The 144,179-nt window shown below is 43.3% G+C and overlaps 5 protein-coding genes across 6 annotated transcripts in view; 4 read left to right on the top strand and 1 right to left on the bottom strand.

Moving 5' to 3' along the window:
* Nucleotides 1–3,665, top strand: part of cdon (cell adhesion associated, oncogene regulated) — a 47,418-nt gene extending 43,753 nt beyond the window's left edge. The window contains exons 18-19 of the mRNA XM_083637344.1: nucleotides 1–144; nucleotides 2,986–3,665. The exon at nucleotides 1–144 is cut by the window's left edge and continues 122 nt beyond it. Coding sequence (XP_083493470.1) covers nucleotides 1–144; nucleotides 2,986–3,140 — 299 coding nt within the window. The 3' untranslated portion in view covers nucleotides 3,141–3,665. The remainder of the gene's footprint in view (nucleotides 145–2,985) is intronic.
* A 32,835-nt stretch (nucleotides 3,666–36,500) lies between these two features.
* Nucleotides 36,501–77,051, top strand: bcl9l (bcl9 like). Of its 2 annotated transcripts, none has more exons than XM_083637988.1 (9): nucleotides 36,501–36,776; nucleotides 64,578–64,649; nucleotides 65,013–65,410; nucleotides 69,089–69,211; nucleotides 69,618–69,792; nucleotides 70,266–70,350; nucleotides 71,138–73,538; nucleotides 73,643–73,897; nucleotides 75,291–77,051. In XM_083637988.1, exons 3-9 carry the CDS (start codon nucleotides 65,101–65,103, stop codon nucleotides 76,493–76,495), a joined length of 4,554 nt encoding a protein of 1,517 aa, XP_083494114.1. In that variant the 5' UTR covers nucleotides 36,501–36,776; nucleotides 64,578–64,649; nucleotides 65,013–65,100; the 3' UTR covers nucleotides 76,496–77,051. The 2 variants fall into 2 exon arrangements, with proteins under 2 accessions (XP_083494114.1, XP_083494115.1); XM_083637989.1 differs by lacking the exon at nucleotides 36,501–36,776 and adding an exon at nucleotides 60,267–60,697.
* A 646-nt stretch (nucleotides 77,052–77,697) lies between these two features.
* On the bottom strand, nucleotides 77,698–81,793 carry cxcr5 (chemokine (C-X-C motif) receptor 5; the record flags this gene model as incomplete). The annotated part of the gene is made up of 2 exons (XM_083636679.1): nucleotides 77,698–78,765; nucleotides 81,758–81,793. The coding sequence occupies 2 exons, from the start codon at nucleotides 81,791–81,793 to the stop codon at nucleotides 77,698–77,700; spliced, it is 1,104 nt and encodes a 367-aa protein (XP_083492805.1).
* A 2,778-nt stretch (nucleotides 81,794–84,571) lies between these two features.
* Nucleotides 84,572–110,610, top strand: ddx6 (DEAD (Asp-Glu-Ala-Asp) box helicase 6). The gene is made up of 14 exons (XM_083636920.1): nucleotides 84,572–84,643; nucleotides 85,416–86,051; nucleotides 86,283–86,346; nucleotides 87,989–88,093; nucleotides 89,375–89,504; nucleotides 94,236–94,382; nucleotides 94,707–94,801; nucleotides 94,902–95,024; nucleotides 95,189–95,317; nucleotides 99,622–99,738; nucleotides 99,827–99,890; nucleotides 105,703–105,804; nucleotides 105,900–106,079; nucleotides 107,314–110,610. Exons 2-13 carry the CDS (start codon nucleotides 85,849–85,851, stop codon nucleotides 106,073–106,075), a joined length of 1,455 nt encoding a protein of 484 aa, XP_083493046.1. The 5' UTR covers nucleotides 84,572–84,643; nucleotides 85,416–85,848; the 3' UTR covers nucleotides 106,076–106,079; nucleotides 107,314–110,610.
* Nucleotides 110,611–111,132: 522 nt separating this feature from the next.
* On the top strand, nucleotides 111,133–121,245 carry treh (trehalase (brush-border membrane glycoprotein); the record flags this gene model as incomplete). The annotated part of the gene is made up of 15 exons (XM_083636678.1): nucleotides 111,133–111,212; nucleotides 112,523–112,623; nucleotides 112,705–112,852; nucleotides 113,233–113,320; nucleotides 113,631–113,731; nucleotides 113,895–113,987; nucleotides 114,149–114,265; nucleotides 116,152–116,268; nucleotides 116,367–116,416; nucleotides 117,024–117,221; nucleotides 117,845–118,062; nucleotides 119,762–119,873; nucleotides 120,390–120,502; nucleotides 120,590–120,643; nucleotides 121,132–121,245. 15 exons carry the CDS (start codon nucleotides 111,133–111,135, stop codon nucleotides 121,207–121,209), a joined length of 1,668 nt encoding a protein of 555 aa, XP_083492804.1. The 3' UTR covers nucleotides 121,210–121,245.
* Between the last annotated feature and the right edge of the window lie 22,934 nt (nucleotides 121,246–144,179).

The raw sequence follows: 144,179 nt of genomic DNA, 5'->3' as shown, positions 1-144,179 counted from the left end.
GCCACGGGCTCGACAGCCAGGCGCACTCCGGTGAGCAGGAGGCCGATCGGCCGTACGAGCCACACCAACACAGGGACTCCTCGCCCTCGCAGCATTCCTGCTGTCTGGTCGGAGACAATGAGAACCACCCGGGCGACGACACGGGTGAGACTCATTTTTATAGCGGAAAGCTAACAAAAAGCTTTTCTAGTAGTCTTCTTCTTCTGGTACGTTCTCACTTTACAACTGAAGTAGTCTCACGTGGTTAAGTCGGCACGCTTCCAGCGACGGAGGGTCTGAATCACAAGTCAGCATCTCTGGGTTTTGCCGTAGGAATTCCTTATGGTAGAATCTGATTGGCTGGGGTGTTATGGGAGTACGGCTCTCTGCGTGCATTGGTGCATCGTTCAAAATGTACCGCCCCACGAGTTGTGTCACGCAAATAAGGAAGTACGTGGTTGGTCAATTCACATGTCTGTCACTCTTCTTTTTTTTTTTCTCTCTCAGGGGGGCGGTCGTTAACCACTTTTCAAGAGTTGTGCCGCAGACATAGATATTGATCTACGGCTGGCTGCTGTGAGACTACAATTTCAGTTATTGAGAAAAGTGATACAAACAATATAAACTGTTTTTCTTTAAGCTTTGAACCAAGCGAACCAGCTACCAGTTCCATCATGAGCTCATTCAACTTCAACTTTATTAGTATCCAGAAGGAAATTAGGTTTGCAGCAGACATTGGGACATAACAGTACAAAAAGACACCAACAATAACAAGCATCATCGTGACACACTAACTCCGGGAGTGATCAAGCTCAAGTAAAAGATGAGGACATTGCCTTCAATAAGCACCAACAACAGCAGGAATGGCAACCATATGCCAGATCCCAGCATATCTTTATTGTTTATTGAAGCAGGGACAGTACACAATAAATATATTGCACCAGAGATAGCTAAAAGCTCATTTGCATCTATAATACAACATCAAATATAACATCAAGTCGTTAAGGTCATTAAAGTGGTGTGCAGATTCTGCAGAGGCAATATATAAAAGAAATAATAGAAATAGTAATAATAAAACATTATAGAAATGCGGAAACATAGAGAATGCAGGGATTGCAGACTAAGCCTAGCCTAGCAAATTGAGCCAATAGCAACAGGAATAAAGGAGCCTCTGGCATGCCGCGTGCTCATATATATATGTTCAGAAAAAAGTATGTATGAAAATTAAAACGGGGCAAGAGTAGAAGACTGTACATATGAACAACTCATCTCATACAGCAATAATTATGTTATATGATCATATAATAGTGATTACTGCTTTGTAATGATTTTCGCCCCTGCACACACTCTCCTCATCCCCAAAAAATAAATTATGTCTGACAGCAAAACCATGGTGGAGCGGCGCCAATCACCGATACAGGTTGTTAGCGACTAACGTTACTTGGCTCTGCGGTCTGGCTACCAACCAGGCATAGCTGTGGAGCGGGTAACGTTTCTATGGTTGTGGTGGAAGTTACACAGTACACACTGACAGAAAGTTCATGAGGTGCTGATCACGGGTGTAAAAATCTCACATGAAGGAAGAAAGGAGGAACTCTAGCTCCATTATACATATTCTTTACTGCCGTTTCAGCGTAACCCTAACTACAGCAAGAAGGCTTTGTGCCGCAGTATTGTCACTAAAAGATGTTTGCATAAGGAGCTACACTGTGTGTGTGTGTGTGTGTGTGTGTGTGTGTGTGTGTGTGTGTGTTGTGTGTTGTGTGTGTGTGTGTGTGTGTGTCTTTCTTTCATGTGAATAGAGTACCACAGGAATGAGTCCGGAGGTAGTAGCCTGGGTAAACCCATCCTCCATGTGACCTCTATGTACTATCAGTCACAAAGAAGAAACATTACAGGCATAGTCTGTGACGTCACAGAAGAAACATTACAGGCATAGTCTGTGACGTCACAGAAGAAACATTACAGGCATAGTCTGTGACGTCACAGAAGAAACATTACAGGCATAGTCTGTGACATCACAGAAGGCTGGGTTCACCCAGGCTATGGAAGTAGCACTTCCGGCTCGTACGTGTAAAAGGCAATGGGATGTTTGTATGGGGATTTGAGTTAAAGGCATGAAATAAGGTCTGTGGTTAACAAAAGCTTATGAAACAGTGACGTTTGTGTTCAGCAAGATAATCTTCACAAATGAGGACCACTTTTATGATTTTCAAAGCATTTTCTGAAAATCTCGTTAAAAAAAAAATCAATTTACGCTTCAAAAGGGAGGGGAACTGGGGGGAATAGCGTGATGCCCCCACGTGTTACGACCTGCCAATGAAACGCCTCGCTAACAGGTGAAAAGAAGCAGCTGGCAACTTCACATGTATCAGAGGAAGCATGTGCTAGTTTACAACAACTACAACCCCAGATCGCTAGAGGGGGTGGAGCAACAGGACAGCCTGGCAGAGGGAATTGGCCAAGTACAATTGGGGGGAAAGATGGGGGGGATAATCTTCGCACCTTATCTGTGTATTTTCTAGGGCTGCACCTGACTCGACCCGAATTATGCCAGTCTAATCAGATTTTGCTGTTCAATACTGTATTCTTTTATTATTATTATTTTTATTATTATTGGGACTTGGTTTTACGGTATTAATAGGCGGATACTTATAACAAAATAGGCTATCACAATCTATTGGGAGAAACCAAGCAATTCTATGTACAGTCAGACATTCACCACCCCCATATAGCTGGAATGGAATGATCCGTGTTTCATAACCACATTTTGCGACTATTGGCAGTCGAATCAGGCTCCTTCGAATGAATCGTCGAATCGTCGACTATCTGGCGTCACCCCTACTAGTATGTTCAGTTTTCACACCACTACCCACAATCCTCATGCTGTAACGACGCAGCTTCACCACAAATTGCCCCATGGGACTGTACAGAATCTGTAGTCATTTATTGTTAATCCAGTGACTAATCTCAAAACTCCCCCGCTCTCTCTGTGTGTCTGTGCAGCCGAGCAGGAGCCACAGTGTGTGGACACGGAGGGGCCTGTGGTGTGCTGGGAGAGTCTGGGCCTGCCCGACTTGGACTGTGACGAGAAGCCTGGGTGGATCTCCAGCAGCAGTCTGGCAGGAGAGCTGATCCAACCCAGCCCACAGGAGGTCTGATCGCAGCCCACACACATGCACGCACACACGCACGCAGGCACACACAGACGCACACTCCTGCAAAGAAACCAGGCAGACGGACTGGGCAGGAACGAGTGACATTGGTGGAAATAACACATGGGGAATGGAGAGGACAAGCGACGGTATATTCAGAGACACTGCGTGTTAATGGTGACAAGGACACTGAACCGTGGACGGATTACGCCGAGACGGAGAGACTGAGAGGAAAGCCAGACAGAGAGACACAAAAGGAAAGACAAAGCAGCAGCATCGCTCAAAGATGGAAACTATGGCCCACTAGAGGGAAGACTCTCATAAAAGATCAAAAACTCTTTAGATGACTTATTTATTTTTTTGTAGTAGTAAAATATTATTTCATATGAATGTATCTGTTTTAAAGAAAAAAGTTTGTCTTTTATATTATTTATGCCTTTTGGATGAGAAATACTTTTTATTTTGTTGTCGTGTCCCTCTGTGTTCCACGCTGTGTGGAGATTAGCAATTGTCTGTGTAAAGTTTTGTAATAATATAAAGAGAAGATATGGAAGAGTAAACAACAACCTCTTTTTGGTCATTTTGTGTGCAGTGTTGGATGAGTGATTGCTATAGTGAATTTTCCCGGCCAGCCACGGTCCAAACCCATCGATATTTCTGGCAGGTCTTTGATGTGGATCTGTGACGGGCTGGTCCACTGCAGTGACCCCTGAACGGGATGAACACTCCCTGCACTGTTGGCTCTTTGCTTCAGTGACTGCTTGATAGCTCATTACTTTACGCCAAACGCACCGTTCCTTTGAGCGCACTGATGACCCACTGCCCCCCGATCTGCTGGAGAAGGGCAGGCAGTTGTGTTAAAGCATTGGTTTTAACACAGGCCTTTATGTGCTAAGACTGCACTACGCAATATTTGGCTACACTTTATAATAACCACCATTAATAAATGGTCAATTGATAGTTAATTAAACTTTAGGGGAAAAGTTATTTTACTGTTAACCTTCAATGAAATTATCATGTTTACACAGTATTTAGCAAACATTTACAAAGTATTATAAACATCAGTTGCAACTTTATAATAGCCGTCCAAATAATGTTTATAGATCTGTCCCCTGTGCACTCCTCGGTCCCCCTGTGCACTCCTCTGCCCCCCTGTTTCCCCTCTGTCCTCCTCTGTCCCCTTGTGCCCCCCTCTGTCCTCCTGTATCCCCTGTGCCCCCTCTGTCTCCCTGCTGTGTCCCATCTGTCCTCCTGTGTCCCCTCTGTCCTCCTGTGTCCCCCTGCTGTGTCCCATCTGTCCTCCTGTGTCCTCTCTGTCCTCCTGTGTCCCCCTGCTATGTCCTCCTCTGTCCCCCTGTTCCCTCCCCTGTGTCCCTCTCTCCCCCTGTGTCCTCCTGTGTCCCCTCTGTCCTCCTGTGTCCTCTCTGTCCTCCTGTGTCCCCCTGTGTCCTCTCTGTCCTCCTGTGTCCCCCTGCTGTGTCCTCCTCTGTCCCCCTGTTCCCTCCCCTGTGTCCCTCTCTCCCCCTGTGTCCCCTCTGTCCTCCTGTGTCCCCCTATGTCTCCTGTGTCCCCCTGCTGTGTCCTCCTCTGTCCCCGTGTATCCTCCTCTGTTCCCTCCCCTGTGTCCCTCTCTCCCCCTGCGTCCTCCTCTGCCCCCCTGTGTCCAGAGGGGACAGATCTATAAACACTATTTTGATCGCTATTATAAAGTTGGAAGTGATGTTTACAATACTTTGTAAATGGTTAATAAATACTACGTAAACATTATCATTTCATTGTTTGTTAACAGTAACATAACTATTAACTAAAGTTTAATGAACTATCATTTGACGAGTTATTAATGATGGTTATTATAAAGTGTTACAGAAGATTTTGATGTAAACATCCATACCTAAACCGTGAAGTGAGGTTGCAACAGAGAAGAGTGTCTCATTCCCTCTATTTCAGACTCTAGTAGATCAATTTAAATTCTGGTGTCGGGTATAGTTACTTCTCTGCCCGCATGAAGTGATGAATCATAACTTGAGGGGTACAATCCAAAGTGTCTAGAGAAAGCTGGACTCTCCTCTTCGACATGAGGTCTTTTGCCTTGGGTATAAACACATGGTAAACATGAGTGTTTTGAGCAGCTTACTGACGTCAGTTCACATTTTTCAAGACGTTAGCTCTTGTTTCCATTTGGAGCCGAAAATGTGCGAAGCTGCCCAGTGCCAGCTTTAATGTCGGTCATGTCCTTACTATGTCTGACTAACTGTGGTGAGCTGGAGTGAAGAACGCTGGAACGGGAACGTTGGTTATTCACCCAATTGCTCTGTTCAATCTCCATATACACACAGTAAAGAGACGTTAGATGCTCCTGAGATGTACTGTAAAAGCACTGTGGATAAAACAGTCGTAACATACCCCTCTCATCTTTCAGCACGGGACGGCCCGAAGCCTTTTTCTAACCGTTTAAGCTCTCTATTGGTTTGAGAGTAAGCATTGTGGTGTGCTTGCCGATTGGCGCTGATAGGATTGCAGCAGGCAGATGACAGTGCTGGCCGTGCTTCAGTGAGGATGACTGCGGTGAGGCCATCTGATGCCTGGTGCCTGTCTGCCTGCGTTAGTGCCATCTGATGCCTGGTGCCTGTCTTCCTGTGTTAGTGCCAGTACCCACTGCCAGTCCTCAGCTCGCCTGGCATCCCTCCTCTCCCTCCGATGCTACATGGGATATTCCTGGACCTGCTCGCCTGCCGCTGAGGCGCGGCGCAGCCTCTTCCGGCAGTTATTTTTAGTCGGGATGGAGGCCGCTTCGCTGTGTTGAGGCCACCGGCGTTTGGCCAGTCGACATTTTCCCAGGCAGCCCTCAGCAGTATATCGGTACCGTAGCTCTAGATACACAATGCTTCAAGAACATTTTTCCATCGGAGGGTGTGGATCAAAAACAATCTTTCTTCTTATTCCCTGTAGGCTCCTAAGTAGAGCATAGGGCCACAACCACACGACGCCAACGGGCTCCAGGCAGTCTTCCTCATACAGAGGAAGACTGCCATGGCGGTTTCTCTAGCAAGTGTGTTTTTACAGGGCAGGGTTGCGTACATGTGTTTGATGGTGGGAGGAAACATGTCTTTGATGGTGGGAGGTACGCAGACAAACCCACACAAACATGGGGAGAACATGCAAACGCCACACAGAAAGGACCTGGGATCCAACCCACAAACTTCTTGTGCTAACTACTGAGCCCTCTGTAAGATCTAAAACAATAAGTGACGCAAAGCCCAGAATAATAGAAACCAGTATTCATTTGCTCATGAACTAATCAAGAAAAGAAAGGTATCTGGCTTTCAGCTTCATCTGAAACGTATCTGTTCCCATGGAGTGTTGATCAGCGGCTCATATACGACTGTCTATTCTGGCTCTAATGCGCTGCTGTTAGGAAGAAGAGGGAGGGGAAACAATGGGTAGGAAATGAAGCTGGAAATGAAAGGGGAATGGTCTGGGGAGAGAGAGGCGATGCTGACAGATGCTGGCTGGGCTGATGAGGAGAAGATAAGGGCAGGGTTGTCTCTAAACGAGCTGCTTCTCCATCTCCCACGTCTGTCAGTCGGCACTCTCCCCCGGCCTGGCCTGCACCCTCTGCCCACGCAGCTACACCCCTTCATTAAGGAGCCCATGGGAACAAGAACGCTCATTGTCCTCGCTGGAATTCCTGCCCCTCGCTGCCGAGCCGACCTGTTAACGCCGATCCCTCTCTCCCCTCCGCCCACTATTCTTCCTCTCGCTCTCCCCTCTCCGACGTGGCCTGAATGAATGCTATTCTTATGAATCGGGCAGTGTGTCGTCGTGGCTTGATTTAGCCCCCCCCCCTCCCACCCCGGGCATTTTCTTATCCTTGAGATGTCACAAACCGCAAGCCAAGCATGTTGTGGTTGGATGAACTCCAGCGATGTTCCAGCCGGTTCCTGCAAATGATGAGGTCATGGTCAATATGAAATGAATAATCTATAGCGTCCCCCACGGATATCCTCTGTTCATTTGTAATCAGATCCCAGAACACCCACAGAATAGCTTATCAGTACAAAGGGGACATTTAGTGCGGTTTCATGTTGATATATCACCCGAGTTTCCATTTGTCGATTGCACCTGTTAGATACAATTAGGGAAAATGCCTCGTAGCAGCAGCACAGTCTCAGCCTTAGATCCATTTAACCGGCGCCATCTTCTCCTGCCAATAGATTGAACTGTTTCAGTGTGATCATTCTGCAATGGATCAATAACGAGCCTATTGATGACAAGCAGGCTGGGCCCGTTGACCTCAGCTAACCCTCAGAATGAAACTGGTGGTATTCACATGAGTCAGTAGAGTCTCTGGGAGCCACAATGGTTAAGAAAATAAATCCGTTTCACAGTCATTGTTATCCACCATTCCACCAACCACTCTCAGAATTTTGTGCTTGGACATGAGTAATGATATGTTTATTTTACATGGATGAATTATTTAAGAGAACATTTGTTTTACGGGTAAGGATTTCTGTCTAAAGTATCTGTCATTTCAAAGCAAACTAAAATGTCCCCTGGCATTATTCAGGAATGGGAGCTTCTAGCCTCAAGCAATTTGTACTTGTGTCAAACTCGCTCTGGCACAGTCCCTCATTTGGTTGAAAGTGACAATACACAGTTGTGAAAATAAATAGCACAGGCCAATGAACTTCAAGAAAGCAAGACAACACTTTGACTACGGGAAATATGGAGAATCAACAGTTTGTCTTAATGAAACCACTATTCCCATGGTTACAATAATCAAGACAATGACCAAACATGCAAAACTTTTCGATTATTTGATGTCAGTGCATGTCAAAATTAAAAACAATCTCATAGATCTATATTTGACAGGGAGTGGTAATTGTGTGTCACTCTTCATAAGTGTATAGTGCTACAAAGCTGTCTTTTTCTGTCGTTTTCACTGATCAAAGTGTTTCATTGAGCATAACAGTCCACTCTAGTTTCACAGCACTTGGTTCTCAGATAGCCTGTGGATGATGGTTTACAGCTGAATCTTGCTAGCGGACATTAAAGTCGAGCTGAAATGGCATTTCCAGAGTATTAACTTCCTTATTGTGACGTATTTCCGAGTGAAACATAATTGGCTGTCGAGTGAAACATAATTGGCTGTCGGGGGGGACAACAGGCCACTAGAGAGGCGGGACATAACGTTGGGGAGTTTGATTGGACCGTTGAAAAGTGTGTCAGAACAAACCAAAACAAAATGGAGTCTCACGCGATGCGATGGATGCGAGCCTTGCTAACGTTAGCCTCCATTCAGTTGTGGAGGACTAATGTTACTCCGTTACCGGAGCCCCTATTTCGTTCTGGGAGTGAGACCATACATGCCCCCCTCCGCAGAAGAATCAGCTAGGTAATGTTAGCTCTGTGTCAGCACTGCAATGCACAGTTTCCGGAGAATCACAGTTGGAGATTGATTGACAGCTGTCGGATGTCATGATATGATTGGTTGAAAGAAATTGGTTAGTACATGCTGACGTAAGCACACTGTAGGTTTTGTTTTTAATGATGAAAACATGGTTGAAGTTTGATGTAAAAATCCAAAGATTATTATTTTTTTGCATACAATATTAAATTAATTAGGTGCACTGTATGACCAGGGATGTGATCTAAAATAGTTAAAAAGTCATTTTTCATTTCAACTCGACTTGAAGTAAAATCTATACGCTTGAAACGTCCTCGTCGTCCTCCACATCCAGCCGAGTGAAGTAGAAGGTGATCCTGGCCCCGTCGTCTGTATCGTACAGCGCCTGGCAGGTGTACATGCCCTCCGCGCCCCGCTGGAGATCCTCGATCACCAAGCCGGAGGAGTTGAAGGGAACCCGCATTCGGCCCAGGCCGCTGGACACAGCCTGGAACTTGGCGCCCTGGCCATAGTTGTAAGCCACCGCTACGTTGTTATCGGTTCCTGGTTTGGTGAAGCCCCAGATAAAGATAGTGGGCAGAGCGGAGCCACAGTCCAAGGTGACCGAGCCTCCCACTGTCCCTGTAGCCTGGAAGCGAATGTATTCCACCTCCTCAGGGTCAAGTATCTCTAGACCTGGTGAAACAAGATATTAGTCCTCCACTGTTTGACTGTGTAAGCAAAGAACGGCTATTTGGTTGCTTGCGGCAGTGGTTCACAAACTTTTTAATGTCAAGGACCCTTAAACTGACAAATTTAGACACAGACCCACAAAATCTTGTCCCAAGGTCCCCTATCTGATTGGATTTTTGCTTTTAGATGTTTTATTACAGAAAGTGTATGAAACCGATGACCAAAATAGTCGTACATTCTGTCATGTTACTTATGAAAGGAATTATAGTGAAAATAAATTATTCCCCTTTTTGCTGGGAACCCCTTCCTCAAGGACCCCTGGGAGTCCCCGGACCCCACTTTGAAAACCACTGACATGTTTCCTCTGCAGAGACAAAAAAAATACACCCCTCCTCCTCCTCAAGCTTAGCATTGTTTCAGATGTTTAGTATTAAGTGTCTTCATAAAACTTTCTTTCTAGGCCTCACAATTTATTAGGGATGGTGACCAAGCCAACTCTTGAAGATGAAAAATATGGGAGACATAATTAAACACACTCATAGTCCCTCTCGCTGTGCTCAGAGAATTTGACAATACAAGGTAAATACTGTAGCTCGTGATGTAGAGAAAGTGTGCTTGCTCATGCCCTGTCTCCGTCTCAAAAGCTTTGCTGTCAAAGTGAGCCAAAGTAAAGCCAAAGTAAAGCCCTTACCTTGCAGAGGAATGGCCCATGAGCAGAGAAGCAGGCAGAAATAATGAATCATCCTCAGAATCCCCTGGGTGCAGCAAAGCTGTACCTGTTTTGTTGGGGGGCAGGGCAATCTGAAGAGAGAGAGAGCTATTTAAAGCATATCAAAAGCCTGACTCCTCTCCAGTGCACACCGCTCTACACACAGAGTGACTGAGTGAAGTCGGGAGGACTGACAGGGGCAACTCTTTCAAACGGCACTGGATTCATTTTAAATTATTCATGCCCCCTCCCGCGTCTCTCCGTTCTGCCCACGTCTCCCCGGCTCTGCGCTCATGACGGGGCTAACGACTGGACCTGAGGGCGAGAGGTGTAGGGTGTCGGGGATGATGCCACCGCTTCATTTATTATTGAATGGAGTGGGAGGGAAAAGGCCTTTTCAGAAATTCCATCGCTTCCACCGTGAAATGAAAACCAAGGTCGGAGACGAGGCGACGCAGCAGCGCTCCACACAGACGCATGATGCAAATCACCGCCGTTTCATGTCATCATGTGACGGTAAACCGGCTCTTCGCATGAGCGGTCGAGCGCACCGCGTCATCTCCAGGCTTGTTTGCATAGAGGAGGAGTGTGACTTGTGGAAGTAGTACACACAAAACGCACACACACTCAAATATGCATGGGTTTTTTACATAATTTATGGATATTAGCACTATAATCTTAAACGCTTGTCGAAGTAGGACGGCTGTTTTCTACAGCATCTCTGTTTACACTCATTTTAGGAGGAGACAAATAATGAATTACCGAACGTCATTAGCGGTGGCGTGCAGCAGCCCCCAGTAAAACGACTGTTTCCCAGCCAGCCCCCCCCCCCCCCCCCCCCTTCCCCCCCGGCTGTTGTGCGGTTCCGCTAGCTCCCCCCTCAGACTGCAGCAGAGCGGCGCGGCCCTGCGAGGCGAGTGGCCTATAAACCTGCTCATACTGGAGGCTGCCCCAGACAGAGGAGAAGGCTCTAATTAGCAGGGACTTAGTTAGTGTTGAGCATTTTGGGGCAGAGGAGGGCTATATTTAGAAGGCTGCTGGAAGACGCACAGATGTCATAAAAATCCAATATAAAACAACATGGTTTCTGAGGGCAGGGTGGACCGGGAGATGAAGTTCAAAGATGCGACGTCAGAGAAAGCCTGAATGGCTAGTAAATACATTGGATTATTATTCTTACAGCTTCCAACCAAATGTTTGCGCTCCTAAATCCCTTGGCTCATCGAGTTCTGCCACTTGTTTTAACTTAAAAACACTACCAAAAAAAATATATAAATTTTTTGTTTGTTTATCATTAAAACAAACAGAATATTTTGCTTAACTTGGTTTTGAATCCTTAACTTGGTTTTAGCATTCTCATTCCCTACTGAAGAAAAGCAGGTCTATATCGTATCTGATGACTGTAAATTAGGCCTTAATTGTGCAATAAAATTGTCTTGGATGTACGACTAATTGCGTTTCTTGCTCTGTAGATGACAGCACATGCCAGGCAGTGGTGTGCATGCTACTAACAAGAGGAGAGAATGTGTGATTTGCAATTAATGGGAGCGGTGAGTCTGTTGGAGTAAATGCTGACCAAATTCCTTACTGGTGAAGCACATCCCCTTTTAGAGCTGCAGTCCTGCACACAAGGGCCTGCCACATCTGCTGGCTGCCTGCCTGCCTTGCTGCCTGGCTGCTCCCAAAAAAAGGGGAGGGGCGGGGGGGAGACCAGGCAACTGGAAAATGTGAGTCTTTACAAAACAAAATGTTTTGGTGGGGGGGGGGGGGGGGGGTCGATGCCCTCAGGGGGTGGGGGGTAGCATCTTATCTGGACCCTCTCAGCTCTCAGCCCTGTAAAAGCTTTCAGGTGCAGTGCCCCATTGAGCGGATCCGGTCGGGCCGAGCCCGAGCAACATTCTGTTCCTGGCAGCAGATGAGAGAGCCGAGTCAGAACCAGATAGCTGAGAGTCTCTGATGGCTGTGGGTCCGGACATGGAAAGTAACAAGTACATTTACTTAAAGGAATAGTTCACCCCCAAATGAAAATTGTGTCATTATCTACTCGCCCTCATCTCATGCCAGCTGAGACACAGGTGAAGCTTGTCCATAACACACAGGGGAGTCTGCCAGCACCACTCTGTAGCAGCCTTCTCCAAAACATCTGTTCTTCAGGTCCAAAAATACCTATATTTGCACCATAATTTACTTCAAATCTTAAATACACCTGATTGGTTGGCAAGACATGAGTATAGGTATAGGTTTTTCTAATCAGAGTGTGATTGTTTGGCTGTTTTTGTTTTAGAACTCTAAAGAGGGTCCCTATTGGAGAAGGCTGCAACAAAGTTGTGTTGGCAACCTCCCTGTGTGTTATATGCACTACATTTAACCTGTGTTTCATCTGGTGAGCAAGGGTGGTTACTATGGCCGAACGAACAAACTGACTAATGTCACATTATGCAACACTGTTTGGATGTCACCTGCAATTGCCATAGGTGTCACCCCAGAGAACAAAACTGAAATTGTAGAGATGATCACTTTAAGTGAGCTTTTGAGTGCAAGCCTTTTACTTTGAGTATTTTTCCATCCCTACTTTTACTGGGTAACACATTACTCAGCGCCTGCCACCCCAACATGTGCCACCCGCTCACATGTGTGCGAGTGCTTGGCAGCAGTCTGCTTTATGTGAGTGCAAAGCATGGCAAAAACAGGTGGGTGCCGTGAGCGTGCCCTGTGATTAGATCAGTCATTACCATTGGCATTGTTGAAAGCAAAGCTAACCTCTCATTTCAGAGGACCACCTGTATTGGAATGTGTTACGAAGGCTTCACGGCGGATGATTCAATCTCTGGATGAGAAAAGTCGTCTTTGTTGGCTCACAGCGAATGTGTGTTTCCATTTACCGCCTAATGAGATTCTGATTTTCCTTTCCTTTCATTTTGTACATTGACAGAGTGTGTACGGCCACTGGGTTTATTTTGGGATCTTTGGTTGAATCACCGAGCTGTTCTGCGTCCAACAATGTTGACTTCCTTTTGAATGCACATTTACCTGAGCTCTCCGACCACCGTCCTCGGACTTCAGAGTCATACATAGACCATATAGAAAATATGGAAGGAGTCACTGTAACGTCACCCATTGCTTTGTGGACTTGTGTTTTGAAGCCTCTACTTTGGCGTTTTGGTCGCTGCCAGCTTGGTTCTTGGGCAGCTCGGACGAGATGCCGTGAAATCAGGGGTTTTCGGCAAGCAGCAAGCGCAATCACTGGACAGGCGACCTGTCCATGCCCAAAACATAGTCTTTTCTATCTATTTGACTCTAAACGGGTGAGTTATCTAAAAATTCACCCCCCGTACAGTTAAAGGTGAAATTACAGTAGACCAAAACCAGGCTATAAACATGTTTATCCTGTTGCAAAGTCAAGCATTTTCACATGGGGGTGTATCTGTGGGGAACGACTTCCTTTTGGAGCCAGTTTCCAGTGGCCATTCGAGGAACTAGAGGTTCTATCACTTCCGCATAGGATTCATCTGTCCAAGCCCAAGCTTGCCGCCTGGACTCATACTACATCTCATGCTGGCTGCAGCTGTGAGCTTCCCTGCTCTGAAACCCCTCCTCCTCTTCCTCCTCACTCCCCCCTCCTCCTCCTCCTGATGGTTGTGTCAAGGACCACACAGTGAGGAGGAGGAGGAGGAGCAGAGCTGTTGTACAACACTGGTAGACAGGCTAACATACTAGCCAGTCGACCGTATATTTCTGCTGTCTCATCATTTATCTGCCAGGCGTGCAGAGCGGAGTGGAATTGAGCAAGGCTGGTGCTCGTAAAGCAGCCCGCCAACCTTCCTGACCTCCAGTTCCCTGCTGGCTCACTCGTCATCTCGCGGCGTCAGACCTCGACATGCCGGCAGGCCTCCTGTGCAGCAGGCTGCTTACCTGAGTCACATCACAGACTGCAGCCACAGCTGACTGGCCTTGGGACGAGGGCAGCAGGAAGGGGGCCTCTCTCCTCAGCCGAGCCCGACGAGTGCACACGCAGAAAATATTGCTCGACAGAAAAGCAGATATGGAGCCTCTCTCCAATCCAGCAGCCAAGATTGATTTCTGCCGCGAGAAATAAGTAATTTATTCTAGCATTATTTTCAACAACAACAAAAGGTTGTTTGGCCAAACAATAGCAGAAGTAGGCTAATCAAATTAACACTATATATGGTGTGTGTGTGTGTGTGTGTGTGTGTGTGTCTTGTATACCATGAAAATTCATAAAACGTCATATACAGCCACCTGCACATCAGCTACATTGTGCAAAAAAGTTTTAATGAATGAATACTGTACTGTATTCTGAGACAGATTAGATACATGCAAAATTCTACTTTTAATTACCGGTAGACACGAGTGCCAATAACAGTCTACTATCACTATTCAGTTCCACTACTGGAAGCAAGTGAGATTGTTTTAACTCGTTGGCAAATTTCTTCACTTCAAATTCACAAATATGATTTTAAGACTCAATACTGACTTGTTAGGATGTATATTTTTTGTAGTGAACTATTTGAATGGGAGCAAATATGCTGGTCCTTTTAATGACTGAGACTTGCTGTCTGTCATCAGAGTGAATCGTGAATCTGGTTCTGGATGAGCTGGATGGCTTTCAAAGGCCCGTAGACACATCTGCTCCCCTGCCACAGTAGAGCGAGTTTTATAATCATGCTGACCCGCACTGCAAGAAAGCGGGGAGGGGGCTACTTCTGGCCCCCTGCATCAACAATTAGGGCTCGGGTTGTGCTCGCTGAAGCAAAAAGACATTGTGTCATCAGGCTGCGGGCAGAGCCAGAGACACAGTCCCTCACACACCCTCTCGCCTCCTGAAGCTCTGCTGCTCTGTCACAGGCTGGAAGACAGACAGACACACACACACACACACACACACACACACACACACACACACACACACACACACCCACACTCACACACAGAGTCAGGTGAAAACTACCAGCCACACGCTGTCGCAGCTGGTAAATATGAAACCAAGCTGTGAAGAGGGACATTACAGTGTGCTGAGTGAAAGTTGGGACATGCTAGAATGGATATGTAAACCACAAGGCTGGAGAGGGTTCTGGCTGGCACTCTCCTGTCCTGTGAGACGTCCTGTGAGGAGAGAGAGCAGGTTCATGTCAGGGAACGTGTGTGAAGTCCTGGACGGGCTGACCTGCAAAGAGCCAGATGGGGATTGGGGGTTTAAGCACCATAGAGGCCTTCTGCAAACAACATGTGGAAAGGCTTTGGCGTCTAATGTAGCGTGGCGTATTTATGTACTGAGCGTGGACTTGACCACTGTCCGTCAGGAACCGGGGAGCCGATCCGCCGCGTAGACCCGCGACCGCTGCAGCCATTTCCGCAGAGCACCTCATCTGGTCCTTCCTGTAAGACCCCCCCCCCCCCCCCCCCCCCCGCACCCGGCCTTGGCTCCCCAGGGGACCCTCTTACTGCTCCTGGTTCAGCTGTTTAGTGTACAGTAGCTCATACCCACAATCGTCTCTGAGCAGGTGGTCTGTCACAGGCTTCTTTGTTTGCAAGAGACTCCCGTAGCAGCTGGGGGCAGAGAGGAGGAACTAATGCAACTTTTGGGTTTGTTTGGTTTGCGCCATCTGATTTGATTTACTCCATCAGAATCTCATGATATCAAGTACAAGTACAATTACAGGTACACACGTGTGAAATTCTTGTGCCGAGAGGTCAAACATAGTGTTTTGTTTGTTTTTACATGGTAAAGAGCAATAGTGCAAAGGTAAACACAAGTACAGTAGAGAACATAAGTACACATAATAAGTACAAATAAATAGTATGAGTGAACATAAAGCAGCATCTGTGTATTGCACACTGAAAGGTCATAATTTTACATTCAGTCATTTATTCTCGTTGTGAAGTCTTATAGTTTGGTGGAAGAAGCTCTTTTTCAGTCTGTTGGGGCGTGCGAAGGGGTCCCTGTAATTCCTCTGTCTCCTCCCAGGGGGCATCAGGGAGAACAGCCTATTGTGCGGGTGGGTTGAGTTCTTGATGGCCTTCTTGGCTTTCCTGAGGCACCTCTGATTGAACAGTTCCTGCAGGTTGGGCAGTCCGCACCTCGTGATGTGCTCGGGCGGCGTGCGCTCCTTGACTGTGCAGCTGCCCAACCAGGCGGTGAAGCTGCCTGTCAGCAGGCCTTCTATGGTGCCTCTGTAGAAGTCTCTGAGGATTTGTGGCCTTAATCCAAACATCTTTAGGCGCCTGAGGCCACACAGGCGCTGTTGGGCCTTTTTGGTGGAGGTGTGGTTGGCCCATGTCAGGTCTTCCTTCCTGTAGTCCACAATGATCTCCTTGGTCTTGGAGATGTTCAGGTGATTTGGGCTGGGCACGTGGCACCATTGTTCCAGCACAGTCACCTCTTTCCTGTAGGCTGTCTCATCGTCGTTGGAGATCAGCCCCACCACCACCGTGTCATCTGCGATTCAGGATGGTGTTTGAGGCCTGGGTTGTTGTGCAGTTGTGGGTGTAGAGAGGTTGTAACAGACAGGGCTGGAAGTCAGCGGAGAACTCCGGCCAGTCAGATTGGGACAGCGAGGTCAGCCCAGTGGTTTTCTGAATAAATATTACATAGCTACGTCTGTTTATACTCCATGACAGGCTGACACAAACAAATACTGGAGTTGAATTATAGTGCTGCGTTATAGTTTGCAGGCTACTAAAGTAGTGCTGCAACGATTAATCAATTAGTTGTGTCAACTATTAAATAAACCGCCAACTATTTTGATAATTGATTAATTGGATTGAGTAATTTTTAAAACATAAAAAAAAGTCAAAATTCTCTGATTCCAGCTTCTTAAATGTGAATATTCTTTGGTTTCTTTACTCCTCTATGACAGTAACCTGAATAGATTTGGGTTGTGGCCAAAACAAGACATTTGATGATGTCATCTTGGGCTTTGGGAAACATTGGTCGACATTTTTCACCATTTTCTGACATTTTATAGACCAACCAACTAATCCATGAATGGAGAAAATAATCTACAAATTAATCAACAATGAAAATAATAGTTTGTTGCAACCCCTTCATAGAGAACTGCCAGAGGTTAGAGATTGTTGCCCTGCTTTGAGGCTTCTGACAGATATGATTTTTGGGTGTATTTTAGTGTCAGACAGAATATTTCACTCTTGTATTGACCCTTGTTTCCTTGTTAAAACTTGTTTTTACTGCAGCAGCTGTGGAACAGTTTGAATTATTATTATCCAATTAATCTCCAGATGTCCTTACAACGGTAAATTATCAAGACTCTCCTTCAACAAAAGCCATAGCACTCTGGACATGCAGCAATTTAAATGTCAAACTATTTTCCTACCCCAAAAAATTAGAAGAAGAAGAAAAAAAGCTTTTAACATCATGACAGTGAAATTACAGTTTTGTTTCCATGAGTGTAATGGAGTTGACAATGACAATTATGGTTTGACTCACTTCTCTGTTAGAAAATTATCCTGTGTCTCATTTAAGAGCGCACTTCTAATTTGTGTGAGTGCTGGTGGTTGAACGTACGTGATGCTGGTTGGTGCAGTGCTCACTGATTCTAGACTGCCAGGGATTTCTCACTCTGAGAGGAAGTTCTAGTTATAACCTATGTAGGCCTACTTCTAGATGTTATAATATGTCTATGTATGACCAAGGCCTACTTATAAATGTTATAAATATGTCTATGTATGACCTAGGCCTACTTCTAGATGTTATAAATATGTCTATGTATGACCTAGGCCTACTTCTAGATGGTATAAATATGTCTATGTATGACCTAGGCCTACTTCTAGATGGTATAAATATGTCTATGTATGACCTAGGCCTACTTCTAGATGGTATAAGACAGTGCCATAAGATATTTTCTGGGTGTGCACAAAAGTTAGCTGTAGTGGGGGTGGGGGTGGGGGTGTGGGGGGGTTGGAGTATGGGTTGAGAACATTTACTGCTGGGAACCATGAGGCTCACTGGAAGATATATATATAGCCCAGTTATGGAATCGGTTATAGATATGGAAGAAAATAGGCAGACAAACATATATTTACTGTATATGGGATAAACAAATGACTGGCTCTTGGTCAAGAGATGTGTGCACATTGTTCTATAACTATGGATTTGGTGAGGTATTTATTAATCAGGAAAAGCTCAACATTTCTATGTTCAGAGAATATAGGTGTTTACTCAGTATAAAGAGCAGGACTAAACCAAAATTGTGTAGGCCTACATTTAGGATCATAATGAGTGAGAATTATACTGTAGGCTATATAGGTATAGGTATGTCGAAAGCAAATAGCCTATGTGCCCAGCTGAGATCTCATGGTATTTTACCACTTATGGTTGAAACTGGATGTTATGTCAGTCTGGAAGAAGAAAAGCAGATTTGTTCAATGTGCTGTTTGATTGATATGGAAAATGATTTTTAGGAAATAAAAATACTAACTATAGTCCTACTAGCATGAATGGCACCCATTGCTTGAGACTTGACTTGATGCATGAAGAGAAGACTTGAGACTTGACTTGATGCATGAAGAGAAGACTTGAGACTTGACTTGATACATGAAGAGAAGACTTGAGACTTGACTTGATGCATGAAGAGAAGACTTGAGACTTGACTTGATGCATGAAGAGAAGACTTGAGACTTGACTTGATGCATGAAGAGAAGACTTGAGACTTGACTTGATGCATGAAGAAAAGACTTGAGACTTGACTTGATACATGAAGAGAAGACTTGACTTGACTTGATGCATGAAGAGAAGACTTGAGACTTGACTTGATGCATGAAGAGAAGACTTGAGACTTGACTTGATGCATGAAGAGAAGACTTGAGACTTGACTTGATGCATGAAGAGAAGACTTGAGACTTGACTTGATGCATGAAGAGAAGACTTGAGACGACTTGATGCATGAAGAGAAGACTTGAGACTTGACTTGATACATGAAGAGAAGAATTGAGACTTGACTTGATGCATGAAGAGAAGACTTGAGACTTGACTTGATGCATGAAGAGAAGACTTGAGACTTGACTTGATGCATGAAGAGAAGGCATGAAGAGGAGACTTGAGACTTGACTTGATGCATGAAGAGAAGACTTGAGACTTGACTTGATGCATGAAGAGAAGACTTGAGACTTGACTTGGGTTCTGGTGACTTGGGACTTGACTTTGGCTTGTACTTTGATGACTTGAAAAGGTTTCTAAAGTCTTGACAAAAGATGTTGTGTTTGTGTAAATGACTGAATTTAAATTCTGGTTTCTGAAAGTCTTAGGCTAGATATTTACCGGTAATTTTCTTTAAGATATTAAATACTGGACTCTTTGTTTGTTCTAACTTGACTTGGTGTTCTATATTTAGACATGAGACTTGACATTAATGACATGGACTTGATTTGCTTCTTCTTTTAGACTTGTGCACACATCTCCTGCACACATCTTGTGCTCAAACGGATGTACACAAATGTCACTTAGCCTATAGAAACGGCTGCACTGCTTAAAAATAGGTGATTTTATATAGTGAGGTCAAGTTTCGAAAAATGGTCTCACTACAATGAAATGACTACTATGGGGACTAATGTGACGCACACAACATGTATGGTCACATTTTTGTGTTGAATTATTGATGTATTTTTGTATGTGCGAATCAGACTCCATGGGAGACTGTGACTTTAAATCCTATTCCGAGTTACGCCACAGGAGGGCACCGTGGAGCGCTAGTCGGTAGTATTGAGCCACGCAAGACAGACAAGAGCCTGCGTGACCAACACCACTAATGTCTCCCGTCTCTGCTTTTCCCTGTTAAAACCAGGTTGGTAATGTACCTTATTCTCACCCAGTACACAGAATGTAACGGTTACATGTCTAGCGTTGTTATTCTGAAGTTTGGTTTCGAATGGGTTGACTGTAATGCATGGTTTAGTTAGTACGAATCTTCCAGATCTTCTCATTGTCTAAAATTGATGCACGCGGACCTGTTCAAGTAGGCCGTGAGAAAATGGTGATTGCGTTGTCAGTGTTTTCTTTGTCGTTTTTAGAGCTCCGTGACACTTTTGATTTGAAAGGAATTGAATTTAAGCTAGAACATCACATGCACCTGGAAAACAAAAATAGTGTATAGCCTAATTGGGGACTCGATCAGTTATTTGAATGTATGTTTGTTTTACTTACCTGTATATACAAGGGATCAGCCTAGCAGCATTTTGGTAAACAAACCACGTCGCAGGGTGGCAACGCAATGGAACCCTATGGAGCCCAAGTGGCGCGAGGCTTGTGTGTCTGACTATATAGCTGGCTAACTCTGTTTAAATTAAAAAAACTGCAACAGTTCACACAACTTTAACACAACATGCATACATCAAACTCTTGGGCTAATTCTGCTCTCACTCAGAATGTCAAAATCTAAAACGATGTGATATAGTTTTTGAGATATTAACGACTGTAGCCACGTTCTGAGGAGAGAGGAGTTGTTTGGCTGTTATGTAGAATGGTGAATTTAGTAAATGTAATGATTATACTTACCATAGCCGTTTTCTTTTGTTCTGTTACATTGGTTTGTGTTTGGATCTGTAGGCTGCTTCAATATTACAAAGAAAAAGTAAAAAATACGTTAATGTCAATGCCTACAGGAGTAGTAAATGAATGTGGTTTCAACCATAGAGAATTTGCACTATAATTTGGTGAAACTGACAGCACTTAAATAGTGATTAATTTGTATAACTTAGTTAGTTAATCCATGTTTGATACCGGAGGAATTTAGTTTTATATGTGAATAGGGAATGTGAAAATGTGGAATATGGAATTTAAAAGAAGAAATGGGAATGTTGTGTTTTGTTAAAGATTATTTTGATGAAAAAAAGGAAAGAAAAGAGAAACCAAATGGTTTAATGAGAAAAATAACTGTTTAATAAAGACAGACAAGAGCCTGCGTGACGAACACCACTAATGTCTCCCATCTCTGCTTTTCCCTGTTAAAAACAGGAATAATGACCTGTTACGGCACACCCCATGCCTGGGACCCGTAACACTAACATCATCATCACACATGACTAGCCTACAATTGACTTTCTTAGCAGCCATTTTGTGTCTAAAAGGCAGGAAGTAACACAGGTGCAAGCAGAACATTGAGGGTTTCCAACTTCTAATCCATTTAGGTGTTTCAGTGGTCGGGCCCTCATTCATGTTTTGCTTGCACCTGTGTTACTTCCTGCCTTTTAGTTACAAAATGGCTGCTGTGAAAAAGGCATATTGAAGCGCCCGAGTGGGGTTAAAAAAAACATATCTCACCAAAGGACGGTACTGCGTCTGTTCAGATGTGCTTTTACTGCGGTGGTTGAATCACCGATTGTGTCTGCCTGGGCTGGGCTAGCAGCTAAATGCTAACTATGCTGAATGGGGAGAACAGGAGGATTTACCCCACGCTGACAACGCCCCCAGCGTATGACGGGACATTAACTCAAAGCATACTGTTTATGGATCAGTGTTCATAAATATCTTTACCCTCGTTTTAAAACGAGCCTGCTACAGCCTCTGAAAGACAATAATGTTGGCAGTGGAAATAATAATCCGCAAATAATAATTTGATACACTCCCTTTACTCAGTCTTAAAAGGCAAGTGCATTTGTCGACTGCTCCGTCTGCTCAATCAGCACTGCAACTGGCGATCAGCTTTCATGCTGACATATTCATGAAATGCAACTGATGCCGTGAAACACGCTAATGAAATCACTTTTTCGTAACAGTGGGAACAAAACCTTTGATCTTTAGCAGTTGGGCTTCATGGCCAGTTTGGCTGAGTGAAGGCACGATTACACTCGGCTGTGTGGAAAGAACAGGAGACTCTTATCAATGAAACGCCAACGCCTTCCAACTGTTGCTGGCAATCTTCAGTCTGATGCAACCGGGGGCTTAGGAGGAGATTTTATGAGGGGAATATGTGGAGCGGGGGAAGTTTAGGCATATTCTACACTGAAACGGAGGCTAGGCCTACTGCCATTTAAACTTGACATTAGAGCCTTAAAGGAGAAGCTAGTTTTCCCCCCAACCTGGAGTGTATTTTCATATTATTATTTGTTGATGTATATTAAGTAATGTGAACAGAAATCTTTGAAATTGATGCAGTATTGAGTATTGACCAATATCGCTTCAGTTGGCAGCCATTTTTCCCACATGCCTCTACTGCACTAAACAAGCTGTTTTTTTTTTACCACTGACAGAATCAGATTATTGCAAAAAGATATCTTCCATACTGCTCACCTGGCATAATCCAAGTCTCAACAAGCCCTGAGATGCCAAGTCATTTACACACTGTTTTTAGCTGAAATATAGCCATATGTGCAGCTGGACGTGCCCGATTTATTCCTCGAGCACCTGGCTGCAGTGCAGATTTAAGATAAAAACAGTGTGTAAATGATGCATTTTCGAGTCAACTTGGCATCTCAGGGCTTGTGGAGACTTGGATTACGCCAGATCAGTTTATGTGAAAAGGTTTGAGAACCACTGTGGTAATGTGATCAACTGGACCTATATTTTGTGTCAATTTACTTCTTTTTTTGTTCTCTTCCAACTACGGTAGTATTTTCATTCCAGTAGGATTTCATGTCCTGCTTGACATCTCATCTATTGCAGGCTCACGCGTCCTGGTTGGGGATATCGCTCTTTGGATTTTTCTTTTAATGTTTTCTTGGGAGTTTTTCCCTTGTCTTCACTGTCATGTGCAGCGGTAGCCATGTGAACAATGAGTTGGATTATGTTTGAGTAAAAACAAAAGTAATTTACACTCAAGTAAAATGTAATCATAGCTTCATAATATTCATGACTAGCCAGTTGAAAGACATGGCAGCCACCCTTATCTGATATGTGTGAAGATGTTTTCCATGTAAGGAAAGGCCATTAAGACAATGGTGTAACCTACCATGAGCAGGAGATCGAGTCAGGCTGGTAATAATGGCCCTGAAATAGTCTTCCTGTGGCCTTCAGTTGCTTTAAGAGCCGTGTAAATGGATACTTGGTCATTCTGAAGTGATTTATGTCACAGGAACTTCTTGGGTGGAAAACGTGTCTATAAAGCGGACAGTAATATTGGCCAAGTGTGACTATTGCTTCACCCTGACACACACCTACACACACACACACACACACACACACACACACACACACACACACACACACTAGGGGTGCTCCAAAAAATCCATTCTGAAAGGATCGCGATTCTTAATGCCACGATTCCTGGATCGATTCCAAACTCCCAAGAATCGATTCTTTTTTGTATTTTTTGTATTTTTTTTTTTTTACAGTGCACATGAAGGCAACATGCAAGATACCGACTGAATAAGTGTCCAAATGTTCATGTCATTTCGTGTACTGTACTGCCACGGTGCCACCACCTCTTGCACTTAAAGGAGAATTTCGTTTTTTTTTAACCTGGATCCATCTCCTGGCATTAATTATGATTTGGCCACTCACCAGGCGATCTCCGCGGCGTTTCTGGCCGTCCTAGCGTTGTTTTGACATCAATAGCGTCCAAGTCAGTTGTAAAATGGAGCTGACTTGGGGCCAAGTGTGAGCCTGTCTTTCCTGCATCTAAATAGCTATTTTTATTCCCGTTTTCGCCAAATATCGTCAGAATCTGATCCCTCAAGAAGCACCACAGTGATATTTCGCCAAAGGCTGTTTCCTGGAGTCCCACAGGGATCAAATTACCTCAAACGTGATCTCGGTCACCAAGTCTCGTGAAGTCCCGCGATACTTTCCTGCCGACTGACCAAGTACAGGAGGACGCTTTGCGGTGGTGGTTTTAGCGCAACCTATGTGGGGTTTGGCATAACCTTCGTTATTTCGAATCCCACATAGGTTACGCCAAACCCCACATAGGTTGCGCTAAAACCACCACCGCAAAGCGTCCTCCTGTACTTGGTCAGTCGGCAGGAAAGTATCGCGGGACTTCACGAGACTTGGTGACCGAGATCACGTTTGAGGTAATTTGATCCCTGTGGGACTCCAGGAAACAGCCTTTGGCGAAATATCACTGTGGTGCTTCTTGAGGGATCAGATTCTGACGATATTTGGCGAAAACGGGAATAAAAATAGCTATTTAGATGCAGGAAAGACAGGCTCACACTTGGCCCCAAGTCAGCTCCATTTTACAACTGACTTGGACGCTATTGATGTCAAAACAACGCTAGGACGGCCAGAAACGCCGTGGAGATCGCCTGGTGAGTGGCCAAATCATAATTAATGCCAGGAGATGGATCCAGGTTAAAAAAAAACGAAATTCTCCTTTAAGAACTCTTCTTAATGTATTCCCCCCAAAATCTATAAATCCTTCTCAAAGTCTACAGATTTCCCCCAGCCTATAAATCCATCTTATCTGAAGAACATAAGGGGGGAATTCCCCCCTAGTTTGCAAAATGAATTTAGGCCCTGACTGTAATACTTCAGAAGTTGAATTTGAAGTTCAGCATTAATACATTTGTCATTTTTTGTCTTAGATTTACCTTTCTGTGTTATTGCAATATAAAACTACATAATTGAGAATCGATTCTAGATTCTGGAATCGAGAATCGTTGGAATCAAGAATCGATTCTGGAATCGGATCGTGACCCCAGGAATCGGAATCGGATCGGATCGTGGCTTAGCCGGATCGGAGCACCCCTAACACACACACACACACACACACACACACACACACACACACACACACACACACACACACACACACACACACACACACACACACACACACACACACACACACACACACACACACACACACACACACACACACACACATTTCTTTATTATATCTTTAGTTATGTATTTGTTTACATCTACATTGGAAATGTTTCATAATAAAGGGAATAACAAAACCTGGAACATGCATTCATTTAGAAAAAACGAGTTTTAAAATAGGCTATTTTCTCCAACATCAGCATATCCTATGGAAAATGCCAATATGTTCTGCTGTTTCCCAAGTTTGATGGTGTAAAGATGAGGAAAATAACCAGAAACCAGTAGAATTTTAAAACAAAATACATAGGCCATAACACATTATAGCACGAGTGCCCATCCAAATCACAGAAGAAGAAGAAGAACAATGTGATACTAGGCATGTGTTTAGTGTATAAATACAGTGTGATGGAGATGAGATGTAGCATGTTGACAGTTTCCTCGGTGAGTACAGACATTATACTCAATGAGGGATTGTGTATGTGTGAACCATTTTCAGACACAAGTATTGCGTCTAACACGCGGGATGTATGGAAATGAGAACAGCCCATGTGCAGTCTAATAGGTATAAATGTAAAGTGAGTCATTCAGTCACAGATGATTCCATCAGCAGTCTAAATTTGCAAACACCCATGAAAAGTTGGAGTCATGCTCCAGAAAGCCACTGCTCCACAGTGTACGCTCTTATCCTCACCACATGCCAAACCACAGCACTGTCTCTAATGTATCATGATCATTATGCTTCTCCTCACACATACAGTAGTCAAATAAACTAACAGACAAACATAAACAAAGATAAACAACTCATTATCTGACGGAATCTGTAAAGCAGGCTGCATGGGTCAGGCCGCATTCTGGTAGGCTCTTCTTTTTCTGCAGCATGGTTTTTGTAAGGTAAAGACATTAAAGCATTACATTTTTTTTTCAAAAAACAAACTTGAACCCCGGAGTGCCTTCCCCATCTGGAAGCAGTAGAGGGCTTGTCTGAAAGATAAAAACGATATGAATCGCTCCTGGCAACTCCAGTGTCCAGTCTGGGTTCAATTACTCAGACAGGACTCAGAGAGCGAGGAGGGGAGCTGCGGAGACACTCGCAACAGATTCTCTATATCGTGGTCTGGGCCAGCACACACGCACGCACACACACACACACGCACACACACACACACACACACACACACACACACATACACATACACAAGCACACACAAACACACGTACGGATGCACACACACACATGCACAGGCACAGCTATCTTAGTGAAGACATTCATTGACATAAAACATTCCCTTAACCCTAACCTAAAGCACCACAATTAAATGCCTGACCCTTACCCTAACCTAAAGCACCACAACTAAATGCCTGACCCTATCCCTAACCCTTTCCCTAACCTAAAGGACCACAACTAAATGCCTAACCCTATCCCTAACCCTTTCCCTAACCTAAAGGACCACAACTAAATGCCTAACCCTTTCCCTAACCTAAAGGACCACAACTAAATGCCTGACCCTTTCCCTAACCTAAAGGACCACAACTAAATGCCTGACCCTTTCCCTAACCTAAAGGACCACAACTAAATGCCTGACCCTAACAATAACCTAAACCCAATTCTAACCAAACTTTTCTTCAAACAGCCCTTTGAAGGTGTGTGAGAAAGTGAGGACCGGCCAAAATGTCCTCACTTTCCAGGTATCAAACTCAAATGGTTCTCACTAAGATATCTGTGCAAGAACACACACACACACACACACACACACACACACACACACACACACACACACACACACACACACACACACACACACACACACACACACACACACACACACTAAACAAACTCTACTCTGTGACCCGTTGCTTTGTGCACAGCTCTCAGTCTGGTTATGGATTGGCTAAGACCGCATGCCGCCATGTTCCCGCCCCCCTCGCACACTGCCTTTAACAAGCGACTGATGGCAGTTCCAGATGAGGCGGCTCTCTCTCTCTCTCTCGGCCAGCTGCTGTCATGTGGGTTGGGGCGAGCTTTTCTTCCAGGATCGATGCAAGTATAGCCGGGATGTCTCTGTTACAGCTCTGCACACTTTAATGCTCATAGACACATCTCACACAAACATGCCGATTAGTCCGTTTTAATGATAAGTCCCCCAGCTTTCTTTTCCACACGTGTTTACAGCCCAGTTTGTCTAACACATCTCTGGGGCGCATGATTCGTACGCTGCTGCCCCGTGAAAACATCTGCCTAGCAGCCTCGGCGCACTGCATTGTGGGATGCATAAAGAGGAGAAGGGAGGGAGGGGGGGTAAGGATTGTAATGGAATGAATATGAATAGCGCAAAGTAAAAACAGAGCAAACCAGGAGGGGAGAATGGGAGAAAGACAAAAGGATTTAATAGGATCCAGATTGTTTGGAGCTCTGGTTGTTTCAAAGGCGGACGCTTCCATCAGCATGCGGGCTGTGTTTGCTTGAGGCCCGAGCAGGCAGCCACAGTTTTACAGAAGGTCACAGCAACACCTCAAGTCCCCGTAACCTTTTTAGGGTCCAGCTTCAATTCACAAATAGTGCAGGACCTCACCTCATGTGACCTCATAAAAGTTGATAGGCACACCCCTGCTCTGTCTCTCCCATTACCCACACACATGTCAATATACACAGTAACAAGTGGTCGGATGTAACACATCTTTGCAGAATTGGAGAATTGTAGGCCTATTACATGTGTTATAGACACCCAGCAGTTTACAGTAAGAAGAAATGTTACAGTTACACTGCAACAATGTACTAATAGTGTGACTACTATGATCTCAATCCTTCCAAGTGTTTGGTACATTGGAGGATATTACTGTATGTTATTTAATAGGTTTCTACATTATAGGGAGGCTCTGGCTATTACAAGCACTCTAAACACAAGTCAAGATCTTTGAAGTTCAAAACACTCAAAAAAGTAGTTATTCCTGTTTACCTTAGTAGTACAGATTGCTACAATGCATACTTACCATATGTGTAAGTGCAGTAGGCGTTTGTAGAGAAGTGGGATGACAAAGGTTTGATCATTTCTGATGGTTTAATATCAACATTTGTGTAACCTTGCTAAAATTTTGAGTAACGTACTGTATATATAGCCTACTATACGAGGGATCAGCCAATCAGCATTTTTGTAAACAAATGGCGTCCCTGTGTGGAAACAGCAATGGGACCCTATGGAGCCTGAGCTTGAGTGTCTGACTCTAGCCGGCTGACCCTGTTTACATTTTAAAAACTGCGACAGTTCACACAACTTTTACACAACATGCATATATTATACATCAAACTCTTGAGCTACTTCTGCTCTCACTCAAAATGTCAAAATATAAGCAATGTCATGTATAGTTTTTGAGATATTAACGTTTGTTTGAAATGACATACTAGTTAACTGACGCGGTTCCGGGTGTTTTGGGGTGTCGTGACGTCACGCTGATCCCTTGTATAGTTGTTTTCAAACTTTGTCACGGGACTACAGTTTCACAGTTTCAAAAGCTTTATTCAGAGAAACTTAGTGACCAAAACTGTGTTTGGGCACAATAACCCAAGACTATAGCATTTTATACAGTTGACATTGTGTTGCAGAGGCTTGGGAATGCTATGGCAACATGGAACATAACCAGCAGCTTATACAAAAATATATTGTGCTTGATTTTTATTCTTGGAATCCAACTTACGGTTACCAATTCTTCTTCTCAAACAATGATAACTGTTTATGTTGTGCCAGTGTTCTCACTGAAGGTCTGGGAATGGTGAAAGACTGAGTATAATTAACATTCATCGGAGTAACTCTACTGCCATCTGCTGTCTGTTCTTGTACAGAACACAATGGAAATTGTGTGGCGCCTCCAGTTGATTTGAAACATGTACAAGGGGACATCGGGACAACAAGACAATGTAAGTTGCCTAAATGAGGAAGTCATGCCTAAGACTGAATTATCACTGTTGCAGTTTATCTACCGCAGAGAAGTGGACATATGGGATTTGTGGTGTGCCAACAACTTTGATCTTTACCTTGACCTGAGAACTGACTTTCCAAAGAACCCAGAGGCCGATCTCCTGCTAATGAGCGGCACTGCCTTGAACACACAGTGGAGATGTTCGATGACATCTGCAACACCCTCCAGTGGGATGAGAACATCTCCAATCTAATCTAGAGGATGCTCAGTTTAGGCCAGTGGTTCTCCAAATGGGGGTCCGGGGACCCCCAGGGGTCTGTGGCACTTTGCCAGGGGGTCCGTGAAAAGTTTTCAAAAATAAAAATAAAAACTTTTTGTGTGCAAAAGCTTCATAGTTCAATGAAAATATGTTATGCTTTAAATCTAAAATGGTTCATGAATTACATTCTAATCTAACAAACCTATCAATTAAAAGTTGAGCACGTTACCGTGGAAACAATTAAGCTTAGCCCAAAATCACAAAACCTTGGCTGAAAAACATTTGAGAACCTCTGGTTTAGGCAGCTCAACATGTCACAAACAAATCCTGGTCCAAAATTCTACAGGTGTCCATCCATCACACAGTTTGGCCTGGCTCCGCCTACTCCTGCTGCAAAGCCAGACTACAGTGTGTCATTGGAGCGGCTGCTGGCTGCCCTCCATCAAAGACCTGCACGATTTAAGAGTGAGGACCAGAGAAAAGAGGATTGCTGCTGACTCTGCCCACCGAGGAAACCACTTGTTTGACACATACACATCCACTCCAGCACATCAGCGCCTACGCCTACACTGCCTGCTACTGTAAAGAACAGCTTCTTCCCAGTGGCAATTAATTACCCTCCTCACCCCACACCATCCTCAGCCCCCAAACATGCTCTCTCTCTCTCTCTCTCTCTCTCTCAGTCCTCCCTTGGACTGACGGACCAACTGAACCCTTTCAATCTACACATGGACACTGATATACTGTATGTATCCATCAATGTACATCTGTCATGCATGCATCTTTTAAGGGTATACTGTAGCTAAACACCCGACCGCACATCTTTGGTGAAGCCTGACTCCTAAAGGTAGGGCACTGAACTGCCCATCTGCCATTGGCTGGTCTCTGTGCTGGGTGATGTCACCCTCTATAGACTACAACAGGTGGTGACATCACCTGGCACAAAGACCAGCCAATAGCAGATAACCTGTTCAGTACCCTACTGTTTACCATTAGTTCACGATCAGGCTTCACCAAAGATTTACCCGGAACCTGGTTGCACACTGTTACTGTGCTATACTGACAGATGCTTGTCACTTTGTTTTGCCCTACCAATGCCTCACTGCATTCTCAAGTTGGCTCTCTTCTGTTCAAGCTACCCAGGATTATGACCCTACTACAGTACACTGTGTTCCAAACTGTGTCAGTGCTGCTGCACTGTTTTGACTGTATACCTGGTGTGTTTATGTTCGTCTGCTGTGGTGCGTCACGTCTTGTCTGCACCATATGAGAGGTCCTGTTAGGGCTTTGTCCTGCACCAAGTGTGTCAATCCTTTGTTGTGTTACTGTCTCGTAATGTGTCCACATCAAAAAAGCAAGTCACATTACTTGTGTACCCGCAATTGGGATTCTGATTATGAATTGTAAAATTATTAGGTAACACTTTAGAATACAGCCCGCAACTTACAGGGTAAGTACAGGGTAACAAAATCTGTAGTTACAGGGTAAGTACAGGGTACAAAATCTGTAGTTACAGGGTAAGTACAGGGTACAAAATCTGTAGTTACAGGGTAAGTACAGGGTACAAAATCTGTACTTACCAATCTGTACGTACAGGGTAAGTACAGGCTACCACATTTGTACACCTTCAAGATGTGACTTTACCGCACCCCTGTAGTTACACTGTAGTTACTATGTAACTACAAGGGAATTAACACTGCTTTAGAATACAGCCCCACCCCCTGTAGTTACCATATAACTAGAGGGGAGGGGTTAACACTGCTTTCGAATACAGCCTGTGCTCCTGTAGTTACCATGTAGTTACAGATGTTAAGATGAATATGTTGATGTTTTTTTTGGTAAAGCTTTACAATACAAAGCCGTAGCTACGGATAGGAAGGTTGGAGAGTCGGGATTCGAGGGGTGGTTAGGGGGAGTGGCTCGGTGTATCTGGGTGGTGGGAGGAGAGTGAATAGAAAGTCATAGAAAGAGTATTGGCCTTGGTGGAGCTTCTAGTGTATAATAGATTGGTGCATAGCCTTGAACAGTGAAAGCATTGGTGAATAAGTTAGCTATACCGGGGCGAGGGGGGGGGGGGGATTTCACACAGCAAATACATGATGCAACCTGTAGAGTAGATGTATAATACTTTTGCATGTGCACATGCGCACACACACACTGACACACACACACCTCAGCACATGCTATTGTTTGTGCCATGTTTCCACTCTGAAAGCGGTGGTACTAGAGGTTGGACAAGTGTAGGTAAGGGACTTGACTTTCTATGCTCCGCGCAGGGCTGGTGTTGTCGCCACGGAAACCATTAGTTTCTTGGCAACATTCATATCATCTCTAGCCGACTCTAAAATTGAATCTAATGATGGGATTCCAGCAGTGGGCTGAAAGAGAATGTTAGGGAGCAAAGCACACAGCACAGAGAGTGGAGGCTCTGGCAGTAAAAAAACAAACAGAAGAAAGGAAAATAATACTAGTGAGCTAAACAACCCCCCTTTCTGGCCCCTAATGGCTCTGCATAGACTAATGGTTTTCTAAAGAGGAAAAAGAGCCATTTCAGCCTTGTCATCATTTGTGATATCTGAATGCCAATGTCATGCATCACCAACGCTTCATCCTGCAAAAACAAAACATTCACCTTCTGATTTTGTTTACACTTCCTGTGACTCATAAACCTAGTCTGACTCCTATGTGAGTCAGACTAGGTTTGACCAGGTGAGTCAGACTAGTTTGAGCAGGTAAAACAGCCGGTGTTTTGAACAGGAAGTCGTGACACAATGGGTCAAGTGGGCGGGGCTACATAAGGTGAATAGCTCCTATATTGTCACAGTGCCCCAGGTAGTGGATAGTTAGCTTATTATTAAACTCGGCATCATTGTTTAGGTCCCACCATCCAGTTAGCTGGACAATTAACAACAAGGCTTGTTTGAGCGAACGTTAGCATATTGCCATGACTAGCAGTGAGGGCAGGGCACATACCATAGATCCAGCGCGTGTTTGTCAGACCGGGCGGTCTGGTATTGTTTCTCCTCAGTGTCGATTGATCCTCTGGGCGAACACGAGAGGGAAAGTGTTCCTTTCAACACAGCTCTCCAAGGTTCCCGACACAGTCGGCTAGCTGTTGTTGTACGACACTCCACAACGCGAAGAGGGCGGTTACTGAAGCAAACTGACAGATGACTAACACACGTAACCTACACTGAAGAATATCTACAGGGTTCGGTTCACAGTTGCAGTCAATAGTTCATACGTTAGGCCATTATCTTCGGTTTGGTGTCCAGCTTAGGTCAGCGTCCACGTGGCATTCTGCCATGCCCTCAAACACCCCACTCTCCACTGCTCGCTTCCTGCTGGAAATGATGCCCGAGTGCTAGGTCGGCCCTCCCTCAAGTCAGGCGTCAGCCAATCATTTGCTCAGACATATGACTAGGGGTGGGTATTGGCAAGGACCTCACGATAAGATACGTATCACGATACATGGTTCACGATACGATTGTATCACGATACATTGCGATACAATACATATTGCAATATATTGCAATATATCGCCGCAGGCGAATGACGTGCAGCGCACAGGCCTTCTTGAGGCGTCCTCTCTGCCCATGGTAGGATTGCCTTTTCCCCGGGAGGGTCTGGTGAGACGTAGGAGGAGCCCGGCCTGGAGTCACCCACACAGGGCCTAGAAGGGTCTTACAATACCGCTGTGTAGCACTAACTCTATTGCAGCGGATTGGGCGTGATCAACCCTTCCGCAGGCAACGTTGCAGACAGAGTAGGAAGGCTGATCCGTGAGCGGCTGCTTCTGGGACGCGGGTCGGGGTCTTAATCGGCCTCGGCTGGGTCTACTGGGCGAGGGTGTAAGGTGACCAGACGTCCCCAATTTTCAGGGACAGTCCCCGTTTTTGGTGACCTGTCCCCCGGCTGGAGCTGTCCCGAAAATGTCCCTGATTTTCTACTGGCGTCTGCGGTCAATATGACTCTAGCTGTAGTGGGCTCAATCTTAAATCTAGAGTGAAGATACTTATAGGCTATGAAACTGTAAGATCTACAGCATATTGGGAGCAACAATGCCATGCTACCTTGTCGGGAAGGAAGGGGGCGAAATAATTAATTTTGAAAAACCAGCATGGTCAAATTTCAAAGGGGACCCCTGACCGCTCTCACCTCAAGATATCTCAATGAGAATGGATTCTATGAGTAGGCTACAAATGAGTCTCCCCTTTACAGACGTCACTGGCCAACCACTCAATCAGGAAGGTTGCAGGAGGCTTACGTTAAAAGCATATAAAAGCATCACATGTCTATGTAGCCCGTTGATCCAGACATCCAACAAGCGCACATGCTGCTTCCTGCTGGTCCAGGAAATCTTGAACAATGAAAAAACACTCGAAAATACCTTTTGAGACCTGAGGCTTTTCATAAAACATTCGGCACTGTAGGTTCGGACAGTCACAGCCAGGCCTCATGCTGCTGGAGAACACTTTGACATTTTGTAAAGGGGCACAGTGAATGAAGTGTGTGTGTGTGTGTGTGTGTGTGGGGGGGGGGGGCACCAGGGGCCTCTTCGTGAAGCTGACACTGTTTATTAATTTATTAATAAATGAAACGGGAATCATCCCCCTTTTCTATTTCATGGGTAATAACATTGGATATTTTAATGATATATTGATTGCCGGACTGTCCCCGATTTTCATTTGAGAAATCTGGTCACCTTAGTGTATGATGTTGAGAGACCCGAAACACCTTACAACCCCAGCTAACTGATCACTGATGACGCGTCCCAGCGCATGCTGTAGCATGTATTTTGAATCAATACTCTACATAATTTACTGAAAATAAAAAAATAGAGCTAAAAATACAACACGCTGTGTACATCACTTTATATTGATAACTCAGTGGACAAATTGAGTCAAAACTACCGAGTGTTGAGTGAGTGTCTTACTGAATGCACTGAAATAAAAAGTATTCTTATTATGTCACTGAACACACGGCTGTGGAAAAAAATCGATATGGCGATATATCACGATATTTTTCTGAAATATAACGATACAGTATTGCGGAAAAACGTATCGCAATATATTGCCGTATCGATTTTATTGCACAGCCCTACATATGACACGTCAATAACCTTAGTCTATTCCCTCAAAATGTCTGCTGTGATTGACAATTAAACTAACCAATGACTACTCATGACTAACTAATGTTATTGAATGACGTCAGATCTACACCGTAACAATATATAGTAGTATAATAGTTCAGCCACCCAGATCAACCTCTGCACCTCTCAATTCAATCCATTTCTTAGTTAGTCGCTTATAACTGTGTTGACTGTTGAGCCTAATCCTCCCAATTGCTGCTGTATTGCATGCCAGCACTTTGTGGTAAACTCAATCTACCCGCACAGAGTCACTGAGAGAGAGAGAGAGAGAGAGAGAGAGAGGGGCCTACAATGAGCTGCCACATTTCATTCATATATATGCCTTCCTTGGCGTCATTAGATTCAGACATTGATCTTTATTCACATTGCTTTATTTCCATGTGTGGTGTTACAGAAGCCCCTCCCTTAAATACATTCCCTTGCTTTGTTTCTGCCCTGTAGCTCTATCACATTCCCTAAGGGTAAACCAATTTACATTCTTGTTTTGCTCTTCAGATCCATGCCAGTTTCCATGACAACATAGTTTCACTTTCACATCCGCTCTCTTCTCACTCTCTCTCTTCCTCCTGTTCTCTCTCACTCCCCACTGTTCCTTTCTTATTTTCTCTTGACCTTCCTCCACTGTTTCATTTTCTTTCTCCTCAAATACCTTCTCTCATTTCCTCACCTAATTGAGCTCATTCCTCTGCTTGGCATACACCAGCAGAGAATAATGGACTCCAAGACAAAAAATATACAGTATATCTCAGGGCGAACTCTCCAATAGCATTCAGAGTATCTCTTGCATTTTGATCATCATATACTAATGGAACATATTCTCTCTGTGGGCCATCTCATTCGCACTTATAGGCGGGTGGGAGCAGTAGCCCAGAGCTTAAAATGATGGAATAAAAATGTTAATGCGCATCTGAATATTTTCTCCTTTGATTAAAAAATTGTGTTGTTTGTCCGCACAAAACAGCATATGGCAGTAAATAGCAGCTCACCTCTCCCCACCAACTCATACAAATCAGATTATTTTCTTTCCCTGAATGCTCTCACTGTAGTTGTTCAAGCGTAAACCACACTCACACTAAGCTGAGTTTATTCCATTCTGACTTGCCATAACATAATTATGCAGAGTCTCAAACAAGTCGAGTCATTAATAAAAGGTCTGATGCCAGTGGGTGTGGTGGCATTTCTTAGTTCATTGTAGTTTTTTTTTAATAGTATATATCTATTTTTTAATCAGAGACAGTTCATTCTGCTTCCAGTCCTCTCTCGCCTGGAGGCCTGTGACCACTGACCTGCTGCTCTCAGGTCAGGGCAGTTGGTCAAGGAGTTGCAGGGAGCTGCCTTTGTGGTTTGTGATCATTCATTGCTCTTTTTTCGGGGGACCTTATCCATGGCAGCTTGCCGTTTTCTCTGAGAAGCAGGTCTGCAGCTAGAAGGTTGAACCAGGTTCAAATCCCTCCCCCACTGGAGAAATCTCAGCCAGAAAAGTTAATGAGAAGCACTACTAGTATTGATGTGCTCTTGAGCAAGGCACTTTAGATCTCTTTAGTAGAGCTGATGATCAATGGTCAGCAGTGGATGAGTATGATTGCATGATGCAGCTTCCACATTATGTAACTGTCTATGAATGTGAAACAGCCTATGTGCACAGTCAGCCTTTCCTGCATGAAAGCAGGTTAAAAAAAACTTGTACAAATTATATATATTTTTTTTAAGAAAACACATCTCTGCCAGTCTGCCTATATTCTTAAAAGTGTTGCCTTTATAATTGCAAGATATGCCCTTTTACCCAGTTCACTTGAGGGTATCTTGCATTGTATCTTGCCTATTTCTGTTACCCAGACCACCAGAGGGAGTCCTCACCTGAAAAAAACAGTGACCAGGTTGACTGTGCAACAACTGGATCTACAAAGTCTGGGCAACTTTATGTTTCCCCTAAAACCTAGGAGTGGCTGAGCCTAGTTACAACATTTTCTATGTTCGTATTATGCCTTTGACATGGAGCTCACTGGACACTATAGATCTTGAGAAGGTTGGTGGTATGAGGGCTGATTTGACGGTCAAAAGAAACAGAAAATGTATCACTCACATGGATTATTGATCGATTGATGGATTTGTTGATCGATTGATTGACTTATTGATTTCACTGTCTTGAACGATTCCACCGTGGAGAAACACTCCTAATTTTAACGACAGGTACAGTGCATGTTTATTACAAAAACTAAGGCGCTGCCCCATCATCATCATCATCATCATCATCACCACCACCACCACCACAGTTTGCAAAATGGCAATACTAAAATCAATATTAATATTCTCACATCACATTTATTAAAGAGTGTAAAATTTCAATCTCGAAACTGAGACATTATCATTACTACGGGTGACATACGAATGCCTGTGTGGCCACACTAATTATTGTCAGTGGCTGCTGCTGGGAGTGATATGCTGCTATGGACTCGCAGCGAAATGCAACGTCCTGCCCTTCTACATCTTGAACAGTGGGGAGTCATGAACCGCTGCAAGGTGACGCGTCCTCCGCTTCCAGACGGAGAAACTTCAGCCTAGAGACAGACACCGTGTTATTTAGCAGCCTAGAGACAGACACCGTGTTATTTAGCAGCCTATCAACCGTTGTGAAATTGCACCAGCTCGTCGCTTATCAAACGTCGGGACCATCTTGCGCAGTGGTACGGGCGAACGGAGCAAGCGGTGGCGGCGGGCGGCCACTCCGGGGAATGTCGGCTGGTCGTCAGTCCTGACATCGGCCTCTCCTCATCTCAGACACCAGCGACATGGGGTAGAGTAGACAGCATTTCAAAACACTGTCACTGTCGAAGCATGCTAGCTAGTCCTATGTTTCTAAGCTGCCTTTCTTTTTTGTGTGTGTCTGTGAACTCGCAACTTTCTGTTCTTTGAAGTGTTCGGGTCGCTAGCAAGGCAATAACAAAGTTCAAATCCCGTTAGCTAGCATTGGTTCGCTTGCAGATGTGTGCTACGGCAACGTCAGCTTAGAAGCAAGTAGCCTAGCGAAGACGTGAATTAGCATGCTAAAGTTAGCTAGTGGATCTGGCTGGCGCAGCAAGTCTCCACTCATGAGCGTTGGGGGGTTGACCTCAGGGGCTTGTGTCCTTAAATGTCCTAACAAGATGCGATGCCTGCTCAACTTTATGCTTTATCTAACGCTAGTTCGTCTCGGTGATGAGCACATTTCCATCCAGATGTGTTAACTACTATTAGCTTGGCAGCTATAGCTAATCTGACAGACTGAGCCAAAGCTGCCTTGAATGGTTTCAGCTAAGCAGCTAAACCCTGTTCACATAAGTGACAGACTGCGTAACGATACCTGTCACTCAGACTCAACGTGGACATGTGTGAAGAAGTAACATCAGTTCACAGTGTTAGTTAACACAACACGACACATAACGCTAGCACTGTTTATGTGCTTAACGTTACTGTAACATTAACTTAAGGTTAGTAGCGGTTCCCTTTTTAATGTTTTACGTTATAGGCTTACTAGGACTGCTAGGTTAGCTAGTAACACTTGTTATATGTAAGGAGGTTACACAAGGTAGCCTACGCTAGCATGCCATTCACGTTTTGACTGTCTTATGAAATCATGACTCGCTATGTGTGACATCCCTTTTTGAGCAAAGTCGTTATTTTTTGTTCTCTCACACTCCACACCATAGCCTACCTTGTGTGTGTGTGTGTGTGTGTGTGTCTCTCTCTCTCTCTCTCTCTCTCTGTGTGTGTGTGTGTGTGGTTTCAGTTCAGTAATTTTGACTACCCCATATAGCCTTGGCCTTTTTGGCAGTTCAGCCTGTTGAATATGGTGTGATATGCGGCACTTTAGCCTGTTCACTGCTAGTGGTAATACAGCATTTCTGTCAATCAGTCAGCCGAGTGTGTGTGTGTGCGCGCTCGCGTGCATGCGTGCATGATATCCTGGTGTGCTATATATAGCACCTAACAGAGTTTGCAACTTGATCCGAATTGTCTTTGAGGGCTCCAGTCCACCGTGTGTTGCTTTCGAGTGCAAGTGGAATATCTCCCACATCTCGTATAGTCCCCTGCATCTTTCTTTTTCTGCTGTTTTATGAGCAAAATCCACTGCCTACCTGCAGGCCTTCCTGCACACCTACTGTTTATGACATCATCAGTGTATAGTGCTTGATGATGGAGTTTGTCTGCATTTATTGGACAAATCAGCCTGTTTGTAAACAAAAGGATTTTCTATACTTCCTGTCGTTCATTTTAAACAGAAGTTCATGGTGAAACCATGCCCTTGTAACTACTCCTTCATACTTTAAGCTAGACACACATTTAAGCTTTAATCAGGTCACCACTTTTAGGACTCTATCATCTGAATTCAGCTTTAATTTATCTTTTGTACTGTTTGAGAAATCACAGTTTATGTTTTATACTTTTTTCAACCTTTATAATGGGACCCTATGTACATGTAGCCAGGAACTCACTCTAGCAGGCTATATTTGCTACTAAATTCACACATTTTTAAAACTGAGACAGTTCACACAACATGACCACATACATATATTATTATGACCCTTAATCTACTTCTGCTGTCACTCACAATGCCAAAATATAAGAAATATGATGTATAGTTTTTTGAGATATTAACATTTGGAGCAGCTTTTCAGCTTTATTTCATCATAGTAGTTTCTGCTGCAGTGGCACCCGGAAGTACTTTTTTGTTGTTGTGATGTCACACTGATTCGTCCTATTAAGAAGAGACAGAAAGTATTCATGTCTCAAAATCACATGTTTATTGAGTTGGTCCAGGCATATTTAATATTTGATTTGTAGTCCACAGCACTACAGACAACTTAAACAACAACAACAATACTACACACACTTTAGTACACCTTGAAGTGATGATTAACCAGTTGACAATGCAGTAGTCGCATCCTATAACAACGATGAGGCTAATTGATCTCAAATGTTATATATATATATCGCAAGGCGTAACGATGCATTCATTGACTGACATCCTAGATGTGAATGAAAGTCTATTCCCTGACAGATGAATTTGAATGAATAAGCACATGGCAGCCACTGCATGCCCACACACACACTGCTCCAGTGCAAGCAGAGGCAGATTTGGTGAGCTGCTGACAAAGTGTTTCTTATCTGGTTAGGTGATCTGAGAGCTTTGGGGTGAGTTACAGGCAGCACTGCTAAGGTGAGCTATGAAAGAATAATGTGATATTGAGAACGTTTCCACAAGGCCGACTATACTGAGACGCTTAAGTACAGGACTTCATTGGCTTAGTGAAAAGGGCAAGGTTTCGGCGACTCTTTAAAAACCTTAGGCCTCAGTCTAATCTCCTTAGAGAACATTTAGATGTTGTGACACTTCAGTCCTGGTTCACTTTAATGCCCAGACAATCCTTTGTTCTGTGCTCTTCTGGGCGCTTATTTTCTTTGCATATTTTTGCATGCAGCCTTTGTAGACTAAATTCACTGTCCAGACCCAGACTGCCTCTGGCTGGGTCCTCTATCTGTGAAAATACATTTTGGGTTGTGTTCACACCACACCAAGCATGTTTTGGAGCACTTTATTCAATGTCTTTAGTTTGGTTTGTTTGGACAGATGAAATGTCAGGGTTTCTCCTGGCTCCTGGAGTGGTGCTAGAGCCCGACCGATATGGGATTTTTGAGATGATACCAATTTTAGTCGGGGGGGGGGGGGATTCACCCATTAAGCCCCCTTCATATGATAAGCGTTCTGCACTTTTCACAACACGAGGTAGAGCCGAGCGCAAATCTGCAGGTCAAGAGGCGAGCAGCAACAGCGCCATCACCAGCGATCTTATTTTCCTCCTCTGATTGGTTGCGCTCGTGAAAGGTCAGTGACAAGTAGGTCAACGTTGAGATATTTTGAACTCTGGGCGTAGCACAAAAGTGTCAAAATCGAGCTGTGCGCATCGCCAAGGGTAGCGTTACCGCCTAGTTGAGCAGCAACGGTCTCCCCATAGGAAAACAACGGGACAGCCGGGCGGCGGGCGCAGAGCTGTTTTACCGCGGATCATGTGTAGGGGGCTTTACTGATAGACGGCCAATATAGTGATATTTCTTTTAGCTGGAATGAAAATGACGACATTTTCTATGTGGATTGTGCATCAATATGACTATGCAAAGGAACTCGGAAGGCTGCTTACTTTATACAAATAACTTTATTAATGAATATTTAACATTAAATTGTCAACACATAGAACACATAGAAAATACACATATACGTCAAATAGTGTTTTCCATGAAGACACCTGTCGAGAGCTGGAGGTGGCATGAAACTTGAAGCAGGCACTGCCTCATAATTCTCTATGCAGGAGGACAAACCCTGCCAATGAACCACGCAGAGACAACCTGGAAATATGCAAGTCTTGTAAATTACGGCAAAGAGTGCAGACAAGTGTTTAGCTGAAGTTGTAAGGACTAGTCTGGAATCATATTTGTTTTCACTTATCTCCCATCGCCAAAATCATTAACTTCGCAGTATGATGACAGCCAGGCCATTAAAATTCTGTCCAATAATCAAGGAAGCTACTTGGAAGTCCCTGTGAGTGACTTTTGTTTTCAAGTCCTGGTTTGCTTGTAATTGGGTAATTGTGGGTCAGTGTGAAGTGAACCTAGGCGAACCAAACGGCAACATTTAACAAGGTTTATTTAACCTTTATTTTACCAGGCAGGTAGTCACTTGAGTTCAATGATCTCTCTTTCATGCAAGACCTGGCAAAGGTAAACTTTCCAGTATAGTTTGGCCCAAATGAAGCAAACTGCAGGTGTGATTGCACCTTAGGCAGCTTATGGCACAGACAGACTACCAGACGCTTGTCAGGCGTCAGGCAGTCACTGCTCTTTTTAGACCCCGACCGATATATCGGTCGTCCGATATTATTGACCGATAACCGATATATCCGTATTGGCCGATATCAATCTATCCATCTATCTATCTATCTATCTATCTATCTATCTATCTATCTATCTATCTATCTATCTATCTATCTATCTATCTATAGACAGCATGTTGTGTATATTTAATCCTTTTTCTTAAGTCAAGTTATATATGTACTATGTACATTGTACATATCTGTAAATGGCAAATGGCCTGCATTTATATAGCGCTTTTATCCAAAGCACTTAAAAACACAATTAAAAAACACGATTTCAGACGGCAGCCTGTCTTTATTGTCACACGAACACACTACAACACATGCATGCGGCCACAACACACACTCTCATGCTGACGATGGCCGGTGAAATATGTCCTCTGCATTTGACCCATCCAGGCTTGTCCTTTCCTCCAGGGGGCAGGCCAGGAGCAGTGCTCGCTATTTCTTTCCAGCGCCCGGGGACCTTCATTGGACCATCATTGGACCAACTTCAGATGTTGTCGTCACTGGTCGGATGACGATTTTCTGCATGTTTTTAGTTGGGGGTTATGTACGGAGGAACGACCCTGGGGGGTACGGGGAGAACATGCAAACTCCACACAGAAAGGCCCTTTCGACGAGATAGCCCACCTGGGCAGTAGGCACTGAAGATATGGGGGGGTCACAACTCCAGCACCCCCAGTGTCCCAGGTGGGAATCGAACCCAGGACCTTCGAGCTGTGAGGCGACAGCGCTTACCACTGCACCACCGTACCCCTTAACAATCAGTAGGTACATTCACACAGTCATTCATACATCAATGGCGGCAAGCTACCACGCAGGGTACTGGCACACCATCGGGAGCAATTTGGGGTTCAGTATCTTGCCCAAGGACACTTCGACATGCAGACTGGAGGAGGTGCGGATCGAACCACCGACCTCTTTTATCCAAAGTGATTAGGGGACGACCCGCTCTACTGTAACTCCTGAGCTTTCATCATTTGAGTCATTTGTCATTTTGGACAATAAAGATGATTGTTAAACTGTAAAATATCCTGCGGCTGCCTACATTATATATCTCAAGTCAAGTCATATTTTTGTCTAGTGTTTGATATTTGAGGGATCGTCGCAAAAAATCTAATATAATGTGTATATAAGAATATCGACCGATATCAGAATTTTTTAATTCCCTAATATCTGCATCAGCCCCAAAAATCCAGTATTGGTCACTCAGGCTCTATTTCTCTTCACACTACACAACTTGCTGCCTTGTAATCGGGAGTCTTTTTGTCATTGTGGTTTTCACACTAATCATACCTGCCAACATTGGGCTGTGAAAAATTAGGGAGATTTCTGGGGTATCGATGAATGGCCTCCCCTCAATGTCCCCCGGCCCCCATATAACCTTACACCACAAATTAATAGAATAAATACAAGGATGTAAAGTAATTGACTTTTAGTTACGGTAGTCTTAAATTCACAGCTCACAGTAAAATAAATAATAATAGAATAAACATAGCCTACAAAATGTACAAAAGATGTGATCAAAAGTCAACATCTAAAATGTCCCGGACGTTGCTCCACCCGCTCTGCCAATCTGGGGAGAGGTGTAGACTAGCACATGCTTCCTCCGATACATGTGCAGTCGCCAGCCGCTACTTTTCACCTGACAAGAAGGAGTTTCACCTGCAGCACGTAGCGCATGGGAGGCTCACACTATTCCGACCGACCAGAAGAGGCACTAGTGCAGCGACATGTGCTGAAGTGTGCTGTGCTGACTGCCGAGTCAGTGACTGATTGATGCTGTAAATAATGTATCGGAGATTTATTTAAAAATATATGTCACCATTATCGAGGCATATTTGATCATGATCAGTCTTAATATTTAATCTTGATTTATTGTCCACCCCTAAGTGAGTGTCTTTAAAAATGCCACCTGTTGACACCAAAGTGCTGTGGTAGTACATTGTTGCCTCCAGTTGGTTGATGCTTGTGTGACTTCTACCTTACTGCCTGGTGTACGAGCTCACACTGTTATGTCCCCTATGCAGGGCTTAGGGCTCTGTGCAGCCTGAACAGCACATGCCGGCGATACCGCAATTCCCCTAAGGAATGTGCATTGCAAAAGTCATTACACACCAACGCAAATGTACGTATGAGAGCGCGGCTCCAGCTGGGATTCTGTGCTGGATGCTGCATCTGTCACCTTCTGGATCTCTATCCTCTCACACTCTCTACAGTATGTCAGTATGTCTCTACTGTATGTCCCATGCATTTATATTCAGAGGGTCGATTATGGTGTCTGGAAGTCATTTCCGACATAACCATTGTAACAACTGCAAGAATGCTTGATCTATCCAGGTGAATAAACCGATCCTCTTTGACTGTTGTCTCTTTCATTTAGAGACTTCACTGCTTCAACTCGGGGCACTGACTCCACTCTCTACTCCTACTGTCTCTAGTTGGACAGTAATACTTACATTAGAAGAGGAAATCATCTGCGCCCCTTAACGCAACTTATGGCAACAACTTGTGTTCTTTTAGTGCCACTTGGTTAAACAACAGTATTAATTGAATCAACACATTTCAAAAGATCGGATGTAAAAATCTACAATGAGGTTTTCCATATCTTACCAGACCAGATATTGTCATAAGATATTGTGTCATCAACTTTTTTCTGGAATGAACTAGATAGGAGAATATTTTACACTCCTACTTTTTATTGTCAGTATTTAATAATGATGTCAGGTTGACCTGTTGAAAAGCCAGAAGAGGTGTGTGTTGTGTTCCTGTCCTGAGCAGAGAGGTGTGTGTTGTGTTCCTGTCCTGAGCTGAGAGGTGTGTGTTGTGTTCCTGTCCTGAGCAGAGAGGTGTGTGTTGTGTTCCTGTCCTGAACAGAGAGGTGTGTGTTGTGTTCCTGTCCTGAACAGAGAGGTGTGTGTTGTGTTCCTGTCCTGAACAGAGAGGTGTGTGTTGTGTTCCTGTCCTGAACAGAGAGGTGTGTGTTGTGTTCCTGTCCTGAACAGAGAGGTGTGTGTTGTGTTCCTGTCCTGAGCTGAGAGGTGTGTGTTGTGTTCAGTTCCTGTCCTGAGCAGAGAGGTGTGTGTTGTGTTCCTGTCCTGAACAGAGAGGTGTGTGTTGTGTTCCTGTCCTGAGCAGAGAGGTGTGTGTTGTGTTCCTGTCCTGAACAGAGAGGTGTGTGTTGTGTTCCTGTCCTGAACAGAGAGGTGTGTGTTGTGTTCCTGTCCTGAACAGAGAGGTGTGTGTTGTGTTCCTGTCCTGAACAGAGAGGTGTGTGTTGTGTTCCTGTCCTGAACAGAGAGGTGTGTGTTGTGTTCCTGTCCTGAACAGAGAGGTGTGTGTTGTGTTCCTGTCCTGAGCTGAGAGGTGTGTGTTGTGTTCAGTTCCTGTCCTGAGCAGAGAGGTGTGTGTTGTGTTCCTGTCCTGAGCAGAGAGGTGTGTGATGTGTTCAGTTCCTGTCCTGAGCAGAGAGGTGTGTGTTGTGTTCCTGTCCTGAGCAGAGAGGTGTGTGTTGTGTTCCTGTCCTGAGCAGAGAGGTGTGTGTTGTGTTCCTGTCCTGAGCAGAGAGGTGTGTGATGTGTTCAGTTCCTGTCCTGAGCAGAGAGGTGTGTGTTGTGTTCAGTTCCTGTCCTGAGCAGAGAGGTGTATGTTGTGTTCCTGTCCTGAGCAGAGAGGTGTGTGTTGTGTTCCTGTCCTGAGCAGAGAGGTGTGTGTTGTGTTCCTGTCCTGAGCAGAGAGGTGTGTGTTGTGTTCCTGTCCTGAACAGAGAGGTGTGTGTTCAGTTCCTGTCCTGAGCAGAGAGGTGTGTGTTGTGTTCCTGTCCTGAGTGTGTTGTGTTCAGTTCCTGTCCTGAGCAGAGAGGTGTGTGTTGTGTTCAGTTCCTGTCCTGAGCAGAGAGGTGTGTGTTGTGTTCAGTTCCTGTCCTGAGTAGGGATGGGCATTTCTAGCAAAAACACTATTCGAAATTCGCTGGCCAAATTCGAATTTAATTCGAAATTCGAAAATAAAAATAAAAATGTAAAAATGTAATTTTTTTTTTTTTTTTTTTTTTTTTTTGTGAGTGAAATGTTGCATTGTCTCCCCTGATTCTAAGTCTACGGCTTTATTAATTAATATAAAAAGCTTCTGCTGTGGATTTTTAGCTCAAACAAGCATTGCACCACTGAAGTAAAGAACATGTTACATGACATTGACATTTTCGAAAATAAAAAACAGTTTTGACAATCATGAGTGGTTCATTAAATATTTAGTAGGCTCAGGTCTGAGTGCCAAAGGGGTGCCAAAGTCACCCCCTCTCCCTCTTCATGGGATTTCATCCGCCATTCATTTTTCCATAAACCTTGCTTAAAATGCTTATAAAAATAGTTTTACTTGCTCAAACCAAGCGATTTGACTATACCGGTACTTAGAATCAGGGGAGACAATGCAACATTTCACTCAAATTTTTTTTTTTTTTTTTTTTTTTTTTTTCGAATTTCGAATTTCAATAATAAAAGTCGACCTTGATAATAACAACGATTATTCGAAAATTCGAAATTCGATGCCCATCCCTAGTCCTGAGCAGAGAGGTGTGTGTTGTGTTCAGTTCCTGTCCTGAGCAGAGAGGTGTGTGTTGTGTTCAGTTCCTGTCCTGAGCAGAGAGGTGTGTGTTGGGTTCCTGTCCTGAGCAGAGAGGTGTGTGTTGTGTTCAGCGAGTCACACAGAATGGCCTCTTGTCCATCAGCCTTCTTTTCCCAACTGCTTCTGTGTCATTCTGCCTCCCTGCTGTCTGTACTGTGGCTGCAGTTTGCTCTTTTTCCTTGCTCTAGTTGGCTTTCTTCCCAGAATGTGTTGGAAAGGATACAACCCTTGACCCTGTGTACAAAATGAGCCCAGCACTTCCCTGACTGTCCCTGAGTGGAGGCGAAACCACAGACGAGGTGCCTGCAGTCTTCTTACCACTTCATCTCCAGTCTGTTAAGGACACACAACATCTCTTATCTGCTTTTGTCTGGAGGAGCCAACAGATCTTCTGTGATGCTGCATGCCTTCCCTTGGTTCCATGCGTATAGGGAAATTAGCCGCCTTGGCCAGTCTGAAACAACCCATGGTACAACCAACTACAGCAACCAATCAGTTAAAAACACACACTTCATGGTACAACCAACTACAGCAACCAATCAGTTAAAAACACACACTTCATGGTACAACCAACTACAGCAACCAATCAGTTAAAAAACACACCCTTCATGGTACAACCAACTACAGCAACCAATCAGTTAAAAACACACACTTCATGGTACAACCAACTACAGCAACCAATCAGTTAAAAACACACACTTCATGGTACAACCAACTACAGCAACCAATCAGTTAAAAACACACACTTCATGGTACAGCCAACTACAGCAACCAATCAGTTAAAAAACACACCCTTCATGGTACAACCAACTACAGCAACCAATCAGTTAAAAACACACACTTCATGGTACAACCAACTACAGCAACCAATCAGTTAAAAAACACACACTTAATCATGGTACACCCAACTACAGCAACCAATCAGTTAAAAACACACCCTTCATGGTACAGCCAACTACAGCAACCAATCAGTTAAAAAACACACACTTAATCATGGTACACCCAACTACAGCAACCAATCAGTTAAAAACACACCCTTCATGGTACAGCCAACTACAGCAACCAATCAGTTAAAAAACACACACTTAATCATGGTACAACCAACTACAGCAACCAATCAGTTAAAAAACACACACTTAATCATGGTACACCCAACTACAGCAACCAATCAGTTAAAAACACACCCTTCATGGTACAGCCAACTACAGCAACCAATCAGTTAAAAAACACACCCTTCATGGTACAACCAACTACAGCAACCAATCAGTTAAAAACACACACTTCATGGTACAGCCAACTACAGCAACCAATCAGTTAAAAACACACCCTTCATGGTACAGCCAACTACAGCAACCAATCAGTTAAAAAACACACACTTTCATGGTACAGCCAACTACAGCAACCAATCAGTTAAAAACACACCCTTCATGGTACAGCCAACTACAGCAACCAATCAGTTAAAAAACACACCCTTCATGGTACAACCAACTACAGCAACCAATCAGTTAAAAAACACACACTTCATGGTACAGCCAACTACAGCAACCAATCAGTTAAAAAACACACCCTTCATGGTACAACCAACTACAGCAACCAATCGGTAAAAAAAAACTCACTTCCCACTAGGCATGGGTCGATTTCCGGTTTTACCGGTTCGGTTCGGTATACGAGCCCAAACCGGTTTGATCACGTGCAAACCGAAAAAACCTTAAAAAAAAAAAAAATTTTTTTTTTTTTTTTTCCCCAGTCCATTCTGATTGCACTATTGTTCGTATTAGCCTCTTCTCAAGTTGCACTAGTAGGCAAAAGTCTTATTTTGTTTATTATGTTGATGTTTGAAGAAAAGTTAAGCTGAATAGTTATGAGAAATAAAAACAGTGTGTTGTTACAGTTAAAAGGTTCTGCTTATTTGTATTCAGTGTTCGTGCTGGTTGGCAGCATACCAGCTTAGAGGTGCATTATCGCCACCAACTGCAGCCGCTTTGATACGTTTTTTTGGGGAATATCGAACCGGTTTCAAAATGTTCAAACCGACCCATGCCTAGGCCCTATATTGTGTGAATTTGTGAGTTTTGAAGTTTATAAGGCAGCTCAGCTGTAAGCCAATCCATTCTGATTGCACTGCTTGTGTTTTTATTAGCCTTTTCTCAAGTTGCACTATAGGCAGCAGTCTTATTTCATTTATTATTTTGATGTTTAGAAGAAAAGTTGAGCTGAATAGTTATGAGAAATAAATACAGGGTGTGTTTGTTACACAGGTGTCCTGCTTCTTTTTATTCAGTATCATTGCTGGTTGACAATACCAGCTTAGAGGTGTATTATCGCTATCAGGTGGACTGAAGTTGCACTACAGACAGTTATGGGCCACACTCGGGAGCCCTGCTTTAAAAAATTTTTTTTTTTTTTTTTTTTTTTTTAATTACAAAAAAAATCGGTATACCGGTTCGATCCGGTTTAGACGGCAATATCGAACCGGTTTTAAAATTTTCAAACCGACCCAGCCCTACTTCCCACACACAGCTGGGCATGGTTTGATTGATGGATCAGTTAATCTTATGCCAACATATCATGTATTCCTCCTCTGCTCACGCTCGACATGTTTTCCTCATGTGTAAAAAGGCGGCTACGTTTCTGATCATTCTTTCATCATCACTGTTCAGTATGATTGTTAAAGGCTACATCAAAGACAGCATTAGCTTTGAGACATTACAAATGTCTCAGTGTTCCTTTTTCTTGAGCCTTTTTCCTCTATGACAGGCCCTTCTTTCTGCACATCGCCTACTGGTTAGCCTATATTTACTCAGCCCCATGACATGTTTTGTTGCCACAGCAACCTGCCCCAACCCCCCACCAGTTGATTTCTTGGCTGTCACCTGTGTACTGTCCCACAATGCACTGCAGTTTACCTCGAACAAGTACTATGAGCACACTCTGAGAAATATTCAGTGGGAGAGCTGCCGTAGCACAGCTATGCAAATCACAGATTAGTCAACGGAATTTGTGGGTCAACTTTTCCCCAAAGGAAAAAGATAGGTCTCGACCAATAGCAGCCTTATCAAAGGTTTAACATCAACCAATCAAACGGGTTATCAATGTTTCTTTTAGCTCGTGCTTTGTACAAACGGATGCTGACCTGCAGTAACCTCTTGATACATTCCCACAACAGGCTGCAGGAAAAACAAACCGCATGTTTGGACAGAAGAACAAGTGTGTGATTGAAGGAAAGGGGCGGGAGGACAAATATGAAGATTTGCATGTAAATGACTATAAAGAGGAAGAGATGGATAAGCCTATAGGGCAGAATGTGGTCGATAATGCGTGGACAGGGTTTTCCCTGCCTATTAAACTCTTAACAGGCCCACTTGTGTGGTTTTCTGACCATCATCATGTGAAATAATAATTTGCTCTTTTTCCCCCATTCTACAAAACGTTTGAATGAATTCCAGTTCTACCATTTTCTTGCCTACAGCTTCTGACAGAATACAAATATAGCCTTGTGTTTACTTATAAAGTGATGATGAGTTTTGAATCCTCCATCTCTGTGTCAAAAAACAACCACACTTGCTGCATTAATTTGCCACCAAATCCTCCAAGCCAGGCAACAACATGTCACTTCTGAACCTGGAATCAGTTAGTCATGAATACTAAATGAATAGGCTGGTTGCTGTATGGTTTTGTCCAGAGCCACCTTTCATTTCACAAATGTTAAGGGATTCTTTGAAAAGACTCATTAGGGGAACATTCTTTTCATCATGGATCTTTGTTCACTATGATTCAAATATGAGAGTACAAAAGCTGAAACATTATTGCAATTGTGCATTTGTGTGTAAAGCAATCTGAGTTGATGTAGCCTAAAAAGGCCAAAATACAATGTCTTTACAGGCACAATCTCTCAAATTGCTCTTTCACTGGTGGCTGTCACCCGCTGGGAGCAGTTTGACATTATTGGCCTGAGTTAGTTGGCAAAGGTTTGAAGGCTGAATCTGTCTTTGAACTCTGGGCAAAGCTCTCCTGTAATCATCACCGTTTTTGATTTTTCTGAAGTTGCAGGGCTAGCAAATCAATTGAGCTTTGAGAGGGCAAACTCCAGCTGACAGAACCGTGCTATGCTTTCCTAGGCCTTACATTTCCACTTAGTGTTTTTCTCTCAGAGGTCTAGTAGAATGTACAATACAAAGCTTACTATGCTTTTCAAATGTGAGGAGGAGGAGTGTATTTTTTTGTAAATGTTCTGTCAATTTTTTTTTAACTGCTTTAGTGGATCAGCACAATTCTTACCAGGTTGAAGGTTTGATATTGATTGATTGATTGGTTGGTTGGTTGGTTGATTGATTTTTATTTATTTATTTATCTATTTATTTATTTATTTATTTATTTATAATATATATATTCAGTACCATGAGAACCTAAGCTACATTTTGGCATGATGGTGGTCCTAGTGGGAAGTTGGAACTGAACCACAGGGGACTATTCTATTCTATTCTATTCTATTCTAGGTCAACTGGCTAATCTGAAATAAACATATACAGTACAAACAATAGGCTAATCATTGTTTTGTTATCTCTGCTGCTACTGTCTGTTGCTCTGTTGAAGATATTATCCACTCCAGCCTCACCGTAACATGTACCCTTTAGTGCCTTTTGATTAGGTGGGATAGAGCATCTTATTAGGCTGATATAATATTATGATATATGTCTGTGGTCTGTCCTAAACTGCGGTATATGGCTGCAATCTATAATGCTGCGTTACAGTTACAGTGATTTTAAAAATTCCACGCCATACAGGTCAATCAATGACACAAACCCATTGTTTATTAATGTTGATAAGATTCTCACAGTTGGGAGAAATCCCATCATTTACAGTATAGCTGTATTTTCTTGATTTTTCTTGAGTCGTGCATGATAAAAGCCTGATTCATCCCCAAGTTTCCACATTACGAACCAACACACAGGATTCAAAACTTTAGCTCTCACATCACTTTTCTTTCAAGTTAGTCCTGGCTAATTTTTCCGTAGGTTAATTCACCAGATGAAAAGTATACCACATCTAAATCAATTGAAAGTGGTAAGTGGTGTTAGGGGTGACCTTTTTGCATTACGGTGAGTTTTGTGATGAAGCGTTGTAGTTTGCCTTTGTTTTATCCACATTCCTCCAACCTGCCACATCTTTTTTCTTTAGTAAGTGATTTCCTACATTTCCCAGAATGCCTTTCAACAAACCCCAAAGATGCCTAGACTTGATGTACTGGTATTTAGATTGGTTTCTGTGTAGGAGAGCGCAATGATAGAGATGCTGATAGTAAGAGCAAATGAGCTGGAGTTTCCAGTCGAGAAAAAGGGAGAATCCCGTTCCTTAAACACATGTCTTGTGGCTGGCTGCATTGCATTCTGGTCAGTGGAGGAGTTGGTATCTCTTCCTCTTTTATGATGGATTTCTTTCTATATGATCTTTGAAGATTGGTGGAAAATGGTGAGTCTAGAAAAAAGCCATTGTTATGTTATTGTGAGCGATTGGGGGGGGGGGGGGGGGTAGCGTAGCATGATCGTCCCACATGCTACGTCCTGCCGGTGAAACTCCTCACTGTCAGGTGAAAAGAAGTGGCTGGCGACTGCACATGTATCGGAGGAAACATATGCTAGTCTACAGTCATCTTTTTTTTTACCTAGATTTTTAAAGTAAATTATCAACAAAATTGCCAGTACCACCATAGTACGCCCAATCAATCATGAGGTGGCATTTTATAATAGCTGTGCATTAGATCTTCATTATTATTGATCAAAACTAAAGGAGAACTTGGTGGGCCGTGCAAAGGACAATTTGCAATGTAGGTTAGTGTCAGAACAACAAACATGCATGTGAAGTTAGACATGGCCTTGTGCAGCCTCAGCTAAAGGACTGGCCCTGCACATTCACCTCATTTCAGTCTACAATTCAACTGGCGCCGCCATGTGCAAATGCAGTTTATTAAGCTAACTAGTGTCTCAAACGTTTCAACTGTGCCTCTCTGTGTTGCTGTGCGTGCTTCTGCGTCACACACATTATTTTCTCATTCATCATTGCAATTAAACACTTTGGCCTCAGTGTTGGCTGCTGTGGATCCACAAAGCGCCTCTGTGGCTCCTGCGTTCCCCCTCTGGACTTGGCTCCACGTTTTCTTCTCACTTTTGCCTTTGACTTCCCAGGGCCCTCGTGGGCTATAAATACCAGCCTGGTCTCTAAAAATACAGAGTACTGTGTGACCCACTGGGACTGAATAGGAGCTCAACCTCTGCCCATGCACTTACGCGCACACATACACACACACACACACACACACACACACACGCACGACAGACAGACAGACACACACACACACACAGACACAGACACACACACAGTCACACACACAGTCACATTCTTTCTGACCAACCTGCGCTGTGGTAGTTATACCATTGTTCAGGGAATCGCATGGAATCCTGGAAATCACCCACCCAGGATCCCCCCCCTAAACGGCTCTCTCAAAACAAGCAATCTGATTGGCTCACAGCTGTGCTATATTTAGCATATACCACACTAATATACCACAGTTATGAGAAAACAGAGAAAAAAATGGTAGCTAGCTAGCCTCCTAGCCTCGCAAACTGGAGCTCCGCACCACAATACCCAGAGTGCCTTGTGGTAGTGTTTACTGTCGTCTCCTGCTAGTGACATCATCAGTATATGGCAGCTAGTTAGCCACTAGCTAGCTAACGGTGATAACAACATTCGCTAGCTGCCTACCGAAATGGAAACATTAGAGTTAACTAACGGTAGCACAAGCATTAGCCAAACTTAGCTAGCTAGCTGTCGTGTATTCAAAAAGAAGCAACATGAGACAAAATGAACTATGATCAAATGAAATCTATTTATTTAGCGTAGCAACGTGTCAACTCTGTAGCTCTAGGAAGTAACCAACCATAACAACCCGTCCCCAGCAGCCTATAGGCGATCTTCCACAAGGCTTTCTGTTACTCACAACATATAATTAAACAACATGGAATACGCCACACACTAACATTAGCTGTTTGTTTGTCACCAAGCCTGTGTTGCTATCGGACGTTGTTCAGTAACTGCCTCGGCTCTGTGCAGGGAGCCATCATTATACCACGCCTAAGAGTGTTTTTCGAAGCATGGCCCTTAGGTGTGGTATAATGAGCATATACCACGGCCTGTCGTGATCTATTGCTTAAATATAACATCTATGGTTGGTTATAAGATCTGAGAAGAATAAATATAAACGTCAGCTTTTTCCACAGGCAAAGGCAAATAATCTTTGGCAAATTTGAAACATTCATCTAAACCTTTAGGCCTAAATGAGAACAGTGACACTCATTTCCGCAGTTATGTTGAACACTTCTGTGTGTGCGTGTGTGCTGCCTAAACTAATGGCTTTAGTAAAGTAAACAACACCATGTGCTATGCATTTCAAACTCATTGAGTTATTTCCCTAATTTGTTGGAGAGGGCCAATTGGACACATCTGAACAAGATCCAACTGTCAAATTGAATTGGTTTCCCAGAAAACTTGTGAAAATGTCAAATGTGAAAAAGGAAGTAGAGAACATTTTATCCTCTGACACACTTGAGATTCAAGGGTGAATGAATGCAATGGCTTAAGCCTTTCAGTCATGGAGAACAACACACCCTTGCCTATACAATTATTAATCCATTTTGTTGTTGTTTGTTTGCTTTTGACTGATTTCATGAATGATGTCATGACATAGACTCATGACAAATAAAATAAAATAAATTTGACTTTGAACAAAATTGATGAAACATTTCGTACCAGAGGGCTGAAATTTGGCCTGGAGTTAAGTGTGTTAAGGTGTGTGTTGTGTTCATTCCATTTGGCTAAATGGGGACGGTGGGTGGGTCGAAATACAGGGTGGCAGAGGCAGAGTAGATTGGACTGCCCCTGCCATCCTGCATTTTGGAAATTTGCATATGCGGTAGCAGCTATTGCAAATCTACGCTCGTTTGTTTGTTTGTTTGTTTATTTATTTATTTATTTATTTATTTATTTATCTATTTCTTTTTCAGATTAATTGCTCAGCTCTAGCACTTGGGGTACAGCAACCTGGAAAGTGCATTGGGACAGTCCCTACCATTTGAGAGGGGTGCAAATTCTTGCCACTGAGAAGCTCTTCCACCATTAAAAGAGAAGTACAGGAGCCCTCTGTGTGACAGGCAGTGGTGCAGTCTGTGAAGCCAGATGCAAAGCTGCAAGCTTGTCCACATAGACACTAAGCTAGAGTGAAAATGCATCTTCAAAACTCAAACCTTTTCTGTCTCCAACTGTTGGACTGGGTAAGTGGGAGGAAATGGGTGAAAAGCTCCCTCAAGGGAGATTAACTTTGATTTTAGAATCTTGATTTTATTGCAAATTACTTGGCATAGCAGGTTGATTTGATTGAATTCATGATTCAAATGTCACCATAATTAAAGGTTAATTATTTCTGAAGCGTAGCAGTTAAATGTCTTGTTATGTTCATGTGTTGAGGTCAGGAAGGAAGTAATGAATGCAGATGTTACTAATGAATTTAGTCTGCGTCAGTACGCCAGGTGTGTCTGATTAGTCACGGGAGCCAAAACCTTTTTCATAAATTATGGTGTGAGCCGGTGGCAATGCATTGCAGGTCATAATTTGGGGGGCCTCTGGGTAGTGCAGTGTCCGGGTAGTGCAGTGTCCGGGTAGTACAGTGGCCGGGTAGTACAGCGGTCGAGGGTCCCAGGTTCGAGCCCCCGTGTTAGGTCAGGTGTCCATACTCCATACCACTGACCTAAATAATATGGATGAAGCATCCATTGTTTTTTGGACTCACGTTTGGAAGCAAAGTGTTGTCTGTCGCCATCTCGCGGTCCTTGCACAGCTCACGCAAGACGGCACGAGACGGTGGGTTTCTCAGAGCCGCAGCTCGCCTGCCATTGGTCTGTGATTGACAAGCTGCGTGATCACTGGACAGACGACCTGTCAATCACGCGTTATTTTGAATCCCACATAGGTTACGCTAAAACCACGCCCTGTGCCCACCTACACAGCAGTCAAGCGCCGGGATTGGCCAGGAGCAAGTCTTTTGTCTTCTTTTGACAGCTCGAATCTCCCACACCACAAACACTGCACGGCATGCAGCCCAGCGATTTCATGAACCAACTGAATTGCTCTTGATAGCGGACATTGAAATGAATTATGGTCACATACCTTCCTTAGTGTATTAACGCTAATGAAAACCAAATACAAGCTTTTAACATTTCCCACACCACAAACCCATGCTCAGCCCAGCGATTTTATTAGCCAAATTGCTCTTGATAGCGGACATTGAAAATAAATGACTGTAATAGGCCTATATTAACGCTAATGAAAACGTAACACAAGCTTTTAACACACAATCGATTTTTAAACATTTATTTCAAAACATCATTGTAAAATTCAGGGCTTTAGCCAAAGCTTCAATAACAGAGCGCAGCTGACAGTTTAACTTGCAAATGAAAAATATTTATAATATAAAATTAAAAATACAATAGGCTACAGCACATAGGCCTAGGTTCTTCTTTTTTTGGCACAGCTATTCATTCCCCCCAGTCCAGCCGTTTGTTCCAGGCCAGTGAAGTCCCAACAATCTACAAAAACATGCAATAATATAAAATCATACATAAAAAGTTGAATCATACACAATCAATAAAACCAAAAGTAAAGGGTTAGCCTTCCCAATGGCCAAGGGCAGCATCTGTTATTCTGGCCTCATAATAAGCACTGAGGCGAGTGTTCAGAAAGTCAAATAACCGCGGTACATTGTATGCTTTGGTGCGATGTAGGATTTTGTCTTTCAATATCCTCATTGCAGCCTCGCTGTAGTTGTTGGTGTTGTTGCTTCTCACAGGAATGGTGTCCCTGTAACGGAGAGCCCAACATGAGCATGGGCGCCTGGCCAATCCCGGCGCTTGACTGCTGCATAGGCGGGGCACAGGGCGTGGTTTTAGCGTAACCTATGTGGGATTCGAAATAACACGTCAGTCACTCCCAAAACAGTATTTTCTATAGTTTATTTGACTCTAAATGGGCGAGTCCCCCACCTACAGTTGTTATGAAAGGTGAAATTAGCTATATTGGCCAAAACTGTGTTTTGGTCCATTCTGTAAACATACTCACTGTTACAAAGTGGGGCATTTTGAACAGGAACGACATCACTTCCGGGTCCTGCCTCAAGTGGCCATTCGAGGAACTACAGCTTTCAGGATCACCTCCGCAGCTTCCTCTGTAAAACCCTGAGCTAGCCCACTAGTCCATAAAGACACAATTGGCCGTGTCTGCGGGTGGGAAGCCGGATTAAGGGTATGTGTCCTGGTCCTTGTTTGGGGGGAGGAGAACAGGGGTGGGGGCAATAGCGTGCCATGATCCTCCTAGCTCCTACAGGCTCCTAGCTCCTACAGGCTACGCCGGTGAAAAGAAACGGCTGGCGCAGTATTACTCAACCCGTGGCTCTAGAGCAGGGGTGGGCAATTATTTTTCATGGGGGGCCACATGAGAAACCCAGATTGTTGCCGGGGGCCGAACAAATATTGTCATGCCGTAACCCAGGAACTTTGATGATAGAGAACCACAAAAAAATTTCCTCGCTACCAGAGGGCGAGATTTTACTGAGGGTTGGGGGCCGAACGGCGCCGGCGTGGAAAAAATTGGGGCATTTGAAGTCGGGTTTAGAGGAATATCTAATTTTAAATTAACAGTTGCGATGTCATTATTCAGTCTTAAACACCAATATTTGATCCTTTTCTCACTCACTTCTATGTCACCACTTGCTCTACCTGCAAGGCTTGAAATTAACTTTTTTGACCACCTGCCAATATGGCTGCTAGATTTTAAAGTGACCAGCCAATTAGAATTTCCACTAGCCTAAATGTTTTTCTTGAAATAAACCAGAATATGAGTGGGTTAATTTAAGCATAAGTATCATTAAGTGGCCCGGGATTCTCAAAGCCTGTGTTTAGGGTCACACGAACAAAAATGCACTCTTGAAGCTAAATAAAGCCAAAACCAACAAGTTAATTATTTACATTTTTACTTCAATGTAGAACAGTCATTTCTTACACATGAGATTACTTTTAGCCTTTTATTCATAAAGATTATTGAAAGATATGCCATATTCCAGACTGAAATGTTATAACAGAAGTGGAGTATTGGCCAGAATGACATGAACATTTGGACACTTATTCAGTGGGTATCTTGCATGTTGCGTTCAGGTGCACTGTAAAAAAAAAAAAAAAAAAGCAATTCCAGCACGGCCCGTGAGCCGCCAGTTGCCCAGTTCTGCTATAGAGCCACATGCGGCTCCTTTATTGGTAGTTGTGGCTCTTTTAAGTCCTACTTAAAAAATTAATAAAAATCTAAAAAAGTAAAGGGAGGAAAGGGACTTTTTGTGGATTGCGGCTTTTGCAACAATTCTTTTTTGGTCAATGTGGCTCCTGAGTAGGGCAAGGTTGCGTACTGCACATGTATCGGAGGAAGCATGTGCAAGTCGCCGGCTCTCCCCAGATCGGCAGAGGGGGTGCAGCAACGACTGGGACAGTAGGCGGAATAGACTACTTGCACAACTCCACTACTTCCTGAAATGAGTAGGGCATCTTGGTTTCCTGTCCTACACTATTGGATGAACTGATTAATCAGGTGTGCCTGATCACTGTTGTTGTGACTGCAGCAGTCAGGCACACCTGACATTAATCAGTTCATCCAATAGTGTAGGACAGGAAACCAAGATGCACTACTCATTTCAGGAAGTAGTGGAGTTGTGCAAGTGCAATTCGGGAGAAAACTGTAAAAAAAAAAAAAAAAAAATCGAAGGAAGAAATTTATAATAAAAATAAAACATTAAACAAACAGTTTTTATTATATCCTCCTGACTGAAGTACTTTTTCTCCAGATTTCGCAATGCAAATCTCTTAATTATATTCCAAATAAATAAATGATTTTAAGGCCTGTAATATCTTGGCTCGATTAAGGGAGGCCCACATAACAAGCATAAACATAACGTTTAAACATTAATTTGCTAACCAAAAATCACCACTTGTACCGGTACATGTGCTGCTTTGTTTGGCTACTGTTCAAGTGGGGAGAATAGCATGCATGTATTATTGATTAAAATATTTACGGAACATTTGTTACCAATTTTAATATAACTGTGTGTTAGTTACCACCATTTTAGTGTACCAAATAGCCACCTGATACTTGACCTGTGAATGCCTTGCATTGTAGCAACTCCCCAGGTAAAAGTCATCCAGCTTGAATAGGGCTTTAGCAGCAGTAAAAGCGCTGTAAAGCATGATCTCTTGTGGCTGATTGCTTAAATCTAGACTACTTACTACGCATGGCAAGGAGTGGGGATAATGGAAGTGGTAGGCCTGACTTAGGGTTACAAAATGTTCTAGACTCAACGTTTACTAGACAGTCCAATGGGCTGTACCCCCTGCAATTTGCTGTTGCTTTCTGGCCACCGATTAGAAAATTCCTCACCATTACAGCCGAGCTGCTGCACCACATACAGCTTCTCCAGCCCTTTCCCTCCTACTTGATGATGTCGACTACAACACAAACACTGTCGTCTCCTTGCTATCTGCTAGGCTAGTTAGTATGCACTGTAAATAGTCTGCTAGGCTAGTATTCCCTGTAGTGTAGATAGTCTGCTAGGCTAGTATTCCCTGTAGTGTAGATAGTAGGGATGTCACGATACCAAAATTATGGGTTCGATACCGATACCTGCCTAAGTATCTCGATACCGATACTGAAACGATACCACGGCAAAAAACTAAAACATCAGGAAAAGTATTGGAATAAATAGAGGGGACAAAACATGGAACTTAAAACTTATTTTATTGATTTAACAAGGTAATGCACAGCCATGTAGTCATTTTACTACATGCTGGTAGTAGGCTACTGCCACCACGTGTGGCGCTGAACATGCTAGAACTTTTATTATCTAGTGTAAAATTAACATAATCTCTCCTGTAAACATATTTTAAAGGAATGTCAACCGTTTAAACTTATAAATAATATAAATAAAATATATTTTCACACAGCTGCTACACTATTATAGCTATTTGTTTTATCCAAAAAAAGTACTCTGTACTTGCAGCTCCTAAGCTTCATTAACATGAAGTGCCTGATTTATGGTTAATCTAGTAATATATATTATTTTCACACATAAATGTAGGCTATTGAAATGTAGGCTTATTATGTGGTGTATTCCCAGCCCCCCCCCCCCCCATACGTGTAGGCTAGGTGTTTTTACAATGAATTCGTATATCATTAATAATTGGGATTATTGTAAATATTAGGATAGGTGAGATCAGATGACTGCTTACCATGTAAAAGCTTTAATAACACTGGCATTGAGGACCATAGTGTTATTAAATATTGTACATGGTATGCAGTCATCTGATGTCCCCTCCCCTAAACGTTACATGTCATGACTTTCTCCTTGGCAGAGATCTGTGCTCCAGCACATTGCCTCGTGTTTCACTGTAAACGAGTAGGCTATTGTGACAAGCGAACTTTTTCAGTGAAACAAGTTCGCTTGTCACACAATACTCGTTGGACTTATTTGAGGGCATGTATGTTTATCGTTCACGTTCGCTAACCCGTCGGTCTTTAAACTCTTTGAACAGGTCGGGGTGCCTGTCGGCAAGATGTTTAGCCAGGTTCGATGTGTTTGATCCTTTCGCTTGCGTCACGTTGAAGCACCTTTTACACACTGGTTTGGAGGTGTCCACGGGCTTGCCTTCGCTGTCGGCAACGTAAGCAAAATATTTCCATATTTCGCTTCGTGCATCTGCTTTTTCTACAAGCGTTGGTCGGCTTGCAAGACTAGAAGAAGCCGCTGCCATTTTCGCTGCGTCTGTCCTGTGTGTCGGGGTGCTGCAGTGAGGACTGAGCGAGCAGAGAGGGAAGAGGAAAGTCGACACGCCCCCACATGAAGCAGACAGAGTCAGAGAGAGCTTTTTTTCACTTTTCACGAGTCACCATTGGTTCAAGGCAAGGCTGTGTTGCCTTCACGTGAGGTGGGAGACAGGCTCTCAACTGTAATGCCGCTGTGTCTCTCTCCTCCGCTAACAAACACCACGGTCGCACACTGACGCAACCCATGACATTTTTTTAAGTATCGGTACTAAATTAACGTGGTATAGTATCCTTTTTAACGGCAGGGAACCGCGGTACCATACTAATACCGGTATACCGTGCAACCCTAGTAGATAGTCTGCTAGGCTAGTATGCACTGTAGTGTAGGTAGTCTGCTAGGCTAGTATTCCCTGTAGTGTAGATAGTCTGCTAGGCTAGTATGCACTGTACAGTAGATAGTCTGCTAGGCTAGTATGCACTGTAGATAGGCCCATTGTTTTTCCTGACCGTCCACTTGGACGTCAGCAACCCACCATATGATTAGTCTGCCTCCGCCTTGTGTTGCACAAAGCATGTGAGTCACTCTTTGTCAACAGGAGCGAGTGACGGTCTGACTCTGTCCCTGTTTGAGTTAATGACTGATCAGGTCCTCAGCCAGTGAACAAGGCACCTCTGTTCTGACTCCAACCGCTGTTTGTTAATGACTCATTACAGCATTGTGTGCTTACATTACCTGCCAAGGTGAGTGAGTGCTACAGACATGCGCGGCGCCAGGGGGGGGCTAGGGGGGGCTTCAGCCCCCCCTGAAACTAGCCAAGCCCCCCCTAAGCCCCCCCTGGAAATTTCTTTGGAGAAAAACAATTTATAACACTAAACTAGGCTAATACATCATAGAAGTGAAAATTCCCAGCATCCTTGAACACAGCATCAGTGGCTGTCTGCACCGGGCCGGCCCATTTTCTATAGAGGGGTTCTCCCCATACTGGCGCGTATTATTGCATGGTGTGATAGAAGGACCTCCCCTCTGCTCTGCTCAAAGTGGCCTGTTCCATCTCCAAGGCAAAGCGTCTCTCAAGTAACCGCGGAAGTTAAACTTCCATAAGACATGTCAATATCTACGGAAAATGGACATAAAACAAGCGTCTAGCGTTAGTATCGCGCGCCTTTATATTGATCAAGCGTTTATGTTGATGGCTATCACAAAGGAGATACTTTATTTTGCTTTGTACACGGACTGGACTGGAGTGGACAGCACAGGTTCTAGGATCGAGCGCATTAACAGGTAGGCTGCCTGCCAGCCCAGGGCATTGAATTTATATTTGATATACATAATGGCTTTGTTAAGACTGCGTTGCCTACTGTGCTGTTGTGTTTTTTGGCCGCCGTGCTCATGCGTGTGGTGTGAATGTGAACATAACGCCGGGATTGCACTGGTTGCATTTGCGTTGCGTTGCAGGCAGCTGTTCTCCGGTTTCACTCCGTGCTCTGTGCTCCGCCAACACTAACCGGCTGCGTGCAGAGCACGTCGCGGCTCCGCTCCACCAGACAGCTGGAGTGATGAGACCGACAGGTTCTCACGGTGAAATCGAGCGAGACAATTTGTATGTTGGATAAATACAACAACAAACAGGCAGAAGATCATTGTTCCCAACTGGAGAAGCAGAGGAGGGGTGGGCTTGCTTGGTGTTGTCCTTGTAAAAAGGATGTGTTGTGTCATATATTATTTTGTGGTTTTCCACTTCAATTATGAACTTTTCCTCATACTTGTTTGTCCTCTGGCTTGATATTGAATGCTGTAAACACCTCTGCCCTGTTGATTTCATGCCTGGCTCCGCCCAACTTGCTGGGCTTTGCTTGATTTACCATCTAAATGCGTGTGCTGCATATAGCCTTGTGTAACTGGACTCATCAGTCTCAACATACAGTGTGACATAGGGCTAAATACACAGTCAGTCTTCAGCTCATTGAAGCACTTACATGCATAATGTTGGGTTGGGGATTTGGCTCTCAAAGGAAAAGCAGTGGGCCCTCCTTGTCTAATATTAGAGCCTAATTCACACCCTATCAATCATATTATTATTATTTCTTATGTTAGTGGTTCTCAACTTTTTTACACAAGTACCTGAGAAATTACCACCATATGAATGTATGAGAGGGAGGGGCCCCCGCGTACCACCAGTGGTACCTGTACCACAGGTTGAGAAGAGAACCACTGTCTATTTATGTAGAAAAAGTTAGCCCCTGCTGTAAATATTTAAGCCCCCCCTTAGCCCCCCCAGCCACAATTGGCTGGAGCCGCTACAGATGCCTCTGCCTCTGAGAGGGACAGCTGACCTGACTGACTGACTGACTGACTGTTGTGTGCAGTGGTGTGATTGTGTCATCGACCAAAAATGGAAAGCAGTGGAAATGTTTACAAGGAAGCTGTATTATGTCAGCCAAATAAGCTAGTTGTTTTGAACTGGCTGTGCTGACTGTTTGGACCAGCTATTGTTCAAACCAGTTCTAGTTGCACTAATTTGGCGTGGGTGTCTCTGTTTTGCTTATTCTTTCAGCAACACATGTGTGTCTTGTTGAGACCTGACCTGCACATACTGAATAACTGTTTTGAATGCTCATGTGCACGAGCAGCACTAGCCTATGTGGGGTAGACAACATAACGTGTACAAATAGTCACCGGAGTTCATACGGGTCCTTGAAATCCTTGTGAATTTTAAAACCTCAATAAACCAAGGCCTTAAAAGTTTGTGAAAATAGACAAATATTGAAAGTGCATGAATTTATAAATTATATTTTGTAAAAGAATAGAAATCGAAGTTCTTTAGATTTGTTTAATTAAACATGTAACAGCACAGTTGAGAACTGTAACCCATTCACGCCTCTCTCTCTCTCTTTAATTGTTGTCTGTGAGCTTCTGTAAAGCCTACTAGTTCTCATTATAAAAATCTCAGTGTCATAACAGTATTTAGTTAACCTTGATCTGTGTCTCAATCTATGCCGTGTTGGGTCCTTGAATTTGAGGGAAGTGGGCCTGGAAAGTCCTTGAATCTCATGTTTAAGAAGGTGTGTGAACCCTGAGCCACACACATGCGTACACATACTGTATACACACAGAGCGTACAGCCCACTTGCAGAGGTTAAAATCAGAGGCTTGTGGTTATGGACACAGGCAGGTGGCGGTGTCAAGAGGGCGTCAGCTTGCAGCTATGGACTTGAACCCAGACTGAGAATCCTGCAGTATGGCCTGCTCTGCTGCTGGGAAGTGTCCTCCATTGAAAAGGCTGAGTGCTTGAATAGTACTGTTTCCTTAGCATTGCTAATAACACTACAGGCAGATAGCCTGTTTCCTTAGCATTGGTAATAACACTACAGGCAGATAGCCTGTTTCCTTAGCATTGCTAATAACACTACAGGCACATAGCCTGTTTCCTTAGCATTGCTAATAACACTACAGGGCAGGCAGATAGCCTGTTTCCTTAGCATTGCTAATAACACTACAGGCAGATAGCCTGTTTCCTTAGCATTGCTAATAACACTACAGGGCAGGCAGATAGCCTGTTTCCTTAGCATTGCTAATAACACTACAGGCAGATAGCCTGTTTCCTTAGCATTGCTAATAACACTACAGGCACATAGCCTGTTTCCTTAGCATTGCTAATAACACTACAGGCACATAGCCTGTTTCCTTAGCATTGCTAATAACACTACAGGGCAGGCAGATAGCCTGTTTCTTTAGCATTGCTAATAACACTACAGGCAGATAGCCTGTTTCTTTAGCATAGCTAATAACACTACAGGCAGATAGCCTGTTTCCTTAGCATTGCTAATAACACTACAGGCAGATAGCCTGTTTCCTTAGCATTGCTAATAACACTACAGGCACATAGCCTGTTTCCTTTGCTAATAACGCTACAGGCAGATAGCCCAGGGCTGAGGAGTAGTGCCACCTCATATGGGCTCTCAAGACACGCTTAAAGAGATTAAGAGCAAATGTGGTTATAAACCATAATTAGTTTGGTGGTGTGTCTAGGCAAAAGTCGATAATGAGCAGATAAAGCGTTTTATATTATTTGTACTTAAACCCAGAATGAGAATTGAAGTGTGAACAGGAGAGAATGTGTCTCTCTGGCTGAGTGACTGAGGGAGAGACAGGTATTGCTAGAGATAGTGTTATGGAATGTGTGGTGGAGTTTTTGTGGTTTGCAAACTGCTTGGGAGGGGGAGGGGCCTAAAACACTGGAGAGCTACTTCTGAGTGGCGAGTCCCTCCCCCAGCTCAAACTCTCTCTTGGCTCTTTCTCTTAAAGGGACAGCTACATTAACATTTCTCACTGGCCTTACTCTCTTATCAATCCTTCTTTGCTCAAGAAGTTGATGTTGACCCAGAGGGCGCACGCACGCACACACACACACACACGCACACAGATAGCATTGACAGCAAAGGTTGCTATCTTCTAGGGCTGTGCCGATTCACTTATCCCCCGATTCGATACTATCACGATACTTTGGTGCCGATTCGATATATATTGCGATTCACGATTATTGCGATTCTACGATTATTGCGATTCGATATTACGATTTATTGCGATTTTTGTTTATTTTTTTCTTTTATTTTTTCAGTTTGTTTGCTTTTTTACACTAGATTAGAACATGGGAAAAGTTGAATCATACACTAGAGACTGTATATTATATATCATGAGTAGGGCTGGGCGATATAGTTAAAAACAGGGGCGGACTGGGATCATAATTCAGGCCGGGCATTAGATACCAAGCAGGCCAGGCCGATATGGGCCAACGCGCGTGAAATTTGGGCCGTTTGAAGCCAGATTTGGGTCCAATTTTACAATGAGATGCACCCACTTTAACCCTGAAGTGTAATTATTACTTCAGACTAACTAATAAAGTAATAAAACCACTAGTAAACCAGTAGGCGGCGCCTGGCCTGCTGTTCAGTGAGTGGCCTGACTGCAAGCACCCAAAAAAAAAAAAAAAAAAAAAAAAAAAATTTTTTTTTTTTTTTAATTTGCGATTATCGATTCTGGAATAAAAGATCGATCCAAAAAATCGTGACATTAAAAATCGCGATACTTAGGTGAATCGATTTTTTCCCCCACCCCTACTATCTTCCTCTACTGATGGTATCACTCCCTTGTTCCCCCGCAGGTCCGCGCGTGGTCAGTGAAGCGTCCTGGAGCACAGCATGGCACTATCAGTTGAGCGTCTGGGTGAGATGAGGTGAGTGCAACGGGCCGAAAACTAAAGTAAAGGCCTAATCTGGTACCAGAGTGTACTGCCATTCATCAGCTCACTGCTGGCTTTGTTTTGATTGGAAATGTAGCCTGCAGCTTATTTTATGAAGCTGTGTGTCTGTGCTGTGTGAGCTTTAACTAGTAGCGATTTGCTGATCCCTTATATTCTTTTATATCTCAAAGTTATTGCTGGTATTGGTCAGATTTGTACTAGTCCTGGATCAAAGCCTTTTTACAGACATGTTCTGATTCTAGACCTCACATTCTAATCTGTATCAAGCCCTAACATGGTTGAAGTGTTTTAGTAGTCTGTAGTACTCATGATGGTGTTTTTTCCACTCTCCATCAGTTTTGCCTGTAAGCAGTGTGAGCTGCACTGACAAACGGGCACAGCTATTCTCCCTACCAGGCCTCCACCTCAATCACCATCCAATCAAATGCACCCTGACAATAAACTGGCCAATCATGGCAAGCAGGTGAGCAGTGACAGCCGGTCCCAAATACCCAATGTAAATCAGCAGGGAGCTGCTGGTCACCTGGGTCCAAAGGGCATTGGTGCTGGCAGCCATGGAGTCAAAACCAACCAGATTCCTCCCGGCAACCCTGGGCTGAAGACTGTCAGCCAATCAGTGAGCAGCGTCGGAGGGATGCTGAAAACCAAATCCAAGCGGGAGAGAAGCGTCTCCATTGACTCTGGCGAACCAAGAAACGCCATTCCTCCGGCCCTGGAGCCAGACGCCAAAGGAGGTAAGGCAGTTAAAGCACACAGACAAATGTGTCAGGTTCTGGGATGTATACAGTAGGTTCCGGCAAATGTAGAGAAATGGGAGTTCCCTGTCCTGCCCAGTGGAGTGAGTTGGTGCCGGTGTGTTCCCTGGTTAAGTTTAGGTTTAGGCAAGTAAACAACTATGTTTGGGTTTGGGTTAGGCTTAAAAAAGCCCCCTGTGTGAAAGGCAAGGGATCTAAATTTCCCGGGAAATGTAATTTTTTGTGTGTGTCTCCATTTACCGTAACATATAGACAGCCTGCTCCTGTTCTAACTATGCAACACCAAGTATGCACTTCCTCTCCCTCCTTATCAGCCAAATCTTTACCAGAAATACCAGATTACGTGCATTCACCTCCTCCAGCAGGAAGTGAATGTAAGGACAGAGAGGACAGAAGAACTTGTTTTCTTTCTCGCTCAAATGCCCTGACCTTTCTCTGAAGTGTTCAGAATTTCCCCCTGGCTTTTGATGGCGGTGCCGTGCCCGTGCTGTGCCGTGCCCGTGCTGCAGTGACGCGTCTCAGATGAAAAGGCATCAGGGCTTTCTGTAAAGATGGGGTCAGGAGGTGGTAAAGATTTAGTAAGCCTAGAGAGGCTCTTAGTCAAGCAGGAGATGGCGAGTGGGCGGAAGGACTGCGCTAAAGTTCCTTTTGTGAGTGCTTCTGTTTGATCCAAGTGGCTTTTATACAATATGTTGGTCTCATTTGCATTTGTTTTGCCCGTGTGTGCTGTAAACATTTGTATGTTCACGTGACTGACTGCAGACTGCCTGACTGCAGACTGACTGACTGCAGACTGCCTGACTACAGACTGACTGACTGACTGCAGACTGACTGACAGACTGACTAACTGACTGCAGACTGCCTGACTGACTGCAGACTGACTGCAGACTCCCTGACTGACTGCAGACCTGACTACAGACTGACTGACTGACTGACTGCAGACTGCCTGACTACAGACTGACTGACTGACTGCAGACTGCCTGACTGACTGCAGACTGCCTGACTACAGACTGCCTGACTGACTGCAGACTGCCTGACTGCAGACTGCACTAATGAGATTTTCTCAAACTGAGTCATCTGGGCCCTCCTGTAACGTGACTTGAAGCTAGTCTTTGAACACACACACACACACACACACACACACACACACACACACACACACACACACACTCACGTTGACATACAGAGAGAGAGAGAGGTGTGGTTGCAACACAAAGGGTAACAGGCTGAAAGAGGGAGAGAATGAAAGCTAGGGTGGATCCTTTTGAAGGAAAATCTCTTCTGGCTCCATTTAACCCCCACACACACACACAATCTCTCTCTCTTTCTCTCTCTCTCTCCCCCCCGTGATCTAATTTCTACCCGTAGAAAAACAAAAACTCATTCAAATGAAATGCAAGTCTACCCCCCCCCCCCAACACACACACACACACACACACACACACACACACACACACACACACACACACACACACACACACACACACACATGCTTCAAACCACTTCACCACCACACCTGGAGAGGGCCAATGATAAAAGAAAGTCTAAATAAGGTAACAGGGCTAACTAGGTGACTTACCGGTTACCTGCTGCTGGCGGCAAAAACGCATGCCAACAACGAAAGGTCAGCTCTGTGTCTCTCTGCCTGTACTTTGAGACGTCCTCTCTGTGTGTAGTGCTGTAGGTTGAGATGTCCTCTCTGTGTGTAGTACTGTAGGTTGAGATGTCCTCTCTGTGTGTAGTACTGTAGGTTGAGATGTCCTCTCTGTGTGTAGTACTGTAGGTTGAGACTGCCTCTCTGTGTGTAGTGCTGTAGGTTGAGATGTCCTCTCTGTGTGTAGTACTGTAGGTTGAGATTGCCTCTCTGTGTGTAGTACTGTAGGTTGAGACGTCCTCTCTGTGTGTAGTACTGTAGGTTGAGACTGCCTCTCTGTGTGTAGTACTGTAGGTTGAGACGTCCTCTCTGTGTGTAGTACTGTAGGTTGAGACTGCCTCTCTGTGTGTAGTCCTGTAGGTTGAGATGTCCTCTCTGTGTGTAGTACTGTAGGTTGAGACTGCCTCTCTGTGTGTAGTACTGTAGGTTGAGACTGCCTCTCTGTGTGTAGTGCTGTAGGTTGAGACTGCCTCTCTGTGTGTAGTACTGTAGGTTGAGACTGCCTCTCTGTGTGTAGTGCTGTAGGTTGAGATGTCCTCTCTGTGTGTAGTACTGTAGGTTGAGATTGCCTCTCTGTGTGTAGTACTGTAGGTTGAGACGTCCTCTCTGTGTGTAGTACTGTAGGTTGAGACTTCCTCTCTGTGTGTAGTACTGTAGGTTGAGACGTCCTCTCTGTGTGTAGTACTGTAGGTTGAGACGTCCTCTCTGTGTGTAGTACTGTAGGTTGAGACTGCCTCTCTGTGTGTAGTACTGTAGGTTGAGACTGCCTCTGTGTGTAGTACTGTAGGTTGAGATGTCCTCTCTGTGTAATACTGTAGGTTGAGACTGCCTCTCTGTGTGTAGTACTGTAGGTTGAGATGTCCTCTGTGTGTAGTGCTGTAGGTTGAGACTGCCTCTCTGTGTGTAGTACTGTAGGTTGAGATGTCCTCTGTGTGTAATACTGTAGGTTGAGACTGCCTCTCTGTGTGTAGTACTGTAGGTTGAGATGTCCTCTCTGTGTAATACTGTAGGTTGAGACTGCCTCTCTGTGTGTAGTACTGTAGGTTGAGATGTCCTCTGTGTGTAATACTGTAGGTTGAGACTGCCTCTCTGTGTGTAGTACTGTAGGTTGAGATGTCCTCTGTGTGTAATACTGTAGGTTGAGACTGCCTCTCTGTGTGTAGTACTGTAGGTTGAGATGTCCTCTCTGTGTAATACTGTAGGTTGAGACTGCCTCTCTGTGTGTAGTACTGTAGGTTGAGATGTCCTCTCTGTGTAATACTGTAGGTTGAGACTGCCTCTCTGTGTGTAGTACTGTAGGTTGAGACTGCCTCTCTGTGTGTAGTACTGTAGGTTGAGACTGCCTCTGTGTGTAGTACTGTAGGTTGAGATGTCCTCTCTGTGTGTAGTACTGTAGGTTGAGACTGCCTCTCTGTGTAATACTGTAGGTTGAGACTGCCTCTCTGTGTGTAATACTGTAGGTTGAGACTGCCTCTCTGTATCTCTCTGCATATACAGTACCTTGTCTTGAGACTGCCTCTCTGTATAGTACTGTAGGTTGAGACTGCCTGTCTGTATCTCTCTGCATATACAGTGCCTTGTCTTCTGTATAGTACTGTAGGTTGAGACTGCCTGTCTGTATAGTACTGTAGGTTGAGGCAGCCTCTCTGTATCTCTCTGCATATACAGTACCTTGTCTTGAGACTGCCTCTCTGTATAGTACTGTAGGTTGAGGCAGCAGTCCGCCCTCTGTCTGCACTGTCACAGAAAACCTGTACATTCACACACACACACAGTCTTTCTGGTGTTCTGTTACCCAAGCTTATCTGATATGCTCGTTGAGACGTAGCTCTCTGCCAACAACTAGTCAGTCACAAGTTTGAATGATGAGGCTGTAAAACGCTCATTGATTTGTCTTGTGTTTACAGAGCTTCTCTGATTGGGTGACAGTATTAAAAGGATAATAGTACGGAAACATTTTGATGTGTGTGTGTGTGTGTGTGTGTGTGTGTCTTATCCTGCAGAGGGTGTTATGCGGAGTAAACGGCGCTGTGTTCTGGAGAAGAAACAGCCGTACAGTGGGGATGAATGGTGCTCTGGAGCCGACACGGAGGAAGATGAAGACAAGCCGCACACTGCAACCCATCGTGAGTGCACCTACAGTACCTCCGTGGAGAGGAAACGCATGGACAGTTGCAGTCCTCTAAACATAGCACAGTCCTCACACACAATGCTATCATTGGAACGACCTCTGTGGTGGCAGCTTCACATTCAGAAATCCCCTGCTCCACATTTCCATGTTATTTTCTCTGGAGACACCTCCGTTAAGGCCATCAGGTGTTCTCAGTAGCTCTTTTCAAAGCTTCCACACACATCGAAAGGAAGATGTCAGCTTGGATGACCATGCCGTCACTTACCAATGATTTGGCTTTTCAAGTGTTTTAGCTCCATCTAGTGTTTAGATGTGGGAGCTGAAAGGGTATGGGTGTTGAGAGTTGACTCCATTATCTGCCACTGAGGACAAATTAAACGTGTGTGCTGATTGTCTCTCAGGGGAGCGAGTGCTGGCTGCTCCTATCCAGGGGCTCTCTGGTCGCTCGTCTGCAGGGCCCGTCTCTGAACCCGGGGGGCCGGCAATGGGACGCGGAGTGGGACCAGGGTTAAAGGCAGAGCCACCTCAGCCTTCCCAGCAAGTGGTGTATGTTTTCACAACCAGCCTAGCCAACAGGTGAGAACTTTTGGGATGTTATGGAAAAATAATAAAGGGGAGAAAGGTTGTGGAAAAGTCATGAAATTGTATTAATGAAGGAAGGTTAAAATGTCACAAAAAGCTGTGTTTGGCTCTGAAACAGTCTAGACCCCACCCCCCCTGTTGGAGGAAAATATTGTTGGTTGCAGACTGTTTTTAGTTCAGTTAATATCATATACTCCTTGATTTTTAAGTGAAATGCTTAAAGTTAGTGTAAATGATGGTTACTTTTTAATTAATTCTCATTTAAATTTGCTTATGGAAATGTTTTGGAAATGTCATCAGTGAAAAGATGTGGGAACCCTGTCTAGATTGTTTTCATCTTTCATCTTATTTTTTTTTTTTTAGTCAACCTCCTTACTATCTATTATTATTATTATTATTATTATTATTATTATTATCTTACTTCTCCAAATGTAATTTGCAAGCATGCCTTCTATTCTGTTTTACAGTGCTGCAGAGGCAGTAATGAAAGGACAGACCAATTCCATTCTTCTGTTCCACCAGCAAAATGTTCCACGCACCAAGTTGGAGCAGGTTAGACATTCTGAACTCAACAGGAAATTATACAAATTGTCAAGTTTGTGTTAAACCACATGGGAATTAAAGTGTTTCTCCTCAGTGATCACCACAGCTGCAACAGTATGCAAGAAGCTTAATTTGTTTAGCTATTTTGGTTTGATATGCCACTTTGTTCCTGTTTCCATTAGCAGTAGTTGTGACAAAAAGTGAATACTTGTACTAAGTGAGCAACATCTATCTATCTATCTATCTATCTATATCATCTATCTTCTATCATCTATCTATCGATCTATCTATCTATCTATCTATCTATCTTCTTTCTATCTATCTATCTTCTATCTATAAAAGGGGCAAGTGGGCAATCTCTGTGTGTTCTCTGTTAAAATGTTTGTCCCACTGATGTCATGAAAGCAAAAAAATCATCTTATGACATCACTGATGATGTCATAGTGATGTCATAAGAGCAATATCAACTTAGGACATCACTGATGATGTCAGGCACTGCTATTGTGGTTTTTGGTTACACTTGAGCAATTGTGGCATCACTGATGATGTCACAATGTCTATGACATCATCAGTCATGACATCAGACAGTGATGTGAAGTTGAGCTGTGCATGCCAATAGAGCAGGCGAGGCCGTGCAGCAGCCGAGCTGCGGGCTAGACCACGCAGCGGCCGAGCTGCAGGGCAGGCGGGCCTAGGAATTGAGCCTAGTACAATATAATTGTTATGTTTTGCCTAAAATACCATAATCAACAGGCTCAAATGTAACTCTTTATTTTTCCTATTTTGCCTGCCACAGGGTCACCCTTCAGGGAAGCTGCCTAGTCTGTCTGAGAAGGTGAGCTCCAGCAGCTCTCCACCTATGGGTACCCCCAAATCCCAGAGTGGGACTCCGCGGCCAGCCTCTGCAGGAGTGGGAGGTCATTTGCACGCTGCAGGGACACCGTCATCAGCAGGACACTCTGATAATGAATCCTTACACACCAGACCAGGTGGAGCTTCCAGCAATAGCATCAGCGTCATTGCCCATAAGTCAGAGGGAGGAAGTACGGCCACACCTGCAGGCCCAGGACCCGGAGGTGGGGAGGGTGCAGGGGGGTTGCCTCACCCTGGTGCTACTGTCTCTCCCTCAGGGAGTCCCTCTATCTTATCAGCACACCTTCAGAGTGATTCAGGTCAGAGGAGTGGCCCAGGGAACACGGATGGTCTTTCCAAAGAGCAGCTGGAACACAGGGAGCGCTCTTTGCAGACACTGAGGGACATAGAGAGGCTGCTGTTGCGCAGTGGGGCCGGCGGAGGCGCAGGAGACACAGGAGGTGCCAACAACAATCCTAACAATAACTCCACCAATCTAAACAATAACAACAACACTGATAGGAGTGGTATTCTTGAGGACGGTGACAATGGTACTAATAACTCTGGAAATTGCAGTAGTGGTAATATGTTATCTTCAGCCTTGCCTCCTATGGGAGGGATGAAGAAATATGAAGAACCCCTGCAGTCCATTATTTCTCAAACACAGTCCCTTGGTGGACCTGCCATTGACAGCCCTCAAATGGACTCTCACCATAACATGCCACAACATCCCCATCACCAGCTTTCTTCGCCTGGGCTGGACATGGGTCCCATGCTTGGACCAGATGGGCTGACCCCAGAGCAGATGGCCTGGAGGAAGCTTCAGGAAGAATACTACCAAGAGAAGAGACGGCAGCAGGACATGCAACCTCCCACACATGCGCAGCACTTCAGAATGATGACAGAAATGGGCATGCATGGAGGCCCCATGATGATGAGAGGACCCCCTCCTCCCTACCACAGCAAGCCTGGAGATCAGCAGTGGGGTCCTGGCACTATGATGGGAGGAGGGATGGGTGGAAATGCACGTATAATCGACATGAACCAAGAGGGACCCCGCGGCCCAAGGTTCCTGGGACGGATGCAGATAGAGCCATCTGGGGGAGGGGGTTTTCCTGGTAGTCCTGGGGGAGTTTTATCAATGGAGGGTCTGGGACCTCAGAGGCCCCCAAGGCCAGGGATGATATGGCTAGACGATATGCCCAGCAACATGGGTGGCGGGGGTCCTTTTCATGGCTGTTACCCTGGTGGACCTCCTCAGCACTTGCAGGGTGAACCAGAACGTCTTATAACCCGTGAAGAAATGTTTCGTATCATGGAAAAACGACAGTTGCAAGGGCTCCACAGGTTTGAGCTTGATCGATTAGCTAAACAGCAGCAACAAGGCAACCTGGGCCAAAGAATTATGGATAATCCTGGGGGCCCGGGCTTTCCCAATTTGGGAATGAGTCGGGGTCCACCTTCCCGAGGTGAACCTATGGACTTTCCAGGCTCCCGTGAGATGATGGGCTCTCCTGGAGGGGGCCCCCAGATGAGAGACTTGGTGGATTCTCCTTTGGGGAGCAACCTTAATATGAATATGAATCCTCAGATGAATGCTCAACAACATCAGCAGATGATGCTGTCTCAAAAGCTCCGCGGAGGTCCTGGTGGTGTGGGGCCTTTAGGTGAAATGCTAAGCCCTGAGGAGATCTCACGAATTAGGGCCTCACAGAATGGTAGAGGGGGACATAAGGGAATGATCCCGGGACCTGACGGCCCCCTCCAGTTTCCCAATCAAGGTCCCTTCTCTGGGGGACAGTTGGAAGGGCCCTATCTCCAGCAGCCTGGTCCTGAGATGTTTGGACCTGACCAGCATGGTCCTCCTCAAATGGGTGGAACATCACGGCTTAGTCATATGCCAATGACTGGAAGCCTCAGGGGAGCAGACCTCGGTCCTCGCCACCCTTCTGATTTGTCAATCAATGTTAACCCCATGGCCTCTCCTGCAATGCATCCTAGTCATCAGCTCAAGTCGCCATCTCTCAGCCAAGAGCCATCTCCTCTCCTACCTTCCCCCTCTGCTCCAGGACTCAAGTCCCCCTCACAGATCTCCTCTGCGGGTCCTCATCCTCCTCTTCCCCCTGCTTCTGGTGCTGGGACTCCTTCCATGAAGTCTCCCCAGCTAATGGGGTCTTCCGCCCTTGGGTTACGCTCTCCCTCTGCCTCTCCTGGACGGCTCAAGTCCCCAACCATGCCTGTGGGCTCTCCAGGGTGGACATCTCCTAAAACAGCTCTTCCAAGTCCAGGTGGTCCGACCAGTGGGAAGGGAGTGGGCAATGGAGGAAGTAGTTCCACTGAGACAGGTACAGTCAGAACCCAAGATGACCTCTGCTGTGTTTTTTTCTTCATTCATGTGCTGTGCCTTGTATTTCTGCTAAATTAATCATTTTGGTGATGTTCTTTGCAGGCCCATCACTGCCCCCTAGGAGTTCCAACTCCACCCCCATTAGCCAGCCAGGCTCTATGAATCCCAGCATGCCATTCACTTCCTCTCCAGATGCCCAGCCATCCCAGAATCCTCTTTCCATGATCATGTCTCAGATGTCCAAATACGCCATGCCCAGCTCCACTCCTCTGTACCACGATGCAATCAAAACAATTGCTACTTCTGATGATGAGATGCTGCCAGATCGACCTCTTCTATCTGGCGTCAGCATTGGAGGTATAGTATGAAAAAACAACTCTTCACTCAACCTAAGCCCTCATATCCTACTACTATAATTGGAGAGCTGTATGCGTGTATGTATGTTTGCCCAGTGATGCAAGGCACACGGTCCATCTTTTTTATTGTCACACGAACACCACAACACATGCATGCGGCCACAACACACTCATGCTGGGTGGCCGGTGAAAAGTGTCCTCTGCATTTAACCCATCCAGGCGTTGCTCTGATCAGCTCTAAAGTTTGCCGAAACACTTTTCAGGGGTTCGGCATGAATCTGGCGTGGGGAAAAAATGAAAAATTACGCCCATAGGGTGTGCTACAGCGCTGTTTTAGATTTTAAAGGGCCATAACTCACACACCATTGCACCAATCACCTCCAAACGTGGAGAGTGTGTTGCTGGGGACCGACAGAGTGCAGTGCCAAATTCCATGCTATTCAGACACGTGCATAGTCATAGCGCCACCTTCTGGCAACACAAAAAAAATATCTCAAGAACTGTTCATCCGATCGACTTCAAACTTGGTCGGTGTGGGGACCCAAGAAAATGCAGTGTCGAATTTTGTGCTGTTTGACCGATCAGAACATGGCTTTCATGTATCTCGTGAACCATTCATCCCATACTTTAAGCTTGGGGCGTGTGTTGCTGGGGACCCGACATAGTGCAGTGGCAAATTTTGACATGAGTTCAGTCACACCACAAACAAAGTGCGCCTATGGCGACCAAGTCCCGTGGAATTCATGTTTAAACTCTGCAGCACAATACATACAGGTGGCTGTAGCTCAGGAGGTAGAGCGGGTTGTCCACTAATCGCTTTGGATAAAAGAGGTTGGTGGTTTGATTCCCGCCTCCTCCAGTCTGCATGTCGAAGTGTCCTTGGGCAAGATACTGAACCCCAAATTGCTCCTGATGGTGTGCCAGCACCCCGCGTGGTAGCCTGCCACCATCGGTGTATGAATGGGTGAATGTACCTACTGATTGTAAAGCGCTTTGGATAAAAGCGCTATATAAATGCAGGCCATTTATATTTACATACATGAACAACAGCAGACAAACACCAATTATCATGAACAGTACATAATACATACAGGATAGGATGTATGATGATAATGTTTTGATAATGTCTTGACTATCATAACGTTATAATGTCATATCATAATTGTATGTCATATTTTTATGTTGTCATAATTTATATTTCATAATATCATGATGTTATGATTATGTCATGATGTCACACAGTGAGTGATGCCATCAGTTCAATTCTAGTTATAGAAGTGCTATTTGAAATAGTGATATACTGTATATTTCATTAATCTAACAATTTGAGAAACTGCCATTCATTTTCAAATGTTAGTGTGATTTTTCACATGCTGGCTTTGATCTCCCATCAGGAAACATGGGGAACCCCCAGACCTCCCAGATGCTCGTCTCCCAGAGCTCCATTGGACCCCACAGTGATCCTCAAAGCCCCATGGGAATGGTACTCCAAGGTCAGCAACAGCTTTCCCATGATGCCTCAGGACCTATGATGTCTTCCCCCAACCCCATGGGCATGCCTGGCATGAATTCTTCCATGATGGGAGGAGGACCGCCTGATGGAATGGGGCCCTGCAATGTTTCACCAATGTCTCAAAACCAGATGGTTGGTTTTCCTCGCATGCAGCCACCATCTCATGGGCCCATGCATTCCCCTGTTGGAGGAATGTCACAGCATTTTCCTCAGTCTAATGAGGACATTTTGCCACCTCAGCAGTTGCACCTGCTTAGCAAGGGCCATCCGCACCAGCGCCCCCCACACCCGTCAGACTCTTTCCACATGGGGGATGGCCCGGATCTAAGTGAAGTTATACGACCCAGTCTCACAGGGATCCCTGAGTTTGATCTTTCCCGAATCATTCCTTCTGATAAGCCCAGTAGCACCCTTCAGTACTTCCCCAAGAGTGAGCCGCAGCAGAATCTACACCAGGGGCAGCAATCCCAGCAGCCTACCCCACAACAGCTCCTCAAACAGCTCTCTTCCTCTGGCCCCCCACATAGCAGTGGCCCTTCATCCAACCCCCACATAGCCAACCTACAGAACATGATGCCAGAGCAGCAGCTGCCACCTCACCACACACATGGTGGACTACGCCAAAGCATGGGCATGCCTCAAGGGGGCTTGAGGGGTATGGTTCCTGGCGGGGGCATGGGCCCCATGTGCCCCCCGGGACATATGATGGGAAGGACAGGCATGGTGTCTCAGCAGCAACTCCAGCAACAGCACCACCAGCAGCAGCAGCAGCAAGCCATGATGGCCAACAGCCTTCTCCACCACCCTTCTCATCCATACCCAGGCATGATGTCCCCCCAGCAGCACCCACACAATCTGATGGCACAGCAAAACCTTATGATGATGCAGGCCAAGCAGCGAAGTATGTCAATTCCGGGGGATCCCTTTGGCCCCCAGGGTCATCTCATGTCCCCGCAGGGGCCCATGATGGCCCCTCCCCATCCACAGTCTGGTATGATGGGCCCCCAGTCTCTCAGACAGCGGGGAATGTCTCTGGACAGTCCCATTGGCTATGGTCCCGGAGGTATGGCCAATATGCCATTCTGATTCAGCTCACTGAAAGTGTAAAAAAAAATATTTCCAGTAGGTTGCTTTCCCATTATGTCCAAATGTTTTCATTAATGTTATTCTTGCAGTTGTTTAAAAGATGAATTGTAAAAAATAAAAGATATCGGTGATAATCTTCAAATTTTGGAGTACAACTGATTAAAAAAAAATATTTAAAAGCACCGTCACACGGTTCAATAACAAATCTGAAGCCATTTTCTAAAATACTGTAAAATATGTATATTTCACAGATGTGTGTATTTGTTGTGGGAACAGATTGATGGTCAGGAGAGGAGTGCCTCAAATTTGTATTTGTTTTAATATCATTGATTTATTTTCTCCAACTACCAAACTGTTGTGCAGAGGAAAATATATAATATATAGTTGCTGTATATAAGATGCAATGTGTGATTGTTTGCAATTGTTCTGTATAACTGTTTTAATAGAAGTCTAAAAAAGAATAATACTGATCTATAACATTGTTTTAGTCTGTTATTGTGGTGTCAATTATTGTGTTTTGATAAAACTGGCAAGGGGATACTGTTGCTGTATAATATGAAAACTTTATTTCCTTAACTTGGCAAGCAAAAAGATAATCAAAATCTGTAATCAAACAAGCAGTATACTCTCAATACATGTAACACAAATGTAACATTTTCCATCATTACACATATTACATTATAACACATAACTCAACATAACATCAGAAGCCTGTTGGCTATAATTAAGGAGTTTTCAAAGTCTGAGACTGTGGGCCTCCCCTCAGACAAAGCTTGGAAAAAAGCCCGCCCTCTTTAGTTTACTTGCTTATTTTCGCTCAATTCCACGATGCCTATGGGATCAAGACTATGTTGTTTGATCCCTGACACTCAACAATCGAGCCAGCCAGGATAGCCTGATATTGCTGTTTGACATAATTAGTCTACACCAAATACATAAAAAAGGGTCTGTCTGAAGGCATTTATTTGTTTCTGACTCTGGGAAAGTGGGGAAAACTAAAATTCACCAAAACTACTACTATACCATATCTCTGAACTATCTAACCAAATCACACACATTTAGTCTATTTCTTATAACTAATGTAATATTTTTTCACTTCCAATCACTGAGCCTCCCTTAAAAACTGCAGCTCCCCTGGGGAGCCCCCCTCCCACTTTGAAAAAAACCCTTGCTATAATTGATTTTGTGCAACAGTCTGTCATTTAGATATGAATGCTGGTTGTCACTCCGTCAGAAATTGACGAGCGACTGTGACCCTGAGCTCGTCTGAAAGACAGACGAACGTGCCTGCAGCCCCATCTGGAAAGTAGGCGCATCAAGTCATTGCGAAAGCGCACCCCAATAAAGGCATACAGGAAGGGGTTCAGGCAGCAGTGTGAGTAACCCAGGCTCTCTGTCACCACACGGGCTTCTGCCAGTGCTGTGTGAGCCATGCAGCTTTGGTTGGACATGACCTTGAATTCGGCCATGGTCTCTACCGCCATGGTGACGTTATATGGCAGCCAACAGAGACAGAAGACAGCAGTGATGAGCAAAGCCAGCCGAATTGCACCCTGCTTCTGCTGGCTTTTCTGTCTGTGGCACAGAGAAACTACCACTGCTGTGTAACAGTAGATCATGACAGCCAGAGATAGGAAAAAGCTCAAGACACCTGTTAAGCGACTGGCCAATATCCAGTTGTGTGCATGTATACCATGATGATAAGAAAAGAAGCAGGTGAGCTGGGGTGCCTTGGTGGGATGCTCAATCACATAAAGAAACACGGTATTCGGTGCGGATAAGCCCAAACAGAGCAACCACAGTAACACGCAGGTTAGGTGCACTGTTCTGGGACGGCGACTCTGCATGCTGGGAACGGCGTGAACAACAGCCAAATAGCGGTCAAACCCAATGCAAGCTAGGAGGAGACTCCCACTGAGGAGGTTTAGGTGTTTCAGCAGGCCCACCAGCTTGCAGAGAAACTCCCCAAACACCCATCCGGTTACAATCTCAGCCACAGTAAATGGGAAGGTGAAGACGAGCAGGAGGTCAGCCAGGGCGAGGTGCAGCAGGTAGATCTCGGTGATGCGGAGGGGGCCCCTGCGTGTCATGAGCACCGTCAGCATCAGGCCATTCCCCAGCAGGCCCAGGAGAAACACCAGGCTGTAGACCACAGGCTTGAACACGGCATTAAAGAGCTCCAAGCCCGTCTTCTCCTCATCACAGATATATTCCGTTTCATTCTCGAACAGATAGTCCTCTGATGAATTATAAGATCCGCTGTAATCATCCTAAGAATAGAGTGGGAATTGTTACTTTTACTTGTCACTGTCATTGCACTCTTTGTTTTGTTATGATTGATGCATCATAAGACTGAATATACTGCAATTTGCTGCATTTTGGTCTCATTGCCCAGTTTACACAGTCAGTCAAAATGTGCAGAAAACACTGACTATGACAGAACTTCCGCACTTCTCCAACATACTGTAGTGAGCGGCAGAACTGTTTGGACAAATATGAAAACATACCGTACATCACTCAAGAATATGAGACACAAAGTGTATGCTTACAGTATATTCTACAGCTAATAGTACTATGTTAAAATAGTATCAGTGTTTGAGAAATCAGAGGTGTTGTGGCTTGTTCCCCCAACACAATTTCCTATTAACTTAAAATCATTTAAAGTCAGAAATCAGTTTTTCTTCTTGTTCCCTCAGTTGGATGTCTGAGCTTCAATGTGCAGAATGAAGTTATGCAAAGGGCGAGCTGGATCGAGATTTCTAGTTATTCAAAGTATAGAGTATTTTATATACATCTTAAAACATGACTTTAGGGGGTCTTTAAGATTTATACATTGTCACACAGATGCAATACAATAATTGTGTGAAGTCTGTACAAAAATATATCGTATACAGAAAAGGCCTGAATCCTTCAATTTCAGTGTGATTTCAGTTGCAGGTTGGACTGTGCCATATTGTTTTGTTTTAATGTGAAATACATGTCCAGATACTTAGCAACTATAAACCACACAAAAGCCACAGCCTTCCTGCCACTAGCTGCAATGTTCCAGTCTAAATGCACCCTGCCATGCAAATTGAACAGTGGGGGATTTTACAGCAGCCCATCCCTTGCTACTTTTAGCCAGATGCAAATGATTGTAATAAGTGTAATAGGCTATGCTACATAACACAACAAAAGGCCACTGGCTAACATTAAGAAAATACAAATTTTCTGTACTACTGTATCAGGCCAACATCAGAACGGAGTGCCTATTTGCACCTGGGTACAAATAGACACGCCATAATGGCAATTATATTTACAAGCACACATTTACAACGGGGACTCATAGCTGTGAGGGCAGTGCAGTGCGGCCTATATGCGCACACACTACATAAATGTATCTGTAGTTCATCTTCAGCAGCACTTGCAAGCATTTTTTTTTTATTATTAAATGACTCAATAATTGCCTTTGCGAGACAAAGTTGTGAAATTTCTATGCCATTACTCAGATACCAGCGCTAAAATTAAGTGATGCGTCTAATGACTGGATATGCAAGACTTGGTGATGTAAGGCAGGGGCACACTTTTTTTGGTTGTGGGCCACATACACAAAAACATAAGGAGTCGCGGGCCAAACAATATTAAGCGCGTCAGTTTTCAACCTGTTTAGACTGTAAAAAATTAATTATACCAGAAAACCCTTGTGCCATCAAAAATTCATATTTCCCCCTAGCCACTCCACCTACACCCCCCCCCCCCGAATCTATACTATCATGCTTGTTGTCATCGATGTCATCAGTGATGTCACTCGAGCAACTGTGATGTAGCTCATACTACATACAGTACTACACCCGCCCACGATGGGTCACTGATGACATCATCATCACTGAACTATAGCCTTGTTTGTGTGAGTAATTCACTGATGATGTCATTTATGACATCACTGATGATGTCATCAGTGGGACAGACAGAGAAACAGACAGAGCCCAGCCCCAGACAGAGCCCTAGCTCCCATTTATATACTGATGATGATGATGATGATAATAATAGATTCTAATCATTTTCTGAATTGGGGTGTAAATAGCCACATGGGCTTACACCCAGGTGCAATTAGTCACATGGGCTATTTACACCGGTGCAAAGCATCTGCCTTAATAGAAATGTCCCAACAAGAGACTAGTCGAGCCTTCAAGTAATCATAAATTTTGTTTTATTTCACTTGCAACCTACATAGTTTCAAGGTCTAAGTTTAAAATGAAATGGGGGAAAGAATCTGTTGTGATGAAAATATCCAACAGGATAGAAACATAGTAAAACATTTCACTAATTCAAATCTGCTTACTGTTAATATTATCACATGGAAATCACAAAAAAATACATGTTCTACTGATCGTAACTGTTTTTCTTTATGCCACAATTATTCTTATAATAGATTACAATTTCCTGTGTAGAATAATTATGTTTATTAATTTGATTGAAATTACAATTTATCGATCAATCTGATGACTGATGATAATGCTGCTTTCAGATCTCCAGAATTAGAAGTAATCTCTTTGGATTTTTCATATAGTTTCAGACTCTTCATGTTTACATTCTGCTAGTTTGTGACAACAAATGACGACTTACAAGATATTTGAAGCCCATGGGTAGCAAATATAAATAAATCGCACTCGTGCCATTTTGCATAAAATATATAAAAGCTTTGTTTATGTTTCAGACTGAGTTTCTTCCTTTCATATTTCTCTGTGGTCCAGTGATTGAAGCTACTTATGCACTCACCCAACTGCAACAATTTAAAGACCCTGGAAACCCAAAAATAAATATGCATTTTGAGTTCATCACACCACAGGAATTGCATTTCACTATTTAACAACACCGTGCTCAAACCTTACAGAATTACACTCAAATGCAAAAGGCTGCAGCTGAGGCTTTTCTTTTTTTACAGAAAATAAAGAGATTACCATCTTATAGTGTATCATAGCTACCTGAAGCCGCCCCATTGCAATGAAAATGTTACCAATCACTTAATAAAACTTACCAATAATGCCATTATTTTGAAAATATTGAAATTACAATCTGAAAACAAAAGCATGTTTTAAATAATATCAGAGATAAAACTCATAACAGAAAAAATAATAAAGCAGAAACCTAGACTAGAGAATGTGTGAACAGAATGTTTAACGAAGACTTTTAAAGGAACAATAATTCTACACAACAATTATTACAGAATAAATATTGACAGCATTTAAACATTCTCTTCAACAAATATTCATCACATCTTACCGGAAATTCAATTGTCATAGGGGCTGGTGCAGCCATGCTGGTATCTGTCGTTCACTTACAGCTCACACTTCCCCAGTAAAATCTGCCTGTAGCCTACTTCCTCTAGTGCTGCTTCTTCTATTCGCTATGTTGATTTATTTAGGGGCAGTGTTGGGCAAGTTACTGAAAATTAGTTACAGTTACTAGTTACTGTCTTAAAGAGTAATTTAATTACTTTACAAATTACTGCATAATAAAAGTAATTGTTACTATGGAAAGTAACTTTTCCGTTACTTTGAAAAGTTTTCTTCGATTGTCTTATTAATGCAAATATATATCAATTTATTTATTTATTTGTTTATTTATTTTTGGGGGGTCCCATTTTGTCCCAATTGTACTTGGCCAATTGCCCTTGCTGTCCTGGTCGTTGCTTCACCCCCTCTGCCGATCAGGGGAGAGCTGTAGACATGCTTCCTCCGATACATGTGCAGTCGCCACCTGCTTCTTTCAACCTGTATCTATCAGTATGCAGCTGCAGCGTGTGGTTAAACCCGTCCACTTATTAATTCACCAAAATAGACAATAGCTGTAGCCTACAAGAATTTTTGTATTTACCATGGAAGAATATCAATGTAATTCCAGTTAACTGCACCTGGCCTTAACTTCTAAAAAAGGCTGACCACAAACAGCTGCATTTTCACAATGTGACTGAATAGTCAGAATGTTTTGTTTTTTGTTTTTTTGTAAACCGATGAACAACAGGTGATCAAAAGGTGTAAGTACAGAAAAGTCCAGAAAAGTCCACTGTACTGTTAAAGTACATCGCATTGCTTCAACCTAATAAAAAACAAATTCCAAAACTCATGTTAGTATCCATTGTAATGATTGAGTGGCTTGCGGCCTGCAGTAATAGTTTCGGGACCGGTCTATTTTTGATGCGAGCAGCCAGGCATGAAGTCAGTACAAGTTGTGAGCGGTGCGTAGCAAACAGACTGCTTCTGGTGTGAATGGCCAAACTCCTGCTTGAGCTGAATTTACGCGCGGCACGCTGGCACCGCTTCCTTTTCCAGTGTGTTTGCGCCGTAACACTATAACATTCATCTATGGACTTTTACTGTCTGTGGTATGCAAGAGTGAGTTACTACTTTTGGTATTTTTTCTATTCTCTTTTCGGGTTGTCCATCTGTAGGCTATGTCGGTCTGTCTGATGCTCATTAACACAATATCTCAGGAGCGCCTTGGCGGAATTGCTTTAAATTTGGCACAAACGTCCACTTGGACTCAAGACTGAATTGATTAGATTTTGGTGGTCAAAGCTAAGGTCAAAGTTCAAGATCACTGTGACCTCACAAGTTCAACACCCATTCCATGCTCGTTAACGCAATATCTCAGGAAGCTTTGTGGGAATTTCTACAAATTTGACTCAAACATCCACTTGGACTCAAGGATGAACTGATTACATTTTGGTGGTCAAAGTTCGAGGTCACTGTGACCTCACGACCGTCCGTCTGTTCCATCAAGGAAGGGGCAGGGCTACTAGGCTAGGTAAAAGGGGCCATAGCTAGGGATAGGAAGGTTGAGGGGTGGGTAGTGGGAGTGGCTAGGTTGTGTGGGTGGTAGAGCGTGAAGGGGCCTTAGCTAGGGATAGGAAGGTCGTAGGGAGTCAGGTTTCAAGGGGTGGGTAGGGGCCAGGGGTGTCATGCAGTCAGGCCACTCACTGAACAGCAGGCCAGGCGCCGCCTACTGGTTTACTAGTGGTTTTCTTACGTTATTCAGGGTTGGGTGCATCTCATTGTAAAATTGGACTCGGTCGGCCCAAATTGGGCTTCAAACGGCCCAAATTGGGCTTCAAACGGCCCAAATCTGGCTTCAAACGGCCCAAATTGGGCTTCAAACGGCCCAAATCATGCTTCAAACGACCCAAATTGGGCTTCAAATGGCCCAAATCTTGCTTCAAACGGCCCAAATTGGGCTACAAACGGCCCAAATTTTTCGACGCCGCCCTTCGGACGCCGGCGCGCGCGTCGGCCCATATTGGCCTGGCCTGCTTGGTATCTAATGCCCGGCCTGAATTATTTTCCCAGTCCGCCCCTGGCTAGGGATATGATGGTGTAGAGAGTCGGGGTTCGAGCCGAGGGGTGGGGTGGGTAGAAAGAGTGGCTGGGGGATGTGGGTGGTGGGAGATGTGTGGTGAGGAAAGGAACGCAGTGGTTTGAGGGGTGAGGGGGAGTGGCTAGGGGGATGTGGGGGGTTTAGGGTTATGACCATTTTCCATGTTGAAAATGATTGGCGATGTTGTTGAGGTACCCCCAAACATTGTGCCATAAGGCTGAATGGCCACAACAGCTGTGGGCTTCAAGGTATTTGTGCTTGTATGAGTCTGACAGAGATGGATGTTGACTGCAACTTTTGAATGCCCTAGGACGAGGTCTCTAGTTTGTGTTGCACGTTGTTTCATGAGGCTTTGATTTTGAAAAAATATATACGGTAGGCTATATATCTCACTACAATGAAATGGCTGGGGACATCACAAATGAATAGGCCTACATTTGGGCTCATTCATTGAATCCGCAATAGTCTCCGATTTCCAGTCGAAAACCTGCATGGGAATAGCATAAAATGGGCATGTCTGAGAGGGGAGACATTATCCTGATGTGAATGACCATACAAGTTATTTTCCCCCTTTCCCCCTTTTAAAAACACTATTTTACCCGTAGGAGACCTTTAAGGCAAATACTTGATTTGAAATGAACTCAAATCAGCTGATTACCTACGTTAGTTAGATGTGGGAGGGCTCAAATATGAGTGGAAGCCATCTTGAACGCTCGGTTTAGTCCGACAGACCCCTTGCAGTCAGCTAAAAATTGATGTCATCATAAAGTGAACCGATTGTTTCAGTCATCCGAGGTAAAGCTGTATGTTATTCGCAAGCTATGAAGTATACACTTTTAGCTACCTATCGGGTATTTTATTACATCGCTGTGAGTTTTGTGATTATTAGCGTTAACGTTAAACTGTTACTTCGCTATCGTTAGCAGGCAGCCCAACACGACATCGATGCAACTCGCTAGCGTTGGCTAACGTTACGTTAGGTGATGTTGGATAACGCGTTTTGTTAACGAAGTTGACTACGTTGCTGTCAGGTAATATTTGTAACCGACAGTTACAGAAATCCACTCGAAAACAAATGGCGAAGCTGGTGTCAACAGTAGCTATAAACTGAGCGGTGCCTTGCTGGTTAAACGTTAACCAGATCCTGGCTAGCAATTGGGTAGCTAGCTAACGCATTGCTAGCTTTAGCTTGATGGAAAGGTCCATGGCTAGCTAAATAGCTACGGCTAACGATGCCGTCTTTATCTAAACTTGGCACAAGTTCAACCTGGGGCCTAAAATAACGTCACCGACGTTGGTTTTGAGTTGTGTTGCTATTTAGACTTTGTTGGGATATCTTTAGCTAACAGATGCCGCAATGTGAGTTTGCTAACTTTTAATATTAGGCCAGCCGTCCACTTAAAATTAGTCACTTAACGCTAGCAAATACTCGGCTAACGTTAGCTAAATATCGACCTGGGGTTGATAAGGCTGTCCATTCCACAAATTGTCTAGTTATATCCTTCGAACCTCTTCGCATAACGGCAATGTTGACTATATTTCTAACCTTATTTCTCATGTGTTTCAGGGTTGGAAAAACCTGATAAAGGACGAAACGGCTGAGTTAAGCTAAACAAGATGGCTAGCTGAACAGTTGGCCAATACTTGGAAGCTAGCTAAGCGCTCCTGGTGTATGATTTTCCAGATAACGTCGACAATTCACATCTATGCTAAGCCCAAATTGGTTAAAAAAAAATACTTGCTTAATAATTTTCTTCAGCTTGCAAAGAAACATTTGTTTCGTGACACTTGGTGAGATGTTCCACAAAGAACAATACTATTGAGGAACCTGCTGAGACAACGATTTGAATCAATTGCATTTGGATAATTATTGTAATCTAAAGAGGGAAGGACAATCCTCAGATTGTTAGTAGTTCCAGTGGAGTGCACTTGCTTTCTCCAGACACTGTTGGAGGTTTCACTGCTATTCTATTGGAACGGACACGTACAGCTACGCAGACATGAGCACCGCCAGAACAGAGAACCCAGTGATTTTGGGCTTGTCAAACCAGAATGGACAACTTAGAGGCTCTGTGAAGCCTACTGGAGGACCAGGTGGAGGTGGAGGAGGACCTCAACAACATCAACTAAGCCAGATGAAAGGCTCCAGCACAATCAACAATGGTAGTTCCCAGCCAGCCCCTACAGCTAACACAGTCATCAAGTAAGTTATTTTAGCCAATGTCAAATAATTTGGACTTGAATTGCTTTTCCATTTTCTATTTATAATCTTGTAACCTGAGCACATGTCATAGACCATGCTGAAATGTCTACCTGTCTGCAGACATCAGGCATGATTTTCCATATTTTCTTACGTTTTGATATGCATAACACATTTTGTAATATAGAACCTAGTGATCAGTTTTACTATTAGGCTTATTGCTTACACCCACAGGCCTGGAGATGACTGGAAGAAAAATTTGAAATTGCCTCCAAAGGACATGAGGATGAAGACTTCGGTACGTAAACGATAGTTCTCCTTGGTATTCAGGAAAAAATCAAAATTGCAACTGCCATTCATTTATAAAATTATTATTGAATGAAGAAATCTCATAAAACTCAATAAATGTTTAATGATTTGCGTGCTTTTCTGCAGCCCCATATCGATCTCTATCATTTTAGACCTCAGTTTTCACTTAACCCCCGTTAACAATGTAAAGCCAATGTAGAATATTAAACACTAGCTGCGGTTACATGAGACATTTCCCCCCCAATTCTGAATGAAATCTATCTGAAGGAAGATTGCCATGCAAGTGTTTACATGAGCACTAACTACAATGATCGCATTGAGATGTGTGTTTACATGCTCCACAGTATGTAATCAGAATAAAAGTTTGACATGAATCCAGCACTCTAACGTGGCCTTACGTTTTTAAAAGATGGACCTGCTGCATCTGTTATTTATTTCTTTACTGTTCTTTCTGATGAAGCAACAGTTTTCTCAAAACATACGGCTCCATAAGTGTCAGAAAAATAAGTTGGTTTTGCCCCTACAATGATTGGGTCCATTTGTAATTTTCAACACTGTAAAGCAAAACTGGCACAGAGAGGCAGAGTCCAGACTTAATATATGGTCGTTACTGATGTTAACAACCATATATTAAGTCCGGACTCTGTTACACCACCCCTCTCAAATGGAATGAAATGTCATTCAAATCGGCCAGTGTATTCTGATCGAGGCATTGTGTGAGGCATTTTTATTCTGATTACAAGTGGAATAAAAGGCTCCATGTAAGCACAGGTAATGTGTAGCTCCAGTAAGTAAAACTCGCACACTGCAAGGCTCCAAGTTGAGTGTATTTATTTTACACTGGTAAAAAGGTTACGTTTCGGGGCAGCACTCTGACCTTCCTACGTAACCTTTTTACCAGTGTAAAATAAATACTCAACTTGGAGCCTTGCAGTGTGCGAGTTTTCCTTTTCTCATCAGTCTCTACCTCGAACTCTGAACCTGCCCTATTTAGGTTTTGGATGTGCGTGTCTCTCTTTCTCATAGCTCCAGTAAGTAATCTGATTACTCGGATGTCTTGCCTTGTTTGTAATTACTAATAAAACATGGCTGGCTGTTTTCACAAAAAACTGAATTGTTTTCTATGCTTATTTGTGTTGTAACCACTGTTTTTCTTCTGTTCAGTACTTGGAAGAATATGTTTCATGTATTGTAACTGTTATGTGGTAACTGTAATGGCTATAATGCCCGAGAAGAGTGCTATGATTATGGCACTTGCTTTTTAATGGTACATGACATAGGCTGCATATAGTTAATCACAGTCACTGTTGTACACATAATCATGGTAATAAAAAGCCTTAAGACTCACTCATTGCAATTGTTGCCATGGTCAAAGTACAAACACTTTCATTTTGTATCCAAGTTGAGTTTTTACATTCCTTCCACTCCAGCCTGAGTGGCAATTGCTACATTGGAGTAGAAGGCACAATAGATATTTTCGAGAAATATAGTGGTATATTGTGAAATATTGAATGGGAATGGCAATATTTTGTCATCCTTGCTAATTTCTGCATCGATTCATACGTCGATGTTGTCTACATGTTGGGAAGTGAACGCTCATTAATTTTCTCTGACTTTAATGGCAATTGCAGGATGTGACTGCAACGAAAGGCAATGAGTTTGAAGATTATTGCCTAAAGAGGGAGCTTCTCATGGGGATCTTTGAGATGGGCTGGGAAAAGCCATCCCCGATCCAGGTAAATTCAGAAACTTATTTATTTACTTAACACTTGAAGTGAATACTAGGGATGGGCGGGGGTACTCGAGTACTCGTTCATAACGTCAGTACTCGAGTAATGTTTCCGCTGTTCGGGTACTCGCCCCACCCCCCACCCATTTAAAAATGGTACGCACACATCCTCATGTGGATCCAGCTATACAGGCAGCATGGCTGTTTCAAACAGGCATATAACTGCACGGGCGTCAAGTCAGCCAGAATGTAAAAGTATGTCATCTGCTTTAGGGCTTTCAAAATAAAACCCTTATTGTAACATTGGCATTAACATTAATTTTGAGTAATGCTTTACAGCCACAGTTTCACTCGTAATCTTAACATCACGAGTATTTTCATACAAGGTTTGCTCCTTTGTTCGTTGAAATACCTTTTTCTCATCCAGCGTCCATCAATAAGCCATTTACTTTTGTTTAAGTAATATTATTTTGAAAGTTTTAACAGGAAGTTTCCCAGCTCATCACGAAAATTGACTGGTGGAGATGCGCTCCCGTTAACGACACGAGACAGATGCACGCTTCTCCACAACGCACCCCCGATAAAACTCATCGAAAACGTGGCACTAGTTTACTGACTACACTGTCGTCGTCCCATAACGTTAGCCACAAGAAATGTGGAGAACAAATCACTTTATTGCTTCATGGCGATCACTATTTAGCTGCAGCAAACGTTATGGTCACTGGTCAGTTTTCACTTTTTGGCAGAACACCTTGTAATTCGTGGATTTACGTTACTGTAACAGTGATCATAAAGCAGAATGGATTATATCGGACATGTATAGGCCTATTGGAAATGAGCCTTCTTCGCTTGTTTCACAAGTCTGCTCGGACGAAGCGCTAACCAATGCCATCCAACCACCGGAGGTCTGAGGTAGGGACAACAGCTGCAGCTAATGTCATCTAATTGTCCCTTTCCTCACAAAAAGTGCTACAGGTAGTGCTTTTTCCATGCAAAAATGCAAACGTTATGTGTCAACAGCCCCATCCACAGCAGATTTCCCCTGCTCCGTCGTTACCATAGCAATAGATATTTGAAATTAACTGCTTAACATAGCCAAACTTGGGTTAAACGTGTGTTTCTACACGGACCCCCAAAGCCCCCCAAACCCCCCCAAAAGTTTTTACTACGGTAGTTACTTTTTCACCGTGGTAAAATGTCCATACCGTCAAAGCCTACCTAAAAATAACTTAACTGTAAGGATCTGTTGCTACTGCTACTAGAAATATTTACTTAATTTCTTACACAGGAGGAGAGCATTCCCATTGCACTGTCAGGAAGAGACATCTTGGCCAGAGCCAAGAACGGAACGGGAAAGAGTGGAGCCTACCTCATTCCCTTACTTGAACGCATTGACCTGAAGAAGGACTGCATACAAGGTGAGGAAGCTGGTTTTCTGTCACAGTATACCCAGGGTAAATGTGAAAGGGGAGAGACTTGACTCATGTAAGTTGTCACTTGGTTGAATGAAGCCCCAATCAAAGCCACACTTTAAGAATATGGCTATTTTACCATGGGTGGTACAGAAAAACAAGCCTGTACAAAGCCAATGGTGCCCACCGGCATCCCACCTCAGCCAGCGTGTGCCCTCACTTTCTCATTGCATCACAGGGTCTGTTCGACCCTCTGACTCCCGTGTTGCAGCCATGGTATAGCCACGGACGGAGTCTCAGCCAACATTCTTAGTCATTGCCGCCCCCTCTAGAGGCCATGTGATGAAGCACATCACCTTTCCGTCCTTTCCGTTCCACCTGAAACACCTGACATTGCCGTGTGTAGTCCATGCTGCAGCTACGCTCGCACCTTGGAAAAAAGGTAGAATTGAATATGCCTATTGCCTACGGCTATATAGTCATGGTCTGTCTTTTATTTTTTGTATGTCGTCATTATTATTATTATTATTACTAGATAATCCTCTATTTGCTGCCCACAGTCTACTGAGTATCTAACTGCAAAGATTTTCTCAAATGGTGAAATTGTCACCTCAAGGTTTTATTGGACATTTGATACTTGCATGTCTTAATTGTTTGGGCATATCGTGTCGAGATTGTAATTGTTAATATTGTACAATTTGCTGAAGGCAGAGGCAGGCAAATGGACCTGGCTATCCTCATGATTGCTAACATAAATGTGTAGACTTGGTTCAGAGTTGATCAAAAAAAGAAAAAAGGGGGGGGAGGGGGTGAGGGAGGAAACTTAATTTCTATAGAACAATAATTGTGATTAAACTTCTAGGGCTGTCACTTTTTCCGAAAATAAAGTTTGAACGGACTTTAATTGATGCACAATTCTTTGGAATATATTCAAAGTTAATCCCCCTCGCGCGGACCATTAATTTCTAATTGATGAAGTCTGCTATACCGTTTGGCTGCACTGCTGCAATGCACATTTACAACAGAAGGACAGGCTAGCTGAGCTCTGCATGGGGCAGAGAGACACCAGCATGCCTGGATACAACAGCACGAGCACAGAGGCAGGTGACTGAAGCAGTAGGCTATCACTACCAATATTGAAAGTTGCAAAACATTTAATTTAATTTAATTTCTTTATTTATCTCGAACAATAAAACACAAAACAGTCAAAGATCAATCATAAACAAACACATTTGAATAATAATAAAAAATATCTGAAAGACAATAGTTATGTTAGAGAAGGAGCAGGAAGAAGCACAATGCTTATCTTATCCTGCCCCTACTTCAACAATGAGATTTTAAATCTTATATTTAAAATAAGTAAATAAAATAAGAAGCAATTTCACAAAAGCATTTACGGTACATCATCACCACCATCATGGTTATAAACATCTACATCAGGGGTCGGCAACAGGCGGCCCGCGGGCCAAAATTGGCCCGCCTCCGATAATATCTGGCCCGCCAGATGATTTTGCAAAAAAAAAAAAAACGCAACATGCAAGATACCCACTGAATAAGTGTCCAAATGTTCACGTCATTCTGGCCAATACTCCACTTCTGTTATAGCATTTCAGTCTGGAATATGGAATATCTTTCAATAATCTTTATGACTAAAAGGCTACATTGAAGTAGAAATTTAAATAATAAACTCATTGGTTTTGGATTTATTTAGCTTCAAGAGTGCATTTTTGTTTGTGTGACCCTCAACACAGGCTTTGAGAATCCCGGGCCACTTACTGATACTTATGTTTAAATTAACCCACTCATATTCTGGTTTATTTCAAGAAAAACATTTCGGCCAGTGGAAATTCTAATTGGCTGGTAACTTTAAAATCTAGCAGCCATATTGGCAGGTGGTCAAAAAAGTTAATTTCAAGCCCTGAGAGCAGGTGGTGACATAGGAGTGAATGAGAAAAGGATCAAATATTGGTGGTTAAGAGACTGAATAATGACATCACAACTGTTAATTTAAAATTAATATTCCTCTAAACCTGGCTTATTCAAATGCCCCAAATTTTCCGCGCTGGCGCCGTTCGGCCCCTCAGCAAAACCTGGTAGCGAGGACATTTTTTGTGGCCCTCTCTATCATCAAAGTTGCCCATCCATGGGTTACGGCATGACAATATTTGTTCGGCCCCCGGCAACAATCTGGGTTTCTCATGTGGCCCCCGATGAAAAATAGTTGCCTACCCCTGATCTACATGTTGTCATCATCACCAACATCATGACCATCATCACCAAATGATCACCTTCATCCCTCATTTCTGTATTTCTCAAAAATAATATTCTTATATTTCTTCTTAAACTGTAACATACATTTACATTGCCTGATCTCCTGATCCAATTCATTCCACAAAGCGACACCGCAGACAGAAATACACATACTTTTTAGTGTGGTACGAACACAAGGATGTTTTAAGTTACCTTTACTTCTTAGGTTATACCATACGTCTCCTTCTTTGGACAAGCTTTGGAGGTTTCCTGGGAGTAATTTCTTTTCTGCTTTAAACATTACTTGAACAGTTCTAAGTTTCACCAGATCTATGAATTTTAATGTTTGTGACTTTATGAAAAGTGGATTGATGTGTTCACAAAACTCAGCATTGTGAATAATTCTTAATGCTCTTTTTTGCAGTATGCATATTCTATGTGGGGAGCTCTTATAAGTGTTGCCCCACACTTCTACACAATAATTCAAATATGGCAATATAAGTGCACAATATAGAGTATACAATGTTTTATCATTTAGAATATTCTTAATTTTACTCAAAATTCCAATGCTCTTGGCCATCTTAGAACACAAATAATTTATGTGGGGTTTCCAGCTAAACCTATGGTCTAATATGACACCCAAAAACTTAAATTCGTATACTCTTTGTATCACCACTTTGTCAATTTCAATGTGAACATTAGCATTGGTTTTACGATTTCCAAATAACATACATTTTGTTTTGCTCAAATTCAAAGATAACTTATTAGTGTCAAACCAGTGTTTTAGCTTTTCCATTTCAGCAGTGACCACTGCAACAAATAACATTAATGTTACAGATCCTGACCCACAATGTGTGTGTTGAATTCAACTAGCAGGCAGAAAACTGACAGAATTACTGACGTGACGGATGTTAGATTTGTGTGGGGTGGGCTGTTTTGGAACCTAACATGACATTAAGGAGAGATACAAACACAGCAGCAGCCTATGTAATGGAGTGATTTCATTGAAACAGGCGAGTTGAATTCACAGTTGAAGACTTGTAACATTTCCCCTCGCATTGGATTGAAATCAGCAAAGAATGTGTAGTTTCTTCTTTCTCTTAACATTTTCACAACAGAACTGACTTCTGCTCCTCCTAACTGCTTCTAATGTTACTGCTTCTCTGAACTGGGCATTAGTTGCACTTTTTTTTTTTTTTTATCTTTTTCCAATATTTTATTTTTCAGGGTTTTTTTGGAACACAAAAGAGCAAAATCGAACAAACTCAGACACAGGGAAAAAGAAAAGGCATACATATATTTTATTACAAATTGTATTCAAACAATGTTAGTGAATATTGATATAAAAAAAGTAATTTAAGGACCATTTGAATGTCTGAAAGGGCAGTTCTCATGTAGCAATTGAATAGTGGCTTTGCACTCAAGAATAATGGCTTTTGACAGCTTTAGCAATTTACAGCGGCCCCATGTGAGGGGGGACATTGAGTGATAATTGCATTGGTATCATTGGTGCATCAGGATCTCCCTGGCAATTTCTATTCCTAATAGTCTTGGCTGTCTTGTTTATAGCCTCGAAAGAGCCTCATTCCTTTTGGCACGACTGAGCTGGCAAAGATTAGAGAAATGTGTGAATTTTATGTACTGTATTCCTCCACCGGCATTATGTTTTCTGGTTGTCCGACTGGCCGTCCGTCCTTCTGTCCCATGCTTGTTAACGCGATGTATTGAGGGAATTTCCTCAAATTTGGCTCAAATATCCACTTGGACTCAGGGATGCACTTATATTTTGGTGGTCAAGTTCAAGGTCACTGACGTCATGACCATCCATTCAAAGCTCGCCAAATTGATATCTCAGGAATGCCTTGATGGAATTTCTTCAAATTTGGTTCCAACATCCACTTGGACTCAAAGATGTACTAGTTAGATTTTGGTGGTCATGGGTCAAAGTTCAAGATCACTGCCCGTCCGTTGTCCATTCTCGTTAACACAATATCTCAGGAGCGCCTTGAGGGAATTTCTTCAAATTTGGCACAAAGAACCACTTGGAGTCTTGGACTCAAGGATGAATGGATTAGACTTTAGTGGTCAAAGGTCAATGTCACTGACCTCACAAAAGGCGTTTTTATGCATAACTCAAGAATTCAAACGCTAATTATGACATTTCACACAAATGTCTTTGTCTGTCTCGATAAAATTATGAATTCATGACATTTATATCCAAAAGTTCAAAGGTCAACTTCACTGACATAGGGGTGGGTATCTTTAGGATTTTATCGATACTACTGATACTGATACTGCTTATTGATACGATACTTATCGATAATGTCTATAATAATCATAATTTGGTCAAAAAAATAAAGACATGACATGAACTTACAACTTGACTTGTTGGCATTTGAGGCATACACCCGTGAGGTGGTTATTTGTAGTTATACGATACATTGTCCCCCTTTTAAAACTTGACTTCTTGACTATTTGTTTACACAGCTATGGGCATAGTGCCCACCAGAGAACTGGCTCTGCAAGTCAGCCAGATATGTATCCAGGTCAGCAAACACATGGGTGGGGTGAAGGTCATGGCAACCACAGGTGGAACCAACCTACGTGATGACATCATGAGACTTGATGAAACAGGTAAACTTGCCAAATTTCATAATTTGGGTTCCTATTGTTTGTTTGGAAAGAAGAGCAGTTTCCTTTTTCTTGGGCTGAATTATTATAGTCATTGTGAAGCAGCTGGAAAATTGGGGCTCTTCAAAAGTAAAATGATAGAATCCTAAGCACATGTGTTGGAATAGTCCCATTTATACACACCCAGCTTTATGGAAGATGCTAGACCACAGAGATTGTATGAACAGAATAGGGTGTTGGTAGGGTAGGTGGTGACCATCTTGCAGTGGAAATCATGTGACCTCTTTAGTGTATTTTTTTGTTTGATGGAGATGTTTTGTTTCTTAGTACACGTGGTCATCGCCACTCCTGGGAGGATTTTAGACCTCATCAAGAAAGGAGTCGCCAAGGTCAATCAAGTGCAGATGATTGTTTTGGATGAGGTGAGTTTCACTTTTTTGCCCATACCGCTCGCTGTGTCTGAATACAACTGCTTTGGACATGTTTGAATGTACCTCTTCCCCATGTCCTTGTGCTCAACAGGCTGACAAACTCCTGTCTCAAGACTTTGTCGTCATGATGGAGGAGATACTGAGCTACATGCCTAAACAGAGGCAGATTCTTCTTTACTCTGCGACCTTCCCACTCAGCGTGCAGAAGTTCATGGTACATTGTTATCACGTGTATTTGCTTCAAAATACTTTATCAGCTGGTACTGAGGGACTTCTTTCATCTTTTCATAAGGCCTGACTACGGTTAATGTGTCCTCAGAGCCGCTACCGCAGCCTGAATGTGAAAGTTAATAACATCTGTCTTCGCCTGGTTTGCAGAGCTCTTACTTGCAGAAGCCCTATGAGATCAACCTGATGGAGGAGCTTACCCTGAAGGGGGTGACTCAGTATTACGCCTATGTGACGGAAAGGCAGAAGGTCCATTGCCTTAACACGTTGTTCTCCAGGGTAGGTGCTCCCCGTGTGTTCATGTTCCTGTTTGAATTGCTTAATTTCATCTGTGTCACCCAAGAAGCACTGTAAAGATCTGTGGACGACCAACATTGCTGCAGGCTGTTGGTACAAATGGCAACTTTGCCAACTTTGTGCTTGGGTGGTAAAATATAGATAATAAAACTGATAGTTCCGGTCTTTGATTATGATTGGCTGATACACGTTCGAAGCCGTTGTAAAATACTCTTATTAAGGCACATCTGGCTGTGACCGCATCAAAGTATTACTGCGCCAAACAGCGTCTGTGTGTTGCTTGGCAACCATTCTGCTATGTCGCAGAATGGCGGAAGGACTACATTGCTTGGCGGAAGAGCGATTATTTGTTATCAATATTGCACATTTTGTTGCTGTGTTTATTTTATGAAACCTTGCCAGGTAGACTGTATGTTTAACTGTTTTATTAAAGCAATAAGCCCCAAGAGGCTGTGGTTTACAGTGATTTTACAATGGCTAATGGGGATGTGAGGCTAGCAACCACACCCCGTAAAAACCCATTTGCTACAGAAACCGCCATCACAGTTGGCGCTGTGTGGTTCACAGAGCCTGTTGGTGCTGTGTGGTTCACAGAGCCTGTTGGTGCTGTGTGCAGTCACAAGAGCCTGTTGGTGCTGTGTGGTTCACAGAGCCTGTTGGTGCTGTGTGCAGTCACAAGAGCCTGTTGGTGCTGTGTGCAGTCACAGAGCCTGTTGCTGATGTGTGCAGTCACAGAGCCTGTTGGCGCTGTGTGGTTCACAGAGCCTGTTGGCGCTGTGTGGTTCACAGAGCCTGTTGGCGCTGTGTGGTTCACAGAGCCTGTTGGTGCTGTGTGGTTCACAGAGCCTGTTGGTGCTGTGTGGTTCACAGAGCCTGTTGGCGCTGTGTGGTTCACAGAGCATGTTGGCGCTGTGTGGTTCACAGAGCCTGTTGGTGCTGTGTGGTTCACAGAGCCTGTTGGCGCTGTGTGGTTCACAGAGCCTGTTGGCGCTGTGTGCCATCACAGAGCCTGTTGGTGCTGTGTGGTTCACAGAGCCTGTTGGCGCTGTGTGTTTGCGGACCTATTAGGGCTGGCACGGATCACGGATAATCCGTGACCCGTACGGATCAGCCCCCACGGTTCGGAACGCGGTTCGGAACATCAATAGTCCGCGGACCCCCCCCCCCCCCCCCCCCCCTTCGTTTCATTTAACGTTTAATGTTAGTGTATGAGAACGCCCAGCGCAGCCAGACACAGACAGGCATAATCATGGCAAGCACAATTGAGCTTCCTCATCCCTTGTCGCTGCTGTAAAGTATGTCTGAAGGCTGTGGCTAGTGGCTACTAAAGACAGAGTCACACAAACTTATTTCAACACCTCTGAAAAAGCACAGGAATGCGATCAGCGTGTTGCGCGCTGCACAAGATAACGAGAGCCACAACACACACACACACGCGCGCACACGTTTCACAAACACATTATCACCGGACGGTGAAATGTTGCCTTAGGACACATAACAACAAAACAACACGTGGGGCCACTGAGTAGCTTAACGTAGCATCAACGTTATATTTCCAGACTGACCTGGTCTGGTCTGTAGGTCTGTACCCGTGTCATGTGACTGGTGCAAGCAACAGCCACGAAGTTAGGCATAGCAGTGCCACCTAAAACAGGAAGTTGGGTCGTTCTGCCTTCAGAGTAAAAGCATACATTGTGTCACTTATGAGAAAAAAATATTTTTTGAGCTGTGCAGGGCAACAAATGGTTAGAGAATTATAATAGTATTAAAAAAATCTAATCGAAAATCTAATTTTGAGAGAAAAAATCTGATATATATTTTTTTTTGCTGATCCGAAAAATCCGTGATCCGTGGCTCAAAATCCGTCACGCGATCCGATCCGTGGGTTTTCTGATCCGTGCCAGCCCTAGGACCTATGGTGAATAAGGAGGAGGTGGTTTTAGTCCCTCCACTTCGCGTCGGACCTAAGAACCCCCTTGCCTGTTGTAAACTCACTGTAAACCACAGCCACATGCGGCTTATTGCTAAATACGTAAATGCCTGAAGAGCGTCTTTGTTGCAAGTATGGGGGCATGGACTGTTGACTGACATAACTTTTAAACACTGCCATTAAAGGCTGTTAGACACCAAGAGTGATGCGAATAAACGCTAAGAAAATTCTGAATTTCAGATTTTTGCAGTTAACTCATTGAGTGCCAGCCACTTTTGGAGAACGGACGCTCCCAGTGCCAGAGTTTTCAGAGCGTTTTCAGTGATTTCTCGAGGCCCACAGAATATTGTGTGATATTACTATGTAAACACCGAACACGCACAAAGAACGAACTGGCTCTATTGTATCATCAGCAAAAAAAAGTTTATTGATACCATTTTCCGTTCTTTAGTTATGAGCCGGAGAAGATAGGTCGTTTTGAGCAAATACAGGCGTTTCAAATTATTAGCTGAGATATTCCGCCTTTTGTGAAATGCAGCATTTCAAGCACATTCACTGAGTCTGAAGATAATATTTTCTGATGTAGTGACGTGGTGTAGTTGTGTGATGCCCTGCGTGCCCCACCCCCCTCTCCCCCCCTCCCCTCCTCAGCTGCAAACTCCTCCCCACACTACACAGCCTCACGCACCCACTCTATTTTCGGAGTGCTCCGTTTGTGTGTGCCGGGCGGCTCCCAGCGCGATAGGGAAGAGCCAAACCGGACTGCTGAATGGTTTGGCGTCGGGTGCTGCTTTTCTGGTGGCTAATCGTGTGGAGAAACTAGACAGACAGACAGACAGAGACAGAGGGGCTCAGTTGTGTGCGCGGATTGACTCCTGTTCGCGCAGCAAACGTCAGCTCCAGACAGAGCAATCTATATGGCTCTGGCTGCAGCATGCATCGGTTTCTCTTTGATCACGGCTTTTTCCTCCTGTTTCTCAGGACCTGTCTCTAATCTGGAGAGCACTGTCGCCACCTAATGGGTTTGTAAAATAGGTTATAGACCTCCAATAGCTACAATATTTGTACAGGAGATGCAGAAGGCTTTGATCGACGTCCCACCGTCAAAAAACGCATTGGACGTCGAAAGACGTCCTTGGCACTCTACGTCACTATTTAATTGGACGTCGAAAGACGTCCATGGCACTCAATGAGTTAAGTGGGTTCTAAACAAACCATTGCAGCATGGAAAAATGGAGCAGTGACGACGACATGCTCTTGAGGAGAGGAGAGAGCATGGAGAGTTCCGTGCTTGGTACAGGAGCTGAAAGCACGGCTGCTTTCTGACCTACTTCAGGATGTCTGTGGGACAGTTTGAGTCCCAGAGAGCCCAGTGACCCAGAGCAGAGACTAGCCGTTGGTCTGGTGTAAAAGAGGGCCAGCAGTAATGAGTGAAATAAGTCTAGTTTGAACACCACAACGGTCGACATTTGGAGAACTCGGCACCGGTTGGTTCAAAATGTGTCAGGATGGGATAATTAAGCTAATATAGTGTTTTAGAACTGAAGAGTGATTGGTGTAATTTCATGGTCAAAAGTTATTGATTTCCCTCTGACCAAGTTTTTATTTACTTGAGATCAATGAGCTCTTTTTCAAGCAAGACCTGGCCAAAATGGCAGCATTTAATAAACAAATAAACAAGACAAAGACACAACACAGACAAGAACATAAAGGACAATGTTTCTAGGTGTGACTGTCCTGTGGTTACCAATACGCACAGACTGATATGGCCAACCTTTGTAGCCGCCTGTCTGGTCATCGCTCCACCATGGTATCGTTGCCCACACGTTATTTTGCCACACCAATTAAACAACACATGTTTGGTGTGCCATGGCTGTGCTTGTTTGGTCAGATTGAACATGTTCAATCTCTGTTTACTAAACACAGACACTGTTTAGCCCATGGCACTCTAAGCAAACATTCTACAACAACTGCAAACATTCATGTTGGCAGTGTGTGTTGGAGAACATTTGATCGGTGTGCCATGGGCTTATGTAGAACTGTTCATGTCGCAGGTGAAAACTCTCAAAACATCAACCTTCATCCAGAAAAATATATGCTGCAATTTTGCTCAGCAGAATTTCACCGTTAATATGCACGGTTGCGTTGACTGGATACAGGTTTAAAAAATATTTTGAGTGCGGATAAGTCACTCTTGGTGTGTAAAGAGCTTTTCATAAATGGATCCAGCTTGGGAACATAACTGCACATACAGATGAAAATCTAATGTCTGTCTATATAAAAAACTTTTTGCAGGTTGTACCTCTTCATAGCACTCAAAACGTATTGGCATATGGTGTTTTTTCTTTGCCCTCAGCTCCAGATCAATCAGTCAATAATCTTCTGCAACTCCTCCCAGAGAGTGGAGCTACTGGCCAAGAAGATCTCCCAGCTTGGCTACTCATGTTTCTACATCCATGCCAAGATGAGACAGGTCAGGTGCCTCAGGAGCACTGCTAAGTAAATGGCTGGTTATTGGTGAATGTGGCGTCTAAATACACGTTTTCCTTTTGGCTCTACAGGAGCATCGCAACCGTGTGTTCCATGACTTCAGAAATGGCCTGTGCCGGAATCTCGTCTGCACTGGTAAGTGGTGGAGCTGGGCGGCAGGTACCTTTCACTGTCAAATACATTAAGGGCGGTGGTGTGCTGTCGTCGTCTAAGGCTACGTTCACACAGCCATCCTTAGTGCTTGAATCTGACTTGATGCTCACATCTGATTTTTTTGTGTGGCTGTTCACACAGACTTTTTAAAAGTGGCCCATATCTGACTCCAGTGTGAACAGATCACGGACATGAAGTGACCCGCATGCGCACAAGAACAACAATAACGTCACACGCACTGCTGTTCTACGTAAACCCGGAAGAAGACAGCAGTAAACATGGCGGTAGCTGACAATGTTTCATCTGTTGTTCTTTTAATACATCCATGGTTGTTCACGGTTTAATTTCAATGCCCGCGTGTTGGTCCTCCCCCTCCCTCCTCCCGCCAGCGCAGAATAGTGACGAATGTCACTCTGGAATTACGTAAAATTCACATTGAAGTGGTGGACGCTGCCAGGAAATTTTTGGATATTGAAGACATTTCGGGAGATGACTTGACGAAAACGCTGAATGAAGCATTCACTTCGGCCTAGACGACTGGTCTGGGCCACAGTATGGATATTGGGGTGAATGGGCACATTTTGGGTGGACACTTTTTATTGATATTGTATTTGCACTATAGTTTTAGCAATTTTTTTTTATTTTATTTAACCTTTATTTAACCAGGAAGTCACATTGAGGTTGAAACCTCTTTTACAAGTGAGACCTAGCCAAGACAGGGTCAGCAACGTGAAAAAAAACGTAACATGACAACATCAAGTTACAGACACACAGCAACATAGATGGGACTAAAACAAAACATTAACAGGACTGCATAAATCACAACACAGCTACAATAATTACAACGAAAGCACCTAAAAGCAACAACATTAAGTTACAATGTAGATAAAACAACTAAAATTACAATGGCTACAGTGAAAATAAAAATACAAATAGCAATACAGTAGGTGGCGGTAATGCACCATTTAAGGATGCCAACTGCCATAAAACTCAACAGAAGAAGAAGAAGTCACATTGAAGCATTAAGTCAGATATGGGCCAGATGTCTGTTCATACCGGAGTCACTTTCAAAAACATCAGATTCAAATCTGATGTTTTACCACATTTGAAAGTAGCCCAGGTCGTCTTAAAAAAAGTCACTTTCAATGTGACTTGTACTGTTCACACAGTCATGAAAAAGACTGATCTGAGTCACTTAGGGTGGAAAAGATTAGATTCAAGCACTAAGGATGGCTGTGTGAACATAGCGTAAAATAACTGCTAAGAAGTGATGCAGTACTTTATCACTGATAATTAGCCTGGGTAAACCCAGCCTCCACGTGACCTCTATCTATGTGCCATCAGTCACAAGAGTCTGGACGCTGGACCATTCAGAGCGATTTCTGCGGACGAGGAGGGGCGGTTGTACCTCCCTTGATGGACCACTCCATCAGCCAACCAGCTTGGCACACAGAGCACATGCGCAGTGCAACAGATGGCGTCATCACTCAGCTCGTCATCACTTTATTATTAGCAAAGAAGCTAACACTACACATTCAGTACTGCTAGCACGCGGTGGCTACCACCAATGTGAATGATTTTTGCAGGTTTTGCAAGAAAAACCTTCCGTTTTATATATAATAAAGATTCATATTTTTCTCAGTGGCCTGGACACATTTACGTCCGTGATACCGGGCGAAATGGTCTGTGGGGTTCTGTGGTGATTAGCTCATGTCTTTGTAGCATTGATTATGATTATGATTTAATTCATTATGGAAGATACATGTTGGTTTAACAGATGCAAATAATTTCGTACATAGCCTCCATGTAAAGTAACGCTATGGGCAGACCATTTGGGCTCTATAACTTTATGTGACGATCACGTTTCAATAAATATAGTTTTTTGCAGATTAATGCAGTTTAATGCTCTTCTGTATTGGACATTTAAAGCTGATACACACTTGTCTTGGGGTAATTCCACCAAGCTCGATCAGTTAAGAATATGGCTAATGTGTCATTGGAAAACATTTATCGATAGAGTGTAACACTTAACACAATCAAATGTGTAGTCACTTTTTCACAGCAATACTGTACAGTGTTAATGTATCTTCGGTTGGTGTGCCTCGTGTCCTCTGGTCCAATCTTCGGTTTGTGTCATAGTTCGTGTTCACTCGACATCAACAATCTTTATTACCGTATATATCACATCTGATCATTTTATCCAACCTGCCTCTGACCAGACAACTAATGGGCTCCTTCTGCTTCATATTGCGATACATTCAGGTAGCCTACATGATTTTCCGAAATACATAGCACAATAACAACAAGGCTATTTGTTGGCAATGTTTATTGACAAAAGCATTAAAACAAGCAAATAACAATATAATTCTCCGGTCACTGGCAGATAGATCACTGGCAGACAGATGCGTACAAATAGTTCAAAACCTCTCAAAGTCTCAAAACGGTTGGCTTTTGGCTTGTGTTATATCTTATGATGTTGAAACAACTCATCAGCAGCAGTATTAACCTGCACAGTAGCCTAACAGGTTAACGTTATAATCTCAGGAGAGATTGAGTAGGCTAAATAAACCACATGAGAATTATCGTTAACGTTACAGCATTTAATAACGTTAATTTTCGTGTACCCGATGCCAGGATATTTCGCCACTTTGTTTTCATCAAGTTCTCTGGACTTGCATACACAAGCTCACAGCGTCCATGTAAATCCTCATCTTTATCATTCTCCCCACCGATCTGCAAAGCCTTGATTCCCAGATTAGAAGCCTCGCGTATCTGGTCCTCCATTAGCGCATTTAGCGGCGAGACAACAATAACAAACTGACAGCTGTTTTCACTTGAATTTCCTCAACGTAATTGCATAGCCATATAGCTAGCCATATAGCTAGCTCCGTAGCTATGCTCTAGAGAGGCCACATGCTAATGGCTAGTAGTGCAGCAGCCGCCGCAGCTATTACGTCATTGACAAAGACGCACTCTCTGATTGGCCGATCACGGCAGGAGCTGATTTCGCAGAAATCGCTCTGAATGGCCCAGCATCCAGACTCTTGTGACTGATAGCACATAGATAGAGGTCACGTGGAGGCTGGGTTTACCCAGGCTAACTGATAATAACACACTTGCTGTACAGTTTCGAGCGCACAGGCTCTTCATCAGACAAAGAGAAGAGCTCCAATGCATATGTTACAGCAGTGTAGGTGTTGATAAATACTGTAGGAGCATTAGCCATGTGCCCACTTAGTTTGCTTTGATTCACCTTCATCTTTGAAAGGTTACAGACATAGGTCTGACCTAGCAAAGTCATAAGTAAAAGCTTATACCAAGCCCCATGTGGCAGATAGAATAGCAAATCATAATCAGGGCAATGTGTTCCTGTGACCTATGTAGGCTTTGTCAAAACACCTGGCCAGATTACGCCCAAACTCCTTGATTGAGAAATTAGGGCTGTAAGAAAATGATCAGAGGCTAGACCGTTGAGTTTCACAACACACTCTGAATGCGAGCCCGAAGCAAAACAATGGCGCTGTATCAAGCAAGCTCTTGATCGGTTGCTTGTTAGGCTGGTTCTACAAAGTCTTAGGTCGCTTTCACTTATAAGCTGTTTAGTCCGCTTTAACTGCGCCAGAGTTCGTTTCCTCGGATAGTTCGGATCGTTTGGGATGGTGTGAAAGCGCAAACGAACTCTGTTGCGGAACAAACAAACGAACTCTGGCACGCTTGAAAACGTGGGTCTCGGTTCGCTTCCAAGTGAACCCTGGCGCGGTTCGTTTGTTGTGTGAAAGCAACCCGGACTAAACACAAGAGCGCCAGTGCATCTCATGCACTCATGCAGTGCATCATGAGTAGAAGACGGTAGAACTTAGGGAGCAAAACAAACACTGCGTCGTGACATACGTTGTCATAACATCACATTTATCAACAGCTGGCCCCGGTTTGCCTATCTCCTTCGGTACATAGGCTACTCTCATCTGTAGAATGAAATGTTCAACAGCTTGCTGCCTCATCTGCTGCTCATATTGGGCACATTCTTGTTAAATAATTATTTGATAGTAAAACCAGAAATCCCAATATCGCAGGTGGTGTTGCTCCATGTCCGAGTTTTGCGGATTCACTTGTGTTGTTCAGTCAGCCCACAGCCAGGCTAGAAGCCAGAGGAGAGATTTCCCTTCTCTATTCTGTCCAATAGACGAGTGACAGTTTCGACCACGTGACATTGTTTAGAAAGTTTGGTGCGCTTGCTGTGTGAAAGCGAACCAGACCAAATGAAAATCGCAACAATGTTGCAACTTCATCGCACCGAGTCCCCCAGCTTATATGTGAAAGCGACCTTAGGGTGTATTCACACCTATCTCGTTTGGAGCAGTTGTTCCGAAACAGAGAGCATTTTCCCCCTTGGTGCGGTTCGTTTGGGGGAGTGTGAACACAGCAATCGCACTTGGATGCGGGACAAAACAAGCGGACCGAGATCGCCAAGAAAGGGTGGTCTCGGTCCGCTTTAAACGAACTCTGGTGCGGTTCGTTTGTGGTGAGAACGTGATCCGACCTCGATCCGCCACAACTGCAGTAAACGGTGCGCATTTTTGGATAAACCAGCTGCCGTAGTCAGCTGCGCTGTGCGTAATGGCCTGAAGAACGAGCATTTTTATCTTTTAAAAACAACATCTTTCAGATCCTGTTTTGGCGAATTGTGACTTGCATGGATAAACTTTGGAGGATTTTTGGATCATCACATCAGCAGTTTGAACTCAATCAACTTACCTCGGACCATGGGAAGCAACGTTAATGTGTTGAATCTCTATGGATTTTGCCTGTAAATTGTGTGCGGTGTGCTGCTGCGCAGCGGGTGCTGCTGGCTCCCTGCCTCCCTCCCTCTCTCTCTCTCTCTCTCTCTGGTCTCCATTCAATAAATGAAAACAAGTTGTGGTAATCAGAGCCAGCCTTCTTTGTGATAAGATTGTCTGGTTCAATCAGACAATCAGACTGATTGCATGTCTTCCTCGAAATGTCGGTTATTATTAAATTATTTATTAATATTTTATTCCTGACAGGACAGGTGTTCATATAGCCTATGTCTCGGCTAATCCTCGTCTCCGTGATAGTAGCCCAATAGCAGAATTTGCGAGGGTCTTTGATCTTCTATCTCCAAATTCCCGATAGCCTAAATAGGCTAAATAAATACATAGGCTTACATAGCATACATTAATAAATAAAGAACTTTCTCCCTCTCTCTCTCCCGATCCCTCCCTCTTTCTTTCTCTCTCTCTCTCTCCTCGCACGGCACACGCCCGACATAGCCTACAATGTAGGTCTAACAAAACGCATTCTTATAATCATAATAGGAAAATCTCTGGGAATTATTTTTTCCATCCCGAGAGGCTATTAGCCTATCAGAGTGTCTGCTGGCCAATCCAGGAAGTTTGACAATACTATTTGGACCGTTTCATTTGTGCCTGTGTGAACACAAACGAACCAAGGCACAAATGCAACAATTGTATCAATTAAGTACCTGAATCGGAACAAAGCAAGCGACCTACAGGTGTGAATACACTCTTAGTGTCTAAACTTCAAACGGGGTTCCGCTCCACAATTGCTCAACTGCGGCGCTAGAAATGAAAGCGAAATGCGCAATACTTCTAGTTCACATTATTTTGACATGTACGATTTTTTTAAATGGTCAGTGCACATCACTAGCATGTCATCACATCTTTAGTGAAAAAAAAATCCTAAATGTTTGTATTCTGCAGCTGCTTAACATTTTGGTGCTAGCTTTTGTTCTCTGCTCTTCTGTTTCATATAGACCTTTTCACAAGAGGAATTGACATTCAAGCTGTGAATGTTGTGATCAATTTTGACTTCCCCAAGCTGGGGGAAACGTACCTTCATCGCATCGGGCGATCTGGTAAGACCCCAGTATTTTAACTCATGAAGATTCTTCTGATGCAACAAAATTATTTTCAACATACCTTTGACCTCCCCCTCCCTCTTCATGTCCAGGCCGCTTCGGACACTTGGGTCTGGCCATCAACCTGATCACCTACGATGATCGCTTCAACCTGAAAGGCATCGAGGAGCAGCTTGGGACAGAGATCAAGCCGATCCCCGGCATCATCGACAAGAGCCTATATGTGGCAGAATACCACAGTGAGAGCGGCGAGGAACTCAAGCTGTGAGCAAGTGAGTATAGAAACATTGCCTACCTGCATCCACACAAATACCTTGATATTAAGCCACTTTTGACAGTGTAGCAAAGCCACAGACTGCACCATAATATAGTCATTCTAATTGTTTAAGGTCACACACACTAAGCATGAATTCTAGTCTCAGTACTCATTCATTATCACTGGGAAGCAGGGTTGTGTAGGGAGGAGGGCGAACGTCCTTCGACTGCAGGGTTTGGGTTCAAGCCCCCGTAACGGCACGCATCTGCTCTGAAGTGCCCTTGAGCCAGACTCTAAATCCCCACCTGCTCCAGTGGTGCTGTCCTTTATCTAACCCTTCTGACAAGAGAGCATCAAGAAAGGACATTCAAAAGGGAACAATAGTATTGCTAGTTGATTTGGTGGATGGTTGTTTAAGCATGTACACAACAGAAAGTCTGCCCATCTTAGTTTTTGACCTAACAACTGCACTACTAATAGTGCTAAAACTATTTTAGTCACTCGATTTATAGTCGATCGACAAAATGTATATCTGTGCTGGCGGAATGGCGGGAACGTCACATAGGATTAATATGACTGCAATTTGATAGGACAGCATTGCGTGTAGCCTACAGGCAGGGAGTCGCATCAACACGCACCAACTCAATGCTCACAATATTGTATGAAAATGGGAATGTTGAAAGTACTCATCTGCAACACACTTATTGGTGGCAGGCAGTGTGTGTAACTCAGCTTCACTCTTCTCTAAGGCAGTGTGTGTAACTCAGCTTCGCTCTTCAGTGTGTGTAACTCAGCTTCGCTCTTCAGTGTGTGTAACTCAGCTTCGCTCTTCAGTGTGTGTAACTCGGCTTCGATCTTCAGTGTGTGTAACTCAGCTTCACTCTTCAGTGTGTGTAACTCGGCTTCACTCTTCAGTGTGTAACTCGGCTTCGCTCTTCAGTGTGTGTAACTCAGCTTCACTCTTCAGTGTGTAACTCAGCTTCGCTCTTCAGTGTGTGTAACTCAGCTTCGCTCTTGAGTGTGTGTAACTCAGCTTCGCTCTTCTCTAAGGCAGTGTGTGTAACTCTGCTTCGCTCTTCAGTGTGTGTAACTCAGCTTTGCTCTTCAGTGTGTAACTCAGCTTCACTCTTCTGTGTGTGTAACTCTGCTTCACTCTTCAGTGTGTGTAACTCTGCTTCACTCTTCAGTGTGTGTAACTCAGCTTCACTCTTCTGTGTGTGTAACTCTGCTTCACTCTTCTCTCTCTACAGATCGGGCCATCCTCCATTCCCATTTGCACCTCCTTTTTCATCCCCCCAAACCCCCCCCCCCCCCCTTTCCCCCCTCTGTTTCTACCGTGTCTGGACATTTTTCCAAATCTTTTCTTTTTTCTCGTGTACAGCTTCAGTCTGTCTTCCTTTTTCGGATGCCACCATAAGGAACGTGTATTTTGATGGAAACGTTTCGGAAGAACTCGTGTCCCTTTTCGTAGGGCTGTCTGCTGCATCACCACCCCCTGCAGGTCTGTCTGCTGCACCACCACACCCTGAAGACATAAGCACTGGGAGGAAAGGCCCACGTCGAATAGATATCAATGCACATCTTGTCGATTCATATCCACAAACGTCGTAGTGCCAGCACCAACAGACCCTTATCTTGTACCCTCCATTCTCCACCTCTTTTATTTTGAGAGTTTTTAGCAATTTGTATCAAGTGCCTTAACAAGCAGTATAACTTGTTCTGAAGTAATAACCCTTCGTCCTACATCATTTTGCTCACTTAGTACCACAAAAAACACATTCAGCTAACCGAAAATTTATTTCACTTATTTAATGTCCAACTGCCTAGGTGAATTCATAACTGCTTTTAAGTCGGGTCATCAATTTGTTGGGAATAGAGATTGTTAGGACGGGCTGGTCTGAATGATCTGTTTGCTGGCTTAGCTGCACACAAGTCTGGCTGCTACATGAGGACAAACTTGGATTTTCCATGGACAGAGATGCTGGATTTCTTCTCCAAGAGACAGCCAGAGACTGTCCAGTTGCTTGTGAAGAAGCATGTGCTTCTAAAAAGAACCCGGGCCCTTTCCTCCTCCGTCTTCATTATCGGAACACTAAAAATTGATGAGCACTCTGCAGCCTCTCCAAACCCTGCGTCATGAGGATTCCTGTTTTGGTGGAGTGTAAGGGGAAGCAAAGCTATTTTGTTTTTTTGTCCTGTGTCGTTTTACCTTCCTATGGATGGCCATACTTTATCCTGCGAGATGTGCGGCCGACATGTGGGCCGCACTGTACACCTTGTATATACCTTCATTTTAAGATTGTTTTAAAACAAGTTTGAAAGGCTGGCTGACAAAGCTTTTTTTTTCCCCCTCTCCTCGTTGGCACTGGAGACCGTTTCCTTAACTGCCAGTTTCTTTGTGATCTGCAATATTGGCTCGTGAATTTATTTATAATTTTAGAAATTGCAGACTTAATTAGGATTTACAACATTTGTGTGTGTCTGCCCCGAACATGTTTTTGGAGGTAGAGTTCATCACGGATATGTTTTAGACCATCCAAATTTGATGGTGAGTGCAATTAGTCAAGAGCTGCACTAAAACAGATTGTTGATTGTTTAAATTATTGCCCTCAATTACTCAACTTCTGTTACCAGTGTTAACAAGTCTCCATTCTAGACTGATGGCTTTGTTAAAGCTCATGCATTTGACTAATGAATTATTTCCGTTGTCACCAGCCTTAACTTGTTAAACTGACTCATGAGACACTCAACGGGGATCTCCAGTCAAGTGAGTGTTAAAAGAGAAAATAATATTCTATCATGTAGTAGTGCTACTCGCTGCAGTGCAGCTGAATTGGCGGAGAGAATTTCGGTTTTCTGGGGAGGTATTAGCTGTTAACGTTGATCTAGGTGCCCTTTTAGCACAGCTACATTACTTCACAAATGTTTGGGAGGAAGATGTTTCCCCCCCTTGGAGAATGTTGGCCTAATGTATCAAAAAGAACCATCTGACCTAAAATGTAGCAGGAAGTAATTCTCTGTGCGTTGCAAATCAGCTGGCTTCGCTAAAAGCAGTTGACAAAAGATGCTGCACAAAAACAAAACCTTAGCAGGGTGGGCTGCACTTATGTTAAGTACAGAGATATGGGTTCAGGCAATAACACTGGCTGCACTGCTTACAGCCCAAACAGGGAAGAAGTGTAAGGCGGTGTGGAACATGTTGGGAGGGATGGGGAATGGGCATGAAGGATTACGAAATTGCCATGAGGTGGGCTGCTTGTCAAATGTATATCTGGCGGCCTCGCACTGCTGAGTGTATGGCTTTCACTTCGGCCCTGGATTATATATGATATTTTGGGGTATTGTGGGTACTATTGCGTGTGGTATTCTTATGCAAAATAATTATCCTGGTTTAGCATTAAGGTTCTCTGACCATTTGTTTGGTCAGCCAGAGCCTTTCTGCGAATTAGGCTCCCTTTAACACCAAGATGGTGAGATGCTCTTTATTTTTACCTGGTTCTAATCAATGAGAAGTATTGCACATTTATTTTGAGCTCTTTTAAGACTACTTTGCAATGTGTCAGTTAATATTTATCATTGAATTTCTCATTGGTTAAGACTGCGATCCCTGTTCTCTCAATTCTATTGTAGTCCCCCAAATGCTTACAGTAATTTGGCCTTTTTTTCTTTTTCTTTTGGGAGGGGGGTGGGAGCGGGGAGGGAGTAAATCAATCAACGTTAAAGTAAGAAATTATGCATTAGATGAGTGAACAGGGATCTAATCTCAGGCACATGGCAGCTGTCTGTTTCTCATCAGCCCACTGAAGTAGTAGCCACAGCGAATTCAAGATTTAGCTTCATGCTACTTTTTGAAAGGATGTGGCTTCGGTTTCAATGGCTGTGGTTATGAGTATCTTGAAGACTGAGACGAGAGCATCTTGCCCCAGATTGGGTGACTTTAATTGGCTCGTTTGTTAAAGTAGATTGTCTCAGTCTTTAAGATAGTTTTATTTTACTTTTTATTTGTGGGGTGGGAAATTAGTGTATTTGCTGCCCTGATGCAGATATTAATCCAACCTTGATATGGATTTACACACGACCCAGCTGTTTGTGTATGATTTGGCCTGTCCATCACTTGCCTATCAAGGAGGTTTTGAGAGAAGTCCTGTTGGGGTTTCTCTCAAAATTGATGCATCAGTAAATTTCCTGGGGGAGGGGGAGGGGTAGGGGGAGGGGCCCTTGGGCATTTCTAAACAGGACAACATGATCCAAGGATCCAAAAGTAAGGTTCTGGGTATGAAAAAGTTTGAAAAAAGCTGGCCTTATATTTGGATTTAATTTTCGTTTCAAATGTGGTTTCAATGGAATAGACCTTGCTTAAAGAAAACCCAAATTTAAGTAAAGAATTTAAAACCTGCCCTTTCTTTTTAATGGAAATTTGGCCGTTATTCAATTGGTAACTTTTCAGTGAAGCGAGTTTTACAGTGGACTTGTGCTCCAAAGATGTCATGTTATTATTGGACGTGATTTAAAGTTTTTGTTGAAAAAATAAAGCTCACTGAAATTCATTGTCTCCGTTTTTTTCCCGGGGGTGGGGAGGGGGGTGTATTTAACTTGTTTACTTGTTAATGTAAAAATGCATTTCCTATGGGAATAATAATAATAGATGGGGCTTATATAGCGGTTTTCCATAGCTCAAAGAGGCTTTACAGTACACAAAAACTAAACACTGGGGCGGGGGAGTGACAGTGAACATATAATGACAGAGATGACACTAAACACGGAGTACTATGTGGGGGGGGGCGATAGTGGTGAGACAAGACAGTAGACAGAGACGGCACACAAGCAAGGATGGGGGGAGGGAGCGAAGGGACTAAGAGAAGGCGGTGGAAAAGAGATGGGTTTTGAGGCGGGAGTGGAAGACTGAGGGACTCTGAGGTTCTGATTTCTTGGGAATAGGCAGCTATTAAACTGTTAGCTAGCTGGTAGTGTTTTTCTAGGGTTGTGTTTGAATCTTTGGACTATGACCTGCAATCTAAACAGCAGGTCTGTACTGCGGTGTCGCCTTGGGAGAGTTACAGCTGCTCGAGATGACTAACTTGATGGTCTGCTGTTCCTCAGTGGTCCTTTTCATTTGTGTAAAGAGTACTTTGCCACCACCATGCGACAGGTAAGATGTGAACAAGATTAATAAGTGTTTACATTAACATGTTTTGTCACAAAATTGAAAACCTGCATTACAAAATCAAAATCGGTGTTAGAACCCTTGCTTCATAAAACTAAGAGCTAGTTCTATTTAGGCTACTTATCGATTTCACCTAATGTAAAACTATGCCTCTAGGCAGTTGGGTCAACCCTAAATATTTTGATATGTTAAATTTGAGTAAGTTTGACCTTGCAAATCACCAAATCTAATCCGTCTAGTTGGGAAATCTAAAAGTAAAAGCTGTAGAAGACCTGTTCTGGGTAAAATGAATACAACTTAATAGATGTGGTGGCTTTTATAGATGTTACATGTGTCTGTGAGTTTCCAAAACTGTTGCCAGATATGGGTTGAAATTTGGTCAGGCAAGAAACTTGAGACCGATGGAAAATGAGATCTCTGCAGCTGTTAGGCCATTCTTGCTATGCAAAAGGTTTGGAGAGGTGTCAACCTCAGCCATTTTATTAGTTGCTTTGGCAGGTAGGCCTTAGGCTCAGTTCTCAGACTCTATCGGCGCCTGTCACCAAATTGCATGATGCATAATTTTCATGCAATTTGACTTTTACACTAACCAATTCAAAAATAATCAAGTCTCATGCAATGTCGATGCATGCAACACGGTAGTTTGTTTCACTAAAACAAGCTAGATTGGTAATCTGTCATATTGTTTTTCCTTTTCTCTCTTGCTACAGTAGATTACTGTATCGAGTGGAGAGTGTCGTTCATTCATTGTTGCATTTTTGTATCTTATTTTGTATCGTTTTCTAGCTGGATGTAATATCAATTCGGATGTGTTGTATCAGGTTTTCTTCTGCCGCTGGCTACTTTCTTTCATTATGGCTGCCCCGGAGAATAGGAAGAGAGCCATCAGTGCATAATAATGTTACAACAATGTTACAATTTTACTTAGCAGATGCTTTTATCCAAAGTGACGCACATCAGCTTTATACAACACAAGCGATGATCTAGTCAGAAGACAACAGTTCAACTCGGTTTCAACCAAGTTTCAACCATGGAGGATCAGTTTGAGGAATTCTTTAAAGCACCAGCCACTGTAGCCAGCAGATTAAAACTTTCCCACTTTTAGTGTTACATTATCTCATTTAACTTGTCAGGAGACCTTTGCCCTTATCCGTTTGATTTTCCATGTGATAGTGGTCTCCTGCTTTAGTACCTGCAGGACTCTGTAGTTGCACAGTAGTAGTCATTAGTAGTTCACAGTTAGAGTCCTATTGCAATGCCTATTAAATAACCTACAATTATGTTATGTTTTTCAGTGAAATCTACTGTGCAGGGGATATCCTGCATCAAATACAAACAGCTAAACTGTTTGATGATGACAAGTACTTTGTTGACATGAAGTTGAGAGCAGCTCCTGGTAAGTCAAGTCAGTGACGGTCCACCTTCCTGTAAGTTAAACTCTGGTATAGCTTCTGTTGCTTCTGTGTCTTTCTTGCAGACGTCGTTCTGTCAGCTTTTCGAAATCTCTCGAATGAATTCCCAAACACAACGGTGCCATCCTCCAAATTGCTGGAGTTCCTCAGTATGCACTTTGAAGAACCAGGAAAAGAGTTTGAGTCTTGGACACCACCAGACTGGCACGACAAGTGAGATCCAGTTATTTGAATGGGTAACACTTTATTTGGATGGCCCAGACAGTATTTATACTATCAGGTGACAAAAAAGTAGATGCGTAACATGCGTATTCATGCGTAACAAAATATGTAACCCTAACCTGACCCTATTTCTAACATTAAACACAAATTAAGATCAGACATTGAAAATCTATAGACTAATTTCACACTAGTACTAGTAGTATCACTTGAATCCCTGTATACTTTTTAGTGGCACATAGTCACTTGATAGGAAATTGAGTGGACTTTCCAAATGAAGTGTGAAATTTGAAGGTAATGCAGGCAGATGTTGCTATTAGTGCAAAGTATAAAGTGTCTACAATGAAACTTGCATTGTTGATCCATTCATGCAGGCCGAAGTTCCTGGGAAAAATAGCAGACGAAGAATTGCGCATCTGGGCCGAACAGATACATCACCTGTGGAAGACTCTTGGTAGAAAGGTGATGCTTTGATCTTTCATCTGTGGGAAATTCTCAAGAAGCATGCGCGCACGCCATTGCGCACGCACACACGTTAAAATATTTACATGTAAGAATTCATCAGTATTATTACGCAATAAAGGAGAACTTCACTGAAAAACAATGCTGATTTATTTTGAAGGTAATGCAGGCAGATTTAGTTTGACAGTTACTGAGAGTTGATTTGGAATCACTTTCTGGATATGTGTGAGATCATGTGCAAAATAAATCAGCATTGTTTTTCCGTTAAGTACTCCTTGAAGAAAAGCTAAAATGATCTCTAATCCCCCAGATCCGCGACGATGTTAAAGACCACCCGCAGCTGTACTCACAGATATACACCCCACATCCTGTCATTGTGCCTGGGGGGCGCTTCAGGGAGTTGTACTACTGGTGAGTGAGTGATGCTGCCTGCCTCTGGGGCTGTCTGTCTGGAAGCCGCGGGATAGAGTCTCAGTAGGTCAGAGCCTGGAGAGAACACAGCCAGAGGTTCCTGAGCTGGCGAGCCCACCTAGGTGTGAGGCAGACAGTGATGTGCTCCGCTCTGTGCCTGCAGGGACTCCTACTGGGTCATCAATGGCCTCCTCCTGTCAGAGATGACAGACACCGCCTACGGTATGATTCACAACTTCTTCTCCCTCGTCAACAGGTGAGCGCTCTCTTGAAAAATTATATATATATATATGTGTGTGTGTGTGTGTGTGTACTTTTATCTCCCAAGTCCAGCATCCTGCAGCTTGTTCAGCTGACTCGTGAATATGAAGTCATTTAGCAAACCCATGTTACGTGCTTTAAAAATATCTCCTACAGATATGGCTTTGTTCCAAATGGTGGGCGGATTTACTATGAGAGGCGCAGTCAGCCCCCATTCCTCACTCTAATGGTGGAGAGCTACTATCAAGCCACCAAGGATAAAGAGTTCCTCAGGTGATATTTAGGCCTGATGCCCCTCCTGACTCATCATTCAGCTGCAGCACACCTTCTTCCACATGGGAATGAGCCTACTTAACATTTAAAGATTTGTGCCTGCATCTCGCTCCTTTCCCCCAGCCTTCTGCTTTTTTCCATAAAGGAACACTCTGCCCATTTTCAACCAGCTTTGTATGATTCCGAAATCAGTAGTACCGTAAATTCCGGACTATAAGGCGCACCGGTGTATAAGCCGCACCTTCAAAGTTGACTATTTTTTTCTTATATAAGCCGCACCGGACTATAAGCCGCGGGTGTTTTAATGGTATTTTTTTTTTTTTTTTACAGTGCACACAGTGTCCGCGGTGTGGTGAAAAGAGGGCAAGAGAGGAAATTAAAACAGAAGTGGATTTATAGTTAGAAAGAGTGCTAAAGAAGAGAGAATTCCGTTTTTTTATTTTTTATTTTAGTTACTCACAGTACTATTGACCAGTCCAATTCAAAAGATATTCGGCAGTTTCACTTTGAGCTCTTGTTCCGCTGCTGTCCATCAATGGTTATGACGAGTCTCGCTGGGTACAGTACGCCAAAGCGATATCCATTGACTTTAACCTTTTCGATGATGCTGTTGTATGTTGCGCGTTTCTGTTGCACCAACGCGGAGAGGTCCTGCCGGACGAAAAAGCGCGTACCCTCCCAGGTGAGGGGCTTCTTCCCCGCAGCCTGGAGGATGAGTTGACGGTCGGGCCAGCGGAGTAGGCAGATGAAGATGGCCCTCGGTGGCAGGCCGGGGTCTGGACGTGGCCGAGGCGCCCGGTGTGCCCTGTCCACCTCTGGTGGTTTCTCGCCTTCCTTCAGGTCCAGGATGTAACACAGGATTTTGCCACGAAAGCGTCCATGTCACCAATCTCAGCTCCCTCTTTTACATTGATCAGGCGAATGTTATTTCTTTTACTCCTGCTGATTAAGTCATCAACCTGCGTGTGCAGGGGTTCGATTTGTTTTTGCATTTTATCCACTTTCGGACTCACTGTGTTGTTTTTGTCCTCCAGTGCGCTGATGCGCTTTTCCGCATTAGAAACTCTGTTCACGGTTGTCTTATTTTCTTAAGTGATTGAGTGGATGGACTTCTGCACGTTTTCAAACTTGTTTTCAAGCTGCTCAAACCTCTGAGCGATGTCGGACTTAATCGATAGTGTTTCACGGAGTAAAAGTTTAGCCCAAGCCGTGTATCTCCAGCCTCCAGCAGGTGAGTCATTTCCTCATTCATGGCGGTGATTGCTTCGTCTTTTTCTTTCTGCTTACCTGTGTTGTGTTATGTTATGTTATGTTATGTTGTTAAAAGAGGGCAAGAGAGGAAATTAAAACAGAAGTGGATTTATAGTTAGAAAGAGTGCTAAAAAAGAGAGATTTTTTTTTTTTTTTTTTTTTAAATCCATAGATAAGCCGCACCGTTATATAAGCCGCAGGGGCCAAAAAAGGGAACGGGAAAAAAGCCGCGGCTTATAGTCCGGAATTTACGGTATATCCGAAAACTGTTAACAGTTCTGCAGGCATTCATTTAGTTTGAGCGTTATTGAGACTTGATTTGAGTTAAGTTGTGGACCAGTGATGTCATTTGTGCATGAATGACATCACTGGTCCACAACTTGAATCAACTCAATAACTGTCGAACTAAATGAATGTCTGCAAAACTGATATACTACTGATTTCGTAATCATACAAAGCTGGTTGAAAAGCGGTGGAGTGTTCCTTTAATGCAGACACCATCCTTGTCTAGCTTTATGAATATGACTCCTCCTCTTTTGTGTATAATGGTATTATATGACTGTGAGAAGTATTCTTGAGTTGAAACGTTTGCCCCTGCAGTTGTTTAATCCTTAACAAACATTTTTATGGTTCAGAACAGCTCTACCAGTTCTGGAGCAGGAGTACCGCTTTTGGATGCAGAACCGTTCTGTCAAAGTAAATGGGACAGCGCATACATTGAACCGGTATGACGTGCAGGTGGGCTTGCCCAGGTGCGTCTCTGATTCTTTTACTGACTACGGTAATCCAAACGCATTGAAGCGGAGTTATGTAGATTTATACTGTAGCTATGTTTTCTGCTCTCTTCGAGGCCTGAATCCTACACAGATGATCTGGAGTTAGCTGAAGGACTCTCAGATGGTAATGGCTTTATCAGCACTGACGTACAGTACCTGATGGCTGAATATCAGCCCTTTTATTGAGCATTAGAACGAATAGCCTAGCTTTTTATTGCAATGGAGACAATGCTCTGACCTGGAATGGTAGTTTATAAATGTGCCTTAGGGAAAAAAACGGGAATATGTTCTTCTGAAGTCAACGATAATATTGCAAAACAAATTTATTCTCAAGTATTAAGGCATTTCACTTACATGGTAATGTAATCATTTAAAATTAAACACATTCATTCTTCACACTGCTGAACACTTTGACCACAAGGAAAAGCCAAGTGTCCAACATTTTTCTTACCGTTATTAAAATGCCCTTCATATATTTATATATTTATATGTGATGATTGTTTCCCCTGCCTTTTACATGAACAGCAACAACAACAACACACTATAAATTTGTATCATTCATCAGGTCATATTGTTATCAATGGCATTTTAGCCAGAAGACTATTTGAGATGTGTTTTAAAAGCAATAAAACAGGTTAAGAAAGATGACATGCATACATAAGAAGAAATATTTTTGATGCACAGTACATGTGTCTCTATTCATTGTGTCGTGTTGTGTTATGTTGTGTTAGATCGCAGGGAACAGTTGTGGATGGATCTGAAGGCGGGTGCCGAGTCTGGCTGGGACTTCTCATCCCGCTGGTTTGTGGCCGATGGCTCAGAGTACAGCTCGCTCAGACAGACCCGCACCAGCCACATCCTGCCCACGGACCTCAACGCTCTGCTGTGCCGCAACGAGAAGAAACTCGCTTTCTTCCACAGGATCCTGGGTGAGCGTTTGAGCAGAGACACAGCCTTCAACCTTCAACTCACTTTGGTCCGCACGCTACTTTTTTAGCTCCTAACTGGTGTGCAGTGTTGGGCAGTAATACTAAGTAATATTACTGTAAATATTGCTGTCCCCAGTAACGATGAGTAGTGTAAGGAATTACAATTTCCAAAACGGTAATAATATTACAGTTACTAATGCAAGTATTAACTTCAAGTTACTGCATTACTTTCTTCAGCGCTGCAGCGCTAAAATGAAGTGTGGAGATAGGTCTGGCTATGTGAAACTACTGTGTTGCCAGAACGCAATTCATTTTTTGTGCTAGTAGGTAGGCAAATCAATAGAAAGTAGGCTACGCAGTTTGGCTGATTGTTGACTCCTCTGTAAGGTTAATTATTGTACCAATAAAGTGGAATAATAAAGTTGTATGTCACTTTTTAGCGAAAGTAGTAATATAACAAGTAACGTAACTAATTACTTTTGATACAAAGTAATAAGTAAAGTAATTGTATTACTGTTTAAACAAGTAATAAGTAATGAGTAACTTATTACATTTCCTTAGTAACTTGCCCAACACTGCTGGTGTGTTACTGTGACGTAACGGTGATGTGCCGTTTCTGACAGGTGACGGTGACTCGGCTGCACGTTATGAGCAGGCTGCAGCCCGCAGACTGGAGGCCATGGAGTCTGTGTTGTGGGATCCTGAGAGGGGAGCCTGGTTTGACTACAACCTGCTGACGCACTCCAGCAACTTTCAGTTTTACCCCTCCAACCTTGCACCTATTTGGGCAGAATGCTATTCACAGCCTGCGATGGGAGAGAAGGCAGTGCAGTATCTGAAGGTTGGTATGAACTCCATGGTTCACTGTGGTCTCAATACACCAGAATACTTTGTTTATTTAACCTTCATTTTATCCATGCCAGTACAGTTACACATCCTCCTCGCCTGGGAGCTGCCCAGCACAACCCCCGCCTTCTGCTGCCTGCTGGCCAGTGAGCAGCTTCACTGGATCAGTCGAGGGGTTTCATTGTGTTGAATTGAAACTCACTGGCAGTTGTTGAGTGAAGCGAGAGTGTTGCTTATTTGCTTTCCACACCTACATTTTACACAGCTGATCCCGGATCTGAGCCGTCAATCTTCTGGCCACAAACCCACTTCTACCTACATTTTACCTAGCCTAGGTAAACCCAGCCCCCACGTGACCTGCTCTCTCAGTTCCCAGTCACTAGCGACTGAGAACAGGTCTGAGAGCAGGTCACGTGGGGGATGGGTTTACCCAGGCTACATTTTACCTAGCTGATCCCGGATCTGAGCTGTCAATCTCCTAGGCCACAAACCCACTTCTCTTATCTCTGGGCTACTGTTGCCTGATGGATGAACAGGGTTTTTCCTGCATAGAGGAATTTTTAGCACCTCCCAAAGAAGTTTTAGCCTGATAAATTAAAACATCCCACTAATTTATTCTTTGATTTTGGGTTGCAGGGGTGGGTGGGGGTGGGGGTGGGGATCCTGACAATGACTGATATATTTGAGTTCAGGACTCCCCGCCCCGGTGCAGGGAGAGAGTCTGGCAAGCAAGACTAGTTCAGGACAACCCTGACACCATATTAATCAAGCATTTTTACTGTATCTTTTTAGAGAATTTCAAAGTTGAAGTCCTACATTTGTACCTTGAAATAGCTTCCTTTCTGACACTGGTAGTGCTGTGAAAACACATTGCTCCACAAGTTATGACAATGACTGATATGGTTGTATTCAAGACAACCCTGACTACACTAACCCAAAGTCTTTTTTTTAGAGAATTATGTTAAAGTCCCACATTTTTTTCACATTGAAAGTGTGAAACTTGGGGTTCTTTAAAAATACATTGCTCCATGAGTTCAGTCTCTACTACGCGGTCCAATCATGCTTACAGTAATGCGTAGTCACTCCCGAAAGGGCCATTCTGAGCCAGGAAAAACCATGAAGAAAGCAGTCTTTCTGGTAAATGATTGATACATGTTGCTGTCATTCTGTGCTAACAGTAACAAGTACACTAATTAATAGATTCACAGATTCACTACTAATATAATTCTGTATGGTTTCCTCTGACTTGAGGAACATTTTTAGATCTGGTGGTTTTTCTATTGCGGCAGGGATGGACTCTTGACAGACAGCCTATCTGGCATGCATGGATAATTAACAGCCATCCATGTTATATAGCCTACTTGATATGTAATCATCTGACATTTTGTTTATTTATTAGTGCATTTGTGGGGTAGGGAGATGGTGGGTGGTGAGGGGTATCTGTGTTCTGTTTTTGGTAAAAAAGCTAAGAACAATAATAATAATAATAATAATATCAATGGTAATAATAATAACAGTTATTATTATTATTATTATTATTATTATTATTATTATTATGTGAATGTACAACATTTGTTTGTTATTTTACATGTATTTTATAGTGCTCATTTGCTCCAGCAGATGGCGGTCACATACTACAGAATTCTCCTTCATGCATGCTGTTGTGTTTGCTTGTCCTTTTCATGTGGGCACAGGAGAGCAATGCCCTCAACTTCTCCAACGGAGTTCCCACATCGATGAGCGTGAGCGGGCAGCAGTGGGACCTCCCTAATGCATGGGCTCCATTACAGCACATGCTCATCGAGGGTGGGCAGTTCTCTTTAATAACATGTTTGGCACAGTGAGAGTTTCTTCAGACATGCAGTCATCACTCCTTATGTTTGTGCATAATGATTTAGTGATAGTGATTTAGCTGATACACCACATTTTTCTTTCTTTTTTTCTTTCCTTCTTTGACTATTTTCCACATTTAAAAATAACTAGGTTTCGGCCCCGCTTGGCTCGCCCACTATGCGGCCTTGCCTGCTCTATTGGCAGCCAACTTCGCATCACTGATGAGTCAAGACATCACTGTCACTGATAATGTCCAATGCCTATGACATCACTGATGATGTCACAATGCCTATGACACCATCAGTGCCAGTACATTTGCCAAAATGCCTTAAGACCATGAAAAAAACAGTACGGTACATTCAATCAGGTGTGTCCCAACATTTGACTGGTAGTGTATCACCGGTATGTAGGTTTGAGTGGCCCCATGTATTATAAAGTGCTTTCTGTGTTGATTTATGAGTGCTGATTGATACCCACTTGTATTTTCAGGTTTGTCCAAACTGCCTTCAGAGAATGCTAAACAACTGGCGTTTGACTTGGCCCAGAGGTGGATCAAAACAAACTGGGTTGTATACATCAAGTATGGTGCTATGTTTGAAAAGGTGAATCGTAGATTTTAGTCATTGCTGTGATCTCAGAGCTTGTCTTGCACGCAGAGTGCTCAGAATCTGTGATGTTCCTCTTGACAGTATGATGTGAACGGAGATGGCAAACCTGGCGGTGGAGGGGAATATGAAGTGCAGGTATTTCCTTTCATGAGTTGACAGATTAATGATAATGTGCTGATATAATAGTCATGTACATTATAATTTAATGCAAAACACTATCAATGCTTTCTCCCTCACTCCATTTATGCAGCACGCACACTAAAACATACACACAAACACACACCCTCCCACTCACTCAATTGTCACATTACACATCTTGCATTTGTCCTATCATGTTCTACCCAGCTGGGTCCTGTTGTCATTTACATGATCCAATTCACTTGTCTTTGCTGTGAGGTGGGAGGTTTCTGCTTTCCACTTAGCTTTTGTTTTTAATCTCACCTGCACAAATGAGTCACCTGTAAAATAAATAAATAAATACATATATAAAAAAAAAAATATATATATAATATATATCACATCACAATGTTTATGTTTATCACTGTGCTTCTGTGTGTTATAACTGCAAACTAAAAGATGGAATGAACATTCCTAAATGTTCTGCTGTGTTGGTTGTGCTGCAGGAGGGCTTTGGCTGGACCAACGGTGTGGCCCTGCAGCTGTTGGAGCAGTACGGGGGGAGTCTCTCCTCAGGAGGCTAGAGTATCTCTTCTGGCCTCTTGCTGCCTCTGCTCCTCTCAGTGCTTCTCACGCTCCAGTGAAACAGAAGTGACCGAAAAGCCTGACTGGGGGGTGGATTTCATTATAGCAAGCTTCACTCTATACTGTACTGCACCCCATCCTGTACCTCTATACTGTACTGCACCCCATCCTGTACCTCTACCTGTCCTCTATCATCCCAATCTTGGACTTCAATCAAAGGCGGTTTGACAGGGGGAAAAAATCACATTATGCAAATACTGCCACAGTGTCTGGTATTTTTTCTGCCACACTATAGGATCAGGACTTCTACCTACTTAGAACAGGATATAAGAATCCCTTTGATGAATATTTTAGAATTTATGCTCAGAGGTAGTTTAGTTCAAGTTTATTGCCGTACTATAGCTTAAACCCCTGTGAGTCTTTTCATTTGCATACAAACTGACGTTTGAATGTAAATGGACTCCTGAGTGAGAGAATATAAATGTGCAGTGATTGCATTAAATACGTTTGAATCATATCAGCCCTTATTTGTGTGGACAATTTCTCATTGTTTAGTCTGTTCACAGGTCAGCCAATGAATTTATCCAAGGATAGCGCTGCTGGCATTTCACAGCATATTAAAATATTCGTAGCTTTATGAAATTGCGTAAATGTTATTATCTTTATGAATTACATTCATATCCATAGGTCTATTGTGTTTTCATAATGTATTCAACCCCCTGACCTTTTCTGCATTTTGTGGTGTTACAGCCTGAATTCAAAAGGGATTACATTTGATTTTGTTTTAGGATTTACACACAACAACATAACATAATATTAAAGTCCATCCATGCATGCACTTATCTAGGTCAGGGATAGGGTGGCAGCAGAGCAGCCCTGCACGTCCTTTTCTCCTGCAACTTCCTCCAGATCCTGCTGGGGATCCCAAGGCACTCCCAGCTGGGAGAAGAGGAGAGTGAGGCCAGCCAGCCTGCGGATAAACCTCATTCTGCTGCATGTATCTGCAATGTCATTCTTTCAGTCACTACCCAGAGCTTGTGACCGTACGTGAGGGGTGGGACAAATATCAACCACTAAAATTGAGAAGTTCACTTTGTGGCTCAGCTCTCTTCACCACCACGGGCTGATAAAACACCTGCATTATTGCAATTACTGTCCCTGACCAGCAGTCAGTCTCACAATCCTTTTGACCCTCACTCATGAATAACACCCCAAGATACCTGAACTCCTCCACTTGGGGTAGTTGCCATCATCTGGATGGAACAGGCCACCTGTTTCCAGGAGAGAACCATGGCCTCAGACTTGGAGGTGCTGCTCCTCGTCTCGACTTCAAACCACTCCACTGCAGAGATCACATCCTAATATGATGCCAGGTGAACGACCTCATCCCAAAACAGCAGAGATGGGGTTCTAATGTCACCGAACTGGACACTCCAGACCGCTGCTGCACCTTCATATCCTGTCCATGAATATATCGCCAACAGGAGAGAGAACAAGGTGCATCAATGTTGGAGTCCGATGTCCATCTCGAAAGGACAGGTCTCACCCCAAGGGACCAAATGGGTTGCAGTAGCAGTGCCGGCACCCTATACTCCTGCAGCATCTCCCATAAGATACTATACTGTGGGGAACTTCTCAAAATCCACACAGCACATGTGGACAGGATTAGCAAACTCCCTTAATCCTATGCTTATCAGAGAGGGTGAGAACCTGGTCCACTCTGCCGCACTCTTCCCCTTGAATCCAAGGTTCAACAATCAGCCAGAGTCTCCTTACCAGCACCATGTGATTCCTTTATACAGTAGTTGGCACACATCCTCTAGTCCCATTGTCTTTCTTTTTTTCTTTTTTTAAAGACCACCACACCTGTCTGCCAATCAGAAGACATTGTTCCTGAAATCCACATGACATTAAAGAGATGTGTCAACCACAACAGTCCAACAATATCCAGAGCCGTCAGCATTTCAGGACAGATCCTGTCTACCCGGCACCATAATGTGGAATGGAATTTCAATTCAGTTGACAGGACAATGATGTAGAAAAAAAAACATATACAAGTTCTCACAGATGACGGTGCACGTCGAAGCAGAAACTCTACCATGAAGTCCAAGAAAGTGTCCATAGAATTCAGAGACAGGATTGTGAAGATGGAATAGATGTGGTGAAGGGTATGAAACTGTTTCTAAAGTGTTGAGAGTTCACAAGAGCACAGTAGGCTCCATCATTAGGAAATAGAAAAAAATATAGAACGACAAAGACACTTCCTAGAGCCGGTCATCTGACGAAGCCGAGCAACAAGGCAAGAAGGACCTTGGTCAAGGATGTGACCAATAATCTAAGGAGCACTTGAGCTGAACTACAGACTTCCTCGGCTGCAATGGAACAAGTGGATAACAAGCATAGCACTTCATATATCTGGGCTGTGTGGCAGAGAGGCCAGAGGGAAGCCACATGACAACATGCCCAGTGTTTGCAAAAAAAAGGCGAAGGACCAGTGTTGGGCAGTAAAGTAAAGTGTTAGCGTAATTTTGTTACTTTCCCACTAACTAGTAATGTAAGGGATTACAATTTCCAAAACAGTAATTATATTAGTTACTAATCCAAGTAACTTCAAGTTACTGCATTACTTAGCACTGAGGTCTGGCTAGATGAGAGTGACTGTCTTGCCTGTCTTATGCCCAATGCAAGTGCAAGGGTAAGCGTTATCTTTGCAGTTTCTAGCAGTCAAAATCTCCCTTTTTTCTTTTAATGACAGGGTCACTGAAACACGTCCTTTGATGTACTCACCCAGTGTTAATGGTAATTAAAAGAAGATGAGATTTTGAGTGCTAGAAACTAGCAAAGTTAACACTTGGCCTTGGCCTTTGCGCTGGGCTTAAGTTGTAAGATATGGTCCTGATTGTTGACTCCCGTAAGGTTAACTATTGTTCCAATAAAGTGGATTAATCAGTTCTAAAAGGAGCTGGCTCCCCGTTAGCTTCAGTGACAGCGCTTGCTCCTCTTCATGGGCCCAGCATGACGTGAGGAGGGGGGGCTGCTTTTCAGTGGCAGCGAATGAGAGACTTGTAAAACTTGGAAACATGTATGGAGCCAAAATACAGGAAAATTGTTGAGGAGAACCTGCTTCAGAGTGTCAAGCAAGGACCTAGATTGGGGTGTTGATGTACCAACAGGACAATGATCCTGCGTATAGCCATTCAGTAATGGAATGGCTTCAGAACCAGAATGTGAACGTCTTTGAGTGGTCTAGTTAAAGCCGAGGCAAGCTAAAGCCCAGACTTAAATCACATTGAAAAAAATCTGTGGAATAGTTAACTTTGAAGATGGCTCTTATGATCAATATTCAGCTTTACAGAGTTTGAGCAAATCGGCAAGAAACAATAGGAGAAAATCCCCAAATCCAAATATGCTAAGCTGATAACAATTTGGTAACACTTTACAATAACGTACACAAATATTGTAGTAGTTACTAGTAAACTAATCATTAACTACTAGTTAGTTAATGAGTAGTTAATGAATAATTCGTCATTAGTCAATCACTAGTTAATCATAGTTAATGAGTAGGTAGTCATTAGTTAATGATTAGTACCTAAGTTCCTGAGTAGAGTAGTTAATCATTACTTAATGATTACTAAATGTCAGCTCATGAATATAGTAGTTAATCATTAGTTACTGATTAGTCGGTCAGTTCCATGAGTAGAGTAGTTCATCGTTTGTTAATGATTAATAAATGTCAGTTTGTGAATATATTAGTCATTAGTTAAGGTCACATTGTGAGTATAGTAGTTAATCATTAGTTCATGATTAGTTCTTAGTTCCTTAGTAGAGTAATTACTCGTTAGTTAATGGTTAGTCAATGGTCAGTCAGTGAGTATAGGAGTTAATTGTTAGTTACTCATTACTTAATTATTACCTGTCCATTAGTTACTCTTTTTGTGTACCCTATTGTAAAGTGGTGCATCATACTCAGTAGTTTATGAATACTGAATCATTACTTAATTATTACCTGTACAAAGTTACTCTTTTGTGTACCCTATTGTAAAGTGGTGCATCATACTGAGTAGTTTATGAGTACTTAATCATTACCTGATCATTAGTTACTCTTTTTGTGTACCCTAATATAAAGTGAAACATCATATACTTATTAAAATCAAGACTTGTTCTAGGTGAGATTTGAACCCTCAGCCCCAAAGGGTGTAAGTCCAGTTCTCTACCAACTGCTAACCAGCCTGTTAACACAAAACGATAAGTACTTGAACAGAAAGTAGTATGTGGATAGAACATAATAGTTAGTCTCCGGCTCTACAGATGCATAGTACAGTGTATGTCTCTGCTAACTAACAGGCTGGTTAGCTCAGATGGTAGAGAACCAGACTTACAACTGAACAATCTTGGGGCTGACGGTTCAGCTCTTACCTGGAGTGAGTGTATATTTGTTAATGATATGATCTTTCACTTTCACTAACAAATGGACAGGTAATAATTATTGGTGGCTGCTTCACCACCTGGTACGGGAACTGTACCACCATGGACCGCAGGGTGCTACGGAGAGTGAGACGCGCAGCCCAGCACGTAACAGGATGTGAGTTGCCAGAACTGCATGAACTGTATAAACAGCGGTGCCTCAGGAGGTCCCTGAAGATCATCAAAGACACAAACCATGCCCACAACAGCCTGTTCTCCCTGTTACCCTCAGGGAGGAGATACAGGGTTCCAAAAGCACGCACAAATCGCTTGAGGAACAGTTTCTTCCCGCAGGCCACGAGACTCCTTAACATACACAAATAGCGTAGTAGCCGTACTGTACCGTACTGTAGCTGCTACCATTACGTATGTCTAATGTTTTTGTATGTTTAATAAGGAATATGCTATTTGCACCTGTATGTCAAATACACCGAATTTAAAATGTTTAAGCACGTCTAAAGTATGCACATGACATGTGCACCTATGTGCAGTGAATATGCCACTGTCTCTGACTTGTCTTATCACTATACTGCCTTATTGCTTGTTGTGTCTCTTGTTGTTTTTGCACTCATATGCCCTGTTATATTTGTACTATGTTGTAAACGGAGTCCACAGCACAAGAATTTCACACGTGATACTTGTACCATGGAGTGACAATAAAAATCTTGAATCTTGAATCTTGAAGTAATGATTCAGTACTCATAAACTACAGAGTATGATGCACCACTTTACAATAGGGTATACAAAAAGACTAATAGACAGGTAATAATTAAGTGATGATTCAGTACTCATTGTTGGAGAAAAATATAAGTTCCATGCCATTTCCTATTCAATAAGCTAATAATTGCATACGCATAATTATGCTACAATAAGTTAACATGACATGACATCTGACACATATAGATTCACCCGTGGCATTGAGGACTTCTCTCCTTTTGCTGAAACCTTGGACAGTGCGTCGTGTTCCAATAACAACTGATAACTCTGTTAGACTCCACGACGCACACACATTTATCCCCCCCTCCTCTCTGCCTTTTCCTCCTCTGTCCTGCCTTACACTATAAAGCATATGTCAAATTGTGACATCGCCGCTGAATATTTGACTCTGTATAACGTATCAGAATGTGTACATTGAGATTCAGCCCTCTGACAATACATATTGACAGAGAATGTTATGGTAATAAATATACTTTCATTATGACATCTTCCTGGACTCCTGGTTTCGATTCATTTGGTTTAGGCTATATCAGCTGTTATATATACATTTAGCGGATGAAGAGTGGTTAAAATTCCATTCTCTATCACTCATAAACTACTGAGTATGATGCACCACTTTACAATAGGGTACACAAAAAGAGTAACTAATGGTCAGGTAATAAATAAGTAATGATTCAGTATTCATTAACTACTCAGTATAAGAGTAAATAATGACCAGATAAAAATTAAGTAATGATTCAGTACCCATTAAACCAGCATTGGGGAAGCTATTTGAAAGCATAGTTTAGGAAGCTATACCAACTACTTCACCATTGAAGTAATTGAAACTACAGCAAAGCTACCCTGGGAGAAATGTAGTTTAGGAAACTACAAGCCACGCAGAAAAGGTAGTTCAAACTACTTTGTAAAATAAAGCATTAAATTGACAATGTACATGTATGATATATGAAATAAAATATAATAGCATACAAAAAAGCACAATGCCAGCTAAAATATGCCTCTTAATTGAGTTTATTGACACAACAGTATGAACACTGTTAGCATCTGAGAAATCAGATGCTAACACCCACGCTGAGGAACAGCTCAGTGGGATGAGCAGCTGTTTCTCTGTCTCTGCATGAAGGGCTGAGTGTCGGTTCCCAATGAAGGAGAAATGTTGTTCCGCAAACATCTCTCCGTCTCCCATCTCTTTAACATGGCTGGAAACACACTGGCTGACAGAGCGCCTCCTACAGACAGTCAGCCCACCCCTCAGTCACTTTTGAATGGCAACAGCCAGAGGAAAGAGTGAAAACCACTGAGAAAACCATTTTTAAGAGGTCTGACCTGGTGGCACAGAGGGTTCGCTTGCTGCCCAGCAGTATTGAGCCCTCAATGACGTTTGAGGTCGTGGATTTGAGTCTCAGTCAGTTTTGAATGGACAGCCAGAGGAAAGAGAAGAAAGTGCCCACAGATGAGCTACTTAACGATTTCTAAATTGACTAAAAGCTAAAATATATCCTTTTGACCTATAGCGAGCCACTTCAAAAGTCATACAGAGGGAAATATAGCATCAGTGGCAGTGCCAGTACACATACACACAGTGGTTCACTGTGTATGTCAGCTGCCTTCAGAGAGAGAGATTGTGAGTTCTAACCTTGGATGTGCACAGATTGAACTTTCATCTGTCCTTTTTGAGGCAGCAAAGTTATTTGTATTTGAATAAAAGTGGAAATAGGCGTAACAATCTTCTTTTAGTTTTTATTGCACTTCTAATTAGAGTAATAATAATTATTATTATTGTATTTTTTGACAGTGCAGATAATCATAGTTTTTTTTAAATAACACGAAATAATACTACTACTACTGCCCAGGTGGGTTATCTCATCGTAAGGGCCTTTCTCTCTGTGTGGAGTTTGCATGTTCTCCCCGTACCCCCCCAGGGGGTTCCTCCGTATATAACCCCCCCACTAAAAACATGCAGAAGATCAGATCGTCATCGTCATCCGACCAGTGACGACAACATCCGAAGTTGGTCCCCGGGCGCTGTACGAGAAAGCGACCACTGCTCCTGGCCTGCCCCTCGGAGGAAAGGACATGCCTGGATGGGTTAAATGCAGAGGACACTTTTCACCGGCCACCGTCAGCATGAGTGTGTTGTGGCCGCATGCATGTATTGTGGTGTTCGTGTGACAATAAAAGACGGGCTTGTCCGTTACGAGAGTTAATAAATTAAGTAAAATTATATTTACACTACGGGCTTGTCCGTTACGAGAGTTAATAAATTAAGTAAAATTATATTTACACTAAAGTCAGGTGCTTTCATCACATTCTTTATGTTATTTACCTTTAACTTGTGCTTTTTTGTCTTCCATCCATAATTTATAAAATATATTTTCAGCCATTGTATACTTTTTTGACAGATGTATGTTGCTTTACAGCTGAAATTGGGTAAGAGAGCTGAAATTGGGTGAGAGACATAGAGAGTGATAAAGAGAGAGAGAGGTTTTGCTGAATAGCCCACTGTAAAAAGTTAAACCAGACAGGTCAAACTTTTCATAGTGCACTGTGAAAAGTTCAACCAGCCACACCTGAACAATCACACCCAGGTGGTGCTAATTAAGTGTCTTAAAGTGGTAATCCACAACAGCTGTGCTGGATTTGGTAATGGAATTGATGAGGGAGAGAAGTCTCCCCTCAGAAAACCTGGGTTACATCGTAACCATCCGTTCATCTCTATGCAATCTAAATCCCATAGAGATAGGCACAGTGCTTATCTCTATACCGTCTAGAGATAAACACAATGTTATTCTATAAGGTGTGGCCCACTGACTTAAAGATGGATGCAGTCTGATTATTTAAACAATCTTTGAGCAACAGTTGTACCAAAACTTTGTGACTTTGTGTTTGTGTATTGTTGTGGAGGAATTTTGGACCTTGATGGTATGCAAACACGTGGAAAAATGGCCATGGATTCTCTTACCATTCGCCTACATAAAACAAAGATAAATCAAGGTCCAAATGATTGCAGTAGCTTTGAATTTAGAAACTGAGAATGATGCAGTCTTATTGAGATTGTTTTAGGCTAGGGTTCCAGCCCCGAGCACGGCCTCACCCGCAGCTCAGCTGCTGCGTGGCCTCACCTGCTCTATTGGCATGTGCAGCACACGATAGACCCATTTCACTGGGGCCATTTTGTGCCGAAAAGGCAGAATAAACACAGGTGCAAGCAACACACTAATGAGGGTTTCCAAATTCCAATCATTGGAACTTGGAAACCCTCATTTTGCTTGCACCTGTGTTTACCCTGCCTTTTCGGCACAAAATGGCCCCCGTGAAATGGGTCTATTTGCCCAACTTCACAACACTGATGACATCACTCACTGATGACATCACAATTGCTTGAGTGACATCACTGATGATGTCATGGACATTTTGACATCATCAGTGACATCATTACTGACCAAAATCATCACAAATCTCACAATGTGGGACCAAAAACGTAACCAAAATCGCAGACAGACAGACAGACAGACAGACAGACAGACAGACGCTACTTTGTCAATTTTATGTAAGATTACTTCATTCAACAGCCAATCAGAAACAATTCTCCAACAACAGACAGGTAGGTCTGTGGGTTTGTATGTATGGTCAGTGCAGTTGTCTGTGTTCTGGTAGACCAGGGGTTAAAACCTGCTGAGCATGGGAGCTCTCCTTTGCAGTATAGTTTATTGAAGAACATTTATTTTAACATGTGACAGCCAGCAGTGGAAAAAGCCCTGAGAAAACCTATCTTAAGAAGTCTGGCCTGGTGGTGCAGAGAGTTGGCTTGCTGCCTGGTAGTATTGAGGCCTCAGTCATGTTTGAGGTCGTGGGTTTGAGCATCGCATGTCCTAATATCGCTGTGTTGTTATTGTTCCCGGACCATCATTTGTTCCTAATATGGGCAGGGATGACCACGCCCTGAACTCACTTGATTGGTTGCCGCAACTGCTTCTTCCTGAAAACGAGCAGCAAGTAAAAAACTTATTGGTTAAGATTAGGGTTAACATGTGAAAATAGTGCACTTCAGGGTGTCAATGGTCTTGTGGCTTAATGGCTAAAGTGCTTGCCTTCCAATCTGTGGATTTGGGGTTTGATTCCTGGTCAAACCAAATACATTCTTATAAAACATTAGGGTTAGACATTAGGTTTAGGCAAGTACAACAATTTGGTTTGGGTTATACTAGTAAAAAATTATGGTCCTGGAACTATACCATCATGGTGATATCAGGACATCCTTCGAGCCTCAGTCAGTTTTGAATGGCGACAGTGAGAGGAAAGAGCGAAAAGAGAAAAGAGAAAACCTTTCTTAAGAAGTCTGACCTGGAGGCGCAGACAGGTGTCATCCTGCCCTGCAGTATTGAGGCCTCGGTCACTTTTGAGGTCGTGGGTTCGAGCCTAGTAATGAACTAACTGTACTTCTACTTAAGTAGTACTCGTGTACTTTTCCCATCTGTTTATCGATACCGTGTAAAATTTGTTCAAATGCATGTTGACAGATTACATGTGGTTAGAAACTTACAACCACTAGCAATCACAGTTATCATGCCTGCTGCTCTAAAATAAACTTCTGGAATTGCTGAACTAGAAAGTTTACCACAAAGGGACTCAAAGCCTCAGTCTTCTGATCCAAAATGAGACACCTTGTCCATTAGGCCAGGTGGTTTGACTACCGGAACAGGGTAACTTCTCATTTATTTGCCACTAGAATGTTTTTTTGTTAAGTGTCTAAGAGCCCTTAGCCTCAGTCAAACCAGCCACACCTGAACAATCACACCCAGGTGGTGCTAATTAAGTGTCTTAAAGTGGTAATCCACAACAGCTGCGCTGCATCGCTGGATGAGGTAATCTCATCATGAATGGAATTCATGAGGGAGAGAAGTCTTCCTCAGGAAACCTGGGTTACATCGTAACCATCCGTTCATCTCTATGCAATCTAAATCCCATAGAGATAGGCACAGTGCTTATCTCTATGCAATCTAAATCCCATAGAGATAAACACAGTGTTATTCTATAAAGTCTGGCCCGCTGACTTAAAGATGGATGCAGTCAGATTATTTAAACAATCTTTGAGCAACAGTTGTACCAAATGTTTGTGGCTTTGTGTTGTTATTATTGTGGAAGAATCTTACAAATTGGACCTTGATGGTATGCAAACACATGGACAAATGCCCATGGATTCTGTTACCATTAGCCTACATGAAACAATGTAAGATAAATCAAGGTAAATAATTTATCTTCTAGTTAACTTAGTAAGGTGATCTAAGAGTCTAAGTCTAAGTCCATGTGTGTGATGTTCATGGTTCATACTCACAACTCTTCTCTGGGCACTTTTGTCTTTCCTCTGGCTGTCACCATTCAAAAAGGACTGAGGGTCAAACCCATGTCCTCAAGGGTGACTGGGGCCTCAATGATGCAGGGCAGCAGGCCAACTCTCTGTGCCAACTGCCCTCTTAATGTAGGTTTTCTCAGGGCTTTAAATGACTCTTTCCTCTGGCTGTGGACATTCAAAACTGACTGAGGATCGAACCCACGCCGTCAAACGTGACCGAGGTCTCAATAATACTAGGCAGCAAGCCAACTCTCTGTGCCACCAGACCAGACTTCTGACGGTAGGTTTTCTCAGGGCTTTAAATCACTCTTTTCTCCGCTCTGGCTGTCGCCATTCAAAACTGACATAGGCTCGAACCCCCGACTTCAAAATTGACTCAGCTTTCACGCATTATGTGCACCTTTTTTGTGGGGGAAAAACATACACAAATTATGAATCAAAGTATAGTCTTTATGCATCTTAAATTATGTTTTGTAGGGATCTTTTAAGTTTAATAGTATTTGAATTATATGAGTTTCTATTCACCTTGCACAGAAAATACTTTTTTACTTTTATACTTGAGTACATTTCAGAGCCTGTACTTTTTTACTTTTACTTGAGTAATATAGTTGTATCAGTACTTTTACCAGAATCTTTTTTACACAATTAACTACTTAAGTAAAGAAAATGTGTACTTTTCCCATCTCTGCTGTAATATGTCTCCTCCAGATTCGGACCCGAGCCTCCGTCGTATGTGCGACCAGGTGAGCCACAAGGACGCACGATATCCTGCAGTCTTTGATATGTCACCTGGACCAGATCTTTCCAGGTACTAAATCGGCTGGGATCCAGTAGATCTGGATGCTGATTGATCTGTGTGAGGCCACCAAACAGGTTTCCTCAAGTCAGGGAGTGGTGTGTGTGTGGTGAAGTCGCACGCCATTGTTCAGAGGGCATAATGACAAAAGCTCTGTTACATCTGTGAGCTTCTGTCAGTTGTTTTTACTCTGAAGGGTTTGGCTCCAGTTTGGATCTCATTATCAGTTTCTCATCTTGCTGCTGATTCCTCTGCTCCATGTCCACTGCCAAGGGTATAAAGACCATGTGCTAAACTGAGGGACTGCTGGTTACACTTCAAGCCTTGGCAACGTGGCACACCCATCAAAGTCTGAGGACCCAGAGGGAGATGTTTCAAGGGTGTAGTTGATGTGCAGATGATTGAATGGCAAATGATGACAACAGTTTTATGATGGGCTTTTCGACACTTAACAAAAACCTTTTCTCTAGTGGCAAATAAATAAGAAGTTACCCTGAGCCAGCAGTCAGACCACCTGGCCTAATGGACAAGGTGTATGATTTTGGATCAGAAAACTGAGGGTTTTAGTCCCTTTGTGGTAAACTTTCTAGTTCAGCAATTCCAGAAGTTTATTTTAGAGCTTCAGGCATTATAACTGTGATTGGTAGTAGTTGTCAGTTTATGACATGGTTTTTCTACGAAAAAGGTGCACATAATGCGTAAAAGCGGGGAGACGAGAGAAACAAACAAACAACGTTACATCATATTTGTCTGACATGCATTAAAAGTAAAGTAACTAGCCTGTTTTGAAAAATGTAAGGAGTAGAAAGTACAGATATTTGTATTAAATTGTAGGGAGTAAAAGTAAAAAGTTGTCAGAAAAATAAATACTCTGTAAAGTACAGATACCTGAAAATCCTACTCAAGTACAGTAATAAAGTATTAGTACTTAGTTACTTCCCATCTCTGGGTTTAGGCATGAGGAGTGATGATTGGTTAGGTTAATATCAGGGTAAGAAAAAGTCCACAATGAAAATAAACCCTTTGATTGACTTTATTCATGGATATAGAGACAATAACAGATCCAAAGGAAAGATTGGTCTAGCCTCCCCCAATCCCCCCCTTAGAAAAAACCCTGGAGCCGTGCCTGTTCCTTTCATTTTATTGCCCAAAATTGTAGTTTGTAGTCCGAGTAGTTAAACTACACCAAAAGACCAAAAAGTAGTTTAACTACTTGACTCACTACCAAGTATGAATGTAGTTGAACTATACCAGCAAGCTACTACAAAATGTAATTAAACTACATAGTTCAACTACATGTAGTTCACTACTCCCCAACACTGTTGACTACTCAGTATGCATCACATAAGGGTACACAAAAAGAATAACTAATGGTCAGGTAATAAGTAAGTAATGATTCGGTATGCAGTAACAACTCTGGAGCAGCACTTAAGGGGGGAACGATAAAGGTAAGTGGTGGTAAGTAAGGTAAGTAATAATGAATGAGTCACTCTTTGGAGTGAACAGCTTTGATATACCTACAAAATAATCATTAACTAATTATTAACTAATGATTAACTACTTATATATTCACAAACTCACATTTAGGCTACTAATCATTAACCATCTATTCAGGAATTGACCGACTAATCAATAACTAATGATTAACTAATATATTCACGAACTGACATTTATTAATCATTAACGAACGATTAACTACTCTACTCATGGAACTGACCGACTAATCAGCAACTAATGATTACCTACTATATTCATGAGCTGACATTTAGTAATCATTAAGTAATGATCAACTACTCTACTCAGGAACCTAGATACTAATCATTAACTAATGACTACCTACTCATTAACTATTATTAACTAGTGATTGACTAATGACGAGTTATTCATTAGCTACTCATGAACTAACTATTAGTTAATGATTCGTTTACTAGTAACTACTACATTATTTTTGTACGTCATTGTAAAGTGTTACCAACAATTTATCCAATAAGATAAGTTGTTGCCTTAATGTGCTCATGCAAAGTAATGACTTGTGGCTTGAATACTTATTTAAATTAGATAGTCTCTATTTATTTTTCTACTGTAGGCCTACCTACTTAAAAAAAATATACATAATCTAAAAATGTGTTCGCATATGGGGTATTTTGTAGATGTTTTGACTGAAAACGTTAAATGATTTCAGTTTCAGTCAGTTAAAGAAAAATAATTCCAGTTTGACATAATGGGTAATTGTGTTTAAATGAGACAGAATCTCAATTTAATGCATTTTGAATTCAGGCTGCAACACCAACAGCACACAGCGTGGAAAAAGTGACGAGTTGTTGAATACTTTCTGATGGCACTGTAAACGTTTGATTGTAACTTACACTTTCGCTTTATTTAGAGGGAAACAAAGACATGAGTGTACATTTTGCAACCCCTGATTGTTCAGAGGAAGTCATTGTCTCTGTCATTTCTCATCACATCTACTGTAAAATGCAGGTCAAGCATGAAATTAAGCCCATATAGATATTCAAATTGTCAAAAAAAGAAGTAATGAGGACTTTGGTTCTTAAAGAGAAATTGCAATCCTTCATGCTCTTGGCCATATATGAGAGAGAAGCAGCACTTCACTGCATCTCTCTCCTTAGCATGACTGCACAGAGCAGATTGACTGTGCAGCTTAAATGGGCAAAAGGCCAAGAGGTGCAGCGGTCCATGAAAGCCCAAAGATCACACTCTTGTAATATGCTATTGTGAGCCTCCATCTACAGCGCATATCACTCGCATTTTACCCCCACAAGTGTGGCACCCATACAGTTAGTGTTTATGATGCCGTCTTGTGAGAGAGGCTTAAGCAGCAGGGAGCAGTCATTATGTGTTCGGCACTCGTTGACAGCGATAACTCAAATAGAACCTGCTCATTCTGATAACTCACACATCACCGCCTGAAATGACTTGTGTTCACTTAATGAGATCAGCCTGTAAACTGTGGAAGAACTTGTCTTGCAGTTAAGTGGTGATGAGGTGTGAAGCTGTGTGAGTGTGTGTGTGTGTTTGTGTGTGTGCGTGTGTGTGTGTGTGTGTGTGTGTGTGTGTGTGTGTGTGTGTGTGTGTGTGTGTGTGTGTGTGTGTGCATGCGTGCGTGTCTGTGTGCATGTGGGTTTAATTATATAGACGTGAGGACATCACTCCAGGAGGCACTTTCCATATAGGCGCTCCATGAATTGCAAAGCAGCAATGACAAGTGCATTCCATGTTGCTGTGGATGTAAAGGTCAGGGTCTCTTGTCCTCAGCAGCCATGCAGTATCTAACACTGCATACAAATAGCTTGACTTGCACTTGTCAACCTTGCTTGGTTTTCCCCCCTAATAAGCCCGTAGACAGCGTATAGTTCACTTCCACTTTTTGTTTTGACCAAAAAAGTCTCGAGATCTGTTGTCTTACGAAAAGACTTGCTTTCACACTTGGCCATTTCACACTCCAACAGATATGTTTGACGTAATGTGATGAAAGACAGCAGTGTGTCTTTTATTCATTGGCAAGCTTAATTTATTCATTTGCCTTTTTAAATTCTACATCCGTCCCTGTCTCCTCTATGTCGCTCTGGCCTGACACACACACACACACACACACACACACACACACACACACACACACACACACACACACACACACACACACACACACACACACACAAATATCACCACGTGGCCACCACTGTTCCTGATTGCAGTAACGAGAAAGGTGCAGGTCAGGATGATGGGAATCCGTATCAAACAGCATCGCAGGTGTAAGAAGTGGGAGTGGGGGATGATAGAAGTGGATCTGTGTCTGTGGCTTTAGTTGAGAGCGAGGCCTGCGCCGCTTCATTAGCGTCGCCTGGCTCAGCCTGCCTTCACTCACTGGCCCCTGCAGCACACATCACAGAGACTGCTCATTATCCACCCAGTCCCGCTCTGTGCTGTAGGAACCCTGCTAGGCTCTGCAAGATAACCCCTCCTCCTTGTCCCCGCAGTGCCCGTAGAGCCACGGTGGGACTCTGACCGTCTGTCCTCTGATCAGAGAGGAAGACGGTTCCTCCGCTAACACAAACTTCCATTCCTCTCCTTTCAATATGGCCTAATCAATAACCTCATGCTGAAGGATCATGCCTTTTTGCCTACCGCATGTAATGTATTCTTCAAATTACGACCCTTGAATCAGAAAAAAAGAAATTGTCTCAGGTTTTGCAGTTAAATTGTTTGGAGAGTAGGCCAACTCCTTGACCTCTAAACTGGAAGGATTGGATAACTGCAGGTGTTATACAGATAGATATGAGATGGCTTAGTCATATTGATTGTGCACTGTCCAGAGATATCAGACTTTTTTTATAATCAATACCCCTTGAGGAATCATTCTTATACAATTTCCCCTGCTTAAAAGATTTTAAAATCCAATTTAATGGGGGGAAAGCTATCAGGGAAAGAAAATTGAATAACGTCTCAGCAGATCTGCAGCCTTAAACTCAAGACTATGATAAATCTCATGAAACTAAATTGTATTAAAACTGCTTCACCTTGCATATGCACATTTAGGAATTTAGGAATATCCCTTTGTGTGGTTCCTATTTGGCTCTAACATCCCTTACAGAAAAACCACATGAACTTCATATGTGCTATTTCACATGTGATCACATGTGAAAACATGTTAAATATCACATGAAAACATGTGGAACATGTGCTTTGCCCATGGGAAGCATGTGGTTTTGGAACGTTTTCACATGTGAAATGTGTGAAACCCATGTAAATTCCCATGTGATTACATGTGAAACCTATGTGATTTACATGTGAAACCCATGTAAATGTTGTTTTCCACATGTGGAAAACATGTTGCTATACAACATGTGGCAAAACATGTTATCACATGTGTTCCACATGTGAAAATGTTCCAAAACCACATGCTTCCCATGGGTTTCACATGTGTTCCACATGTTTTCACATGTGAAATCTAACATGTGTCCACATGTTTCACCACATGAGCCACATGTGGTGAAACATGTGGACACATGTGAACCTCGTGTGTTTTTTCTGTAAGGGATATTTCTCCATGATATTCTCAAGTGTCCCTGTACCTCTCTCTTGATCTCTCTGGCTTATGTTTTGAATAATGGGATTGATTTTTCTGTTTCAAACTGACACACTGCACCTCTGATTCAAAGACAGTGTGATTTATGTGACATTTTAATTAACATGAGTCTTATATCTATTCTGAGGTGGTAAAGAGTTCACTTTGGCCACATTTGTAACCATTACACTAGTATGTGGAATCACAAGGGCTTATTATGCAAGTTGCGAATGTTTTATTCCCCATGTATCAGTCAACCTCTCTCCACAATTTATGTGAATCTAGCTTAAAATAAGGCTATAGGAATGTATAGTAACCTCTCCAATATGGCACTTCCCTAGATCTCAGTCAGATCGTGGCAGCACTCAGTCATCACCCTTTATCATGTTGGCATCCTGTGTGGCTCAGGTATGTTTCCCAGTATGCGATTTCAAAAGCATGACACACAGTTTTGCCCCCTCCTGAGTCTGACCACCACATTTAGGACCGTTTCCCAGCCAGACCACTGTGAGGCGGTAGAGCTCTTTGTTGTGTGGGATGATACACCTTGTTTTCCCAGTCATGCCATTTTGTCCATGGTGGGCATAAGATCAATATGGACACCAGACCAGACGAGCCGATCCCTGTTTGCGATGTGGCAAAGTGCCCTTGCCTGTAACATTTGGAGAGGTGAGTTTTTCTGTGAAGATGTTTTTGTTATTGCATTGAACTATAAACCAAGAGAATCACACATTATTTCTCTCTGGCTTTCCCATTATCAAGCAGAGTGGAATGTGTGTGATGACACTGACAGGCTGGGATCAATAGTCTGCCGGTCGGTGAGGACTTGAATTTGGCAGGTTCCGGCTTTCCCCTTTGAGAGGGAGATGGGTTTTTTCCCTTGGAATAATTAGAAGTGATTATGCATCTTGCTTATGCCCTGATGGGAGCATGTGTGGTGTATTTATGCTTTCAATAGCCTTTCATTGAGGGATGAAAACAGCGTTATGTTAACTGGCTTGGCTTGCTGGGTAATGGCGGGCCTTGGCGTGACGCAAATGTCTGGACCATTTGCACAAACGGAGTCTGATTGCATGGTAGCTCCATCGATGGACCCCAACAAGTCAGTCAAACACCCAGGCAGGGGAGGCCAAGGCCGTGCCTGGAGAGCGGCCAGAATCAGGAGGGAAGAGAAGGCAAGGGAGTGAAAGAGAGCACATGAGGAGTCCCGCTTATTTGGGCTGCACAGATGGTGCAGCAGATGAGAAGGGGAGAGATAGATGGATAGATAAGGAGTGAGAGTAAGACAGAGAGCGAGAGAAATGGCATGGGGGCACGTGTGTGACAGTGTACATAAGGAGCGGCGGATTGGAGAACATCCAAGGGAAACGCTTTAATATTTATTCTTCTGTGGCTGGTCGGAAACTTTCTTTCCACCCCCGATTCGTCAGCAAGAAAAATGGTTGAGGAGGAACCGCCTGTGAAATATTAATTCCATTGTGGAGAGCCTGGATGCTGAAGGTATACGGGTAGAGCAGCTGGTGCAAGATCCTGAGGGAAGGAACAGTGCGGGTTCACAACTCCACAGACGACAGGGCTGGAGCTGTGAGGCTGCGTGAGACCAGCTGAGAAGAGGAGGAAGGAAATTAAATTATTGGGAGGCGGATTCAGCCGAGCTTATGAGACTGCATTTGCAAGTGGGCTATATTAGAGATGACTTTTTGCTTCATAAGCTACTGTTCCAGGCTCACTCAGTGTTCGTTCAGTCTTTCTGCCAGTGACAAAAAGCAGCTGTAATAAGAGGAAGGTGACACTCCTCATTAGTATCAATGAAGCAACCAAAAGCCAAAAGTTTCACAACTCCCCTCTCTAATTTAAATCATACGTTTGGAAACTATAGTGCTATATTCCATCATGTGAAGTGTCTCAATCAAATATAAAATGCCTTCAAAAACGAAGGTACACTGGATTTGTGGAAAATTCAAATGCCTATATTTTACATTGCAAAATGTTAAAAAATGACTAACGTGCTGCGACCAACATAGGTGTTCATCAGGGTTTAATGTTCGAGCACTAGTCTAGTTTGTATTCTTGGTGTGTAGCTTTCAAATACAGATTCTGCTGAAGTCAAAACTGGGCGTGTTAGATCTATTAGATTTGTTGCAGGTTTTCAGATTATGAATTATATGTTCCTGTCATATTCAGGATTGCAGCATCTCTGAATCAGGTTCCTGCTCCTGAAGCTTGCAGGGCACCTGCATGGATGTGGAGCAGAATGCTCTACCCCATTTCTATATCGCAGGGAAGGAAATAAATCAATATGCATTATAAGACATGAGTTCTATTCCAGTTGAGGTAATCGATAGGCAATCAGTGTTCTATCTCATAGTCTTTCTGTTCGTGAAGAAAGTCATTCTGCTCGGGGTACCTGGGTACCTTCAGTGTTCAAGTGCAGGGTGCGGTGCGGCCTCAACATGCACACCTTTGCAAAATCTTTGATTTGATGAGGAGGCTAAAGTTCTCTCCCAAAAGACAACAAAGATGTGCTGAGGTGATTTCTCTCTTCTCTCTGTCCTTCATTAAGCATGCACAACATCTCCTGATGTTTACTAAGGCCTTCAAGACCACCTTTGTCCCTACGGATTAGAATAATCAAGAAACCAATTTCCCCTTTTATCAAAGCTATGTGAACCAAGAAATGCATGGTCAAATCCTTCCAAAATATATTTAGAGAGAAAATAAAGGGGATTTGGGTCTTAAGACCTATTAGACTAAAGTTCCTGATTAGAGGTAACCAAAAGGATAAAGCAATGCTTTTTAATGCATTGCTTATACAGTATCAACAAAGTCCTATGGAAATAACAAAATCAGCAATGATTTAGTTTTGTCAACATCTCATCCATAGCCAGGGTCCAATGAAAACATGTCAGCAGTAGTGGTATAGGGAAACTACTAGCTACATCACAATGACAATTAGTTAAATTACATCTTAAGTACTCTCAAATAAATAGCTTGTCAAACTAAAACGTCAAAAAGTAGTTCAACTACATCCAAACTATACATCATCACAAGAAATCATTACAATCTGAGTGTGGAATCTCATATTTTTACATGGAGGTACAACTGACCTGACCCTGAGTACAGTGTACTGTAGGTGTGTTTGATTTAGGCACTAGGGCAGGCCAATCCTCACTTAGGCATCCTGAGGATGTCGGGGAGTGTTGAGGTGGAATCAGTTCTCGAGATATGCGAAGGACAACATACAGACGTCCCGGAATAGGGAGATGTCTTTATAAGCTGTATTTCAAGGTTTTTAGCTTAAAATTAGTTTCACTTCCCTCCCTTCCGGGAGAGTCTTGCAGCGCTGCTCTCCATTCTGGAATTGCGAGGGGAAAAAATGCTGTTTGATTTAACCTAGTCTCGCTTGACAGACTCCCTCCCTACAATGGGGGATCCAATCGTTTTCAGCGAGCATTGTTGATGTTGTTTCACAGCGGCGCAGGCATTTGAGACCGACAGATTCGACACACACAGCGGCAGAGGCATTTGAGAGAGACAGATTCGTCACGGAGGGAGCGGAAAGAAAATCCATATATGGTCGCAGCCGGTCAGTCAGCCGGTCGGAGCCAATGGCAGAGCTTGCAGTGAGCGGAAAGGGATTTTCTTCCGCTGGCGACTGAAAGGGTCGCCACCAATGGCAAAGCTTGTACCAGCAGCCTGTTTCCATGCAGCCAGACTTCTCTCCCGGAAGGGAGGAAAGTCTGGTAAGCGAGACTAGCTTACAATTGGAGCCAGTGACGTCCTTGTTGACAGCTAAACATGTTATGGGAAGTCAGAAATAATAGTAGAGCAAAAGCATTGTTGAATTTATTTTCGTAGGATGTGTTGACGGTAAGCAAAAACACCGGCAACTACATCCTCTTCTAACCACTCTGAACCAAACATTATATTCACTGCAGCTCCTCTGTGAATATTGCATTGGCCACAAGGAAATAGTTCTGTGTTCTTTCCTAGCAGTAAAATATCAGAATCCAGATAGCGCTAGGGGAAAAACAACAAGCAGGGTGACAAGGGTGGCGGTGCATCAGTGTATGGAATATCACCTTTACTCCTCACATGCTATGGAAGACAGTGGAAAGGAGGTGCATCAAACGGAAATTTAAAGATTAACTCATGACGATGGAGGAATTCTTTATTAGTGTTGCAGGCCAAGACTTTCCCCACCCGGAGCAGGCTGGAGGATGAGTGAAAAGCGCCCTCCCAGGTGTCGCTCCCACCAGATGGGCTTGGCGATGCAATGGTAATATATTCCCCAAGCGTTGGCTCTGCCTTTGAAAAATGCTGGTGGGAGAAGATGGCCTTGCTCCGTTTGAAAGGCAAGCCGCAGGGGGCACAGCTGCTGTGATATTCCAGTATAGGGGGAGAGCTGCAGGGCCTCGGAGCTGTTCCCTGCCTGGCAGGGGGAAAGGCATGTCGGGCCACGCCTCCGCAGCTCAGCAGGAGAAGCCGGGAAAATGGCAGGCAACGAGAAGCGCCGTGATCTTCGGGTCACGCATTGCCGCATTTAGCGACGGGGGGCGAGAGGGAGAATGTGATCACAGACGGCACTAATTTACACAGTGTTATAGGGAGTCGCTGTCTTGCTCACTGCTGTGCTAGCTAATGTTGCAAATGAACCCTGGAAATGAAAGCTTTGTGATTTTGCCTTTGCCCCCTGCAAAACAACAACAACCACAACTACATCGCTTCCATGGGAGCTGCTGCTTTAGAGCATTTGAGTAGCCACTCCACTAATGTGACAGAAAAATAAACAGAAAATGCACACTTGACAAATACATTTATAGCATTGTTTTGTTCATATCTCACCTGCCAACTGATAATAAATGTGTCATAGCTCATCAAAGCGAAGCTCCTTATTTAAAAGGGATGTAGCACTTTTTCCGGAGTTTCGCTCATTTGCCGTAACCCCCCTACATAAACAAGATACACACTGCCTTTACGGTCACTCTCCGCGCAACAGTTAGCTACAGTCGTCACGTTAGTGAGTATCGCCATAGAATGGAGACTATGGTACAGCCGTTCAAAATGACCAAAAACACACATCTCACAGCGCCAAAATACATGTTGTGCTTCGGGTACTCATATATATTATATATAGCTGTGACAGTCGCGGAGAGTGACAGCAAAGGCAGTGTGTATCTTGTTTATGTATGGGGGTTATATGGCAAATGAGTGAAACTCCCAAAAAAGTGGCGTATCCCTTTAAACATGCATAATGGTAATCCATAACAGATAATGGTCATAGCCTTAAAGCATATGAGACCAATCTGGGAAAATCGACCATCAGGGTGAGATTTTCCTCTCATCTCATCATTAGACTAAGAACAAAGACATTTCAAAGCCTTTTCCCATGTAATAGTTACATCATATTGGTCCCAATTCATCCCTCTATATTCTTTGAAGGATCAAGTTACATTTCCATCATGTTAAATAAGGTTTTCAATGTTTGGAAAATCTATAAGAGAAAAATCTACCACTGAACACTATTCCTGCCCACTGCTGGATTTGTTAAATGTGGTGTCATTGGCATTGGGCAGCTTCTTCAGGCTATACATCTCTCTCAGAGGAAGATGGCTAATTGTGGATTTCGGGCTGCCTACTCAGAGCTGTAGAGAAACAATTTTCTGAGAGAGCAACTAAATAAATGGCTGCTGGAGGCAACACATTGCTACAAAACCTTCAGCCAAAAGTTAAGGAAAAAATTTGTATTGTTCTGTTTGGTTCAAGGTGACAGAGTGACAATTAGTCTGGCATTCATTTGGTTTGTGGGAGCAATGGAAGTGGTGCTTTGAGAAGACGTGTCCCTGTGCCACGGCTCTCCTGGCCTTGTTGAATGGTGGAGAGGCCTTGGATGCCATGACTGAGTTGATCACTCTTAATGAGAGAGACTGCAGCAAGCCACACTCCATTACGCATGAGCCAGATGATAAATTACATTACCTTCCATGACTCCCTGACCCCAAGGGATGTTTAATTAATCAGAGGCTGGACATGGCCGCCATTAGTGCAGGGAAGAGCGGCCGCGGCGGCACTGGACACATTCTTACTCCCACTCCACTGTCACCTTGGCAGCCAGGTGTGAATATATAGACACAGAACATGGAGAGAGACATCTTCAGACTCCCCCACAGGTGCCGTTACCAACGCTAACCGCCGCTATTTGAATGTAAAACAACCAGAGCTCTTAATCAGGTTGTAATATGAATAATTGAGTCTAACATTAGCTGTCAGGAGGGGGGCCTGCACAGGTACAGTACAGTAGATGCAGAGGTTCTCAAAGTGGGGTCTGGGGACCCCCCTGGAGGGCTCCTTCAGGGGGCTCCTGGCAAGATGAGCAATAGTTTAATTTCATTAAAGTTTAATTAACTAAAAATCACCCCTAATAGATCATTTGAGGGAATGACTAGATGGTTTCACTGGAATTCTGTTGCTCCAGAACAGTTTGGACTGTGGTTGATTTCGTGCCAGCTATTGTATTAGCAAACACTGCAACAGAAATTAACTAGGGTCCAAA

Source organism: Poromitra crassiceps, assembly GCF_964638095.1.
Source record: "Poromitra crassiceps genome assembly, chromosome: 5".
NCBI classification, from domain to species: Eukaryota; Metazoa; Chordata; class Actinopteri; order Beryciformes; family Melamphaidae; genus Poromitra; species Poromitra crassiceps.
The sequence above is the reverse complement of the archived record's forward strand: the minus strand, read 5'-3'. Positions and strand labels throughout refer to the sequence as shown.

Coding starts and splice junctions, on each gene's coding strand:
- bcl9l (XM_083637988.1), top strand. CDS start 65,101: ATGCACCCTGACAATAAACTGGCCAATCATGGCAAGCAGGTGAGCAGT. Junction 70,351..71,137: donor CACGCACCAAGTTGGAGCAG/GTTAGACATTCT, acceptor TGCCTGCCACAG/GGTCACCCTTCAGGGAAGCT. Junction 73,898..75,290: donor ATCTGGCGTCAGCATTGGAG/GTATAGTATGAA, acceptor ATCTCCCATCAG/GAAACATGGGGAACCCCCAG.
- ddx6 (XM_083636920.1), top strand. CDS start 85,849: ATGAGCACCGCCAGAACAGAGAACCCAGTGATTTTGGGCTTGTCAAAC. Junction 88,094..89,374: donor AAAAGCCATCCCCGATCCAG/GTAAATTCAGAA, acceptor TTTCTTACACAG/GAGGAGAGCATTCCCATTGC. Junction 95,318..99,621: donor TTAACACGTTGTTCTCCAGG/GTAGGTGCTCCC, acceptor CTTTGCCCTCAG/CTCCAGATCAATCAGTCAAT.